Source organism: Lynx rufus, unplaced genomic scaffold, assembly GCF_022079265.1.
Source record: "Lynx rufus isolate CCGP_SWC_20201006 ecotype Redwood Valley unplaced genomic scaffold, mLynRuf1.p SCAF_2, whole genome shotgun sequence".
Classification (NCBI taxonomy): Eukaryota; Metazoa; Chordata; class Mammalia; order Carnivora; family Felidae; genus Lynx; species Lynx rufus.
Window position 1 is genome coordinate 135,239,226 of NW_025814834.1, and position 144,179 is coordinate 135,383,404.

Consider the following 144,179-nt stretch of genomic DNA (forward strand, 5'->3'; position numbering starts at 1 on the left):
CTGATTCTCCATGTTACTAAAACAACCTCAGTCACAAAGAATAATATGAAAACTAAGTTTTCAGAAATGGACATTTCTGGGTCTCAAAGTTTAGGTCACAAAAATATAAGAGAGCAGAAGCCTGTTTTGTTTTTGTTTTCTCAGAAAAAAAAAGGGCATTAATAATTTTATTTAAAATAGTGATAGTGGTAATAAATAATACTACTTGTTATTTTAAAACATATTGCTTGTTATGGAGTATCTGCTATATTCTTGGCATTTTTTTTCATTGTTTCAACTTGAGCTTTTCTGCCTTTTAAGGAGGTAAGATAGAAAATGGGAAGACAAGCATGGGTTATATTTCAGATGCAACCTATGCTTAATTATGCAGAAAGTTCTGGAGCATAATTACACTTCACAGTTTGTCCTGCCTTGAGGCAAGAGAATTGAGCTTTCATAATCCTACACTAGATGGTCATTAACTATGCCTATCCCAGTTGGAGGGAGAGGAGAGAACGTAAAATCCCAAGCACCTTCGAGCTCTCGTGGGTATGGGTAAAAAGGGCTTCACGTGTAAGGGCAGTTGCACATGAAGTTGTTAGACGCAAAGCATGCAGAAACTGAGTAATAGTTTGGGCAGTACCCATGAGCATTTGAAGATGTCTGAGAGGAGCAATAACATCTAAAATACTGATTAGCAAATATTTATTGCCATTCCAGGTATTAGAGAAATAACAGTGAAAAAACAGACCAAACAACTGTTTTATAGAATATACATGCTAAAGGGTTACCTGATTTTGCAATAAATCAAACTCAGAAACAAAGACTTAGCTAAAAGTCATTTATTTTTATTTTAGGGTGAGTAATACAGGGATTGGAAGCAAATCAAGAGCAAAGGAGAGCCTCTATCACTATATGTAATTGAGTTGGCAACTGCTCTAAGGGGTTGCTGAATTCCATAGGTCCTCCTGGGGAAGCCCTATGAAATTCATAACAGAACCACCTGTTAGAGGATGACAGGTGGGGGAGACATTTATCCACAGGTTTCCATACCCCGTTGGTGAAAAGTTTGCTCCACAGGGCATTAACTCCCTTGCACTACCAAAACATGCGTGTTTGTACCAAGAAGCTTCTCATAGTAGCCACACTGTGGCAGGCACTACTGTGCTGTCCCTTAGTATGACAGCAGTAACAGGCAGAGCGCTAAGAAGTAATGCCCAGGTCTGATATGACATACTCTCAGAGCACATACAGAACTGATTCACAACAGTCGCGGCTGGAGTAATAAACAAATGCCGATGACCAAATACGAAGTTGTGCATAAGAGTTATCTGATACAAATCACCTCTTGCACCACACTTTTCCATTTGTTTCCTCCCTTAAATCCAATACAATACAGAGTTACTATCAAGAGAAGGGTCCACTGAAATCTCTGCAAAGTATTGAGGAAAGGTTATTAAAATAAGCCACAATCCATGATCTAGACACTGATCTTTTACATCATATTAAATATTTATTAGATACAACTTTCAACATCTTCTAGATTTTTCATGCTCTCAGCCATCATTTTAGCTATTCTGAGTTTTAAGACCCAAACTCACAAAAGATATGAGATCTTCATTGTTCTGCCCTTGTCAGCCTGTCTTGGCTGTAATATATATTCAAATTTATCACTAGTCTCAAAAAACTCAAGAAACTTTAAAGACAGTATCTTGAATTCCTGCATATTCCTCTTCCATTGTTTAACAGCAATCCTAGCTCCTCATTTTAATTGGAGTCAATTACTTCTGACAGTACAGTTATTCCTTTCTTTGCTTGCTGGTCTGCTGGAATGAAAAGGCCAACATGAACAAGTAATAGTGCTAATGTTCTATGGAACAGATAGTGTTTCTAGTGTTTCCCTAAGCACAAGAATCCTCTCCATCACAGAGAATCAGGAGGTTGACTAACAGAATCTAGAGAGGTGGAGATGCCAAGCACAGATTGTGAAAGTGGATCACTGGAGTACTTCGATCTCTTGGTTCCTTGAACTACATACTCCAGCATTTGAAAACGGAATACCATGTAACCGTGGTTGTTTCAGCAAATATACCACATTCTGAATATCAGCCCCCAACTTCACAGGATGGTAATCCCTTTCAGTATTTAGCAGGACATCTCATGTTACGTGAAACCAGCTACCTGTAATTGATGAAATACCTGTTCACATCTGCAAATTCCATGGCCATAAATCCACTCATAGACCTCTTTGGCTGCAAAATAGGGATCTTATTTCAAGGAAATGTTGCATGGGATACCTTACTAAGAGTTTAGGCCATCTATAAGCCCTCAGTGGGTTGCAATGGAGAAGGCATTATAGGTATATCTGCTCCAAATATTTGTACACAAAACGTGTACTCAAATTTGTAACTGTTGTTCCCCATAAGGTAAAATAGTATCTGAGGCAATCAAACTGCCATTTAATGGCAGGCTGGTCTTCTGAAGCACTGATTGCCACAAGGGCTCAAAACTGACCTCTTAAAATAAAGTTTGGGCCATCTGCATTGCATTTATTAGCTTGGCTTTGGAAAGAGGGTGGTGGAGCTCTATAGCCCCTCCTACCAACACTATAGTGCCTAAGTAGACAAGCTGAATGCCATCCTTAGGATAGTTCATCCTCTCCATCTGGTTATTAAGAGGCTTCACAGTAGGTGACTGTCATTTGTGGTCATTAACTTGATACACAAAGATATGAACACTTTGTGCCAAGCCTCATAGGTCTGCCCATGTGTTTTTTCCCTGATCCTCTAACGTGATTCTTTCCAGACCTCTGATTAATCTGCCAAGCCATTCACTTCTATCCACAAGTCTGTGCATATCCATGTAAAATTTAGAACTTTTTCCTCTGTACAAAGTGAAGGACAAAGTATGATCCCCAAAGCTCTACCCCATAGGACTAGCAAGAGAGGGGTTGTGATGTACCATCTGTATAGCATGCTTTCTCATCTAGGAACTAAACTGAGCTCTCCACCACCTGGTTACAGAAAATATCTCAGGAGGTTTTAATTTGATCTGGGAAAGGTCTTTGGTGGGAATCTTGCCTACCTGTACCTAATTTATTTGTTGCTTCTGAACCTTTTGGGGCCCAATCTTGAATGCCCCATTTCTATTGCAAAATGGATATTTGCTATATCTGCCTGATGTTATGAAACAATCAACCTATAAATATGAACTCTCATCAAATAGTAATTTTGTATCACATGGTTAGCTACTCAGTCTTCATAATACCCAATAACAATGACAGGAGCTAATTTTTCAAATGATAGTGCTACAGAAGTTTTAACTTTCCTGAAGAACCCACAAAGTCTGTTAGTTTGTCCCTTTTTTTATGCACTAAGAATTTTATTTATGAAGAATATGTCTAGCAATTCCAGATTATCTGTTACTGTAGCTTGGATCTCCTGCTGTGTTCTTTCTTTCTCTGGGCGCCATTTAAAACTGGGAGCCTTCAGAGTCACCAATAACAGGTTGAATAGTAATAATATATGTTGTATGTTGCCTCCAAAATCCAAAGAAACCCACCAAGTACTATGACTTTTTTACAGATGCAACAATTTTCAATTTACTCTAGAGGAGATATTCCAGACTATTGGATTTCTATAAACTTGACAAATATAATGAACAAAAGAGCCCAGGCTCTTTTACACATGCCTTCCTAAGGTTTATAGGCTACTTGCCTTTTTTAAATTAGGTCCAGTTAGCACAATGTTGAACCAGCATTATGATCTCTGAACTATTAAGTCAATCAAGATCTCTATGAACAGTATTGTGCACAGAGACCCCTGAGGCAAGAGAAGGAATGTGCGCTGCAATCCTTTCCATGTAAATGCTAACAGTTTTAGCCTCTCCTTCATGATAGAAATTAGTTTAAAAAAAAAAAAAGCATTGACAAAATAAATATTGGCAAAACAAGTACCAAAAATCGTGTTCATCTAATACAGAAAAAATACTAAAGTGAGCACAGCAGCTACCATCTAATTAAATGTCCAGTAGTCCAACACAATCCATCCATTTTTACAAAGACCAAACAGGTAGAAATGGAAACATCATGGCCATCTTCCACAATTACTTTAAGTCTTTGATGGAGTGAAGATGCAATATGGCTTCTGATTTACAATCTTGGCTGACTGAGATGCAATGATGTCCACAAACTTTCCTGCTTAATTGCTCTAATTAGCGAAGGTCAAGAAACCTATGTGAGGATTCTGCCAATTGCTAAGTATACTTATCCCAATTATACATCTGGAAACTGTGGAAGTGACCACACAGTTGTTCCACTTTCATAATATTCACCATAAGATGGACTTAGGCCAGAAATACATTTATCACCTGTCTTCCATTAATTCCCTCTCCTTTTTGTGTTCCTTGGTATTAGGATGAACTAAGATCTATACCCAACAGTTCTCATAAAATTTCAGAATTTCCCTTTGCCCAGTGTGCAAGTTCCTTTGGGGTAAGATTGAGGAAATTTTTATCACAAATGTTTACAATGTTAGCATTGGGTCTTCCTTCTCTTTCAATCATTAAGCTCTAGGCTTATGAAATTAGTCATATCTCAAAAAAAGGAAAGCAACTGATTTCCCATTTCAATGGCAGATATCACACCTCTGCTATCCATCTCTCAGTGTTTATTATAATATAAATTAAGTATGTTCTATATTTTGTCACTAAGAATACTACAATTTTTTCATCTCCTCGGATCTTTGTGGGACAAGTTATTCTGATAGTCAAAGCTACTTAATGCAATAATCAGATCACATTACCTCTGAAATGAAATGTTGCCATTTAGTCTGTGCCTTTCAAAAAATGCATCCTTCCTATTTACATTAGGAATCACAGTGGCATGACAGCATCTCTCAGAGCCAATCCCAGCTTACAGGTGACAGCCACTACTGAGCTAAAGATGCTATGGCCTATCTCATCAATTTATGGCATTCTGTCTTAGAGAAGGTAGTGTTACCAGGGTCCTAAGAGACAATACGGTCTGGTGATGGTTCTCTAGTCTTCTATAATTAATCTAATCTAAATGTTTGACTTCCTCAGTTTTCTACTTTTATTCACTGGCACAAAATTCCAGCATCTTTGCTTTGTTTACTCAAAGCCACAATCAAGCATGAAAGAGACACACCGCCAGTGTTAAAAACAGCTCCAGATGTCATCCCCAGAGTACTGAATCCTGAGACATGGGTGAGTGCCACCCACTCAAAAATTATCCTCAAAAGAGGGAGGTTGATGTTATTCCCCACTCTCTTGGTCTAACCGCTTAAGAATCACTCACAAACATTTCACCCTCTCCTGCTGATACATAATAGCCAGGTGCTATAATTAATTTGATGTGTAATCATTTTAATACTGTAGTACAAACTGTATTTCCCCATCATTATGCTAAGATATAATTTGGATGACTGGCTTAGAACAATGAGGGGTGACAGGGGTGAAAGTTGAGGAGCTCAAGTATTATCTTTGCAAGGGACAGCTTCAGTTGAGGTATTTAAAGGGTGTCCAGGAAAGAGAATATTTCTCTCTTTTGTGAGGGAACAGGGAACTTCTTTCAACATATATAAAATTGAAAATTTAGTGGTTTCAGTCCCACAGAATCATTCACCACAATATCCCCATCCTGTTCTCAGAATCTCAGTCTTCCTGTCAAAGTCAAACAAGAAACCACAGCAGGAGTAAAAAGTATACCTGCCAAGGATATGGATTAATCGTCTCTGCAATTCTGCCTCCTTTATGCTTAAGTCCTGGCCTGATTTTCAACGTTATCTTGAAACTACAGGATATGAAGCTCTACTTAAACTGCCATAGAGACATGCTGGTCTTCAGTCGGTATTTACATGAACCCATAATTTTCTTGTTTTCAAAGATCCCAATGCCAGCCTCTCTGTAACCTTTATTTATTGTCTCTATACTTCCCAAATATCACAGTCACAATGTAATACAATGCCTTACCTTTTATTCTTCCCGCATCTGAATCCATTAAGGGTATGAATTATATGAACTGTGAAGCTGGTGTGCATCCCAGGATTTTTCAGCACTCACTTCACACAACAAATTTCTTTCTGCTATATGACTGATTAGTGATCAACCTCCAAAATTTCAGTTATCTAGGCAACTCTGGGTATGACTGTTTGGGCATGGGTTTCCCAACAAAACAAAGATGAAAATGGAATTCTAAATATAAATAATTTATTGGGAAGTATAATCTAGGAAGCTGAAGTGAGGAGCAGGAGAAAAAAAGACATTTCAGCAAATATGAAGTGGTTCATAACAATGGTTGATGCATGGAAAAACCCAAAATGAACAAATAAAATCTACAGTTTCCTAGATTGTGTTAAATGCTATGGAACAAAAAATAAAGCAAGAAAGGGGGACAGTGGTATCACTTTACATGGAATGATCAAGGGAGGGTCAGAGAAGTAAAATGTGACCAAATGTATGGTTTTAAGGGACATTTGAGGAATTTTGCTTAAGACAGGAAGCCTTCAGATGATTTTAAGAGATGTAGCATGTCCTGACTTAAGTTTTACAAAATAGCTTTGTCTGCTGTCTGGAGAAGAGACTATATATGGGGGAAGAACTGAAACAGGAAAATATACTGAGGCTATCACAGTAATCTAGTGAGAAAAGATAAAGTTTTGGACCAAGATGGTAGTGATAAAAATAGTAAGAAGTTACCAAATAAGGAATATACTTGGAAGGCAGACCCATTATGATTTGCTGAAAGGTTTTATGTGGGGTCTAAGATTACAAGATTGAACATTTCAAAGAATTAAGATGGCACAGAAGGTGTGTTATACTTATTATTTTTAGTTTTATCCTGCACAACTTGGTATTATTACTAGCATTTTCTTGATGAGGAAATGGGTTTGTGAGAATTTAAATGGGAAATCCAAGGTCAATTAATAAGGGGAAGAGTTGGCTTGAAAATATGTCTACTCGTCTTTAGGTCAGATGGTTTTCCCTCTTACATTTCCTTTTAAAGATTATTTATGGAATTATGACAGAGTGACCATTCTAAGTCTTACAACATTGAATTAGAGCCCCTTACATCCTTCTTGCATAATCACAGAATTTGGGAAGATATGGAATTGCAAAATATAGATTAAGAGACCTCAACTGTCATGGGAGATGGGAAACTTTACATTTATTTTAAAGTTATAAAAATTGAAGCATGAAATTCTAAGAACTGTGAATAAATCACCGTCTTCACAATCCAAATTGTCCAAACCAATGAGCAGCTCCATGGCTATGAGTGCCCTGGAGAAGCTGTGTAATTGTCAAGGCCTTAATGCTGGTAGTCATATTGATCCATCAATAGAAGAAGAGAATGTCTCATGATTCATACTTTAACCAACAGACATTATACTTTAATGAAGGATGACACCTTAATGAGCAATCATGTTGAAGGAAAGGAGAACTACTCTGGGAGTACCAACACTCAATTTATTGGTTTGGCAGGAGGGTAGGAAAGAAGCAATCTTGTTGTCTGAAAAATAGATCTCTGGGGTCCTTTTCTCATGAAACTCATCTAGACCCAGTGTTCCCACTAACCTCCAAAAGAACACTAACCTTAGACAAACATCCCTAAGGATAAACAATTGTAGGAAAAACTGTGTAGTTCCACAATAGTGAGCATCTGTAGAGATGAAAAATGGTTAATGCCTTTACTCGGGGTTTATAGTTCTCAGTTACCTTAGGAGTCCCACAGATTGACTAGGTAGTAAGACAAGAGTGTAAATATGAAAATGAAATAAAGACAGGTCAAATTTGTTGAAATAATCTCAGCTTAAATGGAACTGTTGGGAGTCAAAAGGGCACTTTGGTTAATGCATTTTAAAAAGAAAATTTGTATCTCAGTGATTAGTAACTGATTCACAGATTTAACTCCACTGAGTCATTGAACAAGAGCAAATGGCTTAACTATTAAAATAAATCCTGGGGTGTTAGATATTTGTTAAGGTAAAAACTTAATTCTAATGCATTATCAAAAGTTCCAACCTTTGATAGAATTTTGAGTCCAGATACACAATATTATCATTTAGCCTCACTTATACTTGTGAAAAAGGAAATTATCAATTATATTAAAATAGAGCTAAATATAAACTGTTGTAATTGGGTAAAATTTGGAAATTTTCAAGTCTGTGAATCTAATACACATTTGCTATATACGTTGTACACAGAAATTTTTATAAGACTTGGAACAAAGCTACAAAATAAATAATAATATAAGAACTGTACAGTGTAAACTATTTAATGAATATAGAGCATCCCAAGAGGGCTCTGCACAGTGAGCGCAGAGCCTAATGTGGGGTTCAATCCCAAGAACCATGAGATCATGACCTAAGCTGAAATCAAGAGTTGGACGCTTAACCAATTGAGCCACCCAGGTACCCCTAACAACCCCTATTTTTTCTTTCATATAATGTGCATAATGTATTAATAAAGAGCTATTTAAATATACACATGAACAACAAAAGGATCTTTTCCTTAAGTATCTAATAGTTTAAAATGAAGATGTACATAAATAATTAAAATTCTAAGGTTAAATTGACATATGCCATTGAAGAGATGTAGATAAAATGCTAAAGGATTTCAGAGAAGATTCTACTTCCAGCTATAAAAAGGACAGGCACCAATCTAAAGTTAATGACTTAGTATCCGGTGAATAGAAATGAATTACATAATTAAGTAAAATATAAAGTAAAATCTTGGCAATGCAAGATCCTTCATTAATGTCTCACTTGAGATGCTGAGGAAAAATCATGGTAAAATCCACTATATATTTCCTTTCCTTCCTAAAAGGCATCCAAATAACATAATATAGCTTTTACTTTATGATTCAGTGTCTTCATTATGGTTGTTAGTTATTCTTGGACACTCCAGCAGAACGTTCTATAATGGTTCAGCTAAAAATGGTATTGTACATGAGGTAAAAAGAATAGCAACTACAATGGAAGCTAGAACTTGATCTCTTAAAAATATGTCAACCACTGTTTTAGGGATTTTTTAAATGGTGATTTCAGTCTTCAAAGGTTGATTAGAGAATGTATACTGGCAGGAAATTTTTTGTAGCATAGTTGTGTGTGTGTGTGTGTGTGTGTGTGTGTGTGTAATTACAGGTTTAACTAGAGATTCAAAGGCTAAAGTCTTTTTCCAAATGGCTTTCTCCAATGTTCTTTAACTCTTTAGCACTATTCAAAATAGGCTCTGATTTATATACCACAAAAACAAGCTCCTCATTGAGAACCATGCTCCTTCTTATGAGCCTGAGCCCATCATTCTAGGTTACTTAAAACACATCTGACCATGGGTTATGAATGGTAACTGACCATTTCAAGAATCTGTGGTAAATTTTCTTAAAGAAAACATGATCCAATGTCTAATTTTTTTTTTTATCACGAGGAAGATATTTCTGTATACCTGATACTAGGTAATACTTATTCTTTATTTTTGGTAGTATACTAGTTTTATATTATATCCTACATCAGAGGCTCATAAGTTTTTCCTGTAAATATGAAATAATATTTTAGGCTTTATGGGTCATATATGGCCTGTCTGATCTATTTACCTATTTGTTAGTCCATTCATTCAACAATCTTAAACCGATTTTAGCTTGTGGCCCTATAAAAAAGATCACAGGCCAGATTTGGTCTGTGAGCTATAGTTTACAATCCTGTCTTACCTCATTCTACAGTCTACAAACCAAAAATTATATGTAACGTTCTCAAATCATCACATACTTTCAATAAATAAATCTACCTCTCTTCTATAAGTCCTTCTGTCAGAAATACATTTCTAAGCTTACTGTACCTATAAAGTTCATACTCATCCTACACTACTCAGATAAAATGTCTTTATTCCTAGGAAAAATTTTCCCAATTTTCCTAAGCAATGTTACTTTTGTTTTCCTCCAAAGAGCTTTGTACATAACTCTATATGATGCCTTATGATAATTAATTCTCTATGCCTATCTTCTTAATTAAATCATGACTTCTGTAAAATCAGCAACATTTTTTGTAATCACATTTATATCCACCCTCTTTTCCACAAAGAATCTTAGATAGCTTACAGCAAAAGTATAAACAATGAAATGAGAGAATTAAAATGTAAAAACAAAACCATGGAAAAGTAGGATACCGCATTACTAAACCTCATATCCACACAGTTGATCAGGTGAGTTTCAAATTTGGATCTGTTTTTAGGAAGCAAAAAGACAAACACAATTTGCTATATAATTTTGCTCATAAGACAAAATGAATTACACTATTTTCTTGTGAGAAACATTTAATTTCTCACTATAGAATTCTAAAGGAATCTCAAGAAGAGCTTTATATAGGAGATTTTGGTTGAATTGATATGACAGTGTCCTCCACATTTTCACAGCAAATGCAACAGTAAATTGTCATAGCTATAATGGAAGTTTAAGGAAAATAATAATTTTCAGATGGAATCAGGTGCCTTGAATAATCTTCCTCTACTGCTTAGGAGTGATTTTCTTACAGGGATGCTGCATGGGCAACAAGACAACTGCAGACATTCCCTGCAAGAGCAGAGCCTGGCTCATTGAGTTTGACAATACAAGGAAAGGAAACCTACAGGCTGCTTTGAAAGAGAAAAGAATGGGAGACTACGTAAGAGGACTCCTCTCTTACACTTCTCCAAAGAAAAATCTGTATCAAAAAATGGCAGACTTTGCCAACTTCTTAATCTGATAATCACTGCTATATAGAAGAGTGAGTAAGGAGGAAGAGTAAAGAAAACCGGCTACTATTATTACTTCAATTCTGAGTGGTAGTGGAAGTTTTCTTAAGGAAAGCATGAGAACAAGATAAGAGAGGTCTACCTAACAGCTGTTGCTACAGGAAATAATACCCAAGAACATAAAATTATAGGACAAGTTATAATGAAAGGAATTGCACTGGGAGCCAAGTTAACATGGTTGATACCATGGGGGCGGGGGGGGGGAGATGTAGCCCCCGCCTAGTAGTCACATTGATGCAAGAATTACTCAGAGTATTGAATTGCATGTGTCTACAGAAATCTTGCCCAAATGTGACCTTTCTCAGTTGGAGCTTAGGTACAAACCAGGGGAAGGACAATTTTCTAGTGTTTTTATGAGACAAAAAAGCTGACATCCAATGGCACTTCTGTATTTCTGATTTAAGAGTTCAAGGAAGAATTAAAAAATGGATGAAATGTAGTTCACTACATATTTACCATGTCTCTTCTATCATCTGTCCTCTTACAACACTCTGTTCTGCCACCAACACAGCCCTTGTTCACAGCCTCCATCAGTTTTTAATAAATGCTGATGCACATGCAGCTTCTATTGATGCCATTATGGTCCCACAGCTCCTCAGCTCTTCAATTCTTCATGCCTGCCTCTTCTGCCAGTGTCACTTTTCCCACTCTTTCTGGTTTACAGATAAAAAACTTGGGTTCCTTTTATACAATCATCAGAACTATCAGATGCAAATAAAATCTTTCTAACTAAGCTCAATTACCTCTGGGTGTTCTGGGTGATTGCTGCAGTGACCGTTAAGGCTAGAGGTCTTCCTGTGGCCTAAACATCCTAAAAGATTTCAAACAGTTGAGATTTCAAACCCTATGCTCCTATATGAAATTTGTGGCATTAAAAGTTTTCAGTAACTTTTTTAAGTTGATTTATTTAATTTGAGAGAAAGAGAGCATGAGCACATGAGTGGAGGAGAGGGATGGAGACAGAATCCCAAGCAGGCTTCAGGCTCCGAGCTGTCAACGGAGAGCCCGACGCCAGGCTTGAACTCATGAACAAAGGGATCATGACCTCAGCCAAAGTGGGATATTTAACCAACTGAGCCACCAAGGCAGCCCAGTTTTGGCATTTTAAATATATCCTGCCACCCCCTTCTGGCCTGCAAAGTTTCTGCTGAAAAATCAGCTAATAGTCTAATGGTGTTTTCCTTGTATGTAATGGTTTTCTTTTGTCTTACTGCTCTTAAAATGCTTTATCACTACTTTTTGTTATTTTAGTTACTATGTGTCTTGCTGTGGACCTCCGTAGGTTGATTTTACTGGGAGCTCTCTATGACTCATAAACCCAGTTTTCTGTTTCCTTCCCTAGATTTGGGAAGTTTTCCACTATTATTTCTTCAAATACATTTTCTGTCCCCTTTTCTCTCTCTTCTCCTTCTGGGGTCCCTATAATTCAAATGTTATTACACTTGATGGTGTCGCTGAATTCTGTTAATCTATTCTCACTTTCTATTATTCTTTTTTCTCTCTCCTGTTCAGCTTGATTTCTTTCCATTACTCTGTTCTCCAGGTCAGTGATCCATTCTTCTGCTTCCTCTACTCTACTATTTATTCCCTCTAGTGTATTTTTTATTTCAGTTATTGAAAGAAGTGATATTCAGTTATTCGAAGACTAAAGTCTTCCATTTGTCTCTCAAGTCGAGTATTTTTATGACAATTACTTTAAATTCTCTATCAAGCATATTACTTATCTCTGTTTCATTCAGATCTCTTGCTGTGGTTTTTTCCTGTCCTTTCATTTGGGACATATGTCTCTGTCTCATTTTGTCTCACTCCCTGTGTTTGTTTCTGTGTGTTAGAAAAATCAGCTACATCTCCTGCTCTTGAAAATCATGGCTTACGATGAGATCCTGTGGTTCCCTGCAGTGCAACATCCCCTTTCATGAGAACCTGTCACTTGAGGGGTATCTCCTATGTGTGTTGCATATACCCTACTTTTGCGGCTGAGCCACAAGAGTTTTTCTTCAGCCCAGTCATTGGCATGGCTCTCTTCACCTGTTGTGGGCAGCGTTTGTTAGTGTTCTTAGTGGGTCAGTCTGTAGCCGCCTTGTGCTTGATATGGGTCAGACTATGTGTTTGTGAGAACTGCAGTTACACGGAATTGCAGGGTGCTCTCCATGTGGCGTTTCCTGAGAAGCTTTCATTGGTGGGCAGTCCTGCAGTCAGATCAGATGTCTTCCCCCCTCCCCCAGCCCACTGCTGGGGCCACAGTTCAACTGTTATGTATTATTATCTTCCCCTCTCCCCAGAGCAGGAGTTATTTTGAGTTGTGCCGATCCCCATTGGGCTGCTTGCGCCCTGCACTAGTGGCACTGCTTTGAACGAACTCCTTCAGAGGGCATTTTGGAGGGGGCAGGTCCACAGGAGAATATAAGGGTAGGGTGTGGAAGGTTAGCAAGATTTGAGCAGATGTGCTGTGGGAGAAGACCTGGAGCAGAGGCCTGGCTGGAGGGGATATGGCCACAGGAGAACACAAGGATGGGGAGCACTGCTATCAAGTTAAGTGGAGAGTGTTGGCACCACACTGGCTCCTGCAAGTACCCATGTAGCTAGACTGTGGGGGGGGGGGTGGAGAATGGAAATGGCGCCTGCCAGATATTTTGTTCTTGAAGCAGTCTCCCAGAGATCCTTACCCCTTCAGGACACACTCTGATATTGGTAAACAAATCTCCCTTCCTTTCACCCCAGGTGTCTTTCAAACTGTATGCTGTATCTCAGCAGGACTATTTGTTATGTCTCTTTAAGGGCAGGGACTCTTTCCTATCACCATCCATCTCCTTCAGAACTGAGCGCATTGATTAAAGTTCCAGGTTTATGCCCCACTAATTGTAAGAACTTGTGAAGATAGGCCCCTCTAGCTTTCAATGCCAAATTCTATGGACATTCATCTTCCCAGTGCAGGTCCCTTGTGTTTGGGGGGCCCAACGTGGGGTCCGGTTCTCTCTCTTCTCTGCCTCTACAACATCTCTCCCTCGCATGGGACATCTCATGGGTCAGTTTGGCTCCATTTGTGTCTCTAACTTTTCCTACCCTCTTTGATGTGGCCTCTTTTCTACTTTTAACTGTGGAGAATCTTCCGGCCCCTGGGCTGTTTTCTGTGTTATTTACACTAATATGGGTGTTATCTAGGTGTATGTGTGGGATAAGGTGAGTGTAGGATCCTCCTACTCTACCATCCTCCCCCCGCTCTATCTAGCATATTTTAATTTTAGGTATTTTATTTGTTCATCCTTAGAAATTCTACTTGCCCTTTTTATACTTCCCATTTCCTTCCTCATTATATTCAGGAGTTCTTTCACCGTCTAGAACACATGAAGCATGCTTATATCTGTTTTAACATCTTTGTGCGCTACTTCCATTATCCCACTCATTTCTCTTTTCTTTTATTTTATTCATTTTGAGAGAAAGAGAGTAGGGATGGGGAAGAGAGAGAGAGACAGAGCGAGAATCCCAAGCAGGCTCTGCACTGTTAGATACAAGGCTCCATCTCATGAACCATGAGATCATGACCCAGGGAAAAATCAAGAGTCAGATGCTTAACCGACTGAGCCACCCAGGTGCCCCTCTCTCACTCATTTATGGGCCCATTTCTATTGATTGATTTTTATCCTAGGTGTAGGCCATATTTTTCTGCTTTTTCCATGCTTATTAATATATTATTTGGTTGCCAAATATTACAAATTTAACATTTTGAACACTCAATGTTGTATTTTTTTAAATACTGTTGGGGTTTCTTTTGGGCCATAATTATTCTACTTGGAATCAATTTGGCCTATTTCAGGATTAATTTTAAGCTTTAATAGGGTATTTCCAGAGAAAACTCATTCAAGGGGTTATTTAGCTCTACTATTAGGGTTAACCCATTCCTGAGGATTCTACATGAGGCCCTGGTATTAAGAGACATTTACACACTGACTAGGAGGAAAAGAAACTATCCCCAGTTTATGACAGCCCTGGGCATTTTTTGGCCCAATGCCTTCTGGTGTTTCTTTACCCATCCTTGATTAGTGTCAATTGACACAGAAAATATTCAGCTCAATAGACCAGTGGACCCTTTTGCAGGTCTCCAGAGCTCACTTGGTCTCTCTCATTCCCAGTCTCCATCCTTCTCTGAGCTGTTTCACAACTTGATCTCTCCAAACCCTGGTTCTGTCTCTTCACTCAGTGAGCCCCAAGACTTGTTTAGGTTCCCCTTTATGAACTACTGACTGGAGACCACCTCTAGAGAGAATGCTGGAGCCATGGAAGGCCTACCTTGCTTGTTTCCCTTCTCTCTGTGAGCAAAGTCCTGAGCTGCCTACTGTCTAGTACCTGAGAACTGTTGATTCATATTTTGTCTGGTTTTCTACTTGTGTAAGTAGAAGGGTAAATTCCAGTTTTCATATCCCATCACGGCCTAAAGCAAAATTCTAATGACAGAAAATAATACTACAAAATATTTGTGATATTATTTTACTTAAATAATTGGTGATGAAACATGACTAGTGGTATATCTGAATTATTGAATTGACATTGTCTTGCCCTTCATGAACCTAAATGTTTTGGTTTAAATTTCCAGTAGGAGAGGGGCACCTGGGAGGCTCAGTGGATTAAACAGCCGAATCTTGGTTTCAACTCAGGTCATGATCTCCAGTTCATGGGATCCAATACTGACAGTGCAGAGCCTGCTTAGGATTCTTTCCCTTCCTCTTTCTCTCTCCCTCCCCTGCTGGCACTCTCCCTAAATGTATGTATGTATGTATGTATGTATGTATGAATGTTCCTGTGGGAGAGACAAATGCAAGAGCACCTGAAAGGAAAGCTTTAAATGGGGTCATGCAGGTGAAGCTGGAGAGATGCATGTCTGAAAATGAGTAAAAAAGAACATTTAGATAGCTATTAACGCTTACCATTTCACAGAATCCTCTGCATGTCCTCATTATTTAATTAGTGTCTTAAGGGGAAAAAAGGGAAAAGAAAGAAGCCTTATGTACTGGAGATAAAAAAACACAAAGTAAATTGCATTTTTCCACTGACTGTCATAAGAAATTAAAAGTTTGGGCATATGGTTTTGAGGTTTCAAAATCCTATAGATACAACACTTATGAGTCTGCCAAAATGAACAGTGAACAAAGCAAATCCAAAGAAGGTGCTGACCATGCTCTTTCTATTCTTGTTTATAATTTATGAGTATATTTCTTTCTGGTTAAAGCTCTAGATTATAGCCTTATAACTTGTCAGTTCTATTTCATTTTCAAAACCTCAAACATCACAAGACAGAAATAAGCCTAGCGAATAAAGAACATTTTAGAAATGGCACCCAAATACCACAAACTGCTATACTCACTATACATGATGATATGTCACCATATTTAAACATAGTTCAATCTCAAACTAGAGTAGAGCAATAAATACAGATGACCAAATGTTCATATGGAGGCTATAAAATAAAAAATATTTATGCCAAGTAATTTTGATATAAATATAATATTGCATGCTCTGACTCTATAACATTTCAATATATTATATGTATAATATATAAATACATAAAAAGAGACAGATACTAATGAAGAGTCAGCTTACAATTATTCTGCCAAGAATACTGAAGTCATCCATTGCTTTACCTAAGTTTCAAATAATTTCAAATAATTCCAAGCAGTCTGCATTTTTTTCTAGATATGATAGTATACTGACTTGCACTGCTTAGTCAATATACGTCATTAATAAAAGGACCCTGCATGGGCAGATACAGAGTAAAATCAACAGCTCCACTAAGATTCAAGATCAGGACTTTTGCCAAGAGGTCTATGTTATGATGACCAGTTAAGTTCATCAGGCAGAAAACTGAATTTCAAGAGAATTTCCTTTACGTCTTCCCATAGTATTTTTATTTGATTTTCAGGCAAATGTACAAGCTAGCAACTATTCCCTTAAACACACCCATGAGATATCCCTTTAAATCAATGCAGGAAACAGAGTTATCAGTGCTCTTTTGTCTGATTACATTCAGTTCAATAAACTTTAATTACTTACTAGTTCCTTTAATTACATCATTTTAAGCAATGACATCTTTAAATATAATGACTATTTTTTAAAAAATAAAAGTAAAACATAATCTTAGGTATAGGAAATTTCTGTTAGAGTTTATGATACTTGGAATGTAGTTAAACATACCTCTTAAATATATTACTTTCCAAGAACAGAGTGGTAATTTTATTTAGTATTAATATAAATTAAATTCTGTGACCATTGATATGTTACAAAATAATCACATTCTGAGGTTTCTTGAATTTTCTAGCTTGACTCAATAAAGCAATACACCAATGTACTAACCAATGTAGCTACTTAAAACTAATGTATGTAGTTGGTTAAAATCCTAGTTTCCATCATTGTTTTGGTATGAAGGCATAGTTATATTTAGGTCAAAATTTAAATAACTTATATAAAAATGTGAGATAGATATTACCTGTTTGATTACGTTAACACAATGGTGGACTGACATACTATAAAAGGGACAACCAAGAAAGATCAGCAGAAAATTAAAAACATCCAGTTCCAAACTTGACGTTGTTATTTTCAGTAAAAGATGGCAACCTCAGTAGCAGCCATTTTGAAGAACAAGGGAAATAAGTGTTACCTCAAGGCCCCCACCCCACCCGCCCAGACCTGGTAGAAACTTATGGTTCTGGCTTCTGTTGTAAATAAACCACACAAAGAGAAAGAAGAGCTAAACAGAGAACCAGCTGCAACCAGACCAGCCTGCAATATCAGGCCTAACCTAACCCTCAGCAAACCCTAATTAACACATTAAATTCTCCACCCTGCCATACTACGATGCCTCGACCCACTCCTGACCCAGGATGAATGGGACCAAATAAGAACAAGAGTGGAATCCAGATTGTGAAAAAGAGCTGGACCCTTTTCAGGAAAGTTTATGCATAATCCTCCCCTCAATTTTCCACACAGCATGAAACTATCCCAAATACACCCAAGCTAGAAGTTGATTTGTGAACTTGGCTCTTGCTTCTCCATTCTTTGGCCACTGAATAAAGCTCAGGCTGTCAAACACTCAGTTTAGGTTTTGTTTTTTGTATTTGTGACACTAAAGGGAGAAAAGATGCTCAAGGAGAGATAGAGACTCTTGCCAGGGGTCTTAACCCCCTACTGGAAAAGGGAAATTAATGGGTAACAGAAGCATGTGTAACCTTTTACTGATTTAGGGAGATAAACAAGACTCTTAGTACAACCACAAGTCTTCCATGCATATCATGGATATTGAGCAAAAATAGATATGCTTTGGCTTGAAAACTATTTTTTTAAATAAAAATAAAATCTGCTTGAAATCAGATGCCTAAAGGTAATAAAAAAATGTTGCACGTGAATGATGAGGGACCATAAGGCAAGCTGAGAACAAAGCACAAGCTAGCACACCCACCCCCTAGATGGGCTATGTGTGATAGTCCCAGGCTCTCCTGGCTGCCCAAGAACAAAGGAAAGGAAAGAAAACAAATGACTAACTGATAGAGATCACAGTCATGCAGGACATGAATCTCCATCAGTTTACAAACACCTTAGTAAATTACAAGAAAAAGGCAACCTTATCAAAAGCCTCATCTCCAGAAACCTAGAGACTCGGTTTTCTGGAGCCCCTCCTATCACCTTCCCCTACACAGTGATGTGGGGAACAAAGGCAAGAAGGAAATGGCAGGTAAAATTAAGTTTCCTTATAACCTACAGCCCATTGACAAATACTTGAGGCAAATTCGGAGTATAACATTTCTCCAGGAACCCCTACTGTCCAAATGTTAATGCCTTACTAGAGGGAAAACAACCTTAGCTTGACAATAGCAAGCCCTCAGGAATCTTAGGAGTCCTCTTTAGCATAACAAGGTCCTCTGGGGGCCTCCCTTTTGTCTTTACTCCCCCCAGTTCCAAAGTATATAAGCAGTCACTTGACAACCCCAGTGCAGCTCTTTCTGCCCAGGTGTCCTGTCCCTGTGCTTTAATAAAATCACCTTTTTGCCCCAAAGACATCTTCAAGAATTCTTTCCTGGCTGTCAGCTCCAAACCCCACAAACCCCACCGTCACCCCAAAAGCTCATCATAAAGATGACATATAAATTATTTAAACAAAGGAAAAATGTACTGAAAAAGATAATGGATTTTTCTTTCTCTTTAAAGCTTTGGGAGTTTAACTTCTGGGCATTTATGCCAGCTCATGGCATCATTCAAGCTGTCTCTCAAAAATGTATGTAACAAAATAAATGTATTCCACACCCAAGGCAGTTTCAAATATATGAGTCCTTAAAAATCAATTATAGATAATTTTTTATAAATGATGACTTCTCTTATCAAAGTTTGAATATCAAGATATTTGAAATTTTTAAAAATTAGGTTAGAATCCCCACTGTGTCACTTGGTTCCCATATGACTGTAACTTGGTGTCAGTCATGCACTATTCTGAATCTGTTTCTAGGTGTGTAATACATGTAATTTCTACCAACTTGTGACAATGATTATGAAGAGGGAGCTTGAGGCAGACTAAGGGCAAAATACAGGCTGGTATCCCACCCCTCGCCACACAAGTGGAATATGTGTGATATTCCTCGGACACTCCTGGCTACCTAAGAACAAAGGAAAGGGGTTTAAGTGCTTGCCATGGTGATGTGGGAAACTAAGGCAAATTAAAAATGAAATTCCCTTACTGACTATAGCCTATTGGCAAGTCCTTGAGACTAGCAGAGTGACCTCCCTCTAGGAGTTCAGCTGCCTCAAGGATGACACTTTGCTGGGGGCAAAACAGAACGTTAGCATCACAACTTGGAGGATCCTGTAAATCAACTTCCTTTATCTCAACTGCCCCAAGATGTATGCTGGCAATCATACTCCAAGTTTATGGCCCCTGATGTACATCTGAAGGGTCTCATGACTGAGGTTTTATTAAATGGTAATAAATAGGGTTTCCCTGGCAACAGCTAGCCCCTCAAGGTCCTGGAAACCGTGCTTCCAAAATTCCTAAGAGACCTCCCCCCAATCTGAGGGTATATAATGAGTTACCTGTCAGGACCCCATTAAAGCTCTTCCTGCCCATGGGTCCTTTCCCCATGCTTTAATAAAATCACCTTTTTGCACCAAAGATTTCTTCAAGAATTCTTTCTTGGCCATTGGCTCTGGACCCCACAAACTCCCATCACCCCAAAACTTCATCAATTACATGGGATGAGATCCATAAGGCACAGATCACTGATGTGGTGATTGGCACTAAGAAGTCCTCAAAAGAAAGTTTTAGCTGGTTACCACCTGCAGCAATCATTTCCGACAAATATTGCTGCATGAGATATTTTATAATTTATCTTCATTATCTTGTCTCTTTTTTGATGCCTATGTTTAGTCCAAATTTACTTAAAAATAAATGCCAGTTGTAAGGGTTTTAAAATGAGAAATCTGTTCAACAGAAAATAGCCTAACAATTTGTAACATTCTCACACATATTGAATCTTTATGAGTTGATAGTTGGAAATACCAAAACATGTGCCAAGAGTCAGTATCCTCTAATCCATGCTCTAAAATTCCTGAGTAATCCTTTGTGGGAGTGGCGGAGGGATCAAGGTCAATCCGTTTTCTGAATTTAATAGTCTGGGAGCCACAGAAAATCAAACCTGGCTTATTGCAGACCAGCAAATCCTAACCTCTGAAGAAACACAAAAGTTACCATTGTGATTGTCTTGTTAACATCTTTTCTGTTACTACTTTCTGCATAATTCAGTCACCAATTCCCCAGGGATGAGTGTTTGAAAAACACAGTCACTTTCATAAAGCAACATATCTCTTCCTCACTAATTACTAATTTTGTTTGTTAGTCTCACACTACATATCAAAGTGTAATGAGTGTTGTGGGATCATTTCCAATTAACATGAACCTCTATCTTCTGAAAATCAGAGTTTATTTTATTTTTTCATTGAACTGGCATTCCCCTAAATAGAAAGTACTCCTAATTGGGTCCTTTACTTGTCTTTTATAAGTTTACCTTAGGCAACTGAAGATTTATGAAACAGAAAAGAAATCCACAACTTCGCACTGCAAAACAAAAGAGAGGGGCGCCTGGGTGGCTCAGTCGGTTAAGTGTTTGACTTCCCCTCAGGTCATGATCTCAGTTTGTGTGTTCTAGCCCTGCATTTGGCTCTGGGCTGACAGCTCAGAGCCTGGAGCCTGCTTTGGATTCTGTATCTTCCTCTCTCACTGCCCCTCCCGTGATCATGTTCTCTCTCTCTCCTTCTCTCTCTCAAAAAATGAATAAACGTTAAAAAAAATCTAAAAAAAAAAAACAGTAAGGAGAAATACTTCCAGCTTTCTTCAAATTGCATTGAAGTGCTGGTAAAGCTGCTGAGAAATGGGCAATCACACACTTTGCTGGTGGGAGCCTAACCTGATAAAATATATTTGGAAAGCAATCTAGCAATATATTTTAAAAACTCTAAACATGTTTATACCCTTTCACACATTAAATCTACTTTTAATAATTTATTCTAAAATATAAAATGCTAGCAAAGCTTTTCACCCAATATTTTCGTTGAAATATTATTTATAACAATAACAAATTGAAAAAATAGTCTAACTATTCAATAATAAAGTTATGGTTAAGTTGTGGTATACATACAGTAATACATGATAATACACTAAATATTTAGAAATATATCTTCAAACGATTTTAAAAGTTATTTAGGTGGGCGGTAATATCATGTAATTTAAATGGCAACTCCACATTTAGGTTCTGGAGTGAGATCCGAACCCCAATTAACCACTGGTTAGCTCAGTTATGTTGGGTGGGCAGGTTATTTCTCTGTATCTCAAATTCCTTTTTGTAAAATGAAAACAATAATAAGATCTACTTTCTCAGGCTCTTGTGAGCAATGAATACAATATTGCATATAAAGTGATTACAGCATTCCTGACAAAGATATCACTCAATAAAATCAGCTCTTAATGCTGTTTACATAAAATTAGAAAATATAAATTGTGTGTGAAGTGAAAAATATTTAGAAACTGGACGTGCGTGAATTGTACTAATATATTAAAAGTAATATAGTTTTTGTTTTGTTTTGAGATGACTTTTGCTAGATTTGCAATACTTTTTTAAATGTACTGTTTTTTGGTTTTTACTGAGAATAAATAAATTAATTTTTAATTATCATTTAAAATTAAATTTTAAAATGATTGAACATTTTTGTGAACAACCTCTACTTTTTTAATGCTTATTTTTTTTTTAATTTTTAATTTTTTTTTGAGAGAAAGAGACAAAGTGCGAGAGGGGGAAGGGCAGAGAGAGAGAGGGAGACACAGAATCTGAAGCTGAGCTGTCAGCACAGAGCCCAACTCGGGGCTCAAACCCACAAACCATGAGATCATGACCTGAGCTGAAGTCAGATGCTTAGCCGACTGAGCCACACAGGAGCCCCAACCTCTACTTTTAAATCAGCAACTTTGTGTCATCAGGAAAATATCAATTGTATTGTTCAACCACAAATTTGAGTTATAAATTATATGAATCATAATTTGTTAGATGTTAGCACACTTCTAAGAGAAATGATACAGATGCAATATTTTCAGATCTTCTCTATTAATTCAATTGATCTCTCTGCTCTTTCTCTTTCAATATAATGTCTACATACTACTCATATAACATTCTGGTTGCTATTATTCAAAGACTACATTTCAAAACTAATCCGCATAAATTGAAGAGGAATTCAATTATAAAATGACTTGTTACATTGAATATATCTATATTATAACATGCCCTTTGCTGTTCCATCTGTCGGTGAATTTCTTCTTTCTGGGTCTTTGTCATTTTATTTCTATTTCAATTTCTAATGTCATTTTTCCAGAGTCTTAATCTCAACTGTATCTAGGGTTTCCAGCTTAATTGGACCACAGCAAGTCTGTTCACTACAATTACCCTAGCTAATGTCAATAAGTAATCATTATAATTTCAGCATCAGTGGCAACTTTAATAGGCATGAGCAGAAACGTTTATAATAGTACTTAATTTTCAGAACGCTGAGTTGTAAAAAAAAAGTGGTTTCACAGAGAGAAAGAAATATTACATATATTACATATTATACATAGTAGGTAATTCTTTTATTTTAAAATTTTTTAATGTTTATTTTTGAGAGAAAGAGAGACAGAATGTGAGCGGGGGGGGGGGGCAGGGGGGGCAGAGAGAGAGGGAGACACAAATTCTGAAGCAGGCACCAGGCTCTGGGCTGTCAGCCTGACGTGGGACTCAAACCCACAAACCACGAGATCATAACCTGAGCCAAAGTCGGGCACTCAACTGACTGAGATGCCCAAGGCGCCCCAAGTAATTTTCTTTTATTTTAATCTTTGCCCATTTTATGTGGTATTAACAGGGTTCAAGTCATGTAATGACTTGCAATTCTGTGAAACACACACACACACACACACACACACACACACACACACACACACCAAAGCATTAGGCTGCTAAGAATTCAAATTCAAAGTGTCAAGTCCTAAGATCCTAGAAAGGATACTGATGTTGGTACAGTTTGCCCAGTAATCATGAGATGCATTCACTTTCATAGGTCTGTAGTCTCTTGCAGGAAACTACAGACCCTAATACACTAAATAACAAACACTGTATTCACCTGATAGAACATCTTTCAAAATTGAGGACTGTTTGTGTTGATAAATAAGTAAAGGAGTTCACTCTCTTATATACCTATTTCCCAACATGGACCTGTTTTGAGATAAATTTAGTCAATCTGATTTCAATTTCTAAAGATCCTTATTTGTTTATCTTTTGTACAAGACTATCATCATTGTTGAAGTCAATTCCTGGCATTCTGTGGGATAGAAAGGGGGAACAATTTCCAAGAAACCAATAATACCAGCACTGATAAAAGACAGCAATGGGACAAAACCAAGCAAAAAAGTCAAGACAAATCTGGGGTAACAGATTGGGATTTAGTGAGTACCTGGAAGTTCAAGGCGACAGAGAGCATGGACTCCAAACCTGGTGAATTCAAAAGAGGAGCACTGCATATAGGAGTTGTACGTTGGTAGTGCAGCTTTGCAGAAGCCAGGAGATACCAGGCTGGATGGCATACAGAATACAACAGGCTATGGGAACATTTAAAAATTAAAAATTTTCAAGTTTAAATAAAAACAACAACAACAACAAATGGTACTGGTGCTATAAAGAGCAGCAGGACCATGAAGGTAGGGTGATGATATCAGAAACTAACACTGGAAATCTTAAGTTTATGGGATAAAAACTCAGGCTAGTAATTGGAGTATCCATCATGGGTTCTAGCAGGCAAGAATAACTTGCTTCTGAGGCACCTCAGTGGCTCAGTCAGTTGAGCGTCCAAATCCTGATCTCACGGTTCATGAGACAGAGCCCCACAACAGGCTCTGCACTGACAGCGTGGAGCCTGCTTGAGATGCTCGCTCTGTCTCTCTCTCTCTCTCTCTCTCTCTCTATCCCTCCCTTCCCCTCTCTCTCTCTCTGTCTCTCTCCCTCCCTGTCTCTCTTTCTCTCTCAAAAACAAATTAACTTGCTTCTTGGTAAGTTTTTAACCTAATGATTTTCTAACACATTATCTGTTTAAGAATTAATCCCTGTTTAGACAATTGATGATCTAAAGGTAAAAGTAGAAATTTTAAAAATAAAACAATAAAAAAGGTAAAAGTAAAAATGGAACACTAAATTTAATGCTAAAAAATTAAAGGCTAAAAAAATTATATTAAGTGAGATTGTGGTCCACATGTGTACTATCAAAGAATATGATCTTCCATGGCAAACGTTTGTGAAATCAAATCCTTTCCAGACCATCTGCTATTAGGGTGACCATGCAAATATCGTTTCACTGGAACTCAGTTTTCTGATCTCCAAATAAAGATAAGAATTCCTACTTTATATATTATTGCCTGACTGGAGATGGTAAGTGTAGTACTTGGTATATGAAAGATGTTTCGTAGATGATGGTTGTTTTATTAATATTAAAATCAAAATTTAACCTAAATAACTTAAGCTGTAACATATTGTTTTCTAAAAATTATTAAATTTTACTTTTTATTTAATTTTAGTCTTCTGATACATCATAGGGATTTGATTCCTTTCCTTTTTTTCTGTAGATGGATGACCAATTGTTTTTATCTATATTTCTCAAAAAGCTCATTATTTCTCTATCGACCTTTAAAGCCACTGTTGCCACAAATGAACTTCCCTGCTTGTATAGGCTTGTTTCTTAGTGATACATTGTATTCCACTGATCAATTTGCTAATTCTTGTGTTAATACCACAATGTCATAATTTCTTCTTATGAATCTTAAAATATAATAGAACAATTATTACTCTTCATACTTTTATTTTTTTCTAAGATAAATCTGGCTGTTCTTATTTTTTGTTTGTTTTTTAATAAGTTTGTTTATATGTTTAATAAACTGTGGTTTCCAACCAATGGTGTTTTGTCCTCTAGAAGACATTTGGCAAAATCTGAAGACATTTTTGGTTGATACTACTAGAAAGTTACACTGATATCTAGAGGGTAAAGTCCAGAGATGCTTTTAAATATCTTACAAAGCATGGAATGGCTCCAGATTTCTAAGAACTATCTGGCATCAAATGTCAATGGTGCTGAGTTTAAGAAACCCAGTATAATGGAATTGGTGGCCCCTAGTTTGTGCTCACTTAGCATCTGGTATTTCTGAATTATATTTATCATACTTGTTTTTAATTTCATCAAGGGCTCCAAGAAAGAGCATGACAGTGAGAGATCAAGATGGAACCCAGAATTTTTTTGGATCTGGGTCTCCAAAGTGCCATCCCATCACTTTTACCATTTTCTATTTGTTAGAATCCAGTTACTAAGCTCAGCTCATACATGTAAGAAGAGGATTGCACAAAGCTGTGAATACCAGAAAGTTAAGATCACTGGGGGCTAGTTTTTATAGGTTGCCTACCACAGTCCTCTCTCTCTCTCTCCTTAAAGGATTCAATCCCTCCCTATTCAAAATACATTCACAGTCCTTATATCCCGTACACCTCATCCTTTTATAGCATCACCTGAAAGTGCAGAGTCACATCATCTAAATCATATTCAAGGGTAGATAAGTCTCCTTAGGTGGTATTCTTACCTTCAGGTATAATTAAGCATGTCTACACCACACCACTGGGAGAAGACACATATAAGCTTCTACATGGTTTCTCCTGGACCCTGCCTTTTCTTTGCTCCCAGCTTTTTCTCTTTGCTGATTTTTATCTTTTCCTTTCATTGAAATAACTTCTAACAATGAGTATGCCAGCTTTTTCTGAGTCCTGTGAGTCCTTTGAGTAAATCATAAAACCTGAGGTTAGTCTTCAGAACTGTCAATACTCACCCTCAATACTTTGCTTACAAACCTTCTTAGCTCTATCACCCAGTTCTTTAGGCACACTTTCTACTTTTCATATTTTCAAAGTAGACACTATTGCTTAGCTTCTGCCATTCCATAAAAGGTATGTCCTTTCCTCCATTCTTTAAATAACATTTTCCTCATTTCCTTTGAGTCCTCCCTGCAAAGGTTCTTAATGCCCAGATTTTTACTAACAGTCTTTTAGTAAGACAATTTAGTATTTCTCTAACACCACCCTGAAACTCTTTCCAGATTTTACTCACTACCAGCTTCCTAAGCCACCCCACCTATTTAGGTATTTATTAGAGCATCACTCCACTCCCAGTACCAGAAACTGTATTACTCCCAGTACCAGAAAACTGTATTACTTATCTATACAAATTTCTCCAAAACTGAATGGTTTAAAACAACAAACTCTTTTTTTTTTTTTTGTCTTATGACATAGTTTCTTAAGTCTGGAATCCAGGCATAGCTTAAAGGTCATCTGGCTCACAGTTACTTATAAGGTTACAAACTAGGTGTTGAATGAAGCTTTAGGCTTTTTTTTTTTAATGTTTATTTATTTTGAAGGAGAGAGAGAGCATCAGCGGGGGAGGGGCAGAGAGAGAGGGAGACACAGAACCTGAAGCAGGCTCCAGACTCCGAGCTGTCAGCACAGAGCCCAAGGCAGGGCTCAAACTCACATGCTGTGAGATCATGACCTGAGCCAAAGTTGGATGCTTAACAGACTGAGCCACCCAGCCGCCCCTGGAGCTTCAGGCTTCTTTAGGCTTGAGTTGTGTACAGAAAGTGCTTGTAAGGTCACTTACATGGCTACTGGCAAGCCTCAGAGCCTCACTGGCTATTGGCCAGAGGCATCAGTTCCTTGCTATGCAGGCCCGTCCATAGGGCTATTCAAATATGGTATCTTGCTTCTCCAGAATGAAGACTGACAGAGCAAGAAAAGGTGAGAAAGAAAAAGTGAGAGAGAAAGAGGGAAAGAAGAGAAACAGAGAAATGGAGAAAAAGGGATACCTAAGCCTAGTGTCATTTGTAACCTAATCTTAGAAGTGACATCTCAGCACATTTGCTGTACTCTATTCATTAAAAAGAAGTCATTAGGCTCAGCCCACACTCATTGAGTGAAATGACACAAAGGTGTGTATACCAGGGGTGTAGATCAATAGGGCCATCTACCATGTCTAACTAGACCAGGAAAAATGAGAAAAGACATAGTCATCAATATCAGGAATGAGAAACTATCATGTCTATAGATATAAAATGATAATAAGATAATATCATGAAGAAATTTATGTCAATATATTTAACAACAAAGATACAAACTATCAAAGTTCTCTGTACAGGCTTTCTATTATTGCATAACAAATTACCACAAATTTAGCTACTTATCATTTATTAGCTCATAGTTCTGTAGGTCAGAAGTCTAGGCAAGACCAGCCTCGTTCTCTGACTAGTCACTCACAATGCCAAAATCAAGGAATTGACCTGGCTGAGCTCTTAAATGGAGATTCTGGGAAAGAATCTTCTGTTGTTGGCATAATACAGTTTCTTGTAGTCGTAAGATTGAGGTTACCATTTTCTCCAGCTGGCAGTTGGGGACAGTTCTCAGCTTCTTCAAACTGCTTTTCTGGTTGTTGTACATGGCCCTCTACATCTTTGATTCAGCAGTGGCATTCTGAATACTATTCATTCTTTATGTAATCTCTCTCATCTTCCCTTCTACTGCCAGCTGGAGAAACTCTCTGCCTTTACAAGGATTATGTGGTTAGTATAGGTCTGCACTGTCTTTTAATTAACTCAAAGTCTTAAGTAACCTTAATTAAGTAACCTTAATTACATCTGCAAACTCTATTTCACCATGTAACGTAGCGTAATCACAGGCATGATATCTCATCATATCAGTATGGGATGGAGGGGGCATTTTAAAATTCTGCCTATCATGCTAACTCTAGATGAAACACATATCATGGACAATTCTTTATCTATTAAATAATTTGAACTTAGAGTCAAAAAACTTCCATAAAAAAAACACAAGTCTCAAATGGCTCCACTGATGAATTTTGCCAAACTTTTAAGAAACTATCAACTCTACCAAACACTTCAAGAAAATTCAATAGGAGGGAATATTTCCAAATTCATTCTTTGAGTCCAGGTATCAAAACCAAAGACAACAAATTGAATCAAGCAATAAATAAAAAAGTATAATATACCTTGACTAAATGGAGTTTACCCTAGGAATATAGGTTGGTTTAACATTTGAAAACAAATCAATGTAATTCTATTCTATTAACAAACTACAAGGAAACACTCATGATCATTTCAATAAACACAGAAAAAGCATTCAACAAAATTCAACATCGATTCCTAAATTAAAATAAAAACAAAGGAAAACATCCTCCATCTGACAAGGGGAATCTAGGAAAATTTTAGAGCTAACATCATATTTAATGGTGAAAGACTGAATTTTGTCCTCGTAAGATCAAGAATAAATCAGCAATGCCTGCTTTCTCCTTCTGTGCAACATTGTACGGCAGGTTCTAGCCAGTGCTAGTACTTTGCTGGTAAGAGACAAGTCTAGTTCTTATACAAACGTCTATCAACAAATGAATGGATAATCAAAGTATTTTATCTGTAAGACAGAATAGTATTCAGCAATAAAAGTAATGAACTGTTGAAACATACTACAGCATGCAGAAATTTCAAAATAATTATTCCAAGTGAAAGAAAAACAGAAAAGAAAAACAAACACATTCTACGATTCCATTAATATAACACATGAGGATATGCACATTAGTACACAGTGAAGCTTTCAACGGTTGCATGTGAAATTATGGGAAGTCCCTGAAGGGGCTACAAAGGTTCATAAGGAAAATCTGGGGAGTGATGGATATCTTGTTTGGGATGATGGTTTCATGGGTATATATTTAGGTAAAAACTTATCAAATTGCACACTGTAAATATTTGCAGTTTAACATATGTTACTTGTTTGTGAATAAAGCTATTTTTTAATTATTTTAAAACATAAAATATAATACTATTTTATACCAACTATATTGGCAAAAAATAAAAGCATAGACAATTCCATAATAACAGAAACTTTTATGTACTACTGTTGGGAAATAGGATATAAGCTCCAACAAGGGCATGGTTTGTTTGTTTGTTTGTTGTGTTCACTGACTTATTCCTAGGCCCTAGAATAGTGGCTGACACAATGTATGATTACAAATATCAATTTAACACTTGAATACAAATGAAAGAAGCATACATCAGCACATTTTGACATTATATAGCCTAGTTGACAGTGCTCATTCCACACGAGCCAGTAATTTCACGTATCTTACACTTGCCAAAATATACCAGGAGACACTTACAAAATCATTCATTGGCAGTACTGTAATAACAAAAACTTCAAATTATACAAATGTCTATCATAGGTAAATGACAATATGACAACATATTCCTGCGATGGAATATTATAACTCAAAGGACTTATTACAGAACCGTGAAGCACTATGGATGAATCTCAAAAGTAAAATATTGATGAGTGAAGGAGACAGCAACAAAAGAATACCTGCAGTATGACGCCAGTTACATAAAATTAAGAAAAATCCCTGATACATTTGTTTTACTCTTAAAGTAGGAAAAACAATTTGAATATATGTAAAACCTCTGAATGTGAGAGATTCTATTTGGGGACTAAAACTTTATATAGTTTTTGTAACAGGAACTATACTGAACTACTCAACTGAGTAAAACCCTATGACGGAACAAAAGGCCTTCTGCATCCACATTCTTAATCAAAACTGAATACCCTGGGAAATATTTTTGTAGTAACTGGTATAATATCCTCAGAAAACCAGTGAATGGTAAGATGCAATTGTATCTTCTGATCATAATTTTTACAAAACAAATTGAGTAAGTTTCCTAACATTTTAACAATTTGCTAATAGAGACCCCTAGCTTTTACTCCTCAGTGGGACACAATTTGGGTTTTTCCCCAAGTCTGTGCCCCCCAAATTGAAATTCTAAGACCTCAAATAAATGTTTTTGTTTTATTTCAGCTCTTCCTCTTTTCTGGGCCTCTTTTGTTTTTCTTGGTCAACACAACTGTGAAAAACAGACATGTAACAGACCCAAATTTGAAACTGTGATTACCCTCAGGGTAGAGGAGGTAGGATGTCAGGGAGAAAAAGCACAGACTGTGACATTCCATGTAACTGTGTGCATTTAGCTTCTGTTATTGTGTTGTCCCTTATTTGTCTGCATTGCATGTATTACTTTGTACATATAAAATATTCCATTAAAATAAAATAATTTAAAAAATACTATGGAAATAGGAAAACTGGGAGTTCCATGTATCAGAGTGTGGACAGCTGTATTCTGGGGTGTAAGGAGGTGTGGGGGTGTGAAGGGCTAAACTGAGGAGGCTTTAATTGCTCTGCCAACACTCACACTAACTTCCTTCTACTCCCAAGATGCATTCTTGGATGTTTAAGAGAACGATCTTATTTATTTTTGTCCTGAGGGGAATCATTGGGCTCCTCTGCTCCATGGGCCAGGGATGTGTGAGAGGGATAGAAAGCAGGTTATCCTCTGTACAGATCTTTAATTAGTCCCCTTGTATTAACGCACTGCTGGAGTTCCAACAGGCAGAAGAACTCAGTCCAAATGAGAATCTCTCTGGTTTTCTCTCTTGAAGATTGTTTTCTCTTGTCTGTTTTCTACCAATGATACTATTTTATCTTGCACATTTTTACTGAAAACTCTTTGCTTTTGAAATATCTGTTCTTACTTTATATAACATTCTTAAACATTCATATCCTATATATTTAAGACAATCACTAGAGGGAGAAGCAATAAACATACATGTCCAGTCTGTCATCTTGAAATGGATTATTATAATTATTTTCCAATGTAAACAGACACACAAGAAAAAAAATCAAATCCAAATAGATATCATGATTAGCAGAAATACTCTTTTGAATTACTTAATTTTTCTCTTTACTAGAATAGTATAAAATTGAGCATTTATAAAGATGCCATTTGTAATTATTGTTTTCTACTATGTAGCTTACCCCAAAATAAGAGAACTAAGAGTATTTTTTTTCTGGTTTCTTAAATCAATGATTCAAATCATCTATTTCTTGGCTTTGTATCAAGACTATCTAAGGACAACATGCGAAAAAAACTTATTCTTTACCAGTTGAGGGAGAATGAGAAAATATATAAACCAAGTTTACACAAAAACCTAGCAGCTTAAGATTTCTAAATGACCGGAACATTTCCAGATGACAAAGAGAAGACATTCTATATTCATTTTCAGTGAGGTAGCTACATTTTGGCTGAATTGCTTTGGATATGAGCACTCAACAAATCTCACAACTAAATAAATTTATACCAAAAGAAAATTTGGTAGGGCACCATGCCCTAAGAAAAGTATAATCATGTTGTGGTGATGATAATGTTGAATAATGTCTGATAAGGGTTAATGTTTAAAATATATAAAAACTTATACAACTCAACAGCCCCAAAACCAATAATCTAATTAAAAAATAGGCAGAGGACCTGAGTTGACATTTTTCCAAAGAAGACATACATATGGCCAACAGACACATGAAAATATGCTCAACACTGCTAATCATTAAGGAAATGCAAATCAAAACCACAATGAGATAACACCTTACATTTGTCAAAACAGCTAAAATAAAAAAGACAAGAAATAACAAGTGTTGATGAGAACATGGAGAAAAAATACCCTTGCGCACTGTTGATGGTAATGTAAATTGGTACAGCTAAGCAAAACAGTATAGAGGTTTCTCAAAAAATTAAAAATAAAATATCATATGATCCAATAATCTCACTACTGGTTATTTACACAAAGAATGAGAAAACACTAATTGGAAAAGATATGTGCACCACTATGTTTACTGAAGCATTATTTACAATAGCTAAACTATGAAAGCAACCCAAGTGTCCACTGGCAGATGAATGGATAACACGCATACAGGAATGTTATGCAGCCATAAAAAAGGATGAGATCATGTTATGTGAAACAACATGAATGGGCCTACAGGGAATTATGTGAAATGAAATAAGACTGAGAAGGACAAATATGGTATGATTTTACTTCTATAGATTCTAAAACCACAATAAACAAACAAAAAGCAGAATCAGACCTATAAATACAGAGAATAAACTGATGGCTGCCAGAGGGGAGGGGATTAGCAAAATGGGTGAAGGGGAATGGCAGGCTACCAGTTATGGGATAATTGAGTAACAGGATCAAAGTCACCATATAAAGAATAGAGTCAACGATAGTATCCTAATGCTATATGGTGACAGACACTAACTATACTTATGGTGACCACAGCGTAACATCGATAGAAGTTCAGCCACCAAGCTGTACACCAGAAACTAAGGTAACACTATGTATCAACAGTTCCTAGATTTAAAATTTTTTAATCAAATCACTCAAAATCTGTAGATATCAGAAGGAACTAAAATGTTATTCAATTTCAGCATCTAACATTCACTAACCTACTGTTATATTTGATTATAGTGTCCTTTATTTTTTAGTGTATATTTATTTATTGAGAGAGAGAGGTAAAGAGAGAGAATACAGGACGTGAGTGCACATGAGTGGGGGAGGGGCAGAAAGAGAGGGAGAGAGAGAATCCTAAGCAGACTCCACGTTGTCAGTGCAGAGCCTTATACGGGGCCCAGTCCTATGAACTGCAAGATCATGACCTGAGCCAAAATCAAGAGTCAAACACTTAACCCACTGAGCCATGCAGGCACCCCTATAGCGTCCTTTAAAAGGTATTAGTTGTGGGGCACCTGGGTGGCTCAGTCGGTTAAGCCTCTGACTTCAGCTCAGGTCATGATCTCACAGTTTGTGGGTTTGAGCCCCGTGTCGGGCTCTGTGCTGACAGCTCAGAGACTGGAGGATGCTCTGGATTCTGTGTCTCCCTCTCTCTATTCCTTCCCCACTTGCACTCTCTGTCTGTCTGTCTCTCTCTCCAAAATAAAGATTAAAAAAATAAATAAGTTAATTAAAAGGTATTAGTTGTAACAAAGCTTTATGGTCAGTAGCAATGACGAAGTGTCCATTATGATTATTAAATAATACAAATTTCCAGAAATGGAAAAGTAATGAAGAACTAAAAGTAAAGTTTCTAAGTTAAATTTTAAACAAAATTTTCCATATCAAACATCATTTCTCTTTGATAGATTTGCTGCCCATGATGGTAGAAGCTAAATGCAAGAGACTAAAATAAAAATTTAAAAAAGGAAAGTTTTAAAAAATGATGTGGTTCATCTTTATTTTCTAAGTTTAAACTGATTTCATTAAAGCATATATCTATGAAATGGAGACCTTTGATACCCAGGTTATTCATGTATAGGTCTAATCAAATCATTTATTTCCCTGGAAATTGTATGGTCAATAATAAAAGTATCTTCCTTTTTGGGGTGTCTGGGTGGCTCAGTCGGTTAAGCAACCGACTTCGGCTTAGGTCATGATCTCACGGTTTGTGGGTTTGAGCCCTGCGTTGGGCTCTGTGCTGATAACTCGGAGCCTGGAGCCTGCTCAGGATTCTGTGTCACCCTCTCTCTCTCTGCCCCTCCCCTGCTCACACTCTGTCTCTCTCTCTCTCTCTCAATAATAAATAAATGTTAAAAATTTTTTTTAATTATCTTCCTTTTTAATTTTTGAATTCACATTAAAATAATAATCTTATATATAGTCCCCTCCACCAACCCCAAGAGTCTCCTCAAGAGTAGTGGCTATAAAATTACACAATACCATGGTATTTATTAAAATGTGTATTTTGAGGGGCACCTGGGTGGCTCAGTTGGTTAAGCGTCCATCTTCAGCTCAGGTCATGATGTCATGGTTTGTGGGTTAGAGCCCAGTGTCAGGCTCTGTGCTGACAGCTCAGAGGCTGGAGCCTGCTTCACATTTTGTCTCCTTCTCTCTCTGCCCCTCCCCCCTGAGATATAAAACTTGAATTCAAATTTAAGTTCTTGACTCAGGTTGAGTTACAGGTTCATTTTTATAGCTGTATCACCATGAGAAGTCACTTGAACTCTGTCTTAATTTTATCATCAATACAATAAGTCCATAAAGAGAATATCTACTTACTTGTTGTGTGGATCAAAACAGACACCATCTCTTTTCCACAGGTCTTTTCGAGTACACAAACATTGATAAATGTTCATTCTAATGGAAAACCTGTTTTTTTTTTAATTTGTAACATTTATTCAATTTTGAGAGAGAGACACAGAGCATGAGCAGGGAAGGGGCAGTGAGAGGGAGACACAGAATCCAAAGCAGGCTCCAGGCTACGAGCTGTCAGCACAGAGCCTGATGCGGGGCTCGAACCCACAAACTGTGAGATAATGACCTGAGCTGAAGTCAGACACTTAATTGACTGAGCCACTCAGGTACCCCCCACCCCGGGTTGTTTTACAGTAAAAAAGTTGCCTAAATAAATGGTATTTAATATAATTGCTAGTTACTATAGTATTTCTTAGTAATTCTCTAACAGTTTAGTTACATAGCACTGCTGCATTCCTTTGATCTCCCTACTCTTTTGAAAATTTTCTGTACCTACCAGTTGTCCTCAATACCACTTCTCTTCTCTTACCACAACCAAATAACAACAACTATGTAAATATCTTTAAGGACACTTTATAATCTCGATAATCTCTACATTTTATGAAATAGTTCCAGAAAATGTAAGCTTATTTCCATCCACACTCTCCTGGAAACTGTAGAACTCCAACAAAACAAAACAAAACAAAACAAACTTACAGTGAAGTGGAAAATTGCATTCGTTTTCTATTGATATAGTAACAAATTACCACAAGCTCAATAACTGAATTTATTATCTCATAGTTCTTTAGGTTAAAATTTCCAAAGGGTCCTACTGGACTAAAATCAAGGTATAGGCAGGGCTGCATTCCTTGCTGGAGGCTCTGGGGAATAATTACACCTCTGGATTCATACAGGTTGTCAAGAGAATTTACTGCCAGGCAGTTATAGCATTGAGGTCCCTGTTTCCTTGATGGCTGTGGGCTAGGGACATTCTTGGTTTCTAGAGACTGTCCAGATTTCTTGGCTCATGGCCACCTTAGTCTTCAAAACTAGCAACAGTGGCTTGAGTTCTCGTATCTCCTCTCTCTCACCTTCTACTCTTCTACCACATCTCTCTCTGACTGACTCTTTTGCCTTGTGTTTCATTTTTAAAGACCCATGTGATAATCCAGGATAATCTCTCTGTTGTAAAGTCAGTTTCTTAGATCTTAATTCCATCTGTAAAAACCCTTGTACCACATATCGCAACATATTCACAGCCATTTAACATGAGCAGAGGAAGACTATGGCTTATGTTAGTCAAAGATAAGACAACTCAATGGATAACCATTTAGAAGATAGGAAAATATAAAAGAAATTTCTAATATCCTACCAAAATATTCATACGAACACTTTTATATACTCTAGTTTTAAAGAAGATATTTGCCCTAAGAAAATTTGAAATATGGCCATTTTGAAAAACCAATCAATGTAATTCTGTTAGTCTTAAGCTATATTAAAATAAAACTTTTCAATAGGACATGTATATAGACTTTTTGTAGCCTATCGTTTTGACTCTTTCATTACATTCTAGATGATTTATTTCCACTTAATAGGAATTATATCAAACTTTGACAGAATTCAGAAGATGCTTTAGACCTTATTTTCATTCTCAAACGGTATCTCAACTAGTTTTCCCTCAAAGAAGAAAAAAAATGACTGCTTTCCGCCACTTTAATTCCTGTTAATTACTTCTTTATGCCATAGGAGACCAAGTTCTATTACATTGTGGTGGGAAGGTAGTAACATCAAATCTGAAATTATTGAGCAATTAATATATTGGTGACGTGGTTGGTAAAATTTCACATGATACTGTTGCAACTCCAGATTACATTTACAAAAAGAGGCTCATGACTTTCATGACTCAGTCGGATATTTGAGAATGCCTTCCAACTGAGGTAAATAAAATTTTAAGTCATTTGATTATATTTTTCTTTGTGAAATACCTCCATATCAGATAAAAATTTACCTCTGCCAAGAGGAAAGATTAAATAGTAGAATATCCATATTTTCACAATGGAAACTCTGATTGGTTCTCAGCGTCTACATGGATTAAAAAGTTTTATATTCTGTGTTATACAGATTACTTATATCTGCTTCTTTAAAAAATAAATTGAATCACAATTAATCCAATTCATTATTACAGGGAACAGAGGACAGATATGAATATAAGAACATATAAAGTACCATCTGTAGAATGACTGCTTAATATATCTAACCTGGAGGCCCGAATTTACCTTTGTAGTAAGTCCATAGTGAATTAGCTGAATCACCAAGAGCAGGTAATTTTTCTTTCCACCTGTGCTTACTTTATTCTCTGCTTTACAAAATATTGCTGAGTAGCTGATCTTTATGCTTGACTAATTTGGGGCTAATTGCTCTAATGGCAGCAACATAGCACTTGGTTAAGAGCAACAATTTGTGAGGACTACAGCCTGGTTCAAATCCCAGATCTACCATTTATAAGCTCTGTGATTTTGGATAAATTATTTAGCCTCCTTATCCCTTAGTTTCCTTATATGTAAAATGCATAAAATTATAGAAAATTAGTATCTAATTCATAGGATGATGTCTGAGATTAAATGGCTACTATTTGTAAAGTACTTAGAAGAGAATTTGGCATATAGGAAGTATTACCAAAGAGTTAAAAAATTTATGTCATAAAATTTAAATTTTATGATCAGTAAGCATTTGAATAAATGGAAATTTGCTTTTGGTTTGGTTATTAAATGAAATTTCCTGTATAATCTAATAATCTGGTTTGTAGAAATGTCTTAGATTTTCTCAGTGTCAAAGAACTAGAATGCTAACATAGAAACTAACCTCTACAAGCACATAAACATGACTTAAAATCAGCTGATTTCTTTTTTTTTGATTTTTATTTTTAAAAATGTTTTAAATGTTTTATTTCTGAGAAGGTGGGGGGAAGGGGCTGAGAGAGACAGACAGAGAACGAGAGGGAGAGAGACAGATAGACAGACAGACACAGAATCCAAAGCAGACTCCAGGCTCCAAGCTGTCAGCACAGAGCCCAACACGGGGCTCAAACCCATGAACCATGAGATCACAACCTGAACCGAAGTTAGTGCTTAACCGACTGAGCCACCCAGGTGCCCCCCTAAAACCAGCTAATTTTTAAATAACTGGATAAAGGCTTTACAAGTGGTCATTTTAAGTAGAAAATTTTTTAAATGTTACAAATATAAAAATAATCTGCCATATTCAAGGAACTGCTAATATTATTAGTTATTTACAACAGAAATTCAATTACTTTTTTGAAAATAGAAGGTAATTTCATTGAACCCAAAGTTAACAGTGGAGTTAAATGACAACTAGAAACTAGAACATATCAGACTCTCACTTCATCTGGATCTCTGATTTTACTTCCAGCCTTCATTGATCTCCTTTTCTGTAGTCTAGCTTTCTCCACATGACAAGAAAATATGGTCAAATTAAGAATCTGCAAATTTTAATTTCTTTCTGTTGTGGCTAACCAGACAAAGCAAAGCTAAGTTCTGTAGATTCTAAAACAAAAATAGTATTAGAAAGTGAATTTGATTCTCAAAGCATGGGACAGATGCCCAAATTTGGACCAGACAACTATGACATGGAGACCAAACCTTAGAGTACACACTCACTAATCATCCAGAACCGTGTGTGAGTGTCCCTGGTAGGTACGGGTGGAAGAGATTGCAGAGAGGAAAGGAGAAGGAATAACAGGTAGATAGACACCCGTATCTGTTCCATTACAATTTGAATATTCCTCAAAAATAACAGCAGGTACATTATCACACATTTTTACAGTCAAAATATGATGCTTGATTTTTCACTTTATAAATTTTACAAGAGTAGGCTCCCAGAGATATAAAGCAAGTAGATGAATGCTCTTTGAAGGTGGTAAAGTGGAGAAAAGGAGAAGCAGTAGCAGGATGTGGCAGAAGAGTATCAAAGGGAATGATGAGAAAGGCAAAGTAGAAAGAAAGGGAAGAAGGAAAAAGTACAAAGTATAAAGGGAAAAAGTGTAAAGAAGAAACAGGCTAGCGATTGTGAAAGGAGGCTTTAACTGTTTTTAAGAAATTTATGACATTTGGCTCCAGTGTAACAAGGAGACGGCACACATGATTTCATTTTAGACACTTCTTGGAAAGAGAAAGGAGTTCTTCAGAGGCATATGTACAGTAATCTCTAACTAATTACTAATAGGAATTTGATAATACTATTTAATTGTTCTTTCGTGATAGAAGTACTAAGGAAGTATATAATGCATTGAGTGAAAAAAATGGCTAATTATTAACTAATCATTTTCAGAAGTAACAAAGGAAAGGAAAAACTTTATTTTGTATTGAGGGTCTTAGATCCCAGAATAAAGCTTTCTACCAAGGGCAGAATTCATCTGATAGGTGGTTGAGAGGAGATCACTTAACATTAAGAGTATTAACATGTTTCCATATATGATGCACAATCAAATTTCCAGAAACCCACTCAGTTTCCAATACTTTTGGGGATGGAGATAATTTCTTCACAAAAGTTGTATGACTACACTTTGTACATAGAGAAGAATTATATGCACATGCAGCATTTTGGGACTTTGCCTGATTTCAGGTTCTACTTTGGATATGCACATACTTTTTGCAGTCTCTTCAATTTCCTACTTACCTCTGAGAATATATAAAACCATTTTAATTTCTCTTTTCCTCATTCATCCCTCCCAAAATCCAGTAGGTATTTTATCCACATGATTTCTTCCACCTGTCTTTCCTGTTCATTTATTGCTGTCTCTACCCTAGGCCAGAACTTCCATTTCATACCTCAACTTCTATAATCATTTCTGCATTGAAGCTTCCTCCAACTATTCCGTTCTGTCAGATACTGCCTTTATACGGTTCGAAAATGTTTAATGGCTTCCTATTACCTACAGAATAAGTTCCAAATCTCTTAGTGCACCACCATCCATGATCAATACTTTTATTGTATTCTGTTTTTTAGACTTAATATTCTTTCTGTCAGCCTCTCCGCTCCCATATACGTCTCTATGGGTATAACCTTTTTGACAAACAGGTTTATTTTTCACCTCAAACACCCTTAAAACATCTGGTTTCTTTTTTCATTATCTACACTACCACCACAGATCACCTTCCTTAATCTTTCTACCTATTCAGTTGTTCTCCACATGCAAGAGTTTCCAAGTTGGTAAACATTTGGATGACTAATTCTATTCCATGTACTATAATAATGATAGTTTATTATTTATAGAAAAATCAATAATACTATATTGACAGTTTCATAAGATGGTTAGAAGAAAAATTTATGATAATGATAATAGTACAAAAGAATGGAGAAATGGAAATATATACTCTACAAGATTCTTATTATTCTTTTATTTATTTTTAATTTACATACAAGTTATTTAGCATATGGTACAATAATGATTTCTGGAGTATAATCCAGTGATTAATTCCCTACATATAACACCCAGTACTCATACCAAGTGTCCTCCTTAATGCCCCTTGCCCACACCCCACCCTAAAACCCCTTCAGCAATTCTCAGTTTGTTCTCTATATTAAGAGTCTCTTATCTTTTGTCCCCTTCCCTGTATTTGTATTATTTTTGCTTCCCTTTCGTTATGTTCATCTGTTTTGCATCTTAAATTCCACATAAGTGAAATCACTCTAAAAGATTCTTTAACATGAAATTGTGTAATATTTTTTAAAGACAGATGGCCTTAAGGAGATATATGCATTTATCTATTATCTACCTATCTATCTATCCATCCATCCACCTACTCTAGCAACCATTTAATCATAAAACAAAGAAGTATAGCTAATAAGTCAATAAAGGAAATTTTTCTCACCGCTTTCATTTTAGTTCCCAAGTTCCTTCTACCCAGAATAAACTTTCCTGCTGCTTTCTCTGTTTCCCACCACTTCCATATCTGTAACGCTAGTCTGGAATTTTCAGTCTTATATTACATATGAAATATTTCATATATCATAAACCAATCCCCAGTTATGTAGACCAACACACTTTGGACACACATCTATCCTAGAGAGTACAACATTATTGCAGCATTTTCTTTGATGAGCTAGACACTAACATAGGTACTGGCGATGTGGCATTGAACAAGTAGAGATAATTTTTGGTCTCACAAACCTTATTTTCCACAGATAAAGACAAATATTGAATGTATGACAATTATAGCTAAAGAGATTTACAATGAAAACAGTTATTTATCTTTGTTTTCCTATTGTACAGTCCATTTGAATCGTAGAAAATGGTCAACAAGTAATTACTGACTGAATAAAGGACTGTAGTCATAATTTTTTAAAAATACTTATTTATTGTAGGGAGAGAGCATGTGTGAGTAGAAGAGAGACAGGAAGAGAGAAAGAATCCCAAGCAGATTCAGTGCTGTTAGCACGGAACCCCACAAAGGGGTCCACAGGGGGCTCGGATTCATAAACTGTGAGATCATGCCAGAGCCAAAATCAAGAGTCAGATGTTTAACCAACTGAACCACCGAGGCACCCCAAAAGAAGATAGTCATGACTTAAATGCTATTTTCTGATAATGTCTTCTCTGATTTCCCCAGGAAATATAAGCTTCCAAAGCTCTTTGTTCATATCACTTCTTAATAGCCCGTATCTATGTATTGATAATAATTTATCTGCTTAAATATCCAAGGGCTATTTGAGGGCAAGTTCTTATATTTTCTATGAATAATCCAAATGTCCCCAAATTAATGAAATTTCTGAGGTCATCCTTTCTTTACTATATTCCGAATTGCTTTGACTGATTTTTCAAATGGACAACCATACTTCATCACTGCAATAAAGTTCACTTGTTCTTCATGCATTATGCTTTCTATATACTGTAGGATCCCATAATTTGTTATGAATGTTCTTCTCTGTTATATTCTAAGAAAAAGTTTGTGTAAGAATGGTGTTCTTTCTTAAATATTTGTAAGAATTCTCTGGAGAAGAAATAAGCCTGGAATTTCCTTCAAGTGAATGTTTTTGATAAAACTCTCAACTTAATAAATATGAGACTAATCATATTTCTTGTATCAGTTTTGGAAAAATTTGGCGTTTGAAGAATTTGTCCATTTCACTTACACGGTAAAATTTATTGACAAAGTTGTTCATATTATCTCCTAATTAGCATTTTAACAATTGCAGAAATTGTGTTGAGGTTAATTTTTTATTTCTACGAAAATGTCTGCTTTCCCTTTTTACCCAGTCTTATGAGAGTTTATAAATTTATTAATCATTGCAAAGAACATACTTTGCGCTTGGATATATTCTGTATTAGATATTCATTCTCTGTGCCATTGATTTCAGCTCTACTTTTATTATTCCTTTTTCTATTCCTTTGCATTTGATTTACTGTGCTTTTTATACCTTTAGGGAATAAAAATTTATCATTGGGTTTTCACTTTTTTTTCCTCCCTAAAACGTTCAATGTTATTCTTGCATATGTTTTAGCTGTGTGCCAAGGTTTGGATGTATATCTTCATTAACACTGAATTCAAAATATTTTCTAATTTTCATGTTAGTATTTTTTTGACCCATGGATTATTTATACACATACTGTTTAATTTCCAAGAAGTTCAGAACTCTCTAGTTCATCCTGCTAACATCAGTGAATATACTCTGTACTACCGAGAATTTCTGAATCAGTATATAATCAATTTTGGTAAAAGGTATAAATGCACTTGAAAATACTGTAGCTTTTGTCATTGTTAGATTTAATTTCTAAATATGTCAATTAGGTCAATTTATCAGTTGTGTTGTTAGATCTTGTCATTTTATTCTGTCAATTACTGATAAAGACATTAAGTTCTCCCATTCTGATGATGGTTTTGTCTATTGCTGTTTTAATTCTGTCCATTTTTGCTTTATGTATTTAGAATTGTGTTACTGAGTGATACAGATTTAGAACTGTCTTATCCTCCTGATGGACTGTTTAATTTTAAAAAAATCCTTGAATTTATAGTGATGCATCTTGTAATTTGCTTTGTCTGTCTGACAGCAATATATCTACCTGAGCCTTCTGTGGTTAAGATTTGAATGGTAAATTATTTATCCTTTTACTTTCAATTTTTCTGAGTCTTTTTCTGAATTTGGAGATGTAGTTTGATCTAAATTATCTTTTAACATTTTAAAAGTGTCATTTCACTGTCATACGGCTTGTATCTTTGGTGTTGAGAAACAGTATTGTTCCTTTTGAAGTAATTTCCCCCCTTTAGCTAATTTTAAGATTCTTCTCTTTGTCTTTCATTTCCAGCAGTATTATTATGTCCTACTTTAGCTTCACTGAGCTTCCTGAATCTGTTGCCTATCTTCCTTAAGTTTTATATAGTTTTTGTTATTATTTCAATTATTACATTCGCCATAATTTTATTTCCTATCCTTATGGGACTCCAGTAACATATATGTTAGGGATTCCAAAACATGTACGGTTGACTGTGTCCCACATGTCTCTTATGATTTTCCCCCACTCCTTTTATTTTTGTTTTTCTACCCCCAAAAGTATATTTCCTGTGGACTGCCTTTGAATTACTGATGGGTTTTTTGCTGTTTTTGCAGCATTCTGTTAATCCCATCTCATGAAATCCTAATTTTAGATATTGTAATTTTCAAGTTTGAAAATTTGTGTTTGATGTTTTTACAGACTGTATTCTATTAATGAAATTCTGTATCTTTTCATTCATTTTGTCCATATTTTTTCTCTATTTTAACATATTCATAAAAATTATTTAAAGTTCCTACCTGTTATTTCTAATACTTAATCAGATGCATCTGTTTCTATTACCTATTTTTTCTCTTGGCATTCTTAATAATTTTGCATGAATGTCAGGAATCATGTATACAAACATTCCATATGATGTTATCTTCTATCAGAGTAGAGAGGGTTCACACTTACTCCTGCAAAGCAGATAAATTGATGGGTTGGTTATATCTTAATCTAGAGACAGCTGAGTTGAGTTTAGGGTACAACTTTGCTAAAACTAAAAGTATTCTAAATTTCCCTTGATCTTAGATGATGTTCTTCTTGCTTTCAATTGGTGTTTTTAGTGGATTTCTAGATCTCAGTGCATCTTGGCCCCCTGAGCACCACTAAACTGCAAGTAATTCCACTCTGCTTTTCAGAAGTCTTCGGTTTATCTGATTATCCTACTGCCTTGCAGAGCTTCAGAACTGGGCAAATGTCTACCAGGGGAAACCAGCTGTTCACTGATTCTACTTAAAACTCCTATTTTGTCACACCAACTCCATACAACCCAAAGTTCCACTGGTCTCTGTTCCAGCAGCATTCCTGTCTAAGCCTAGATTCTTACTACTCAGAATTGGCAAATGCTCCCCCTGGGAAAAAGGGTTATGGGTTATCAACGAGTCTTTATATACAACTCTTAGATATATCTAATCAGATGGTTTTTTTTATATTTTATTAAGCCTTTCCAAGCTTTCTCAGTAGGAGTATTTTTCAGCTACAAGTAGACTTATTGTACATAAAAACTATTTCTTAATATAAAAAAAATTCACTTAAACTTCACATCAACAAATTTTCAGTGGGTCCAATACTTTTCCCAATATTTCTACATATCCCTAGAAACAGATGAGATATGGGGTGAAGTTGAGAGGTGAAGTTTTCATTATCATGTGCTTACCTATAATCTCCAAATTCTTACTCTCTTAGCTCAATTTATATCTTCTGTTGTTAGCTGCTCATGATCCTGTATGTTATTTTCTATGATTGACTTTTGCTCCAAAATATTAAGAAAATTACAAACACAAAAAATAATCTTTTTGTACCAAAGCCTCACTAACAAATGCTGTGTAAAGTAACAAATAATTTACTGATGTTTTGAGTATAACAAAGTGAAATTAAAACATTTAATTTCTTCTTCATATATATATACATAAAATACATATCATGCATATAATTATTATATACATACATATATGTGTGTGTACGTGTGTGTATTTATTTATTTATTTAAAATTATATCCCTTGCTTTACTTCAGTTCATTCACCTACTTCCCAAATAATCCTCCCTTATGTTGGTAATCTCTTAGGCTTTGTCCTTATGACATGTTGCTGGAATACTGTTGCCTAAGGAAAACCATTTTTTTTCCATCTTCTTTCATACTTACATTTATCTCTCTACTCCAATCCCCCATACCCAACTAATATCTTCCTTCTAAACCACTAGGTAAAACCAAACATTCCTATTACTTTTTTGATGTGTTCACTAGTTCTCTTTGAATCTGTTTCCTCAGATGCCAAATAAGAATAAAACTATCTACCCTGCACAGTTGTTATGGGGTATAAATGCAAAAGCATTCAATCATTTATCTTTCATTTAATGCCTACTTTGAGCACTACGTTAAATGTTGTGGAAAGAGATGGAAAAGATACATTTGTGGATCTGAAAGTGTTTGCTGTCTCATGAGGAAAATAATGATGCAGATACACAATTATAATTCAGTGTGATAAATGCCATGGCAGACACAAGCTTAGCATATCATAGAAAGCTAGATGGGTACCTGGCTGGCTCAGTTGGTTAAGCATCCAACTTTAGCTCAAGTCATGATCTCACCCTCCCGAGTTCAAGCCCTGTGCTGGACTCAGTGCAGACAGCTCAGAGCCTGGAGCCTGTTTCAGATTCTGTGTCTCCCCCCGCTCTCTGCCCCTCTTCCTCTCGCACTCTGTCTCTCTCAAAAATAAATAAACATTAAAAAAAATTAAAAGAAAGCTAGGAAAGGGCTAGATTCATTCTGGGGGAAATCCGAAGAAAGTAATGAGATGTAAAACTAAAAACAAAAGTTGGGAAAACATATTCAAGGCACAAGGAGCTATCTGTGTAAGGGACTACTGTGAAAGAGTTTGTGGCATTTGGAAACTTTAGTAGTAAATCAATGTAACTAGACTATTTGTACCTAACAACTACAAGAGTTGTTTTTAGAGATTAAGGTTGAGTCCAAATGCTAAAACCTTTGTGTGCTATGCTAAAGAATTTATATTTTTGTCATGGAGTTAATAGGGAGCCATTAAAGGATTTTCAGAAGCCTCAGATTTACATTTTGGAAAGATCTCTATATCTTATTAAGTGCTCAATCATGATTATATGAATAATAGTCTCTGCTGAACCTGAATTCATGGAGTTGCAGAAGATTAAGGTTAATTAGAGGATGGAGTCATGGCATAGACCATTAGCCTAAAAATATACCATATTTCTGCCATGTCTGACTAACTATGAAGAGCTCTATGAACTTTAGGAGAAAAAAAAAAATCAAAGACTTTTTATGCCATCCTTCTGGCAAGCTTTAGGATCCATACGAAATTTCAGCAAATTTTATCTTCTTTAAACATTTCCAAAATATCAAGCAATGAGTTTCCTCACAAAAATCTGTATCAAAAGGCTACCACGGGTTGGAGAAAAACTTAGATGTTGGGTGGTTAAAAATAAGTCACATGGTGGATCCATGGATTTATTTTTCTGCAATGAGCCTTATCTAGTTTTCTAAATTGATCATTTTGTCATCCAAGCCCAAATCCAAATCCAAATCTCTGCTAACTCAAAGTTGTGGTTTTTGTTTGTGAACTTCCTTAATGAGCTCCACTATCTTGTCTTAAGAATTTATTAGTTTTATAAGATTCGTGCTGCACACAACAATGTTCATTATTATCTGGTACCTGTGGTCATCAAGCTCTTATAAGAGTTGATTAATGGTGTATTCAAGTATTCTTTCAGATATCAAATAAAAAATGACAGTTCTGTAACCTTAAAATTTTTTTTTGAAAAAAAATTACAAAAAGAAAAAAAAAGTCATACATTACTGCTGCTTCTTTTTGTTTGGCTATATTTTAGTAATCTTCAATTCATACTCAAAGGTAGTAGCTATAGGGTTTAAGGATCTTGAAATGCATGGAATTGAATCTTTCCATTTATGGGAACTTTATGTTAGAGAATTATTTTTCTGTGATTAGAAATATCTAACCACAGTCTGGATCAGATCTGATTCTGATTCCAGTTGAATGTTATTTTCAAAAATTAACATTTATAAGTATTAATAGCCCTAGCTTCTGAATATCTTTTGACATGAGCTATTTTCACCAACCACCATCCCTCACCTCAAATTATCTTGATTTTTTAAAGGGTATGGGTTTAAAACTCTCACAAAATAACTATTTGCTGTTCTTGTTTCTTTGTGCATTTGCTTTTGATTAAATGTTTTAGTTGTAAAAAAAAAGAGGTCTCTGTTCTAAAAAACAAATATCCAAGTATAATAAAATGAGATAAGCCTTTGGGTCACAGTATGACAATCAAACAAAAAATAATTTCAAACCAATATGCTAAGGCTATTAGAAGGTGCTTTAAAAATGCTAGGTATCACTATTTTTTTTAAATTCATTTTAACCTTTTCTACCATTACAAAGCACAATTTGATTAAAGTACAGAAACTGCTTTTTTTCTTTTTTCCGCTGTATTTATTTGTAATGAAACTAATGCATTAAGTATTTCCTCACAGTGACCAGACTTTCTACTCGCTTTTCAAGCTCAAACTCATTTAAAAGATCATAAACCCTAGGCAGTGAACACAATTTGCAAATACCAAAGTGGCAAGTAGAGTCCATAAAAGGAAAAAGCTTCTTTTAACTTCTCTATAGAAATATTTGTCTAACTATTAACAGAATGTATGAGATTACCCTTGTCTAGGGACCCCAAATATAAACTTGCAGCACTGAATATAAAAGTCCAATTGATCTGAGTCCAAAACCTGAGGGCAGCACTTGCAAAAAAAATTACAAGTAGAACACTACAAACAAAAGTTGTAAAATTTCTATAACCCAGTCTAATTGATAGAGAAAGAAATGACCAATTCCCCCCCCCACTTTTTTTTTGTGTTTCAGAATGGTCAATATACTCTCTCTTGAAAAAAACTAGAGATCAACATCTCTAGTTGATCACATGTCAATATTCAGGAATGTTATGTTCAAATGAAAGAATGCTTATCACGCTGCAGATATAGTTCATCATCCCAAGCACAAACTCTGTACCCATTAAACAATCATGCCCACTCCTCTTTACCCAGTCTTAGCAACCTCTATTATTATTTTTGTCTCTATAAATTTGCCTATTCTACATACCTCATATACAATACTCGTCCTTCTGTGTCTGGCTTATTTCATTTAGCATGATGACTTCAAGGTTAATAGATGTTGTAGCATATATTAGAATTTCAATCTCTTAAGACTGAGTAATATTCTACTGTGTTATCCATTCATCTGTTGATAGGCATGTGGGTTGTTTTCATCTGGCTATAATAAATAATGATCCTATGAATATCGGTGTATAAGTGTCTGAGTCCCTGATTTCAGTTGCTTGGGGGATACATCTAGAAGTAGAATTGCTGGGTCACATCGTAATTTCTATATTTAACTTTTTGAGGAACTGTCCTACTGTTTTCCACAGTGGCTGCATCACTTTACATTCTTGCCAGTAATACACCAGGCTTCCAAATTCTTCATATTTTCATATTTGTCATTTTCTATTTTTTTTTCTTATAATAGCCATCCTAGTGCCTGGGAAGTGGTATGCCATAGTGGTTGATTTTCATGTCCTTAATGATTAGTGATGTTTGGCATCTTTTCATGTGTTTATCGACCACTTGTATATCTTCTTTGGAGAAACGTCTATTCAGCTAGTTTGCCCATTTTTAAATTGGGTTGGTTTTTGTTGTTCTTAAGTTATAGCCGTTCTTTGTATATTCTGGATATTAATCTGTCATCAGCCATATGATTTGCAAATATTTTCTCCCATTCTGTGGTTTGCATTTTGACTCTCTTGATAGTGTATTTGGAAGACAAACATTTTAAATGCTGATGAAGTCCAATTTAATTATTTTTTGCTGTAGTTGCCTATACTTCTAGTGTCATTCCCCAAATAGTTTTTCTTACTTAAGGAAAAGCACATAGTAGCCTTGTACAACCACATACTGTCAGAGAAGCAGAGAAAGTTCAGCTTACTGGAATTTGTGTATACTTTATTATGCTTTTTGAAGTTATTGATTGTTCAATTACTCTTGGGTCCTGGTGTCTGAGATTCCATGTCCAGTTCATCCAGTAAATAGCTAGAAGTACCCTTGAGGAGTTATTAGGCCCTGCCTCTGGGAGTATTATTTCAGGATCTAATTTTTAAAGTTTAAAACAGTAGTTTTCAAATTACAGGTCAATTAGTATTTAGATTAAGCTTTATAAAGTTAAAAGGCAACTTTCTGATTGCCTTGCAAAAGAATCATAAGAAAGATTTCTAGTCAACCTTCCAGGTTATCATTCCCTTTCATTGTTTTGACTATACTATTTAACAAACCTGGAGAGATAGAAACTAATTTGTAGAAAAATTGATGGCTATGCAAATGATTCTTGTCCACAGAAATACCAAATCTCTCTGGTAGAAGTTCAATTGACTAGCTTTCCCTACTGTAGAAAAAGTCTGTACCTGTTAAGCAAATTCATTTCAGGATTTCTAATGGCGTGTACATGTATCTTGCTCTATGGATTCTCCTTTGAATCAATTGTAATTTTTTTTTCTGGTTCCCTTATTGATTAATGAGTTAAACAAAATTTTTGGCATATTTTTATTTTACATTTCTATGAGAGCCATGATTTCATATACTTACATAAATATCACTTAGTAGCCGGCACTCCATTAAACTAGTTATGGAAAAATACGGTGATTTTTTAGACAAAATCAATTGGTCTTCCACCAGAGATATTTTGCATTTCTATTGACAAGAATTATTTGCTTAGCTATCAATTTTTTTACAAATTAATTTCTATCTCTCCAGGATTGTAAAATAACATAGTCACAACAATGAAAGGAAAAGATAACCTGGAAGGTTGACTAGAAATCTTTCCTATGATTTTTTTTATAAGGCAACTGGAAAGTTGCCTTTAATTTTATAAAGCTTAATCTCAACAATTACAAAATGATTTTTTAAACTTTTAAAACTAGATCCCGAGGGGCACCTGGGTGACTCACTCAGTTAAGCGTCCAACTTTGGCTCAGGTCATGATCTTGCAATTTGAGACTTAGAGCCCCATGCCAGGCTCTGTGCTGGCAGCTCAGAGCCTGGAGCCTGCTTCAGATTCTGTGTCTCCCTCTCTCTCTGTCCCTCCATCATTCATATTCTCTCTCTCTCTCTCTCTCTCTCTCTCTCTCTCTCTCTCTGAAAAATAAAATGATATCCTGAAATGTATTTTTAAAAATCAGCTTGCTTTAATATCTTTCTGTGCCATTTTTAAATTCTTGTCCATAAGGTACACATCTTTTAAAGCCTATGTCATGTCTTTTCAAGATCAATTAAATTTTTTAATTTCTCTGAACTCAGAGCCCTTATGAACCAAAAACTTATTCAATATTTGATCTTGCACAGCACTGGGGTATATTTGTCTTTGTATGCTATTTAATTTTTCATATTTAAGTCCTGTTTTCTCAACATGAGTCAATAGTTTTTAAATATTGGGACTTTGTATCATCCGCAGAATAATGCTTTATACAGAATAGAAATATATTTTTTAAATTTTTGCTTATTTATTTTGAGAGAGGGAGAGAGAGCATGTGCGCATATGCAAGCAGGGGAGGAACAGAGAGAGAGGGAAAGAGAGAATCCCAAGCAGGCTCCACGCTGTCAGTGCAGCACCCAATGCAGGGATCCATCCCATGAACCATGAGATCATGACCTGAGCTGAAATCAAGAGTCGGACGCTTAACCAACTGAGCCACCCAGGTGCCTCTATACAGAATAGAAATTTAAATATTTGATTTGATGATTTAATTAACTCCCACAATATCTGATAAAGCTTGCAGATACAGTTTATTATGGAAAAAAAAAAACCACAACCTTTCTATTAATTAGTCCAAGAAACATCCAGGGTTCAAATAGTACTAACACTTCTTTATTCTCCCCTTCAAGTTTATATGGAGTAGAGCTCAAAGAGATGACCAACGATGACTTCTTGACTTGTTTTTTCTTAATCTAGCTTAGTCTTTTTAAAATTCACTTTACCCTTTTTTCTAGTTCCAACTGTACAAAGCCTACAAGACCCTTCAGGTTTTAAGCTTGGCCACAGCTCTATGTTCCTCAACCTTTTCATTTTTGCCTTCCTAAGAGAAAATTTTAAGTTAATTAAGGTATTAATTAATTAATGTAGTTAAGTACTAAGGAATAAGATTTTGTCATGTAAGATTGAGCTTTAGAGGTAATACATGATACATTGTATTACCTAATTGTTAATTTTTTTCTTCCTCCCAAAGCCAAATTTTACCTCCTTGGGGCATTATCACCTCCACTGTTAATACATGTTATGTATGTTTTTCAAGGTTACTAGTAGTTCTCATTTCAGAAAGGGGCTTTAACTTCTTTATAAAGTGGAGTGTGCATGTAGACAATAAACCTCTATCATATGGCTTAAATTTGGCAGATTACTATGTTAACAAAGCCCTCCCTTCTTTATCTTCTCTATCAAAACCCTCTTTTCAGGGTGCCTGGGTGGCTCAGTTGTTTCAGCATCCAACTCTTGATCTCAGCTCAGGTCATGATCTCAGCGTTCATGAGTTTGAACCCTGCATCTGTGCTGATGGCACAGAGCCTGCCTGGGAATTTGTCCGTGCCTCTCTCTTTCCCTGTCTCTCAAAATAAATAAGTAAACTTAAAAAAATTATATATAAAAAAATTCATGCCAACCTGATGGAGGTAAAAGTGGGAGAGAAAGAGCATAAAAAGGGAAAAACACTCTTTAACATTGTTATCTTTATTCTTTCACTATATATCTTAAACATATTTAAACATTTCTAGATGAATTACTTTGTTTACAAATTTCAATTTTTAAGGAATGTGCACAGTACAGGTAGTCCTGTCTTTGCATAGCTCTATGTGTACAAATTAATTACCATGGTTTAAATAACACTAGTCCAAAAACATGGCTCAAATTTCATTTACTATGTTGTTATACCTCTGGGTAATTACATAAAGTTCAATTTGATTATGACTCTTTAGTCCACAAATCACTACGTACATAAAAGATGCGCATCATGATTAACGACTAATCACATCACTTTTTTTCAAAGTCTATCAACGACTGGTTACTGTCTATCTCCTATTCAGTTCTCAGCAAAAAGTGTAATTGTGCTGCCTCCCTTTTTCCAAGTGATAAACTCACATTTTTAAAATGAGTAATCAAAAAAAGGAACTGGCTAGTAGAGCTGAACGTGTAGCAATGAAGAGTGAAAACACTAGAAGTGAAGTTCAAATCCAAAGTATATCTGATTGTGGCAATGTTGACACCATTATGGTTCAAAAGACTTTAGAAAAGCAGCCAAGGGGGGCGCCTGGGTGGCTCAGGCGGTTAAGTGTCCGACTTCAGCTCAGGTCATGATCCCATGGTCCATGAGTCTGAGCCCCGTGTCAGGCCCTGTGCTGACAGCTCAGAGCCTGGAGTCTGTTTCAGATTCTGTGTCTCCCTCTCTGTCTGACCCTCCCCCGTTCATGCTCTGTCTCTCTCTGTCTCAAAAATAAATAAATGTTAAAAAATACTTTAAAAAAAAAAAAGGAAAGAAAAGAAGCCAAGGGAAGTTAGTAAAAGTGAACTTAAAGGAAAACAGTGATTGTGATAAAGAGGAAGACTTCCAGTGGAAGTGACAACATCAGAAAACTTCACATTAAAGCAACTCAGAGATATTTTAGGACACTAAATGTGCAAACTACCCCCAGAAATCTTGGAAGACATTTCAAACTTAGAGTACAGCAATCCTACAAAGCATACAAAGGTGCTCACTACCATGTTATACCAAGAGAAATAGCAGGCAATATTCAAAGTACTCTCAATAACTTTTTTATACGGAGTGCCTGGGCAGCTCACTCAGTTAACCATCCAACTCCTGATTTTGGCTCAGGTCATGATCTCATGGTTCCTGGGATTGGGCACAGCATTAGGCTGTGCACTTACAGTATGGAGTTGCTTGGGATTCTCTCTTTCTCTGCCCCTCCCTTGCCCATGCTCTCTTTCTCTCAAAATAAATAAATTTAAAAATAATAATGATTTTTAGGGGCGCCTGGGTGGCGCAGTCGGTTAAGCGTCCGACTTCAGCCAGGTCACGATCTCGCGGTCGGTGGGTTCGAGCCCCGCGTCAGGCTCTGGGCTGATGGCTCGGAGCCTGAAGCCTGTTTCCGATTCTGTGTCTCCCTCTCTCTCTGCCCCTCCCCCGTTCATGCTCTGTCTCTCTCTGTCCCAAAAATAAAATAAAAAACGTTGAAAAAAAAATTTAAAAAAAAAAATAAAAATAATAATGATTTTTATAGAAACAAGACACTTTAATTTTCAATGTTTTTTTTAAATTTTAGTAAAGTATATATTAGTTTTACTACATTTTTATTTCTCTGCACAGGTACAACCAACAGTAAGAAAGTTTTAATGTTTGACAAAAGTGTTTAGAAGCCACAGGAAAACAATACATTTCCCCACTGATTATTGGGATTGGTTTGGACAGATTTAGTTTGCATATCACTTTTACTATTATACTGTCTTCAGCAAAGCAAGAAATGCGTATTCTCTGATGCTGTACCATTCATTCATCAAGCTCTAATGTCTGGTCCTATACACTTATTTGTATTATTTAATTTAAATAAATCTCATTGATTGAACATGTTAGCAAACACCAGATATTCAGTAAACTATGGATTAGGTCCCCCATGCAGATCCCTGAAAGACCTGAGACAGTAACTTGTGGTGTTTGCTCAATTTTTGTCTCCATTTACTTCCTGGTAATGAATGGGCACTAAAATGTGCTGGTAGCCACCTACAGCACTAAAGGAATTTTTTTTCCTTCTCTCTCCTTTCTCTTGACCTTCCGGTTGACCCTTGTTATGATTTTCTCTCTCAAGACTTTCTAATCCTTTTCTTGTACTAAGGCTCATCTGAGGAACAGAATTTTTGAAAAGCAAAAATATAGTTGCAAGGAACGAAAGTCAGGTTCTAGAAATACATAATAAGAATTGAATTTCAAAGTGTCTCCTGTTTCATTAGCTCTTTTCCAAGTAGAGCTTCCAACCTATTCCTCATCCCAACACTTGTGAAAAAATATTTGACATAATCTGGTATTTTGTTTCTAAAATATAGATAAAGATGACTTTCATAAAAGACCTGCATGTAAAAAGACAACCAATTAAAATGGATGTGTAATTTTTTTCTTCCCCTGTAGGATCAAAGAGAAAAAAAAAAGAAATCTATTAGCAGGAGAAGGACATATTTTTACTCTGTCTCTGTCTCCTTGGATAATTTATAGTCATGTAACTTAAAAAAATTTCAAAAGAACTTTGTGTGTGTATACACATAGAGGACTTGTAAAAGCAAAGTAGGATTACATGAAGTTGCTGGAACTCAGTTTTATGATAGCACCATTCTATTTGGTATACTTAATAATAATTACTCCTCCAAATACTAATAATATAAATCTGAATTGTAACAATAGTTTCATTAGATATATTGGAACCTTTAGTCAAAAGTCGCTTAAATGTTTCTCCATTATTAGTATGCATGTTCAGTATGTAGGAAATTTGTTAAAAAAAACAAAAACAAAAACAGAGATTCCAAGTCAGAAGGACTTGGGTAAAGCTGAGGAATCTGCTCTTTTAAAAAACCTCTTAGATAATTCTGATGCTGATGCATTAAGGAATAAACTAAGAAATAGTGAAGAAAGAGACATACGTGTCACTCTTCTAGTACATTGTGAATCTAAGGCAGTCAAATGAAGGTAGAAATGTAGAGTTTATGGAATTAGATTACTTGACTTCAACACTGACTCCTTCAATTACTAAATGTGTGATCATGGTTAAACCAAAAACTTTCTCTGTGGCTCAGATCCCTCATGTGTAAAACGCTAACTAAAACAAAATCTCTTTCAATGGTTTTTGTGAAGATGATGTCAAATAATCCTTCTAAAGGTTTAGCACAATGCCCCAGCATGTAGGAAATGCTTAAAAGCAGCTGATTCATATTGTTGCTGTTTTTTTTTTTCTTTCTTTTCTCCATAGGTTTAGCAGATCACCATTGTGTTTCCTGATGTTCTTTTTTTTTTTTTTTCAACGTTTATTTATTTTTGGGACAGAGAGAGACAGAGCATGAACGGGGAAGGGGCAGAGAGAGAGGGAGACACAGAATTGGAAACAGGCTCCAGGCTCTGAGCCATCAGCCCAGAGCCTGACGCGGGGCTCGAACTCACGGACCGCGAGATCGTGACCTGGCTGAAGTCGGACGCTTAACCGACTGCGCCACCCAGGCGCCCCCTGATGTTCTAATCCCATGTAAGAATGCATTGTAAGATGTCCCTGTACCATAGTTTAATTTCATATAATTCTTAATTTCTTCTCTATTTATTCTGTTTGAATTTTAAGAGGCAGAGACCTTAACTACTGCTTTCTTCTAACACCTCCTTCTACACAGACATCCCTGGTTAACTATCATATCAGAAAGTTGTCTTTATCTGATTGCTTATCTGTGCATCTCCTTGTGGCCCTCACTGCTCCCTCTGTTCTACCAAAGGAGTAGCTCTGAAGAGGGGGAAGATTATGGTCTCACTGGAGTCAGGGCTAAAAATGTTATCTTCATTAAGCCAAGTCACTGTAGCACTATTAAACGGTTTGATTACTGCAAAAACTATAATTTTATTGGCACACTGTATAGTCAAGTGCAGAGACACTATATTTCACCTCAGTTGATCCTTTTGGGGCTTAAGTCTTTAAAGTCTCTGAATTTTTAACAAAATAAATAAACACAAAATTCACAGTATACATATACATATTATATATACATATATACATGTAATACATTATACATATACATAAAATATACACATAATATAAATTTTATATATATACACACACACATATGATATATATCAGATACCAAAGACAAATATCAAAGGCAAAAAAACAGAGGAAGGGGTTTAAATAATAATGACCAGTGGTATTTCCAAAATTCAGTAATCAGATATTCCCTTCTTCCTTCCATAATGATAAGTGAATGAGGGGAGGCACAAAGAACAGAAATGTTTCTCTAGTAAACTCCTTCCTCATGGAAATGCAAGGAGATGAGAATTAGCAGGACTAATCAATATTCATCCTGGAATGTACCACAAGTACACTGGTAAGGCCCATCAGCTGTTGAAATACTGACATAAAATGCAAATTTGAATATGAAATTACTGGCTCTTAGCTCATGTCCCCTACAGCAGGTTTATATCTGCTATTTTCTAAACCCCAAAATGATGGATACTTTGCAGTTGAAATTTTGGAGCCGTGCTTGTTACAAAATGGCTGGGTTTTATTATACTTCCTTACAAATTAATCAATAGCTGACCAATTGGTATATATAATGTATAAAGATATAATAATAGTGTATATAAAGCAATTAGTATTGAATAATATAAATATTACATATACAGAGTCATAATTAATAACTGAATATCTTGACAAAAATACCTGGATTTCCCTACAAGACACTCCACATATAGGACTGAGTCAGTACTTTCACCTGGACCTTTGTCTTTCCCACCAACTCCTAGGATATCTGCAGGCACCAGTAACTAAAGGTTCAACGTATCTGCAACATACATTTGCTACATACTTTGAATATTCCTTCTGGAAATCAGTTTTTTCCCCTAATCAATGCCATAGTAAGTAAAACACTTAACTAGATGCAATAGTTCATTATAGCGGAATGCCACTCTCCAAAGTCCAGAGGCGCACCAAAAACAAACAAAAAACCCAAAAGCGATGCCTAAGAAAATAACTAATTAGAAATTCATATCCACAGAAGGTATCACCGTCATGTTTTCTGCCACCTTAGTCTACTAGACCTTTACCCCTTCTAACTAATCTTTTGCCTAAAGTAGTTACTGGTTAGTCGTAGACAAAACAAAACAAAAAAAAAAGAAAAAAAAAAAGAAAACCCACTTCTTGCTACTTAAAGATCATGGCTAAGATGAAAAAAGGAAGCATCCTCCTTCACACAGCAGCCTGAAAATAGGTCGCAGAGAACGAAAAAAGATCTTAGAATGCACTTTCCCTAAGGTATTTATTTGCATATGGTGGCTTGTAATGTTATTAGCATAGTACAGTCCTTCTTCAGCAACACTGGATGACCTCAGATTCTAACACATAAAAAATCACTTCTAAATGGAAAACTGGTATGTGTGATGTTTGGAAATTCTAGTCGCCTGAAAGTTAATGACTGCTATATATTTTCCCAATGGTACTTACAAATTTCACAAGATTATTGTTTAAGAAGATCATGCCCTAAGGCTCTTGACACTTACCCTTATGTAATACGTACAAATTTAATTCTGCTTTCTCCATACATTTACTTTGAAAATGTTAAAAAAAAAAATACAGAGAAGTCCACATCCAGTATTAATATGTTAATGTATTATAGTTCATGTGTGTAACATACATAAAAGAAATCAAACAGTACTAATCATGTTGAAAATTATATTATTTCCCTCTATTCCCAGGGGCACCAGCAATCATGCCTATATTTAGTTTCCAAACCACCTTATTTTTATTTATTAGTGTCTACAAATGATGGTAGTATTATTTTGCATGTTTTATTTATATAAATTGCATCATCTTGACATATAATTTCAACTTTATTTTTATCCTTATTATGTTGATGTATTTAAACCAAGTCCATTTATTTTAGAAATGGATATATAATATTTTATTTCTTCTTTTCCTACTGAGAAACATTTAGACAGTTTCTCTAATTTCCCTTTTACCATCAGTTCTGCAAAAGGCATCTAAATAGTCCTTAGGCATATGTATGATACGTTCTCTAAAGTATATATAGAGTATTACAAGTTCTGTCTCACAGGCTATGTACCTTTTTAACCTTACATTATTTATTTTCCTATTTATTCTCTAAATTGCTTTCCATTAGCAGAATATGAGCACTACATTTTGCCACATGGCAAATAAAACTTAATGTTTTCAGATTCTTACATTTTTTTCCAAATTTAGGAATGTGAAATTTTATCTCATTTTTTAAATTTCATTTTTCTGTTTACTAGTGAAGTTGAACATCTTTTCATATACATTGTATTTTTTTATTTTTTTTAAATTCTTTTAATGTTTATTTTTGAGAGAGAGAGACAGAGACAGAGCACAAGAAGGGGAAGAGCAGAGAGAGAGGGAGACACAGAACTGAAACAGGCTCCAGGCTCTGAGCTGTCAGCACAGAGCCCAACGCGGGGCTTGAACTCACAAACTGTGAGATCATGACCTGAGCCGAAGCCAGACGCTCAATTGACTGAGCCACTGAAGTGGCCCTATATATTGTATTTTTCAAGTGCAGGGTATATAATCTAATGAAATGTTTCTGCTGCTGTAGTTATTTTTTAAAAGCAGTCTAGTTGGTATTAAGTACTCTAGGAAGAGATTTTATTTTAAGTAATATAAACAAAAAAAATAAGAAGGTGAGATATTTCTGGATGTGTAACTTGACTGTTCTAAGTCACAGACTATGGAATTTCTCTCTACATATACGTAACCCATATGTTGGGTTTTTCCCTCACACACTCAAAGATTACATTTTGAATTAATTATAATGTAGATTTTTTTCTGACTGTGTCCCTTCATTAATTCAGTTAACCCAATTAATTCATTAACCTAATTAAAGCCAATAAATATTTTCCCTACTCCCCAAAATGAATATAACAGATGTGCTTTATTATTTTTTCAAATTACTGATACATCACTTTATGCCCAAGATTGAAATTTCAATTAATTTACAATTATCCACTTAGCAATCAGGCACACAATTCTTTCAAGTCACCCTTAAGTTAAGTTAAAAGAAATAAATACTTAAGTTGGGAATGAGAATCAAAAAAGAGATCACCTTTGTCCAGGGTCTATGATTACTAATAATCCCAGATCATCTTAATACAGTGTCTGGGATGGAGATGAGCAGAAGACTGTTCTATTTTGGGTTTACCCTTACCTATGGGGGTTTTAGTACTTTAACATCTCAGCTCAAACAAAGGACAGGAGCTGGGGATGGGGGCAGAGGAAGGCACTACAGGGTAGTACCTTAATGGTAGAATCTGGAATTACATTTGCATCCCCCCACCAGGTAGCTCCTTCTGAAGGTAGAAGATGCTCTTAATGGAAAACTGGCCATAAATGTGAGGTTTCGTTCTATTTCTTTGCTCTCCTAGATCTTGGTCCCATACTTCATCATTGCCATTTTAGTGCTACAAGGCCTTCAAGTAATTGCATTTACATTTTTCCTGGCCCTTCTAGTCATTCTCAGTTACAGAGCTGGACCAAATTACCCAGACTTGCATCACTAGAAGTCCTTGGGAATACCGGTGTTTATTTGTAAATATGTAGATCTTCCTTCATGGATTTTTTTTTCTTTACCCCTGCTAAATTCTATCAAAATCAAAATCCATCTTCAAAACTCTAGTTTATTACTGATTAGTAGGAACACAATGGAGATTTTAAATGAATATGTAAAATAATCTCTTTTGTTATGTATTTTCAAATATGGATGCCATGAAATTCTCCCCTCCCTGTTAGCACATACTATGTCTTACACTGAGAGATGAAGCCTAATTATCTTCCCTTTAAATCTGGGCTGGTTTTAGTTACATGCTCAAACAAAAAAAATATGCAGCAAATATGACTCCTGGGACTTTTAATTCTGGGTCATAAAACTCCTTGAAGTTTCTGCCCAAATCTTTTAAAATATGAGCTCTTGAGACTCCCCACAATCAAGTATTATGAAAAAAACTGAGAAGAAAAATCTTGAGAGAGGGTGCTGGGGGCCCAGGAAAGGATTTCTAGATGAGATGACATTTTAAATGTTTATTTTTGAGAAAGAGAGAGAGAGAGAGAGCGTGAGCTGGGGAGGGGCGGAAAAAGAGGGAGACACAGAATCCAAAACAGGCTCCAGGCTCTGAACTGTCAGCACAGAGCCTGACATGGGGTTCTAACTCACCAACCATGACATGATGACCTGGGCCGAAGTCAGACACTTAACCCACTGAGCCACCCAGGCACCCCATAGTTGAAATGACATTTTATTTATTTATTTTTTTTATATGAAGTTTATTGACAAATTGGTTTCCATACAACACCCAGTGCTCATCCCAAAAGGTGCCCTCCTCAATACCCATCACCCACCCGCCCCTCCCTCCCACCCCCCATCAACCCTCAGTTTGTTCTCAGTTTTTAACAGTCTCTTATGCTTTGGCTCTCTCCCACTCTAACGTCCTTTTTTTTTTTTTTTCCTTCCCCTCCCCCATGGGTTCCTGTTAAGTTTCTCAGGATCCACATAAGAGTGAAACCATATGGTATCTGTCTTTCTCTGTATGGCTTATTTCACTTAGCATCACACTCAAAACCACACTCAGGTATCACCTCACGCCAGTCAGAGTGGCCAAAATGAACAAATCAGGAGACTATAGATGCTGGAGAGGATGTGGAGAAATGGGAACCCTCTTGCACTGTTGGTGGGAATGCAAATTGGTGCAGCCGCTCTGGAAAGCAGTGTGGAGGTTCCTCAGAAAATTAAAAATAGACCTACCCTATGACCCAGCAATAGCACTGCTAGGAATCTACCCAAGGGATACAGGAGTACTGATGCATAGGGGCACTTGTACCCCAATGTTCATAGCAGCACTCTCAACAATAGCCAAATTATGGAAAGAGCCTAAAAGTCCATCAACTGATGAATGGAAATGACATTTTAAATGAAACTTAAAAGCATTGGGATGCCTGGGTGGCTCAGTTATTTGAGCCTCTGACTTCAGCTCAGGTCATGATCTCACGGTTCATGGGTTTGAGCCCCACATCGTGCTCTGTGCTGACAGCCCAGACCCTGGAGCCTGCTTTGGATTCTGTGTCTTCCTCTCTCTCTGCCCCTCCCCTGCTGACACCCTGCCTCTCTCTCTCTTGCTCTCTCTCTCTCAAAAATAAATAAACTTAAAAAAAAAACGCAGAAAAAGAGGGGCACCTGGGTGGCTCAGTTGGTGAAGTGTCCAACTCTTGATTTCAGGTCAGGTCACGATCTTATGGTTCATGAGATGGAGCCCCGCATCAGGCTCCGCACTGACAATATGGAGCCTGCTTGGAATTCCCTCTCCTCCTCTGCCCCTCCCCTGCTCATTCACACTGTCTCTCTCTCTCTCAAAATAAATAAATATTGTTTCAAAGCAGGGAAAGGATCATTCAAACAAAAGAAAAGCTATTAATGACAGAGGAGAGAACACTATCAAGGGACCTACAAGCATTAAAACTTTACTGCATTCAAATTATTAGTAGACAATGGTTAGAACAAAGACTGAAGAGGAAGACTGAAGAGAAAGAGAAGACTGTCATATCATGCAGGGCCCTGGATAAACCAGTTTAAAGAGTCCAGACTTGGTCATGTAGAAGATAGGAAGACATTGAAGGCCTTTAATATGAGAAGTAACTTGGTCAAATTAGTCTTTAAATCAACCATCTCAGGTCCTGTGTGGATAATAAATTTTAGGTTGAAAGTAGAAGTAAAGAAATACTGATGATAAAGAAAGGGAAGGAAACCACTATAATAATTTAGAAGATAGAAAATGAGCTCCTGACTTAGGTATGAATTAATAAGTGGTATAAATGTACAGATATTATGGAGGAAAATATGGAGAAAAAATTAACAGAATTTTTGAAGTACTGAGTGCTTGTTGCTTTGCAACATAGAGGAAAATTGTGCTACAAACTAATACGATTCAGGAAAAATACTGATTTGAAATATTGAGTTTGAGGTGCCCAGAAGAAATCAAGTTAGTGACATCTAGCAAAGCTTGGGCATATAAATATTATGCATGAAGGAATTAGGGTCAGAAATTCACTCATTCATTCATTCATTAAATCATTATTGATTAAGTGACTATCAGGTGCCAGGCAGTACTCTAGATGATTAGATTAGAACAGAATATCAAAGACCTTTTATTAAATATATTATAATAAAAGAGACAGTAAATAATCTACCTAATAAAAAATAACAAATAGAGAATGATTGTGGTGTTATTTTAGGTAGGGTAGTTAGGAGAGACAGAGGATCTGGATGAAAATGGCTTGACAGCAAGTAAGAGAGAAAAGTCACCTCAAGAGAGAATAGAAGAGGGCAAACAAAGTGTGGCAGTACTTTTGTAGATCAAATACATTAGAAAAAGAATCAAAGACTATTTCATTTATCTAATAAAGGTGAAAATTTTCTCGAAGGTTTCTATAACCTATTGGATAGTTCTTTGCATTTCTCTAAAAGACCTAAGTCCATCAATGTTAAATAATAGGTTAAAGTCAAAATAGGTAACGGCATTTCTTTTAACAAAATGAAGCATCTCTGGAATGCTTACGTAGTATAACGTATATGGAAGCAGCACACCATACGAGCATATCATACAAAAGAAAACTAATATACAAAAAAGCCAACAATATAACCTATTATATAATTGAAACTTACTTTTGAAATATTGGGTATAAATGTTTAAAATGTTACATTTTTGTTCTAGGTATTATACATGTACACAATTTCATGTAAGCTTATTTTTACACATGCTTCTATAGACAGTACTGGTTAAAATTTCTGTAGTGATTTATAAATTTCAAAGGAATTTTGTACCCATTTTAGGCATAGACGGCTGACTTTAATTAGATATGTAAATATCAAATATCTTCTAATGCATGTAGCAAAAGATGTAAAGTTTCTACATCTATGCTATGCCTATTTTATCACTTTGTTCTAAGTTTCGGTTACCAGTTTAAGTTATAGTAACCAACATGAAGGTACTGTGAAGACAAAAGTAGACATACCATTTCCTTTCCATTACAGAACTCTTTTGAATAGCTAATGTAGACACAAGATATGAAGAGCTTCATGGACTTTCATTTTTCAGGGAGAAATGCTGTGTAAATTGCTATGTGTAGGTAAGATATGATATGACCTACAATGTCATCAAATCGATTTTATGAAAATATATTGTAAGGGGGTTTTACTATAAAACACGTGATGAAAAACAATAGTCAGAATTCTTTTGGAAAAGCTAATTTTAGTTTGTTTTAAAGAGAGAGAGAAGTGCTAGAGTATTGGTGCGTTTGTGCTGGGCATTAGACACAGCTTTTGCTTTTCATTGGCATGTTTAATAAAGTTTTTGTTTTGTTACCAAATTTGATTGTTCTCTACAAATGGCTAAGCTTTTCTTATAGCAAAGTGTGTTGAAAGTATGCTAAGATCATCTGTTTTCATTTGTAACATAATTGCCTTTCATTTCTTACTTGTTACCATCTTCTCTCCTATTTTTTTTCTGACAAAATGTCATAGAATTTGTTTTAACTCCTTGTTATAAATGATCTTCCAGTGCCATGAAATATAGAAAAATTGAGACTTAAAGGGTAAAAAATGTGCCCATTTAAGAGTTTTGGTCCAATCGTTATTAATAGCCGTGAACCATGTATGGGATCAAAACAATTTTTATCTTTCGTAAAAAAAATCATCATTAAAAGAATAGATGTTGATCTTATGTTTATGAGGATTATGAATTCATATTACTTTTTTATGTGTCTGTTAAACACAGCCCCTCATATTCAAATAAGCATGCTGCACTGTGTGTGAGAGGTGGAGGTGGACAAGATGGTAGAAGACATTCTGAAAAGAGAGAGGAGTGTATATAAAAATAAATAATTATTTTGTATTTAGTATAGGTAATACAAATGCACTAATATAGCCACACATCTACTATACCTCTGCAAATTCATTTTCAAATTGTGCAATGATCTGAAATGTTTAGAAATGGATACAGAATAAAATTTCCAGCAATTTTTATGTATGAATCATTGAAAAACATAATCTATGCTGATTTATCCCAGATGGATGGATGGATAGATAGAAGATACACATTAGGTTAAGAAACAAGTTTAAAAAGAGAAAAAAAAAAAAAGAAACCAAGTATGTTCTAGAAAGTTATCCCAAAGGGTGTCAGATGTAACTCTACAGTTTTATCTATTCACCTCAAAAGGAAATTTCTGATTTCTGTTTTCTGTCTCTGGTAGGAAATAATGGGAATTTCCAACTGTGATTATTGTTGCTAGGGTTATCGTTAAACTAATAGCCCTCAATAATTCTACCTTCTTTCTCTTATTCTTCAATCCCTTTTATATGCAAGATCTATCTATTCAAAAGGAGTTTTCAAATTTACATTTCTTCTTGTTATTTATATTTCATAAGGGAAAAAGAAACCTCAAGTAATGACATACACGTGTATCCATATTCATAATATCAGGATAAAAATAGAGGCAATACATGACATAAATCCTTAGGGACTATAACTTTCCAAGACATTTGAATCCTAATTTAGATTTATTGTATTAAAATATGAAGACTTTTCAGTAAAAGATTGAGAGAGATTTTGTACACAGTATGTATCCAATATGTCAAACGATTTATCTTTTTTTTTTTATTAAGCAATGGCCGTATCAGTTCACATATTTTAATCCTTAGGAAATAACATTTCTAGAAAAATCAACAAAAGACATAACCCAAGGAGGTATAACTGTGTGAGAAGGAGATTTCAAGGTGGTTGCCAACCCCTCCCCACTTTTCACCTTATGGCAAACACTTTTTTCTGGTTTCAAACAAAAGAAGCTGCTTAAGTATAGTTAAGCGACACGAAGTGTATGAGAGAGTTTGTTATTTACCCTTTCTTGCTCTTGTGAGGCAGTTGTTCTGCCCTGTTTCTTGAGCTCAGGGAAACAGAAGTATTTAGAAGCTTAGAAATAATCACTTTCCCCATCCCACTGTCCATCCATCACTGAATTCTTCCTCGGGCATAAACACACGCCAGATTGACAGGGAAATTATATTTCTGGGTATGGCTGTGTGTGAGAAGAGATTTCAGCTGTGTCTTGGAAGCAGAGGTCACTAATGGAATATCCATTTATGATAAAAAAAGAAAGCTTCTTTACTTATGCACAATATCTTTAGATGAGCAAAAGTCCTAGACAGAAAAATGCTCATTAATACCTAACTAGATTACTTCAATAGGCTATTTATAAATGACGGTGTAAATATGCATATATAATAGCCACAGGCTGGGTGCCTTGAACAGAAAATTCACATTGATAGTCTGCACTGCAAACTTTGTTTAAAGCGCTAAATACGCTATCAAGTCCTCTGACAATGACAGCAGAAGGTTCCAGACACTATTTGTTTCATAATCCTATCTAGCTGACTCTACTTCTTTGCAGCTCAAGTTGCCACCAAATGCTGAACTGGAGCGCGAGAGTCAATCCTTGTTTGGTTAATAAATTCCCAGCAACATATACCCCCAAGCCCCCAGGAGCTGTAGTGATGTCATATCCGTTGCCCAGGTCTCCACACCTCTCTCAGCAGTTACTCCCTTTATCTTTTTCTTGGGTCAAAACTTTTGAGGTGGGCTGGCTAGACAGCAGCGGGAGAGAGGGTAAACTAGGGCGCGGGTTGGAGGAGCTTCAGCACCTCGGTCAGCGCCCACTGCAGCCCAACCCACCCTCTTGAGCTCGCGCGGACTCCCAGCTCTGAGAATGCCTGCGGAATGATCGCCCCCCAGGGCGGCTGCCGCTGCTGCCGCTACTGCTACCGAAGCTACTGCTACCTCTGCTGCTGCTCTTGCTCCTGCTCCTGCCACCGCCTCTGTCTCTACTCTGCTCTGACTGGCAGGCAGAAAGTGCAACTGACGAGGGAAAGGTCTCCGCAGTGAGAGTGGAGTGGCTACATAAAAGAGTAAAGAGAGGGCAAAAACCCAGATCAGAATGCAGGCGACGTCTAACCTACTCAATCTCCTGCTGCTGTCTTTGCTTGCTGGATTAGATCCTTCCAAGGTATGGGCAATATTTAACTTGTTTGAAATAAATGTGCAATATGTAACAAACCGACCAAAAATGCAAATAAATATGCCAAAGGCGGGGGGGGGGGGCAAGAGAGAGTCGAAAGACAGCTCTTCCAGCTATCTTGTGCTTGGCTTATCCCCACTGCTTGTAAGATAACAAGGTGAACTACCGGAGGAATAGCTCCTCAAGGTAGAGTCCAGGCAAGGGGGGGGGGGGGGTGGGGAGGGACCAGGCGCGGAATATAATGTGTAGGGGCAGAGGGCTATGCGGTTCTCGGGGGGAATTTAGCTTATTCCGTATCCCAGTGCTTAATGTTCTCTTCTGAAGTCGGACGGGCAATGCAAATGAGTTAGCAGTTGAAACAATGCAATTTGTAAACATGTATTAGGAGATGGTGCACTGTTTCTTTGTTGAAAGCAGAAAAGCGTTTTCCAGCTGATCCTGGTCAATAATACTCCCATCGCAGACGTGCTGCGGTTTGTGTCCAAAACATTTAGGATGCTGCTTGTAACACACACGGCAGAGCAGCAGAGCTACACTCTGCCATGGCTGAGAGGCGTTCGTGAAAGGGGCTTGTGTTTATTTGCTTCTTTCTTTTTATTAAGAAAATTACGAAGCACTGAGGAAGTTCTGATTACCAGTGTTAAGAAACAGGAAGTGAGAACCCTACCAAACTAGGGAGGGCAGTAGGAAGGATGAGTTGTCTCACAGATCTTGAACTCCGAAAATTATCCAGTAACTGGTAATTAAAGCGAACGCTAAGCTCTTTTGATAAAAAGGTAGAAAAATATAGAAATATTTTTAGCTGTGTAAGAGAAATGTCTTGACGATAAAGTGAGATAATTTGAGAGCTCAAGCATTCTAAGAAAATCACAATTATCTGGAATAAGAGATAAGGCATCTGGCAAAAAGAGTAAGAGATACAATTTTTTAAATCATTTTTCTTATTTAGCCTGTCAAGAGCACTTTGGCTAAACAGAAAAAGTGATACCATGTTACAAAACCATTGGAAGCTGCATTTTGGAATATTGCAAAGTTATTTTTAAAGCTTTACGTTATCTGTGCAGTGTAGAGAAATGAAGTTTCTTTTCATGTTTGGATACATACAACTAAGATGTAACCAAGCATGATCTAATACTGTGGTTGACAGAATATTTCTAGGCCTAATATAGTATATAGTGAAAACTTAGAATCATATCATACACACTTGTAGTTATTTCTGTGCACTTTTCATATTTAGAGAGATCTGATGAGAATTTTATTTTAAGCTATGGTTGTGCTGATATTGTCACTGTGACATCTTCACACAGTGTTTGAATGCCATCTTAATGATCGTAATAGAGTATTTTACATACTAAGGGGTAGCTTAAAAGCATTTTACATCCAGGTAAAATGGGATGGTTTTATTTATTTATTTATTTATTTATTTATTTATTTATTTATTGCCTCTGGATGTATAGTGACTCATTCTACCACTCTCATTCTATTATGTTGGTTACCACTTTTGAACATATTCTGCTGTATATCTCTTTTGGAATATTTTCAGTAAAACATTTTTAAAAAGCAAAGCCAATTCCTGAGTTACTGCAGAAAAAAAATCACGTAAAGTGAATTTGTCATTCTTTAAAATGAATTCAGAAATGTAGAGCTATACTAACAACTACATGTGTGATTTGTCTGATATCTTTAGTGCATAAATATCTTCAACTCTTGAACCCCATCTTACCCAAATTCAATATATAAAAACAATAAAGAGCTATCAAATGCAGAGATCAAGTCCCCAAATAAATGACCCATTTTAGTCAATATGATCTTTTCTAGTATTGACAAGTTTATTTGTGTGTATTCAATAGTATAAAACTTTTGCTTTAGACTTAACTGGGGCTATTTGGTACAAGTGAGCTGAGAAATCCAGGGAAAGAAAGGTATACATTAACTTTTCAAATTGTCCTTTTCAGATTCTAGATACTACAATAAAGTTTGCAAAGAACAGATGATACTTTGTTCTACACCACATATGACATTATAGAAAATATTAAAAGATTCATAGCAAGTGATTTTAAGGTCTAAAATGCTTTTGGACTAGTAGACAAAATTTGCTTTAAAAAAGTGAATAAAAGCTACTTTTGTATGTTTTAGCAAACTGTTGTTGGTCACGAAACTATAGCATCCCTCCCAACCAAATCACAAATGGTACCACTGAATTCTCAAAATAATTGTCAATTAGATTATGAACTAGGAATTTTCACAAATTTTGTTTATTGCATTAACTACTTAAGGGTTTAGATAATAAAATTATCATTCATAATATAAATTAGGTATGGTGAAATTGAAATAAAACCCAATAATATAGAAGCATATAAGATCACAGTTTTTGGACAATAAGCAATAATTAAGTGGTGACATTTAAATATACACAAATTCAAAACAGCTGTTTTTAACATACTAATTTGTTAGAACTGATATACTTCATAATCACATTTTTAAATAAATGCATTCACATATTCCTCTGTATAACTACACTTTATAGTAAACATCTGTATAATTACCCAGTATGCACAGAAATTGGCAAAATAAGAGAGCTCTTAAAATTGAATACATTTTTTCAGGCACAGGATTGCCACATATACCAAATATTAGAAATGTAAATCTTAGTGATCCTTGTATATTAATTTATCTAAAAACAAAAAGGCTTTCTACCAACAGTGCCAATTCCATTTCATGGAAGACTATATAACATTTAGGTTTATGATCATTTTTCCTGAGATTGAAACTTCCAGACCTTATATGGCATTTTATAAGGTGCTTAAGTATCGCCATCTTATGGCAAGATAAGTTACTTGAAAGTCAATTTTATTTTTAAATTAAAAAAAAAAGCCCAAACTTCTATATTCATAGAATGGATTAACTTTCAGTATGTACTTTCTTTTCTCTCAGTTAATATATCATAATTGGCAAATTTAGTATTTTCTTTCAGCAGAGGAAGTCATTTTACCACTAATTAATTATTTGTATTTTTACATAGATTACCAATTTTCCTCTCAGGAAAATTATGAGAACTATGTTTTCTTAATTAAAATCTTATTAACAAGTTTCTAGTTCCATTTAGAAAAACTCAGAGGTATATTACTTTGCCTATTTTAAGAGAAATTAATTTTATTTGTAATGGAGTGCCTGAATTATAGGCAATGTGCCAAACCATCATTCATTTAATAAGTAAATTGAAAATAAGAGTGAAAGCTTGTAGGAATTCAATTACTGCTTAGTTTTATAGAGAAAGGACTATTTCAGTACAGGAAATTCCTGAGAATGGCTGCTAGATGGCATCTCTGTGCTTTTAAACTAAACACATGAGTTCAGTAATGACCTTGATAGTAGGAGAGTGAAACTCTTTTTCTTTTACAAGAAGATTTTTAGCAGACCATGATTTGAACATTGTAACAAAATAGTTATTCCTGTGAATCAGAACCATGAATTTCTCTGCTCCGCAATGATGAACCAGGAAGAAAGGAAGGTATAACTGTGGCCGTGCAGGTTTTAAACAGAACATTTTTTACCAAAGTCAGATACTTGGGGAACAGTTAAAAAGAGGTGACATGGGCATAGGCACACATCGCAGCGACTGTTGAACTTTAAAGCAGTCATACTTGTATGATAAATATACTGGCAAACGCCCTGGCACACTTAGATTGAGAAAACATTCACTATCTTCTTACGTAGAAATACATCAAAGAACTTATCACCATGGTGCTTGCTCACACTACAGACATAAAATGTAACAATGATTCAGCAATAATCTTCAGCACCAAACTGTTCTTTCTGTCCAAGACAAGGCAGCCAATTAGAACTCTTGCATTAAATAAAACGGTTGCTTTAAAGCCACATAAAGATGATGAATACTAAGATAATTTCAATAATTATATTTTTAATACTTCATAATGTAATACACCATGGATAAGTGTCTTTGCATTTTGGTACTGCTAAAGAAAATCATCAAAGACCTACATTGGCTAGAGGTGGTTTTGTACATAAATCTAGTGACAGTTCTTGTTCTTTGAACTTTCAAATGATATTAATAAAAAGCAAAAACAAGAGAAATAAGCTGAGATAAATCTGCTGTAAAATCCAACTTAAAAATCTGTCTTCTCCTGTAGTTCCTGTATACCAGACACAGTCTCTATACAAGGGGACCCACTCAAGTTAGCACAGACATTATGGATCAATGGCATTTGGCAAAAACCTGTCATTACACACGGGTAAACCCTGATAAAGTTTTGGCATCCTCAACCCAATTACACTTTTATTTTAAAGAAAGTAGATATTTTTTCTCATTCTCTTGGCAATTTGAAAAGGTTAAAGTGGTACTGTTTCCTTTTTCTTTTAAAATTCTATCCCATGTAATTTTGCAATTATACTCTTAAAAAATTTTATATATATATATATATATGTGTGTGTGTGTGTGTGCGCGCGCGCGCGCGTATGTGTGTGTGTGTGTATATATATATATATATATATATATGAACGATGTTGAGGGAGCTGTGATCTTAGTGCCCTCACTTGTAAAACGTGAAGCCTACGTGTTCTGAAAACTTCTTTGTTAAATTCTAGAATGACTCTATGCTACGCTTTTGGCATGTTTGTGTCTCCATTTCATATATTGAAACCTAATACCCAAGGTGATGATGTTAAGATTTGCAGCTTTTGGGAAGTAATTAGGTCCTGAAGATGGAGTCTTCATAAATGAGATTTATGATATAGGAGGTCCCAGAGAGAAAGCTCTTTCTTTCCACCATGTGAGGATACAAAAAGATGTCTGCATCCTGGAAAAGGGCCCCCACCTGACCATTCTGGCACCCAGATCTTAAACTTCCAGCCTCCAGGGCTGAGAGAAATAAATATGTTTATAAGCTACTCAGTGGAGTACTTTTTGTTATAGCGGCCCAAACAGAATGCAGTATGTTATTTAATAATATTTGATCATTAAAAATTAGCAAATTATTTTGCAGGTTATAGCTTCTAAGATCATAAACTTTGCGAGATCTGGGGACCAGCCTGCCTAGATAATATCATGAAGTTTTCATCTTCTGGGTTTGGCATTCAAAGCCTTCAGTTTTCTGCTTCTTCTGCACCGTCCTCTCTTTCCCTCCTGTCCCACATTCACCATCCCAGCAAAGTGGGCTCACCTGTCAAGACTGCTAGTGTCTTTGAAAGCCAACATGTTTCCTGCTTCATCTCTTTTATTTAGTGAAGAATTCTCTAGTGGAAAGCAAAGTAAAAACTTATTCTCATATGAAAGGAATTACTCATATAGGGAGGTATTTGGGAAGGCTACTTATCAAAGTTCCTGCATATTCATTGCTGACTTTTCCCAAGCAGGAACATCCTTGAGGATTTTAGGCTGGCAATTATTTTAGAAAAATCTTGATTTTTGTACTGATAATATATATAAAGAAAAAATGAGATTGGATAAAGCTAAGACTTGGCATTTGATTTACTAAGGTATTAGTCACATTTTACCTTAAAACAATTGGCATCAAGAAACAGGCAGGCAAACCATAGGAGACTCTTAACTATAGAGAACAAACTGAGGGTTGCTAGATGGGAGGTTGGTGGGAGATGAGCTAAATGAGTGAAGGGCATTAAGGAGGGTACTTGTTGGGAGGAGCACTGGGTGTTGTATGTATGTGATGAATCACTGGATTCTACTTCTGAAACCAATACTACACTGTATGTTAACTAACTTCGATTTAAATAAATTAAAAAAAAAAAAACATTTGGCATCAGTGAGAGTAATAGAGGAGATACAAAACCAGACAGTTGTCTTTGCAGGTTAGTTGATAGGACAGTGAGTTTGGGGGATCATCTGCACATTTGTGTCAATATGTTTGTGTGCATATATGTGAACAGATTATTTCACAGTAGAATTAAAATATTAAAGTAATATCAAAAGCTATTTAAACATTCACTACCTAGATCCCAGGTTTACATCTACAAAAGGATCTTGAAATTACTCATCCATTTACTCAGTCTATACCACTTACCAATTAAAAACTTTGAAGGAGATTTCCTATGAAACTAATATTTTCATGGTAATTTTCCAGTATAATTTTTTAAGTTGTATACCCAATTAATTCAATATAAAAGGGCAAGCTGGACATGAAATCTTAAGAACTGATTTTAAGGCCTAACTGTGCAACATTTCAGTGAGACACTTACCTTCTCTTAAGCTCAGTTTTCTCAAGTGCAGAAAAGATGGAATTGCAATAGAATTTATACCATCATTAATTATATATATAATTATATATATAGATCATTTATATATATTTATATAGATAAAACTGTAAGTCTCTAAATAAATATTTCATAAAACCAGTCAACCTATAACCAGATCTAAAGACTTCTGTACCATATACTAAGATTATAATAGCAAAGGACCTCTCCTGGTCCTTCTTTCTTGCTATTCCTTCTCAGCTTTCAGAAAAGTGAATGCCATGTTTTTATATGATCAGAAGAATTTCTCACAACCAGCCCATAATTTTGGTCAAAGCTCCAATTTCAACATATCACCTTAAAAATTTACATCATACTTCTATCCCAAAGGGTGCCTCTTATAAATTTATTAGAAAAAAAATATAAGACATGGAGAGTGGTTCCATAATATCGGAGCCAAACGACATCCAGAAAAGAGCTTTTAAACTAATCGTGGAGAGTGGATCACAGAGAGGATGACTATTTTTAAACAAAGATCAGCTGATAAAACTGATTTCTTTGACCAGCATAAAAAGTGTAGGGCTCTTGTGACTTTGCAAAGTATACCAATGATAAAGTAGTTTAAACCTTCTCTATTATTTGAAAATATTAAAGAAAGAAGGTTTAGAAAGAGACGTTACCAAGTTACTCAGCCTAAAAATGTTCAGGGCAGAAAGTCATTGTTTTAGCCCTTTCAGGCTACACTAACAAAAGATCACAGACTGGGGAGTTTATTAACAACCGCAATTAGGGAAGTCCAAAACCAAGCTACCGGCATGGTGAAGTTTTGGCAAAGGTCATTTTCCTGGTTCATAGCTGGTGCCTTTTCACTGTCCCCTCAGTGAATCTCTTTTATGAGGGCACTAATCTCATTCATGAAGGCTCCCCCTTGATGACCTGTTCACCTGCCAAAGGTCCTACCTCTTAATACGATCGCACCAGACATTAGGATATCAACAATTTGGGTAGGAAGTACACAAACATTCAGACCATAGCAGTCATGGAGAAATGCCAACTTTTATGAACACAATTTCTCTGCTCTTTTCTCTTGGATGGTTTCCTCGGTCCCTATGTTTATATTTAGTTTCCTGCTCTTCTTAATAGAGACTTTTACCAAGTACTTGAAAAGACCTGACCCTTAATTAGCCCCTTAATAATACTTCTTCCAATGTTATGCATCCAAAGCAAGTCCACATGAGTAACTCATGAACTGATTCTTTCTTTTTTCTCAGTTCAATTCATGTAGATAATATAAAGGGTAAAACTAGATAAGGATGACTATTTATATTTAGGATAGACCCTAATCATGAAAAACTAATATTTAAGAAATGCATTGTTTCAAAAATATTTGCATACCATTCTATAGTGAGATTTAACTCATTTCTGTTATTGCTATGAGAGGTTGCAAACCTTTTTGAGGAGAGAGGATTCCAAAATACAGGAACAACATAAAACCATGTCTATCAAGAGTGCCACTAATTTGAATGGTGCTAATAAAAATACTCAAAAGTACTGTTGGAACAAAAAAAAGAATTTTCCAAGGACTTTATCCTTTATGCTTTAAAAACAAGGTGTTATAAAGCATATATCACAAAGCTATGCCTTCTGTCATTCTTATAACAAGCTCTCGGAAGAATAAAAATAAGTTCAGAAAGAGGATCACAGATGCTGTTGAGTTCCTGCTTTTGCCTCTCCTTGGAAAGCTCTTTCCCTCTTCTCCATATGTCAAAATTTTACCTATATTTTAAGATGCAACTCAAATGTCATGTCTTCCATAAATTCTTCTCTGACACGGAAGGAAGAGGTAATCCTGATAAACTAAGACCTCCTATAACACAAGAATCATGTTTTATTCACCTTTGCATCTATAGCCACTCCCACTGTGTCTGACACATAATAGGTGTTCAATGAAAACAGACTGAGCTGGATTTCTTTTCCCCCCAAATTTGTAGAACACTCTATCTAATCACTCTTATTACACTTTCCACCTTCTTTCCCCCCCCACCGCAAATGGGTATTTATTGTATTGTGTCTCCCCTACTAAATTATAATATAACTGAGAGAAGGCTGTGTTTTGGTCATTACCTTGTCCTTTCTTATCTAGCAACTAGCACAGTGCCTCTTCAGGTGAAATATAAATATATGAAGAAAAAAAGAAGTCAAGGAACACCAAAAAACTTAAAATCCTGGGTTAAATAAGCCATGAACATAATATATGTTTAGGATCCATGCTCTCATCAGAAAAGATATTAGGGGCAGGGAAGTAACATAAATTTTGAGAATCTTGTTTTCAAAGGTTCAGAACTCATATCAAGTTATTCACCTTGAACAATACTGCAAGATTATGTCTTTTAAAATTTCTGATTAGTTTCTTGTCCTATCTCACCATCCTCAGTGCTATTTTTGACTTTTGGTAGCTCTTGGGAATGCTACAACCTTAACACTCTTGTGAATTACCTGATGTGTTTCCTAACACTTGGTGGTAATGTTAGCATTTCTTCTTATTCCTTGATATATATATAGGCATCCATTTTATTGGTATAGGCTTATAAGTTGGAAGAGCATATTAATGTGTACTTATTGTTTTGACCATCTTTATTTTATGTAATGTCTTAGCCTTATCTGATAAGTTAGTATATTATTGGTATTTCTCCATCTCTTTTTAGGGACTCCATAATTTTTTTAAGAATCAAAAATATTCCCTTAAAATTATTCTCTTCCTATACATTCTTATCATAGTACCATATAAAGAAAAGGAATATTGGCTCTATCTTTGTACTATATTACTAAATAAGCACAATACCATGATACAGAATTATATTAAATGATTCAGAGCAAATATAGAGTGGAATTAGAATCATCTGAATTGTAACTTCTGAAAAGTATCAGATATTCGATATTTTCATAATTAACTTTGTAGGTTAAAAGGCTTTGAAAATAACTGTCAATAATAAAATTGTTCTAACAGCACAAACAGCTATCTAGATAACCCCAAAGGGAGGGCATAAATTGAATAGATGATCCTTTTTATTTTTCCAACTAAGTTGAAGGTGATTAAGAAGCATTATCCCATGATGATTTAAATAGCATTACCAGAGGGACCAATTCCAGATGGCAGGATTTCTTCAAATAGAGAATCAGTATTGGAAATGTTGATTCACTGGCACCAAAATGTCACTGGTGAAATATTAACTTACAAAAGACACCACCACTTCTGGGAATGATCTATGTCTATGGCTACCTAGGGAATTATTTATCTGGAATTAGTACCAATGGTAAGTATTTTTACATCTACATATGTTTTGTGGCATGAAGACTAAATCTTAGTAATCTTAGTGCCTATCACTGTAGTAAAAGACAAACAAATATTTTCTGACTTGAGACCCACTGAAGACTTCTGATTATATTTACCATTTATTATTTACATTGTGCTACAGCTATCTTCTACTTTTTACAACAAGCTGAATGCTAGACAAATTCAGAGAATAAAATGACTAGTTTGATTGCCATATATACCTTAAAGCACTCCAGGGATAAGCAGGTGGAAATGTATAGAGACTTATGAAGCTCATGCCAAAAAAAGTAGCTATTGTAATATGACTCAAAACTGGGCATAAGATATGTGAGAGTAAGGAATCAAGCGGACGGAATCAATCAATAATTTACTCTTGGTGCCCGCATTAGTTCTGACAGGAATGACTTTCCTGTCAGTCAAAGCAATAAAAGACTCCAAGTCTAAATATTTGTCCTAAATACAATGGGGTAAAACTCCAAGAAGTGATAAAATCATAAATGAGCTTATATGTAGCATAGGGTGAATGCATTCATATATAGCTAAAAGAAAAAGAATTGAGAGGAGATAAGTATCTGTTTACACATTGGGGACAGATTGAGGCTGTTACAGTTGATGCATTCATTTGCCAACATGTACTTAAGTATTTCAAGTGGTTTACTGCTCCCCCCCCACATATACACAGAATGATTGCATTCATTAATCTGAGAACTGGTTATCATTTTATTGCTGTTGGCATTCACTTTTAGAACAAAATCTCTAATTTAGTTCAACTAATCTTTAATATCTGTTAGTAAGAAGAAACAGAAGCAAGCAAAGGCAATGAAAACATCATTAATTTCCTTTTTCTTTCTAGCATCTTAACTTTGCAAATAGAGACACAATAGAAATGTGATTGTATTTTGTCCATTTGTAATCATTTCTTTTGGAAAAGATACCTCTCAAGGGACTCAACCTAATTAATATTAATTTAACATATAAAACGAAAATAAAGGAAAAGAGAAACCATACCGAATCAAACCAAATTACATAATGATTAGGAAATTAGAAAGTCCATGGTGTTACAGACAGAGTACTAAATTAGGAATTTAAAAATCCGGGACCTAGTATCAGTTTTGCAACTGTCTAGTTATATGGCCTGAGACAACTCACTAAATTTTTTGGTTTACGTTTCCTCATGTGCAAAATGAAGATGTGGAGCCAAATGTTCTTTTTTTTATGGGTAGGTCCTCTTAAAATGGGGTACATTCATCTCTTATAAACCTAGTTCATCATTGTTTCATCCTCCCTTCTGCTCATAGACTTTCAAATTGTTAAAAGTAAAGGGAAAACTTAGGCTTCTTTTACTTTGCTGTTGAAAATCAAAGTTTAATATCATTGAGAAAATCATGGCAACTTACTCATCTACATAGAGCTAAAAATAAATTTAAAATATATAAGCTAACTTCACATCTCAAGCATTACATAATATTTAATATTTATTTTGTATGTTTCCTTTATATTAGCTTTTGAAGATTTAATGAAAAATAAATGAGAGAAGGACATTGTGCTTCTATTGTCTATTTGACAGTAGTTAAAACAAAAGAGACTCTAAGAGTTACAAGAAATAGGCCATCTATTTTATTTCTGCATAAAGGAAAACTCTCCTCTATAACATAACTAATGGGTGGTTAGCTAACTTTTGTCCATATGTTTCTAATATTGGGGAGTGGGACAGTATTCAAGGAATTGGATTATTTTTAATCAAAAAATTTAGAAAATTTCTTTTTAAATTGAGTTATGACTTCCAATGATATTTTATACTACTGAGCTATGATTCATTATTTGGCTCAATACAAGAAGAAAAAAAAATAGTATGGACTGTGGTAGGCAATAACATCCTCACATACTAATCCCCAGAAACTGTGAATATGGTACCTTACTTTTGCCAAAGAGAATTTGTAGATGTGACTAAATTAAAGATTTTGAGATGGGAAGATTGTCCTACTTTTTCTGATGGGCCCAGTGTAATAAAAAAGGCCCATAAAAGAGGATGGCTAGATGCTTAGAATCAGAAAAAGAAGAGATGATGACAGACATTGGAGGGAGGTACTTTACAGATGGAAGAAGGGCCAAAAGCCAAGACATAAGGGCTGCTTCTAGAAGCTAGACAGCTAAGAAAATGGATGCTTCTCTAGAGACTCCAGCAAGGAATACAGCTTTGCTAATAACATTTTGATTTTAGCCTCATAAAACTTATTTCATACTTCTGCCCTTTAGAACTTAAGACACCAAACTTGTGTTGCTTTAAACCACTAAGTTTATTTTTTTACAGCAGTAATAGGAAAATAACACATTAGTCTAGATGATAATAATTACTATGTAAATTATTATTTTCACTTAACATAAGTCAGCCAAATAATGCTATAGTCTATGCTTGTGAATATTAAGGTTAGAGAGACAATAGATGCGAAATTACAGTGAGTTCTAAAAATTAAGTTAGATAATATAAAAATTAAAAATGCTTATAAAGAAGCCTAATTAGATTATATATAACCGTAAATTCATTACATGATAGGTAACTGTGTTCCCTGACATTTTTAAGATACAAAGTGAGTCTTTCAGTTGCTGTTGTTAGGTAAAGTCTGCCTATAGACTCTCACTCAAATCTCACTCTCAATCTAAGAATTAAATTGTTGTCATTTCATTTCTTTGCCAGCCTAGGATTTTAAAAGCATTTGATGCCACATTCTTTATACTGGATTTGTCATCTATAGTGAAAATACAAATAAATTGGCTACTATGATTTAGTAAAATGATACAGACTGCTCCTTCTTTTCATCAGTCCAATTTGATCTACCAAAGGCGCTGGCATGTCTTCAGATGAAAGCAATTTTGTTTAGAGAACCAATGCATGTTACACAATAAAGGCATGGTCAAACACAATGAATGCTTAGTGACATTCCACAAAGTATAAGCAAGATCCATCCCTTTTATATGCAGTTGAAAGAGAAAATTATGTTGTTAAGTTTGCTTATTTAATTTTAAATAACTGGGATTTGTTTTTAACTCTAAGACCATTTGTGAAGAAAGTAGTCCAGGAATGAATGAATGACTCTCAATGATCTTAATTATCACATGTGAAAGAGTAGTCCACTTGCATTCATATCATAATAATTTTTTTCAACAAAATACTGCTACCTGGCACTATTGTAGGAGTTAGAGATAAAAGAATTTTTAAAAACATTTTTTAAATGTTTATTTATTCTTTGAGAGACAGAGACAGAGCACAAGTCGAGGAGAGGCAGAGACAGAGGGAGACACAGAATCCACAATGGGCTCCAGGCTCTGAGCTGTCAGCACAGAACCCTCCGCGGGGCTCAAACTCACAGACCCCGAGATCATGACTGACCAAAGTCGGACGGTTGACTAACTGAGCCACCCACGTGCCCCAGAATTTTTAAAAGGTATAGTTACTACTCTCAAAAAGCCCTTAATATTTTCTACTGGAGAACTCAATCAGATATACTAATAATTGTAGTACTATGTGATATGTTCGATAACAGACACTTGCATAGGACACACAAGTAAGAGATAGAGAAGGAACACCTACAGAAGGCAGGGCAAAGGAGAAAATTTCCTGCGGGACGTGATGCTTAAAGGAAGATCAGCCAAAAAAAAAAAAAAAAAAAAAAAAAAAAAAAAATGAAGGAAGAAAGGGGTATTCCATTAAAGGCAACAGCTTATATGAAGTCAAAGAGATATAAAAGAGTATGTCAAACACTGAAGATCTTTCAACATGACTTGAGTTTACTACTAATTTTATGAGAAGTAGGAGAAAAGTTGATGAAAAAAAAGAGCTATTGGTGGCACTAAAATGGTAGAAAAATGATTGCCTAGGGGCGCCTGGGTGGCTCAGTTGGTTAGGCATCCGACTTCGTCTCTGGTCATGATCGCGCGGTCCGTGAGTTTGAGCCCCGCGTCAGGCTCTGTGCTGACAGCTCAGAGCCTGGAGCCTGTTTCGGATTCTGTGTCTCCCTCTTTCTCTGACCCTCCCCCATTCATGCTGTCTCTCCCTGTCTCAAAAATAAATAAATATTAAAAAAAAAAAGAAAAAAGAAAAATGATTGCCTAAAGGGTCCAAAATTTGACTTGTACCAGATTTAAAAATATTTCCGAACTACCTTAACTCAAAACAAATAAAAAGCAATATACTTGTATTAGTGAAAGTTCTCCGGAGAAATAAAACAGGGTGTTTGTGTGTGCGCACACCTAGGTATGGAAAAAAAAATATATATATATATATGTATATAAATATAAACATTTTGGGGCGCCTGGGTGGCGCAGTCGGTTAAGCGTCCGACTTCAGCCAGGTCACGATCTCGCGGTCCGTCAGTTCGAGCCCCGCGTCGGGCTCTGGGCTGATGGCTCAGAGCCTGGAGCCTGCTTCTGATTCTGTGTCTCCCTCTCTCTCTGCGCCTCCCCCGTTCATGCTCTGTCTCTCTCTGTCCCAAAAATAAATAAACGTTGAAAAAAAAAATTTTAAATATAAACATTTATACGTATGATACATTATATGTATATCATACATAATATATAAAAAATATTGATTATGAGGAATTGGCTCATGTGATGGATACTTCCCCACATCTGTAGTCAGCAAGTTGGAAACCCAGGAGAGCCAAAGGTGTAGTTCCGATCTGAAGCCTGTAGGCTCAAGACCTAGAAAAAGCCAGTGTTTCAGTTGGAGTCCAAAGGTAGGGAAAAAATGAATGTCCCAGTTCAAAAGCAGTTAGGCAGAAGAAATTTTGTCTTACGCAGCCTTTTATTTCTCTTCAGGACTCCGACTGATTGGGTGAGGCCTACCTACATTAGGGAGAGCAATCTGCTTTACTCAGAATACCAATTCAACTGTTAATGTCATCTAGAAACACTGTCACAGAGACACTCAAGGTAATGCCTGACCAAGTATCTGGGCACATCATGGCTTAGTCAAGTTGACACATAAAATTATCACAATAATAACATTAAAAAGTTTCTATATGATTATATATCTAAGTGTCTCTATTTTATCTCTATCTAATCTCATCTCTAGATAGCTAGTTAGCTAGCTTTGTAACTATCTACCTATTATAATTATCAAAACATAAATTACTGGGACGCCTGGGGAGCTCAGTCAGTGCACTGTGGATTGCATCACCACCATCATACATGAAAATTATTATCTCTCAATAATTAAAACTATCGTAAATCTTTTGATAACAAGTATGTTGTCAAGATAGTCTCCTCCACACAAATGATCTGCTACATTTTCATCCAGTTATAAGAGGATTCTGGCTTGGTTAAATTGGCTTGCAATTTGACATCACCTAAAATTTTAGGTTGCATACTGATTTCAAATTCTATTGACCAGATTTTTTCATTGTGCAAAGATTTTTCATCTTGAAATTTCTTTCACCTTTATTTTTCCTTTTCCTCTCTTCCTTATTTTCTTCCTTTTTTCCTATTCATTAAAAAAAAATACAATAAAACCCCATCATAATGTCAAAGTTGGAGGAGACCAAAAGTTCAAATGTGGCAAAACCATTTTCCATGTCGCAACAAAATACCAAAATGACCAGGGTAAGCCTGCCATGGAAGTCTGGAGCCCGTCACCAATTCCATGACATCTGTATCACCAGGGACTTATGGTGGAAGATTTTCAATGCATTTTTAGAATGTCTGCCATGCATCCAGCATCAACTAGAATCTAGGATACAGCAGTGACATGTGAAACAAAAGACTCTGTCCTCATAATGCTTAAAATACAACTAAAATAAATAATAAACAAAACAAATAAGTAAAATGTATATGGAAAGAAAATAAAACAAAGAAGAGTAAGAGGCAGTGACACGCTGTGAGGTAGAAACAAATAGAATAGGTCCCACAAGAAATCTGATACTTGAGCAGAGACTTGAAGATGAGAGAGTAAGCTATGTACATATCTGGCAGAAGAGGGTTCCAAGCACAGAAAATTTTAATTACAAATTCAGTAAAGTAAGAGCATACATGCCAGGCTTCAGAAAAGGCAAGGAGGTTACTGAACAAGTGAAATGAGCAAAGAGTAAACTTACAGGACATGAAATCAGGAAGTTAGCAGGGGGCCAGATTATATGGATGCCTGCAGGTGGTTTGAAGGATTCTGAATGGGATGGGAAGATACCAGTGTGTTTTGAGCATAGATGTGACATATTATTTTACTTCTGGTGGTCAGGGAAGAAGTAGAAAGACCAGTTGGTATAAAAAATTAAATTAGTGGTGGTGGTAGCTAACAGAATTTGTTCAATGGATTGAAAATTGGCAATGGAAGGTTTTTGGCTTGAGCAACTTGGTAGGAAATATGTCTCTCAAGATGCAAAACACACTGGGAGAGGAGAACAGGAAGGAGTTTGATTTTAAAGTTGCTAAGTTTGAAATGTCTATTAGACACTCAGATGGAATTGTTGAGTAGGCAGTTGGTATTTAGAGTTCAATGGAGAGGTCTGGACTAAATATCTCATTTTGAGAATCATTAATATGTAGACAGCATTCAAGCCCATAAAACTGGACGGTATCACCAAAAGAAGTAGTCTGAATACTATGCCTCAAATCTTTAGAGGTGAAAAGCTGAGGGAAAAGCATTAATAGAGTCTGAGAAGGAACTTAGGAGATAGGAAGAAAACTTGGAGAAGATACTGTCCTGAAAACAACATGACCTCTACATCAAAATGTCTCAAAGAGAAACATTTATTAAATCATTAAATTATCATATGTTTTATATGGGCCAAGTAATATGAACACTGAAAATGAATGGTCTTTGGAAATGGAATCATTGGTGATATTGATAAGTAGTTTCAGTAGACTGATGGTGGCAAAAACCTCACCTTAACAGATTCAATCAAGTATAAAGGAAGAACAATTACAGATAGCAGATATAAACAAGACTGAGGAGTTTTGCTGTGAAGAGAAGAGAAACAGGGTAAACTTAGAGGAGGAAATAGCATCAGATATGTTTAGTTTTGTTCATGTCTAAAATGGAACAAATAACACCATGTTATAATGCTGATAGGATCATGAATGGTTTTAAATAGGAGCACAGAGAATTCTCCCATGAGAACAGGTGGGAAGACAAGGTATATGTATAGTAATGCTATTTGTAATTTAGATAGGGCAGTTCAGACACATGGAAGCTCTCTTGTAATTGCTTTCATCTACTCAGTGAGATAGAAAGCATGGCCATCACCTAAGAGTGACGATGGGTTATTGGTGGAAAGAAGAAAAGAATAATGTTCCGGCAACTGCAATTAGGAGCAAAGAGGACAGTTTTTCCACTATCTGGCTTTGATAGAGGAGTGTGGCAAAGGGCTTGAGAGTGCCTTAGAGGCAGCGGTCTACTCAGGGGAGAACCAGATTTCAATAAAAGTAAAAAAGGTGAAGAGGTTTTCAGAGAAGAGAGTAGACATGAGGGAATGTCACTAATGATTAATTGTGAGTATCTCACATGTTGCTGTCTGTATTAAATCGATGATGAATCTTTCATGTACATTGAAAGACAAGTCTGAGTTTTCCCCCAGGACCCAGTTATTTTTTCACTGACTCTATGAAGAAGTTTAGCCAGCCCAAAACTCTCTTGTGGAAAATGTACAAAGCCATAAACTAGTTGAAGGGCATTCAACACTGAGTATCATAGAAAGTGAAAAGATGTAGCACCTCTTTCCCCCTCACTTTGGGCCAGATTTATCTTTGATGTCACATCGTACTCAAGGAAAGACCCAACTATTGAGTCTTAGAAGTTGATAACTAGGAAAAACGGGCAGAGCTGACAGCCAGTGGGATTGTATATTTAACCATATTGGGCCAAACCTCTACCCTGAAAATTCCCTTGGAACATTTTTAAAGCAATACAATAAAGTTGTATTGGTGGCTGATACGGAGGCTATCAGCTCCAACTAGCAACGTTCCCACATCCATAAAAACATATCGTTACAGCCACATCGAACATACGCATGAAAACTGGGTTCACTTTTGTTTCTTCCACAAATCCTGAGACCAAAATAAAACCATACTTCAATGTACTATATTAATGGAAAGAAATGTGTAGTGTGTTGTATTTAGCAATTTATTTCTGCTCTAACATATGTCTAAGGAGACATGGCTCACATAGGTCTTTTAATCTAGTACGTGATGTCTTTCTAATTATCCAGAAAACATAAAAGAAGAAAAATGCTAAGTTTAATCTTATGTGACTAAAGCGAGCAAACCACCCCCCCCCCCCAAAAATGACATGTCCTCTCATTTTCTTGTTACAAGATGATATTATAATAGAGTAAAAGGAATGAGGAATGTTATGGTGATATAATGATGAAATAAGAAACTGGAAACAAAAATTCAAACATATGCCTGTGTATTTGTGCATATGTGTGCTTGTTTGTGACAGAGGGGAAGTTTCATATGGCAACTATTAAAGTAAAACCTCAACAATCGAAACTTATTACATTAATTATAGGGGCAACAGAATTAATTACAAAATACTTTTAAATGCAGCTTATTTCCAAATCACATAATAATCTAAGTTAGTCCTACAAATTTTAACTGTTGCCTAATAGAGAGCTTTAGAACTCGTTTAAAAATAAATGAGATCACTTCCAAATTATCCTATCAATTAAATGAACATGGGTGATTTAAATTCCCCATGAAAATTCTGGTTATAGTAAAAAAGCTTGTTTCCTTCCTTCCTTGCTTTTTTCCCTTTTATGCCAAGAAAACACCATTTTTTAACCTCTATCATAGTTATTATATGGTCCAAATGATGGGAAATTGTAGTAAATAACATTTCTTGATTGAAATTGTTAGAAATGGTGTGTCTTATTTGAAGCATGTTACTTCTCTCTAAATCACATATTTCTCAGTAATATAATGGGGAAATAATACCTCCTTCATGGGACTACATGAAAGTTAAATAACATTCTGAAGCACCAAATCTACTGCCAAGCATTTAGTAAGTGCTAAATGAATGACAGCTTATTTTTCAGTAAATTGGTGTTCAAAAACATGCTTGTGCTATATGTCCTACTGTTTAACTGATATAATAGATCTACATCCTGACATTACTCATTCAGTTCATCTTATCCAGTTTTACATGATTCTCAGCATATCTTATGAAAAAAAAATAAAAAAGATATTTATTCCTTTCAGAATGTTCATTCAGGTCCCCCACATGCTGTGATTTTAGTTTGTTCCAATTTTCTATGCTCTTTTTTCTACTCAGGTCCCGTTTGGTATTTATCCAGAATCATAGTAAGTGTTCAAGAAAAAGAGAAATACAAACAGATCTAAATTTCAGTTGACTGTGGTCCAGCTCTTTAGCAAAACAGAGTATCTCAAAGAACTCAGAGATTAATTAAAGACGTCAGAATAGAATAAAATCAGTTACTGGATCATCTGAGAACTTTTCCCAACTGTTATAGTGAAAATGTTGAGAATGAGGAAAAGGTTGATTGAAACCCCCAAGTGAATAGTATTTAATTACTAATCATGTTGGACTCTTCCATTTTAATAACGGATGTTAATTCTACCACTAGCACAGCTGTTAATACACATAGTTCATATAACTACCGTTGGGATTTCCAGAGAGTAAAATTTCTAGTCTACCACTACCTAACTTTTTTTTATCGAAAGCTTTGTTGAGAATAATTCGGGGAAGGTTGTTTGAATACACAGTTTGTTAAAAACGAGACTGCCCAAGAACTAGGGAATGTATACTGCAATAGCTCCTTCTTCTTCATTGTGTGGTTCCTAATAAAGTAGATTTTATATCATGCCAAGTGAATCTATTAACGAATGTGTAAAGAATTTTAAGATCCTCAATAAAGAAGTGAAGGATTGGGGCGCCTGGGTGGCGCAGTCGGTTGGGCGTCCGACTTCAGCCAGGTCACGATCTCGCGGTGCGTGAGTTCGAGCCCCGCGTCGGGCTCTGGGCTGATGGCTCAGAGCCTGGAGCCTGCTTCCGATTCTGTGTCTCCCTCTCTCTCTGCCCCTTCCCCGTTCATGCTCTGTCTCTCTCTGTCCCAAAAATAAATAAACGTTGAAAAAAAAAATTTAAGAAGTGAAGGATGGAAAAATTATCCTTCTCTGGAGTCCAGGATATAATGAAGCCTTCATTTTTTTTTTTTTAATTTAGGGAAGATAGCATAGTAGTTAAAAATTCATGATATAGAATTGAATTTGATCAAGAGTTTCTACTTATTAGCTGTGGAACCTTGAAAAATTATTTAACTTCTACAAACCTCATTTTCTTTATATATAAATTCAACGTAAAGTGAAACATGTCTCATAAGATTGTTGTAGGGAAGTACAGGAGATAAGATTTCCTGAGAGTATCTGAAACACAATAAAACAAGGACAATAAAGATATTAATACCAGTTATAGCACGATAGCTATATTATTGGTGTTAGTATTTTTATATGTGTGTATTGTCTCTTTTTAAGTTACCAATTATGCAAGCCCTCTCCATTTGAGTTTTCTACAAAATGGAAAAGGCGTGGGTGCAGCTAGCAATCAACAGTAGTCTGTCCACTCCTAGGCATCCATCCAATGACCAGATGGTCATTACAGTCCACCTGGATACATTTAATTCTCCTGCAAATAATACTAGGTCAGAGTTCTGTAAGTGGGGTTTAACCACAAAATAAAGTAATTGGAAATTATTTAATTATATATTGGGTCAATTTATCTTAAAAGACTAATAAAAAAGTAAACAAACACAAATCACTAATTACAAATTGAATTGTATCCTAGTGTTGGGGAACCTCTGTCTCTTAATTGTATGTTCTTTTCTGTCCTTACTACATTTTCAAAGAGTTTAAAATGCCCCATTGGAATAATATTCACTAAACTACAGTTACTCTTTTGTTAACTTGTGGCAAACTCTTAAATCTTGCTTCTCTTTCTCCTTGTACTTTCCTTCCTCTCTTTTGTGCTCTGTCATTGTTATATATTGTTTGTCCCTCCTTTATCAATTTTCTCTACATGCATATTCCACTGTTTCTTGTGTTCTCCCAAATATTTTTCAGGAAGAGTATACCCTCTATGTAATGAACTCCATTCTGATGCCTTTCTCTTACTTTTGCTACCTCTTTTTGATAATTTCCATTTGTATGGAAATAGCAATCACTTATTAAATCATTGTGTTACTTGTGTTGCAAGCATTAATAATAAGTGGTTTCCATTTTCTGTGACAATGGTCATTTGCAGTTCCAAATGACATTCTGCTGGCTGAAATGGGGCTATTTTTATCCCTAAGAAACACTGATAGTTTGGCAAGAAAAAAAAAAAAAAGACTGGCTAAAAGTCAGAAAGACACACATGCACAGACACACACACACACACACACACACACACACACACACACACACACACAGAGTTCCTTTAGGAAACAAAGCAAATAATTTCAGTTACTTTGTGACTTCTCCCGATAGCAAAAAGGACATAGATTAAAGGAAAACCAAAAAAAAGCTTTTTAAAAAGTGTTTACTATTAATTCTTTAATGTCCAATTCCCTGTGGTTCCATATAGGTAAAAACTTCAGTGCACAAATAATAAGCTTAATTTTATTTTAAAAATTAAAAGCATATGTGGGATTTAGCCTGATAATTACTTTTTGGCCATGGGACTATATAGATGTGTTGCTGTGCCACTTTACATGTTAATCTAAATATTATCTGACGATATCCACACATACACATAGTGCTGTCCCCAAATACTAACTATGCCTGGGAGAAACCTGGATATGGAGTTAATTTAGATAATTGACATTATTTGCTTCCATGGAACAGGGAGATTCACGTGCTTTACTTCAATCTGTAAAACATATCCCTCCATGGAGCATTTATTGATAACTTTATACTGGCTTCCCATTAATTGAGGTGAAATCATAATCAACTCGGTAGACAAGTCCCACAGTAAGGGTGACCAAGCAAGAGTTTTTCAGATGTTATCAACAGTGGCATCAGCCACATGAACAACAACAACAAAAACATGAAGCTGAATTTACTGAATTTACTCTTCTTAAAATGGAAAATGAGGGACCATGTAGAACAAATAGAGTTGTTTCTCATTTCCTATTCATCCTCTATCTTATTTCAGAGAACATGTTTCAAGGGCATGAATAGGAGTCCCTGATCCATGGGGCTTACAAGCTAGTTGTGAACAGACTGAATCAAACAGTAGATAAGTAAATAGCAAAACAACATAGCTTTGCAAATTGCCTGTTTCAAAGCATACGCATAGGTAGATGTTAAGAATACGGAGCATTAGTTGACCTTGTCAAGGTTAGATTAAAGCCATACGTTTTCATCAAAAAACCCAACAGAAGCACAAATATAAAGTGACAGGACATGATAGGTCTTTATCACATGTGTAAGAGGAAGTTTATAACATCTCCACAGTGGCATAAAGACAAAATTACAAAAGAACCACTGATGTAATATCCAAAACTAAAGCAAGCAATGGTACCACCACTGAGGCAACTGAGGTGTCAAAACCCTTGAGGCCCAACCTGTATAAATCTGAGGTCATTAGATCTGGGGGATGATACCGAAATATTTAGTGTCATTACAGTTCCTAAAATTAGTTAACTACAAAGAGGCTGATTTTAAGTAATATATTTTGTAAGGAAATGCTCACAAACCTAGAAGACTAGTACATGAATGCATGATTTAATAAATCTATTTCACAAACCATTAAAGAGTAAAATACTAGACATTGACAAGGAAGCATAGGTGAAAATATCTAAGCATTAATTGCTAAATTTGATAAATATTTTTTGAGCACCTGTTCCAGGCACTAAAGTCTTTATTAATGGTGTAGACTCTGTACAAGTAACAGAGATGAAAAGCACTATCAGAGTCAAGAAAAATACTGTGGGATACGTGTGACATTAACTGGGTCTTGAAGCTGAGCAGAAAGGAATTTGCAAATGAAAAAAACGACCTTAGACTGTAGTGATCTTCTGTAAGAGGAGAAAGTTTAGGCTGCATGATTTTAAAAACCTTGGGAAAACGTTAAATCAAAGCCAATTTATTTTCCATCTGCTCCTCTTACCAAAACCTTCAATAATCCTACATTTTCTTCAGGGAAAAAAAATGTAGCATTCCATGTAAAATCCTCCACGCTGTCACCTTATCTCTCGTTCTAGTCCCCTGACACTTTCTGCCATAGCCTTATCAAAAGATGTACTATTCCAAAACCATCTGTGCTTTGAGAATCCCTATTTCTTTGCTTTATGATATTTATTTTGCTTTCAAGACCAATATTTCTACTCTTCAACTCTTAAAACCTATTGACTCTTTAGAGGTTCACTCTGCCTAGAAAAAACTTTCTTTTTCTTCCATGGGAACATAGAACTTTGTTTTTATTTTTGCTATAACATTTAAACAGCCTAATATTTTAGAGTCATTTGTGTTTCTGTCAGACTCCCTCATGAACATCACAAGACCAGAAAGTCAACCTTCTTTATTTTTTACAATTGCCCCAAAAGAGGCACACAGTATCTTCCCAATAAGTGGTGTTGAATCAACTGATATTGATAGATCTATAAATTCACTTTCTGTGATACATACAGTCCAAATTCAGTAAACCAACAGCTTGCTCTCCAAGTGAGAGATCTAACCTTTTCAGCATAGAGATGATTTTAGAAAATAACTAAGCTTATAAAACAAAATGTAGCCCTTCCTATTTCTGACAGTTGTGGATCTTTCTTATCAAGGACTCAACATGGCAAAAGTACTAGATTTTGGTCCAGAGCACTGAAGTTCTAGCCCTGGGTCACCACTGTTGACTAAGAAATATACCCTCAGTGAGCTCTCTGGACTTCAATGACTTCATTTGAAATTGAAGAGGGTGGATTCAGTCATCTCTAAAATGTTTTCCAGACCAACAATTTGACCAACATTAGACTTTAGTCTATCTCAAGAATTAGCCAATAAACATTTTAACCAGAAAAGATAATTCACTGGAAAATATTATTCATCAAATAGCAAGAAGAATGCTTTTTTTAAAATTTAAGTTTATTTATTTATTTTGAAAGAGAGAGAAGAGGTGGGAGGGAGGACAAAGAGAAAGGGAGAGAACCCCAAGCAGCCTCCTCACTGTCAGTGTGGACAGAGCCTGATTCAGGGCTTGAACTCACAAACCATGAGAGCATGACCTGAATTGAAGTCAAGATTTGGATGTTAAATGACTGAGCCACCATCCAGGTGCCCCAGGAATGCATTTTTAATATGAGGATCATTGCATTAATTTTCTGTTTTTGCCACTAAAATGCATGAAGAATAGCAGAACTTATAACATTGTCATAACAATATTTGGCATTTAAAAAGGTACAATTTCCAACATAAACTGAAGCTTTAAATATCCTCCTGGAAATAGAACAAGACTATCCTCTGCTTGACAGAAACACCCAATCTGCCTAAGGAACAGTAGGTGCTATATCACCATTACTTTCTCAAAGGACTATGAAAGCAGTAAAATTAAATGTCAGGGACTTGAAACAAATTGAACAATAAACTTTAAAAAAAATACTAGTTGTGCTACATTATTATAGATATGCAGAAATAAAAATCCAGTTTATTTTTTTAAACATTTATTTTTAAGAGACAGAGAGAGACAGAGTGCGAGTCGGGGAGGGGCAGAGAGAGAGGGAGACACAGAATCCGAAGCAGGCTCCCGGCTGTCAGCTCAGAGCCCCACTCAGGGCTTGAACCCACCAACCATGAGATCATGACCTGAGCTGAAGTCAGACACCCAACCGACTGAGCCACCCAGGTGCCCCAAAATAAAAATCTAATTTAAAAAGTAATTACTGAACTATGAACTCAAAAGCTGACTTTTAGGAATATACACACACTTTGTCATGTTTACACACACAAACACATCTCAAATACAGCAAAACTAGATTATTATCCTATTGGCATATAAACTACATAAAAGAAAGCTATTCTTTTATTTCTCTTTGGAATACTCCCCATGCTCTTTACAACTTGCCTTGTAATAAATGAAAAAAAAATTAAAAACTGATTTGACCAAATTAAGACTCTGCTAGCTCTATTCGTGAACTATAGAATCAGCATGGACATCTCCAGGTCAAGCTAAAGGCTGGTCTGATTGGGCCTCAAAAATAACTTTAATATTGAAAACAATGCCATGTACTCCAATTAAACCATTTATTTAAGTCAGTAAGCATTTAAAATTGAATGCAGAAGAAGTATTTCTTCAAGTTATTTTCAGAACTCCACTTTGGAACTTTTGCATCTTTGTAAACAATTAAGAATGCAGTCTGGTCATCAGAAGTTTATCAACAAGTATAGCTATTCTCTAATTAATAACAAGGAAACAATTTTACCTAAAAAGATGGGGGGGGAGACTTGAAAATGAGGTTCTAGCATCGACTGTTTTCAATATAAATTTCCATTTCACATTTGGCTGAATACAACTGAAAAGAAAAGCCTAGGGCCACCCATAAATCCTAATGCACAAGTTATCCCAAATCCCCCTCTCTTTAATCTCACATTCAAGAGATCACCAATCCCTGTCATATCTGCACCATTAATCTGACTTAAATCCACCCTTCCATTCCAATTCTTTTGTGGCTGCCCTAGCTCAAGACCTCATTTCCTCTCACCTGGACCAGAACAATTGATGCCTACTTGTCTCCCATACTATATTTTCTTAGTACATCCTCAGCACTGCTCTCAGCGTAATCCTTCTGGAAATATCTGAAAAAGTAATTATTTCGGAATCTTACTCAAAAGCCTTGAAAACATCTTCATTATCTCAGAACAAAATCTAACTTCCCTTGCATGCATACAACCTTCATAATCATAACCTGGCTATGCACTGCTCATCTCCTATCACTCAGCTACCCCACATATTATGCCCAGTAGTAATGTGCTTTAAAATTCAAAACATGATTTTATGTAATGCCAGCTTATACTTATATGCATAAGCTATTCCTTCTGATGAGAATATTCTCCTCCCCAAATTATTTCACCTTACAGAATCCTATCTGTACTTCTGGTTAAACTATTCCTCTTGTGCAAAGTTTACTCTAGCAGGAAATCTGGGGAGTTCCTTTTCTCCCTTTCTGTTTGGAAAAATCATTATGAAAGTTAATGTTATTATAATTTTCCTTTGTTTGTGCTTGTCTTCCCACTAGAATGTGAGAATCTTAAAAGCATTAATCAGTGTCCTGTGTTCATTATTTATATCCCCAGAGCCTGGCAAAATGTCTGACAGGAAGTAGGTACTCGGTAAATGTTTCTGGGAGGAAGGGAGGAAGGAAGGAAGGGCAGAAGGGAAGGAGAGAGAAAGCAGGAAGGCAAGTGGGAGGGACAGATGGAAGGGAGAAAGGAAAAGCAGTAATTCTTTACTAGGGAATAGTGATTAGACAAAACACTGTCTTGATTTTCTCTCCATTCTTCCAGTTCCTTACTTCACATATTTTTATGGTAATACCTTAAGTAAATAAATACCAAGAAAAATCTTAAATGAAAACAAAAAATATGAAGAGTCTGTTGTGAAAAAATGGCAACCTATGGCCTGAAAGGTACATTAGGTGACCCTGAGAGAACTCAGGTGTCCACTAATCCCCCAGACCTCCCTTGCCAACTTGCTAATATGGGTAAGAAGCTCCCATTTTTATTTAATTCTCCATCTAAATATACCACTTCCTTTATTCTGGTCCTGGTACTTTTTCATGGCTCTAACTCACTTGTTTTCACCATCATTCTAAGACTGACACCCTCCTCCTTGACTTCTATACAGCATATTCCATGTAGAGAAAAAACAACCCAAAGGGGAAAAAAATCAATAAGAAGGCAAATCCAAAAAAGATTTATGCTCAAGGATGACATTACTGATTGCTGGACCTACAAATTTAAAATCCCATCTAAGATGTTAGAATTGGCTGTATATTATTGAACTCTGAATAAGCCAAAAAGAAAATGGATCCTTTAAACAAAGAAAAATGCTTAACTACTTTGACTCAACTATTCCATAACTCTTAATTGGGTGCCTCCTTGAATAGGTCATTGTGCTTGGCCCTTTACAAGAATAGTTAGAAATGTTAAGACCTGGTTTAGCTAGTTTATAAGCCATGTAAGTGAAATAACAATACAACTAGTCCTGCCACGTGAAGCCTGCTCATTCTTGCTTGATAACGGCACTGCCAACAGAGCAACTGAAAACCTAAGAGAATCTGTAAACATTTAAATGGAGACAGGAGAAGCAATAAAAAGGTAGGAAATGCCCCAATGGAACTATCTCAAGCAGGAGTGTTCTGACTTTTAATTTCCTGCCTCTTTGCTTCCTGATTTCACTTGACTTCCTTGTTATTCTTACTATAATTCTACTAATCAAGAGATTCATAACGAAGTCATCATCCTTTAAAAACTACAATGGTCTCCAAGAATGCTACAGAGCTAGTACGTTTTGTTCACACATTAATGGAGTTTATTCATCACATAACATTCTCCCTATCAGACTGAGGTTATTCAAGATTGGTCCAAGTCCATATAGGAGGACTAGCTGATTTGAAGGCGATGGGAGGACTCACTAGTGGAACAGGAGTTGGTTTCACTTTTGCCTTGTCTAAACAGTAGCCTTAAGACAGCAGGATACATATGTCAGTGGGAAAGGAGTTGTCAACCCATTTTTTTCCCAATGAAAATGGAAAGTAGTTCTAAAGCCATTTTCTTTCCTCTGAAACAATCAGAGAGGAAGTCTTTTTTCATCTCATTAAGTTCCTTTTACTCAATGGCACCCTATTCCTAAGACCCAGAGTCGAAGTTAGTGCTATATATTAGCTATGTTGTGGATTTAATATAATTCTGTATGTTAGAAAGGAAACCTAAGCTTCTTTTAGATCATCATTTCTATGAAAACTATGTTCTCTGCATTCCAGTCAAATGACTTAGAAATCTCTTGGAACATAATTATTTACAATGTGGTATTTTCCTCTGTATGAATAAGGGAATCGTAAAAAAATTTTGTAAGATCACTGAAGTTGGTGCCAAATGTATTATGTGGAGAAGGTATGAACTAGAAATAGGAGGTTCTTAAAATATGTGGAAATAACAAAGTTGTATGCCATCCTTTCCAGTATGCAGGCTCACAACAATAACTAGACAGGATAACAACTTATTGTTTGTTCCCTTTTTCCACCTTGTTGAAATCAAGGGCATCATGGAACTACTGTTAAATGAACAAAATAAACCAATTAGCTAGCTGACTTCCTAAAACTAAACACCCAAGTTAGGGCCCTCTGAACATGCTTGATCCAAAAACAACAGGCAACTAACTTTTTTAACGTTTATTTATGATACTATTGAGACAGAGAGAGAGAGAGAGACAGAGCATGAGTGCAAGAGGGGCAGAGAAAGAGACACAGAATCTGAAGCAGGCTCCAGGCTCCGAGCTGTCAGCACAGAGCCCGACGCAGGGCTTGAACTCACAAATCGGGAGATCATGACCTGAAGAGAAGTCAGAGGCTTAACCCACTGAGCCACCTGGGCATCCCAACAGGCAATTAACATTTAATGAAAAGTATCTACAGTAAAAGGGAAAAGAATGAGAGAAGATCCTGGGAGCTGAAGGAGAAGGGTACTAAGAAGAATGACTGCCAACAGCATCCATCCAAACACCTCTAAAGAAGAAAGAGTCCGGGTTACTTACATCTTCACTGTTACTCAGGATATATGAGGATGGAAAAACACGGTCTAGGGTGAGAATGAAGTCTGACCTCCCATTAGTGTAACTTTTATAACAGGATTCCCAAGACACCATCTTTTTCTACTAATAAGTTATTCTACTCCTATGCCATGTCCTTAAAATGGATGGTGTGCACTTTCTACTCCTCTTGTCATTTCCCTTTTCCAACTGACTACGTTACAAATGACAAGGCAGGATCTTGAGCAACTACCTTGGATCCAAAGATGAAAGCTGTGTGTAAGTGATTAACAGAACCTTCTATCACTGTAGTCCTGGACAACTGACCTTTGACTGTTACATAAGGGAGAAATAAACTGCTATCTTGCTTAAGCTTTTTTTTTTTTTTTTTTTTTTTCCCTCTCTGTGTATCAGCTTAGACGGCATTCTAACAAAAGAAAATAGAAGACAAATCAAATACAGCCATAGAGGCCATGATATTTGGGTATTAGTGAAAATGAAATGGCGGACTGTTAGAGACATTTAAATAGGGTAGACATTTATAAGTATACATCAATAGACAGTTGGATTAGAACTCAGAGATATAAACAAGAAATGCAAATTAATGGGTGGTTTGAAGATAGCTAGTTACTGAAATCTTGCAAGTGTATTAGATCCCAAAAGAAGCAGTACAACAGATAAAAAAGGAACAGATCAACATACAGCCTGGAGAAACCCCAATATGGAAACCAACTGGTAGAAGTAACAAACAGGACAGAGAAATAAAAGCCAGAGTGGAAGGAGACAAAATGCTAATGTAACTACCATATTTACCTTAATCTCCATGGTAAACATTTAGAATATTTTTCTTTGGGAACTTATATTTTATTTATTTTTATATGTGAATGTCATCCAATCATCAGATATAAGAAATATATTCAACTAAAATGAGATTAACAATAAAAAAGGAACAGGATTTGAAATATATACAGATGTCTCTAATTTCAGAAACTCATCTTCTAAAATTAAGCCCACATATCAGTGTGTTAACTGAAAGTATGAGACTGTCAAGCCAACCTCAGTAACAAACTGCAAACACTTTGTTAAGTGTAAAACAAAGTGCCAGAACTTACTCTCTGTTCTCTTGCTCTGACTAATTGGTTTTCTGTCATCTTTTATGTTTTCCCCACACAGATCAGTACACCACATGAAAATATTTTCTCAGAAACTAAGCCTTTTTATCTTTTAGTAAATGGATACCTATCAATCAGAATCCTGGAAGGAAACAGGTGGCAAATCCAAACAAGGAACTTTAATTAAAGGTTCATTTACCAAAGGATTTGAAAGTTAAGGGAACTGTCAAGAGATGGTTATTGCATTGGGGAGTTAGCAGTTACCTGAACTGGAGAGATAAACACCTATGAGAAAGGTTCGCTCAAAATAAACTAGGACTTAGGGTAAAGGTAGAGAGGAATGATTATATCAACTTCACTTTCCTTCTGCCTTCTGAGGTCCTACCAGTACCTCCCACTGGCCAAATCCAACCAGAAGCCGATTGTCAGCTCCCCTCCTCTGAAACACATTTCAGGAGGAGAAGGTTAGAGAGTGGATCTGGAAGTGCATATTGAAAACAGGTGCCTCTTCAGTATATGCAGACTTTGGACATAGTGGTTACTCTAAATAAATATGTTGCATTATTTGAACTAATGACAGAGTAAATTGAAGCTATGAACAATATGCTAGCTTCTCCCCAGAATGAGATATGTATGGTCTTTAGTATGATACCTAGTGACTCTAAACTCTGCATAAAGACATAGGACAGCTGGGCTTGTACATGTCTGCCAGCTGGTGTGGGATGCTCAAAGATCTGGATAGCTATTTTTACACAATAACTGCTTTTAATAGGAGTTTTATATTGAAACCTCTGACATGCTTTTACCAGCAATTGTACTGCCAAGTCTGGCTATAATAAATGTGCATGATTTAAAAGCTAATTCTCCAGAAATACCACTTTTTTTTTTTTTTGCCTTCCTTCAACATCTTTGCCCTGTTTGGCAGCTCACACTGTCAATCTATAACCTTCATCCTTCTTTTGATCCTTTCCTGCCCCAGAGTGGCAGTTCCCATTAGCCTGGGCATACATATTTGCTACTGCGCATTCATTCAGGAGATTTGAAGAACTTTTTGCCACAAATAACAAAGCACTGATTCCTGAGCACTGAGGAAATTCCAATTATTATTTCTGTGTTTTTTAAGGTCCTTTAATGGCCTTAAAACAAATGTTGCTTTCCCCCTAAAAGAGTTGTTGTCTGCACAATTTTCTCAGCTTTTAAACCTCATCACAACTTAAACAGGTTTTGAATGATCTTCCTCTTTTGAACAGAACATAGATCTGAGTTGCTTGTATGGTCTAATTTGCTGTCTCAGAAATGCTTCTTTACATTTTACCTACATGACAGGATACATCCCTCATACACATGATAGGGGGATACGGCTAAACACCAGTCTCCTTGCACTTTTGTCTTTCATCTTACTCACTTTTTATTTTCCTCCCTTGGCTTCTACTACCTTGTTTAAAATACAGATGCATTTCTCCTGCATACTGGCATGTGATGTCCCTGTCCCTGTACTGAATTTTATTTCCTTTTACTCAGAATCAAATCAGTGCTTATGGAAATGATCAGCTTTCAAGGAGGAAAGAGCAAAATTCCCAGCACTTTCCCTTCATGATTATGAAGTGAAAACAGCAAACACTTCCATATTTTAAGCAAGCGTTTCATTTTTTTTCTAGAACTGAAGATCAAAACGTCACAAAGGCTGATAATGGGGGAGGTCCATTCAAAGTTTCACATATTTAACCAAAAGAAACACATGGCTTTGATCATGAATGTTACAAGACATACTGCACTTTTCGATTAATGAATTTTCTGCAGTAAGTCCTTCATTTACAAATTGATGAAAACATATTCTACTCTTAATCAACATGTCTTCCACTGAACATTCTTCAAAAGCCCCTCGAAAGTCCGCGTACTGCTGTCTGATCTAACCCCTTGCCTTTCGTATCCTGCCACCCACTCCACCAATATCCAAGGGTCCCAACATGCCCCTCCTCCTCCCACCTCCATGTTTTGGCACTTGCCATCCCCTTGGCCTGCAATATATACTATGATCCTCCCAAACCTGCTTTCTCACACATCTACCACCACCACTGACAATCTGCTTCAAGACTAATTTAGGAAACTATCAAGGCTTGCTCAATATTAGCTGAACTGATGAAACAATTAATGATCAGGCTTTTATCACTAAAAGTGAAAGCCATACAATGTCACCTTAAATTTTGTTTTTAATACTGTTTTTGAATATCTATACATCCTAGGCACTGTGCTAGTTCCTGGAATTATAAACAAGAGTAAGAATGGGGAGCCTAGGTAGCTCAGTTGGTTAGCGTCTGACTCTTGATTTCAGTTCAGGTCATGATCTCAAAGTTTGTGAGATTGAGCCCCATGTCGGGTTCTGTGCTGACAGGGTGGAGCCTGCTTGGGATTCTCTCTCTCTCCGTCTCTCTCTGCCCCTTCTGAGCTCACACTCTCTCTCAAAATGCATTTAAAAACACTCAAAAAGTAAATTAAAAGAAAAAAAAAACATGAGTAAAAGGAATCCACGGCTATCCTTAGTAGAATATGCTCATTTGTAAATCAATATTTACACCACATTTAATAACTGCTGTGATGACAGTGTAAAAAGATACTAGTATGAGTCTTCCTTTCCTCAGTTTCCACTGAGAAACCAGTCAGATGACAAACAGACCTCCAACCCCATATGAGAAATTTACAGAAGAAATAAATTAAAATCTCTTCACTTCTCTTGGACCCCTCCCTAAGCCCAAGGATTTAAATAGTTTCAGACAGTGGAATTGAAAAAACAACAAAACTCAAAACCGGTGGAGAGACTGTTTCTGAGAGTGATAATGGAATGTGCCTGTACTCCTAGAGTTTGTCAGGAAGAAGGATATATGAAATTTTCCCACACAGAGTGGCAATGGGGAAGACATGCATTATCCAACTTTTGAATCCTGGCCCAGAAGCATGAAGAGACTTCAAAAGAAAGCGTCTGAAGTTGTACTAACAGCTGTCTAGGGCAGAGAAAAGAGCTCCACTCTGCACATGGACATCTACTAATTTCAACTAAACTACAAGAGAGCCAGCCCCCCAGGGAACTTGTAAAGTTTCTGCCAACTTTACAATGAGACAGTCAGCTTTCATCAACTGCATCTCCATAGGGATATCAAATTTAACTGGCAGCCCAATGAGCACAAAAACACCGAGCTAAGAATGGGCTTATTCCCCACTGCTGCTCCCCTCTATGCACAACCCCCCAACTTTGATTTTGGCGGGGAGCAAACTATCCCAGAAGGGTGGAAACAAACAGGTTGAAGGGATGAAGAACTACCAACCACGCTATAAGCTTCCATTTTAAAGCTAGCTAGAAAAAAATAAATGCAATAAAAAATAAAATGAAAAATAAAACAAAATAAAAGCTAGCTAGAGATGGCTGAGAGAATATTTAACATAGAAGTTTCTGTACTTACATTATTACAAAAGACACACTAATTCCTGAATTAGGACTGTTATGTCAAGTAATTTTAGAGCTCTCTGTCACTTTTGTCAAAATGTGAAAACCCTGGAAACTGCTAGAATTTTCATTCTGGAACAGAGAAATTCACTCCACTGAATAAAGTATTGAGGATCAATAAAAGTCAGAAGAAAGTTACAGTTTGATCATAATTCACATATCCTTTATGTTCAACAAAAGCACAATTCATTCTACAAGAGTCATTATAGATGATTAATTTTTTTCTTTGGTGTTTCTGTATTTGAAAAAAGAAAAAAAAAACCAAACAGCTCACTCACCAACCATGATATACATTAATTAATCATTTTTCAGTCTCCATCAGAAGGAAGTGCTTTGCTAGGTAATGCAGACCAAAAAAAAAAAAAAAAAAAAAGAGGCAGGGGTTGGGAGGTCAGTTGTATGATATCTACTCAAAATTCCTTGTGTTTTATGGTACTAAATGGTGAAAAGCAGCTAACTAGCTGAACCCTGGCCTTCACAGAACTGCCCACTCTTCTCAATGCATATACTGCTATATGGTTTATTTATTATTTTTATTTTTTTTTTAAACATACTAGTTCTAAAGCTGAACTCTTGTGTGAAGTTTAATGTACAGTTTCCTGGATCACTTTATAAATTATATCTTTAAGTCATGAAAATATATTGGTTATTTTACCTTCTGTTACCAGTAGGACAGCTATGTTTTATGAATGGAGATCTCGATTCTTGGATTCCCCACCAAAGATTTACTTGAGGATCCACACTTGAATACAGACAGGCAGAAGGAAAGTAGCAATCACAAAGAAGTTTATTCAAGACAGTACACTCTCAAGAAGGGAGAGCTGGCAGGCCCTAGGGGTGGCAACTGCTCTGAAGATAGGGGGGTCTTTTCCTTTTATGTAAGCGGGGTCTTGGGTCATGGACATGGTGGTCTCTAACACAAACTGCTTCCAATCATTTGGGTTCATATTTGTACTGGAATTATCCTGGTAGCCTTTCCCCATGAGGAGGGGCTAAAACCACAATGCAAATGCATTATAATGAGTCTAGGGGTTACCCCAGGGCAAAGGTAGAAGGGGAGAGAGCATATTCTGCACCTGTGGTCCATTAGTCCCAGGGTCTTGGAAGCCACAAAGTTAGGATTGTTGTGCCCACAGGCCTCTAATGTGTAACCTATTTATCACCATCCTTGCCTCCAACTTTCATTTAACAAACTGCCTACTCTATCATTTCCAGCCTATTATGGGAATTTGCTTTTTACTAATGCATGGTCTCCCCCTGCTATCTGCAGTAAATCTTTATCTCCTCTTTTGTGAAATATTGCAGGATTACAAAGAACAACAATATTGGTCACTTTTTATTACATAGTCCTTTAGTCTGTCAGCTCCCAAAGTCATTAGGAAAAGTGTTTTTTTGTTTTGTTTTGTTTTGTTTGGTTGTTTTTTTGTTTTGTTTTTGTTTGTTTGTTGAGAGAGAGTGTGTGTATGTGCAGGAGGAGAGAGGAGCATAGGGAGAGACAAAATCTTAAGTAGGCTCCAAGTTCTGGGAAAAACCCTGAACATGAGGCTCAATCTCATAGATCCCATGACCCTGGGATCAGGACCTGAGCCAAAATCAAGAGTTAGCCATTCAACCAATTGAGCCACCCAGGCACCCCATGGGAAAAGTATTTCTATTGTGGTTTTCTTCTATCTCTAACTTCATTTTATTTACTAGAATCAAGTATTTTAAAAGGATTTCTTTTTCAGCAAAGATGTCAAATATATCTAATAGAGTCCTGTCTAACACAGTATCATCTTAAATGTTAGTCATTTATAAAAGACTTCATAAAAAGTCATTTAGTCTGGCCAACTTAAATTTCTCTATTTACAAATTAGATGTAAAATTACATCTAATAAACTTAGCTTCTCTTTTATATTCTTCATTAAAAAATATCATTAACTGCTTGAGAAGTTTATAAAAATCATTAATCTTATAAAAATACACTTCAGAGACACTTTCATTACCCTCCTCAACTTCTTTTGCCAGATCTATAGATGAGCCTTCCTGTGATAAACTGTCATATTCAAAAAGATGTCTCCTGAAGTCATTGAGCATTTTTAACCTACATTTAGATAATTATATAATATACATTTAGATGAGTACATGTATTATCTAAATAAATCTCATAATACCCTGATAATTAGATCAGAATTTTCTTTCTATTCAATTTAAAGACTCTTTTAAATATATACGTCTTCTCCAAAAACTCTAACGTTTAGAAACGTCATGAACATATGTGTTTTTTATACATAAATGAATAAGTGGAGCTCAGAGTCAGTGAACTCCCCAGCTCTGTAAGAATTCAAGCAAAGACCATTTAATATGGGCTATGAATGTTGTGATGGGATTTCCTAGGTTGAAGTAGTAGAGGTCTATAGTTCTAGGTAACTCTAATCCCCTTCCATCTATAGAGGGTGATAATGACATACCCGGACAGAAGATATTACACAGGTTAAGAATGTATGAATCAAAATGGAGAACTGCACAGTTATAAAGAAATATAAAAAGAGAATCACGGAGGCAATTAGACAATGTGCCCACCCGAGAACTACCAAGGGGGGTGGGCACAAATACATGCAGACTGTTCTGCTATAACACATCTTCCATAAGACCAAGTAGCTCATAATATGATGGGCAATTATAGGAGTAATGTTAATATAACACAAATATTTTGCTGTGTAAATGCGGTTTTTTCTAGACAGGTAGAGCTGGAATCATGAGAGTAGAATGATAATGAGCACCTGTACCCATGTCACCTTTCCCATAAGGGGTAATCCCAGCCTTGCTTTGGGTTGTGGCAGGTTGTGCTTACCACTGTGCCCAGCTAAAAAACAGCAATGACTCTGAGTTATGCTTTCTTATGCATTGTCCCAGGACCACAAGTCAGCATTTACTCTCAGTTTCTCTGGGCATTTATATTATCTTGTGGTACAAATTCCAGCTCTCTCCCCAAGTTATCTAAGCAATTACTCAAGGTACCAATTACCATTTTTGTTACTACTCTGGATACACACTTACACAATTTTGGATGGTTTGTCCCAGCTCCATTTTCTCCTTAAGCCCTGTTATTTTTGGTATACGGTTTTCAGAATACAGGGTTTTTCAGGAATCCAACTATCATGTTACAACAGAAACACCTGTAAATGTAGAGAAACTGAAGGGTATCAGATGCCAGTGTCATCTGAATTATATAACTAAGTCTTTTTGCTTTGATTTCCTTTGCTTGAAGCAACTTTTGATAATTATGGGTCAGTCCAATGCAAATATCCAATCCACTTGTCATATTTCTCATGGGAAATTATAAATGTGCATTTTAATCACATATGTCAATCTTTTGTAAATTTTGGTTAACATGTATCAGCAAAAACAATTTAGTCAAGTTCTGGACACAAATGAGATGAAGTTTCTGAGATTAAAAAAACTGAAGACCAGATTCTGAACTCAAAGGAACTAACAGAGATTAATTATTACTGCGGTATTAGGTCTTGACCTAGCACTCATCTAGCCGCATCCAAGATTAATCCGCCTTTCTATCTTGCTGTGCAGCTTTTTAAATGTCTAATTTCTGTATTGCAACACAATAGAGACTAATCTTGATTCAAATTTTCACTTCTATGGGGCACCCGGGTGATTCAGTACGTTAAGCATCTAACTTTGGCTCAGGTCACGATCTCATGGTTGGTGGGTTCAAGCCCCACATAGGGCTCTGTGCTGACGGCTCAGAGCCTGGAGCCTGCTTCAGATACTGTGCCTCCCTTTCTCTCTCTGCCCCTCCCCTACTTGTGCTTCGTCTCTCTCACTCTCAAAAGTAAACAAACATTAAAAATAAATAGGTAGGTAGGTAGGTAGGTAGATAGATCGATAGACTGATAGTAAAAGGAGAAAGAAAGAGCAAAGGGAAGGAAGAATGCACTGAGATTCACAAGTATGTTGAGTTACGTGGTTTTGAGGGCTGGGACCTATCTAGTTCAGCTTTATATTTCTACCTCCTAGCATATTTAGCACCAAAAAACAAACAAAAATTTATATAGCATCACTTAAAATGAGAACAGTATAAATGTCTATATACATTATAGCTTCAGATAAACTCTGTTCTTAGGAGTTCCAAAGCATTTCCTGGGGCCATCTTATTGGTAAAAGGTTTATAACTATCTTATCTAAAATTGCATTCTGAAGTCAATTAAAGGCCATACATGCTCTAGTTTGGGGTCAGGGCAGGGATCACTTTTCCCTAAGAATCCACTCTCAAGCTCATCCATTTTATCTAGGACATCCTTCCTATGTCTTCTCCATATCCAAACTTCAGTATTTACTCAAAGAGAGCAAATATGGCCACATTCTAAAATTATGATGACAAAAAGCTTTTACTTATGTTCTGAAAAAAAATTTAAGATGCACCTGTCTTTATGCTCTTTGGACCCCAAAATCTACAATGTAGTATTGTAAAAAGGACTCTGAATTAATGAAATAATCTTGACTTTAATGCTAATAAATTGTCTAAGTTGGAAAAACCATTGCATCTATCTACGCCTACTTCCTCTGAGTAAAATGGGACCAATAATGTCAGTCATGCCTATTGCTTGATGGTATAGTAAAGAACCACTAAGGAAAACTTAATCAATTATGATGGGTTCCATAAATGAGTATATCACTTACTAAAATTGCAATGATTTTTAAATGTGAAATTCAATAAAAAATTCCAAGCTAATAAAAACAGTAGATACAATTAACATGTAATTCAAACTGTCAGTATTAAATGAAGCATAAAATCTGTTTCCCCATCATACTTTTAAAAGTTTCAGTGTTGCAGGGAAATTGGGTGGTCTACTGCAGGATCAATATTAGAGGCAGAACAGGTCATCTAAACCATTCACACTCACCAATGCCATTTCCTGAATGCAACTGCACCTCTAAGTTTCATTCATGCAGCCATATAAATCATTGCTTAATCTGTAGTTGCTGCTTCCCTTCCTGCTGTGCACTCACATTTTGCCCTAGTTATTGGTAAAATGCAAGCACCGTATTACCATCTTTCTCTCCACTGGAATATTTCTTCAGTTAAACGCACTTAAGAAGAAAGTGTTGCCCACAGTTTCTCTAATTCCCATTCTCACTTCCTTACCCTCCCTAGGTATATGATGCTTGGATGTGGTGATTTGTCAATTTTCATAGTCTCTAGCCTTTTAAGAATCTACAACCTTAAGAACTACCCTTTCGCTTCCTAATTTTCCAGTTCTTTCCTAGAAAGACCTCATTTCTGTAACATCTGGTATTTATAATTTTCTTTGTTTTTAAGATTTATTTATTTATTTAGAGAGGGAGAGAGGGAGAGGGAGAGGGAGAGGGAGAGAGAGAGAGAGAGAGAGACAGACAGACAGTGCGCACAAGCAAGCAAGCACGCACAACTGAGGGAAGGGCAGACAGAGAGGCGGGGGGACAGAGGATCTGAAGCAGGCTCTGCGCGGGCAGCACAGAGTCTGATGTGGGGCTCGAACTCACGAACTGTGAGATCATGACCTGAGCCAAAGGCAGACTCTTAACCGACTGATCCACCCAGGCACCTCTGGTATAGGTAATTAAGTATTAACTGTTATTTAATTTCTGTAGCTGTTCTTTGGTGTAATAGCTAGTCATACATATAACTTCATTCATATTTGGCAACAAATAGTAACAATTAGAGTGTTAGATTATGCTTTAATAGAAAATTAGACTGGATTGTTAAAATTTTAATCTATGAATTCTTCTGTGTGGTTTATTGTGAAGGTGAAGATAATTTTCATATGTATTCTGGGTTTGCTGCTAGGTACCCCTCATACTGTCCCTCTAGTGCTTCTCAATCTACCTGCCTTCTGATCTTCACGGTCTCTGGTACTATAAAGGAGCACACTATATGAGCATTCAGTCTAAGTGTTCTTCAAACATCTTTCACTTTGCAGCAAACACTAACCAAAAGGCTTTCCTTACTATACTTTGAGTAGAAATTCCAGCTGTAAAATGGTCTCATACTCTAATTAGTTCTGGAATCATCTTATGAATGCATACCTGTATGGTTTATATTATCAGGCATACACCGATTCCCTACTGGAAATCATGCACTATGATAATAAGCCTCTCAAAGCACTACATGGGCACTTTGTATTAGATACAATCAGAATGCTTAAAAACACAGAATATTTACAAAGACCTAAGTGTAGGTATGAAAGGAAATAATTGAGTCTAGAAGTTTATCAACCTTATTTTGTTATGATGAGAGAACTGGTTGAATTGCAAAATATAAGATTATCGGAAAGAGAAAAATTGATGAATGATGCTTTCAAAGGTTCCTCTTCCCAGAAATTAGAGATGCGGGAAAAGCATCACTCATCTGAGTATGTCCTTCTAAAAAGAACGTTTGCTGGTTCTCAAATATGCCATGAGTTTAATGCCTCTGAGAATGCACTTATTCTGTTGACTCAGTTAAGAATGACAATGCTCAGTATTCTACCAAGACCCAGATAAAATTATATAATTGCTGTTATATTTTCTCACCCTCATACTCCAGACTCATTGATTCAACGCAGTTACTTGCTGATTTCTATATGGCCTCATGGCACTTGGTTTACCCATGATATGGCTAAGTAACTACTTATATATTTTGCTTATATATGCCTGTCTCTCTGAACAGAGTGTCAGCTCTTAGATAGATGGAATTATTTTAGCCATTATTGAATCCCCAGCACTGGTAAGGTCTCACAAATTATCAGTATCAACCATTTATCAGTAAGTTAATTCAAATGCCATAACGCTATTTCTCAGTTAGCTAGGTAATTAACTGGTTATATTTACTGACCCTACTCTGAGGTAGAACCTAACATTTATAACAGCTACCTGACATCTCCCTGAAGATGTTTCAGAAGTACCTCAAATTGAACATGTCCAAAAAGAAATTAATGGACTTCTAGTACCATTATGGTATGGAATCTATGGAATCTAATATTTTCTGCCCCATTAAATGTTACCACCTATCCAGTTGTGCAAGTGAGAAACCTAGAAGTCACTCTTGATACCTCCTCCTTTATCATCTCCTTTTCCATTACATTTCCATTCCTCTTGACTTTGCCTGCTACAGATAGTTGAGCCTCTCCACATTTTGACCATTCCACCACAATCCAAAACACTAGCACCAAAAGTACCAAAAGTGATTTTAAGAGAGGTGAGCTAGGGATGCCTGGGTGGCTCAACTGGTTAAGCATCCAACTTTGGCTCAGGTCATGATCTCGCAGTTTGTGGGTTCAAGACTCATGTTGGGCTCTGGGCGGACAGCTCGGAGCCGGGAGCCTGCTTTGGACTCTGTGTCTCCCCCTCTCTTCTGCCCTTCCCCTGCTCGCACTCTGTCTCTCTCAAAACTAGACCAACATTAAAAAAGAGAGAGATGAGCTAAAGGCAATAATTAAAAAGTAAGTAAGATATGAATAGGTTTGTAGGGTTTGGCTGATGAAATCCAACTATCAGGATTAATCTGTAAAGATATGAGATTGTCTTCCAAAAGGGTATTACTTATGCTAGCCCCTCCCAAAGAACGTCTTCATAAAGATAGCCATGCATTTGAGTTTATTTGACCTATCAATGAACAATGAGCCCAACTGTGTGGTGGACTGTTGTTTAGAGGTGAAGAGGCAGTCCTATAAGCATCATAGTAAAAGTGGTTTTGTAGAATCAAAAGAAATATTGAGACCAGAATTCCTGAACTTTTCCTCCAAATTGTCTGTGATAGTATCAAATTCTCCTACCTGCAATTTAAACTGTAGCCACATTTTCCTTTGTTAGACAGAGGTTCTAGGGTAGGTAATCTCTATCTTGCAGGAGCTCAACATCCAATAGGGAAGAGAAAGATAAAGCATTTGCTATAATACAGTATGATAGGATTATGTATGGGCAATGGCTTAAGAAAGTCAAAGACCAAAAAGATGAAGGGTGGGGGGCGGGGCGGGGGGAGCCTTCTCTCTTCCCACCATTTCCTATAAAGTCTATGGACTGTGCTAGAGGAAATCTATCTGATTGCAGTTAATGCTCTTTTTAATAAGTGAGCAAATCAGACGTGAAGAATTGCAAAGGGCCATCAAAATATCATGGTTTTCCATTAATATTAGGTAAAATAAACAAGCTATGCACACTCAAAATTTCCAAAGCTAAATTTATATTTATGTTGAATTGGTTCACTACCCCAAAGAAGGTAGAGCTCTGGCAAGAGTTGCAAGGGGAAAAAATATATATATATTTGACTATTAGAAGGCAAACAGATAATTCCTAAGAAAAGAAGGCAAGGGTAAAGTATTAACAGTAAGAGAAGAATATGGAAAAAGGCATGGGGTTGTAAAACAACTGATGTTTGAGGACCCAGTGGAAAGTGTGGTGTAGCTAGAACTAAAGACAAATATTTCAATGGCTTGAAATGAGTGATAAGATATGAGCCTGGACTAGTTCAGTAGGTTGGGACCAGATTGTAAAGCTTTACATGGCATATGAGAGAATTTTAATTTCATCTTATAATCAAAGAGCTAAAAGAGACTCTAAGAAGATTTTGTTTTAGTAAGACTACCATGGTGGCACCGTAGAATTCAGACTGGAAGGGAAAGGACTGGTAACAGAAAATTCCACGAAATTTCCTGAAAAGGAATTTTATAAAACTGTACTGTGTTGGATTGAGTGATGGCAGATGTAAGAAAGAACCGTGAAGTGAAATTGACAGAATTTGGTGACTAGTATGAGAAATATAAAGCCTTAGTAACTCTGTGATTTGTAGCTTAATGGTGGATGGCGATGTCCTTAACTGAGGTAAAGAATAAAAGAACAGGAAGAGACTTCGGAGGTGGTGGTAATGGGAAATCATGGCACTTCAGTTTGGTGTCTGTAGTATTTGAGAAAACTGAGGTATATTCAAGAAACAATTAGATGTAAATATAGAGAGAGCTCAAGACTGAAGACCTAACTTTGAGACACATCAACACATTGAAGGTAGTTGAAAGCACTGGGTAAATGAGATTATCTTGACATACACATATATGTATATATATATGTATATGTATATATACATATATGTGTGTGTGTATATATATATATATAAACATCTATATGCATGTATACATATATAAACATCTATATGTATGTATACATATATATAAACATCTATATATATGTATATTTACATATATATAATATAGAAATGAAACATAAAAGGACCAAAACCTGTGGAACTCCAACAGTTAAGGGGAAGGCTCCACCAAGGGGAATACGGCACTAACAGTTGGAGATGTAGGGAAAAAATCATAAAGGAGAACTGTCTTAGAAACCAAGGAAGGAAGGGAGGGAGGGAGGGAGAGAGGGAGAAAAAAAATTAGGGGATGGTCAAGTAAAAACTGTACAAAGATATCAAATAGTGCTGAAGTTATCAAAGTTGGTGATCATGAGTTTATTAGAAAGTTTAGTGTTTCCATAAAGCAGCAGAGGAAGGTTAAATAAAAAAAAAAAAAAAAAACAGGTGCAACAGGTGCAACAAGGAACGAAAGACATAGTGTCATAACTTGAACAACAAATACCCCAGGACATGTGGGTTGCACAGTGAGTTGCACAATGAATTCTTGGTTTCAGCTCAGGTCACAATCTTCCAGCACATGAAGCCCTGCATCAGGCTCTGCAGTGACAATGTGGAGCCTGCTTGGAACTCTCTCTCTGCCCCTCCCCTGCTCGTTCATTCGTTCGTTCTTTCTTTCTCTCCCTCTCAAAATAAATAAAGAAATAAAAGAGAGACGAGAAGAACAGGAAAGGAAAGGAAAGGAAAGGAAAGGAAAGGAAAGGAAAGGAAAGAAAAAAAAGAGAAAGAGAAAGAGAAAGAAAAAAGCAAGAGTAAGCCCAGGATAACAGTGTTTTAGATGAGAGAATTTTTTTATTAACTGGGTTAATCTCCATTTCCCAATTCCAGAATAGCTGAAGTAGCATCATGACGATATTCAGCAGACCTAGAAATGCATGAAGCCTGCCTTGATCCAACCACTTACCTTTCCCTTTAAATCCTTAAAGGAGATATAGGTACCATAGCAGCAAAACAATTTAACATTTTAACATTGTTCTTATAAGATTTCCATCTCAGAATTTTAGGATTTTAGCATGCCAAAGGAACCCTATAAAGACCTTACTCTGTATAATATTTGGTCTGCTGAAAGAGCCTCATAATGAAGTAGGCTGTATGGTCAGCTCAGTCTTCCTTACCTCTCTCCCAGGTCCAGCATTCCAATGGAGTTTGATACATTGAATGATCGTATGTCACCACAACACAGTGTATTCTATTTCAAAACAGGATAGAGAAAGAGCAATGCCCATAAAGGAACAACCTTAAAAACAGTCATTCTCAGCTACTAGAGATCACCTAAAAATGTACTTAGTAGCAAAGTACCCAATAAGTATTTTAAATTTCACCTAATCCAGATCACCACTCCTCCTCCTTTAGGAAGGGGGGTGGGGGGAAAAGATGGGCTTCCTCATTGACAAGGAGTTAATTATTACCTATGGACTAAACTTTAGAAACACTAGTTTTTACCTTTCATTTAGTTTATCTTCATGTTAGATGACCACATCTAGCTTGAAATGATTAAAGTAGATGTGCTGTTTCTAAGCAAAAGTCATTACTGGGGAACTCAAGAACTCAATTTAGGCAAGCTGTAAAGTTATTCAGGGATGTTTTAAACCTAAATTAAAACATTTTCACATACATGTTCTTGACAAGCAAGAAAGAGTATTTCATGTCTCTAGAAATGGAATGAAATTCATTTTGATTTCACGATAGTAATCTATACCATTTATATTATCAAATTTTGCTCATTTGTTATTCATAAAATAAAAATTACATGTAGAAAAAAATCACACATTCCTACATCTAAATTTGAAATAAATCTTTTTACAATGAAAGTGGACAAGTTAACTTATTTTACTTTGTAACCAAAGAAAAAACAGCAATTTGCCATTCGCTACAATTCTATCCAAATGAGTGCTTCTATCCAAGCACTTTGGTCAGCTCTTAATTATAAAAGAAATGGTGGCATCATTAAAATAATTTTAAATGGGTAATCCAAAGGTGATCTTAAATTTATGTTAGAAGATATATTTATACTCAAATCTTATGAATAAACCCCATTTGAAATGAAATATTAACACTATATAATTCATGAAGATCAAAGTAGGAAGATGCCAGAAAGATGAACAATTTCCCCTTTCTTATTGCTCGATCAATCCTTCTCTCCTCAAAGCCTTCACTTAAAGACTTTCTCCCCAGCACCTAGAATATGAGCTAGTTGTTTCTTTTTTTTATTTTTTTTTTCTTTTTCCTTTCCTTTTAAGAGACAGAAAGAGAGAGCATGAGTGCAGGAGAGGGAGAGGGGCAGAGAGAGGGACTGAGAACCTTAAGCAGGCTCCACACTCAGCTAGGAGCCTGACTCGGGGCTCGACCCCATGACCCTACAACCCTGGGATCATGACCTGAGCCAAAATCAAGAGTTGGACGCTTAAGCTACTGAGTCTCCCAGGCGCCTTGAGCTAGTTGTTTTCCTCTTATGTGTATCTAGATTTGTTACTCTCTTACTTATTGTCCACAAGCCATAGTTAAGCAGTCTCTGTTCAGAGTATTGCTGCTCAGTACAAAGGTCATGTCAGTCATACATGTAATATGGCATTTTTTATTAGCCACATTAAAAACTTAAAAAGAACAGGTGAAATTAGATTTATTAATATATCTTATTTAACCTAATGTGCCCCAAATGCTAGCATTTCAATGTCATTAATAAAAAAAATTGAGAAATTTTACATTCTTTTTCAATACTACATCTTAGAAAGCTGGTATCTATTTTATACTTAAAGCAAAGCACCTACCAGTTTAGATGAGGCATTTTTACTAGAACAACAGAAACTCTCAATTTAAACTAGACTGGTTCCAAGTGCCTTAACAGGCACCACTGACTAGTGGCCATCATATGGAACTATGTGGCTCTAGACCATGAAAGAGATTATGAGAGAGCCAGTGTCCTGTGATACCCAGAGTCCTTTGTTCTCAAAATTGCCTGAGAAGATCTTGTTACTGGCAACCAAAGAGCCTAACCTAAAGTCTGAATAAATGAATGTACAAATGAACAATGGAACAAAGGCTAACTGCTAAGAGCCTAAATCAACCCCTCCCATGTATAAATATTTTAATCAGCTTAGTATTTTCATTATTATTTAGACTGCAATTTTTTTGAGAAGGGGGGGTTGTCCTTCATGTTTGTGATTCAGTAGCTCTTATTTAATTCCACAGACTTTAAAAAAATTTTTTTAATGTTTATTTATTTTTGAGAGAGACAGAACATGGGTGGGGGAGGAGCAGAGAGAGAAGGAGACACAGAATCCAAAATAGGCTCCAGGCTCTGAGCTGTCAGCACAGAACTCCATGCTAGGCTCGAACCCACGAATTGTGAGATCATGACCTGAGCTGAAGTTGAATGCTTAACCGACTGAGCCACCTGGGAGCCCCAGACTGTTTTTTGAGTAAGAATTGAATATGAGAGTAATTATATTTACCATGCCCTCACAAAAATATTTGTGTTGCTTTAAAACAAATTATCTAGCCCTAATAAAGAACTGTATTAAATACTAGTTGACTAAACAAGACAGATGAAGTAAGTCAAGGATTCTATAAATTAGCCAAAAAGTACTGATATGTAAACAAGTTAGTCCAGTAAAGGAGGAAGGAAAGAATCAGACGGTCTTTCTTGACCTAAGTCTTGAAAGCTAGGCAGGTGTTTCTTAGGCAGATCAGCTGTTTCTGTTGGTAAACAATACAGCCAAGTTACTGTTCAGATAATAACTTATGATCAAGAGAACCAGGAAGAAAGTTAAAAAAAAAAAAAAGATAGATAAATGTTGAATATCTAAAATCTTTTTAGGTCATTTGAAGAAAGTTTGACATCTACATATTTTAGTTTCATTTTTTAAAAACTACAATCACCCAAATCAATACCTTTCAATTTACAATATGCTTTCTCTATAGGGATAGAAAAATGGAAAATTGTCATCCCTGTAATATTTGGGTATCTATTTCAGCAAACACAATCTTCTTACTACTAGAGACAAAGAAAGTGGAGTTTGAATGGTTTTGCTGACTCAGGCTCAGAACATGCTCTAAGTTTAAGGACTGGAAGATGTTGTAATTTACAATTCTGAATGAACTCTTTATAAATGCAGAGTATTTCAAAATCTATCAAGAACAGAGCATGTTTGTTAAAGAAATGGCACCTCTGAAGTCTTGAATCTGGCTGACCTTTCCTTCTTTTGGCTTGTTCGAGATAAACGGCTGAGGAGAATGACTAAGTGTTGTGGGGGGTGGGGGGGAGAAGCTAAGAACCTCCAGAATGCTGAGGCACTTACAACAGTAGATCATTTCCTTTCATTGCAGGAACCCCTGCCAAAGTCTGATCATTCTGATGATTAGTTTGAACTAATCATGAATGATTCATTAAGTCAGTCTCTAGTGTATTATAAGGTCTAAGCTGCATACACCTGGAATATTAAGATAGGAAAGAAACCATTGTGTTTCATTTAAAAATAATATTTTGCCAAAAAAAGAAATTACTATCTGTGTCTTTCTTGTGTATCCTACTGCATAAATAAACTCCAGTGGGAAATAAGTTATATATTCTCATAGAGCATCCACAATTACTAATTCAAAATTTATTCACCTGTCTCACTTCATCTTCCAAAATGTATGTTGTGGTGGTCGTTATTGATTTTTCTCAGGTAAAACTGACTCTGAGGCAATTTAGAATTGGAAAATTAAGGTGCTAAAAAGCTATGCTAATCCATATAGTTCCTGGCCAGACTGTTATAGTAATATAACTCATTTATCAAGACTTACTACATGCTATAGTATCCCCATAGCATATACTATTTAACCTAAAATAGAACCTGCAAGTTAGACTATCTATCCTCTTGTTGGGTAAATAAGGAAACTGTGGAACAGAGAACTTTAACATAACTTGCCCAAGTTACAATAAGTGGCAGATCTGGAATTCATGTATTTCCCATCAATAAATATCTAGTGAGTTCCTTGTCTGACCCTATTCTAAATTATATGGCAATGAACAAACCAGACAAAGCCCTTGTTCTCATAGAGGACACTCTAGTAGACAGAGGCTGTCAGTCAAAGAGAAAAACAATTAAATATTTTCACTAACAATAGGGGATAGTAAGGTGAGAAATCCATCTAAGTAAAGGTAAAGGGTAAAGGGTTCATCCAGTCTACAATTTTATACACTGAGGCCATAGCAGGCCTCACTGTTAAAATGAAATGTGAACAGAAATGTAAAGGAAGCAAGAGGTTGTGTGTTCCAAGGTAAAGAAAGATAAAGGGGTTTGATGGTCAATCTTACTGATGTGTTCAAAGAGCACCAAAAAGAGCAGCATGCTTAGAGAGGATTGGAAAGTGATTAGAGATGAAATTAGGAAAGTCACTGAGACAAGACCCCAAAGAATCCTAAATATATGGAGATTTTAGATCAAATTCTCAGTAAAACTGCAGTCAACAGAGACTTTCAACACAAGAGTGACTTGATATAAACTTCTAAAAAGATTACTCTTCCTACTTCAGAGAGAATAGAGTGTAAGAGGAATATAGGGGTTAAAAAATAGAAATGTGTGTTAATATGGATCTATCTAGACGGATAGCATTCAAAGTGTGAGAAAGGTTCTTATTTTGGAAATGTTTTGAAAGTGGAGCCAATGTCATAACTAAGAATATATTAATAACTTATATTAATAACTAAGAATAATTAATTGAGTAAAGGAGTGTCACCCATATTAGCTTTGAGAACGTGGACAGTTACCTAACTTTTCAATCTTTCAGTTTCCTCATTTATAAAACTGAGATGATGACAGTATTATTTATATCAAAGGACTGTGGTAAGAATCAAATAATATACATTAAGCAGTTAAAATTGTGCCCCATACAATAGTATTATTTGTGCCAAGGTCATCAATTCATTTGTTTCCACATGATAGGCATTTGATATATCCCAAATTAAACTGGGTTCTTGCTGACACTCATGCTCCACTTTTCCCTTCTACCTTCCACAATACTTTGGTGATCTGCAAAGTTTGAGAACAGTGCTCACTAAGGTACTATATTAACATTGAATGATATCAGGAGTACACTAGCCTCAGGCAATTTCTGAAAGAAGATGAGTATCGTGTCACTTTTACAACAATCTTTAGCAGATTCCATTTCAAACAATTTCAGACTTTTGCTGTGTACCTGACTCAACGCTACCAACAGGCAGAGTATCCCATTTCAATCCATTCCATTATGATCACACTCAGTATTTCTTTAGGCTGTTTTTAAAAATTTGTTTGTCGTGTTTATTGGTTTTTGATTTTTTTTTTTAAGAAAATTGTGCATTTTTTCTTTTTTTTTTTTTAATTTTTTTTTCAACGTTTATTTTATTTTTGGGACAGAGAGAGACAGAGCATGAACGGGGGAGGGGCAGAGAGAGAGGGAGACACAGAATCGGAAACAGGCTCCAGGCTCCGAGCCATCAGCCCAGAGCCCGAGGCGGGGCACGAACCCACGGACCGCGACATCGTGACCTGGCTGAAGTCGGACGCTTAACCGACTGCGCCACCCAGGCGCCCCGGTTTTTGATTTTTAAATAACTTCATTAGTATAACACTGACATATAATAATACATATTTTAAGTGTACAGTTTTATAAGTTGTAAAGGCTTAGACATATGTAGCCACTTGTGAAACTCACCACAAAGTAAAGAATATGTCATCTTGCAAAATGTCCTTGAGCTCCTTGATAATGGCTTCTTCACATCCCTTCCTGACCCTTCCTTGCAAAAACCACTGAACTGCTTCCTGTAAGTATAATTTGTATTTTCTAGAATCATACATAAATGGAATCATACTGTAGGTACTCTCTTGTCTGGCTTTTTTTTTTTTTCCGCTCAGCATTATTATTTTTAGATTCATTCATGTCATTGTATGTATCAATAGTTCATTCCTTCTTATCATTGAGTAGTACTCATGTAAGGAGATACTGCAATTTCTTTATCCACTCACTTTCTGATGAACATTTGAGTTGCTTCCAATGATTGGCCATTGTGAATAAAGCTGTTATGAACATGCACATATAAATCTTTGTACTGTACGTATACTTTCATTACTCTTCAATATATATCTAGAAGTGGAATGAGTAGATAATATGGTATGTGTATGGTTTTTTTTTCAAAGTAGTTTTGCCATTTTGGATTTTCACTAGCTGTGCATGAGTGTGTCAGTTCTACATTGTTGCCAATATTTGATACCGTCAACCTTTATAATTTTAGGCATTCTATTAGGTGTGGAGTAGTAGCTCAAAGTTTGATTTTACATTTCTCAGTGATATGATGCTGAGCATCTTCTCTGGCCTCAGACAGTTTCCTCATGTGTGTGTGTTGATCACTATCTGCCACATACATGAAAAGCACACTTGGCCAATCTATAGATCTCTCTCTGTTCAACTCTCTCTTTGAAAATCAGTCCTATAAACTCCAGTCTTCCAAGAGTTTCAGTTTCCTCTACTCAGCTCAAGGAGTCCACTGGACTTCACCTGGGTTTCCCCTGATCTGCTATCTGAAAACCCCTTCATGGAGATAAACTGAGGTGATTTTAGTTTCTATTCCAATTTTTTCCTATCTCTCTGGAATCATCATCCTTTGTTGCCTAGTGTGCAATGTTGTTAAAAATCATTATTGTACATATTTTATACAATTTTATATTTTATCAGAAAGGAGAGTAAATCTATTCTGTGTGATTCCAACTTTATCAGAATCTAGAGTCACCCTATATGCTCTTATGGTCCAATTATCTATTGATGAGATCTTATAGCACAACCAGACTTGCATTAATGTATTTGTGTCTTTCTCATTATAAGCACTGAATTCACATAAAAGTATAATACCAAGTATCCTATCTATGTTATCTTAGGCAAATAACTTCTATGAATCACTACTTTTTAACTGCAAAATTTAGATAATCACATTTAGTATTAAATATGATGTATAGTAATATGACGACAATCAGTCATATGGTGAAATTTTAATTTGATAATGCATATATGTGGTTTGTATAGTGACTGAAACATACCTAACAATCCATTATCACATATTATAATACATGAGATCAAAAGAATTTGCCCCAGGTACTATTAATGGTATGTCAGAGTAGCTCATAATGGGGAACAGAGGAAGATGGGCAGATGTACACGTGGAATCAAAATAAAGAGAATTAGATTCCTCTACCTTTAGATTAGAAATGGATTTCTCGGGGTGCCTGGGTGGCTCAGTTGGTTGGGTGTCCAGCTCAGGTCATGATCTCACAGTTCGTGAGTTGGAGCCCCGCATCGGGCTCTGGGCTGACAGCTTAGAGCCCGGAGCCTGCTTCGGATTCTGTGTCTTCCTCTCTCTCTGCCCTTCCCCTGCTCGCGCTGTCTGTCTCTCTCTCAAAAAATAATGAATAAACGTTAAATTTTTTTTTTTTAAGGGGCGCCTGGGTGGCGCAGTCAGTTAAGCGTCTGACTTCAGCCAGGTCACGATCTCGCGGTCCGGGAGTTCGAGCCCCGCGTCAGGCTCTGGGCTGATGGCTCAGAGCCTGGAGCCTGTTTCCGATTCTGCGTCTCCCTCTCTCTCTGCCCCTCTCCCGTTCATGCTCTGTCTCTCTCTGTCCCAAAAATAAATAAACGTTGAAAAAAAAATTAAAAAAAAATTTTTTTTTAAAAAAGAAATGGATTTCTCTCAGTATCGTCCTTCTTCTTTAAACAATGCTTTAACAGATACTAAGTTTGTGTCTGATTCTTTCCTTTATCTCCTCTAACAACCTCCATCACCCACTCCTTTCAATTTCTGCATCTGTCTTTAGATTATTAATATAATCAAGTTATAGGCAATTCTTACAGAATTAAGAACCTTTATGTAAATGTCTATGTGTATGTTTTGATCCATGATGAATTGATATTAATGTTTCTTATTTTTCTAGGCATTGGCAATAATTAAATACAATTCATGTTCAGTAATGAATTGTATTGAATTCAATGACGTATTAAATAGAAGGGATAGATTCTTTACAGACACCGAAATAACAAAAATGTGGCCATTTTTTATTAATTAGATTAGTAGGGACATAAGTTTTAATGAAATATTGTGTCAGGATTACTTGACCATAAACTATTAGGTAATGCTGCAAGAAGCAAAACTCTTATCTTAATCAGGAAATTAGAGTAGTAATATGATGCAAATAAATTTTATTTCTAGAGTTTTATGAATTTAACTAGATATAATGTCATTAAATATACCACAATGCAATAGCTGTGATTCTTCTTTGGCTATCCCTATATAAATACATGTTGAAGGATATTAGATACATAGAGAGAGGTATTTAATAAATGATATATAAATACAGATATACATATGTACACCTTTATATTTTTTACTTAAGAAAATATTATAGCTAAGTCTGACAGAGTATTTGTTAATTAAGTGAGATTAAGAGAAAAGAGTATATCTACAATAACAGCTTACTGATCCAGACCTGTTCAAGGTTTTGAAAACTACAAAGATATCATTTTTCTGTAACTCAGGGTCATTCTTTATGCTGAGTTTATATATTTTCTGAGGGCTAAGTAGATCTCTGAAGTTATTATTATACTTCAATTGATATTTGTATTTATGTGCCAGTGTCAAAGTTTACCCAGAGAAGCAGAACCAGTAGGAGGTATATAAAAGATTTATTACTAAGAATTCTCTTATACATAATCATTGCTGGTTAGGCAAGTCCAAAATCTGTAGGACAGGCTTTTATGAAGGGCAGGCTGAAATGCACAGCATGGGCTGAAGCAGCTATCCACAAGTGGAATTTCTTCTCTAAGGAAAGCCTCAGCTCTATTTTCTGGTTTTTCAACTGACTGATTCAGGCCCACTAGGTTATCTAGAATAGCATCCCTTTTTATTTAGAGTCAATACTATGAACTATAAGTACATCTACGAAATACTTTTCACAAAACACCTAGATTCGTGTCTAGTTGAATAACCGGGGACTACAGTCTAATTGAACCAACACACCCAAAATACCATCATAATGCTCCAGTGTCCTGTTAGAGGACATGGGACTAGAAAGCTGAGGGTTCTGTCAGTCCTGTATGTTTCTGAGCTCAGTCATCCAGAGATCATTTCCATCCTAAGGTGTTATAAGAGTAAGATTTGTCAACAGCTGCTTACAGCAGTCACTGTTATTAACCACAGAGGAAATTATGGTCTAATTGCTGAAAGACTAAAGATCATTCTTAATTCTTTTTCTTCTGTTTTTCTGACAACAAAGTGAGAGTGCAAGTGTATGATCTTCTAATGCAATGCTATTATTCAAAGATCCCTCTCCAGTAATTTATTCATTGACTGTTGGAAGAAAATAACTTAAGAGTCCTCATGTTGTACCACATGCATCAAAGACCAGTTTACCCTATGGCTACCAATTATGACAGGCAATTGTCTAGTAGTAATTGGAAAATTCATAGCAGGTCCATAAAATAATGGAGCTGTAAATGACTGTTCTATATAGTGACCAGGTGGATTACTGCAAGAGGAGTAGAGAAAGATGAGAGATGTGTCATGAGAATACACAGAAGGGAAACAAGAACTAAATGGGGAGCTTCTTGCCCCCAGTATGAATATATAAATTATATTAGGAGGAAACACTTAGTAATAACTCCCTGGAAGTCTCCCTGAGACTTCAATTTTAAAATTAAATCCCCAGACTTTCGGTGATTGTGGGGGTAGGGGAAGGGATGGAAAAGGTTTTAAATCTTTTTGTTGTTGTTTTGCTTCGCTTTTTCCCATAAACTTTCCACTTATTTCAACTAATTGTTATAGCACCACAACACACCGCTGATTCTTAGCCAGAGTTTCTTATCCTGGGGTGTTTAGATACACAAGGTATTCCTGAATATGTTTCAGTATTGTTTCTGAAAGAATATGTCAGTTTTGTATACATGCATGTCTGTGTACTTTCCTGAGGGAGGACTTCTCACTTTCCTTAGCTTCCCAAATATCCTATTATCCTAAAATGATTAAGATACACTCTGGGCATAAGCCCATACTCAAAATAGCAGTTGTACTTGAAACCCAAATACTTAAAATTCCTGTGACCTTGGGTTATTTCATCTCTTTTAACTGTGATTTTCTCATCTATAAAATTGGGGTGAAAATATTTTCTTGAAATGGCTATTGTAAAAAAATAATAATAAAATAAAATAAAAATAAAAAAGAAGTGGCTATTGTGAATAATAAATGAGATGATGAATATGAATATGGTAAATTATCAAGTGCTTTACCCACATAAGTTATTTTTATTAGTATCTTTTTAAGGGTAAGAGTGTATACCTCTGGTCTTCCACTCTAAGAACTCTTTCTTTTTAATGTTTTAAAATTTATTTTTGAGAGAGAGAGAGAGTGCGAGCAGTGGAGCGACAGAGAGAGAGGAGACAGAGAATCCCATGCAGGCTCTGCGATGACAGTGGGGCTTAAACCCATGAACCATGAGATCATAACCTGAGATTAAATCGAGAGTCAGATGCTTAAATGAGTGAGCCACCCAGGCGTCCCTGAGAGTGCTTTCTAACATCCTGAAAATATTACACAGCTGCTTTGAGGAAGCAGCTTACACAAATGTCTGACTTTGAACCAAACTGTCCTTTAGTTTCAGCAAATGTTACTTATGTTTTAACGTAGGCATTTCTTTACCCCTTAGTAGATAAGTTCTGAAATATCATATACTGTTTTAAAGTTTTTTAAATGTCTGTAGGATTTTAACTTTTTCATTGTTACTGGATTTTTCCTTCCTTTTATAACCTTGTAGGGAAGGAAAAAAAAAAAAGCCTTTTACCTCTACTTTTCTAAGTTCTAGGTTTGGACTCCTGTAAAAAAAAAAAAAAAGATTAACAAGAGAAAAGCATATACTTTTTAATAAAGTGAATAAAGCATATTCACTTAAATATATGCTTTGTGGTACATGGAAAGGGAATATAAGGGATTGAAGACCTCAAGAAATAGTTCCACCCTTGTGTTTTCCTGCTATGTTCGGTGAATAGTACAGAGTCTTGAAGAAATGTGAAAGGACAAGGAGTAAGCTCAGTGTAGTAAACTGGGAGAAACTTAGCAAGGCCTGTTCCTTCAGATTCTTCTCAGTGTGCCTCTACCTTTGGAGATAAGGATGCTCCTCTGTTCTGAGTATAGGGAAGGCATGTCTCACAAGAGGGTTTGATGACCAGCTTCAGGTGAAGGTCAGAAAGTCCTTCCTGCACATGCCATTTCTCAACATCTTCAGCTTAAAATATTAAATATCCTGAGATGCCATATTGTGGGGCAGCATATCCCGAAGGCCATCAATGCCATCATTAGGTAATAGCATAAATAAGTGGGCCACCAGAGATAACTGAAGGTCACTCTGGCCTTACCAGGCTCACTTGTGGACACGAAGGTCACATTTATGACCTTGTTATTGCCAAACAATTTAACTACCAACTTTCAGCTCTTCGTATAAAGTCCTCTCCTCACTGGCATATTTCCAGGAGACTCAAGTGAGATTCTCACAGTCTGTGATTCCATCTGGACAACCACCTGCCCACACCACTCCCTGCTGAGCCACACAGCCTGGGCCACCATTTGCTGCTACCATGCTGCTGCTTTTTACTCTTCCTGCTATAACGCTATGGGTCAGGCTCTGCTTCAAACATCCACAATCACCATTCCATTCCACCAGTAATTCTGCCCTTCCTGTGGCTGATCTCCACAGCAGAGGCAGACTCCCATCAAATCCATGGGATCTAGGCTTTCGACCTGCTGGGGCCTTCTTCTTGACTTCACAATTTTTTGTGAAGTGAAATTGGAAAAGGCAGACTTCCTTCCATTACGGTGGTCTCACAAGAGGGTTCCTTGGTCCCCACAGTGTTGCAGAATTTAATGAGACAACACTGAGTCTGCCCTACAGCCTACTGTTTTCCAGGGCACAAATGTGCTCCCTGGCACAGATTCAGAACATACATCACACTGTATTGTAACCACCATTTTTGATTGTCAGTTTCCAAGGCTTGGACATCCATATAGATGTATTCAGATAGATATAAAGTAGATTAGATCTAGGCAAGGATATGGCTATAGCTGTACAGATACAGACACACATATACATTATCTAGTACTTCGTGCTATTTGGGGAATGTCAAGGGATGTGTGTCATCAAAAATACCTGTATTTGCCTCCATCATTACTGGGACTTACTGCTACACAAAAATGATACCTACATAAATGAAAAACAAATTTAAAACAAGATGCAGATTCTTTCAAAGCTCAAGGGGACAGGAATGTGAGAAGGACCTGAATGCAGAGCTAGAAAATAAAGCTCTTCAAAGACACATCAACACGCTGTGGATGCTGGGGATAGCACAGGTCCATCCTAGTTCTGAAAAACGTGTAAAAGCTAAGAAAGAAAAATAAACCCTCAAGTCCCATGTTTTGTGGTTCATCTGGTCTTTTATCGGCCCAGGTCTCACTGTTTTGTATTATTCTCTGAAAATGTCTTTATGTAACTTGTTCCAGAGCATGAGAGAGGAGACAGACACTTGCCTATCACAAGTACATCCAGTGCACTTCTACATTATTTTTGGCCCACATAAATTTCCACACCCGTGTGTATGTGCTTATGAAGTTTGGATCAAACTAAGATGGAAATATAAAGCAGATTATATACTTTTCACTGAGTCGCCTGATTCTAGTTTTACCATATTTTTTATAGATTATTAGTACTCTTTTTATGACTGATTTAAGGACTAGATGAAAACTAACAGAAAGAAATAGCTGTAATCACTACAGGGATAGAAACGATGGTAACAACTGGTTATTATAAAGTTTGATCGTCTGAAATATTCTGAAAGTAATTTAAGTGGAACCTCCCACCAATACAAAACAGAACAACAAAAGACGACTTCTTATTACAGCCTTGTTGGAAAATTTCCACTACTGGGAGCTTTCTTCTTAAGGAAGCCCATCTTTGTTTGTTTCTTTCTTTTTTTGAACACTTTTTTTCTTTTTAAGAGCAGTTTTTAGGTTTACAATAAAGTGGAAAGGAAGGTACAGAGATTTTCTATACTCCCCTGTTCCCACACATGCATAGCCTCCTCCATTATCAAAATCACTCACTACAATGGTACATTTTTGTGTGTGTGTGTACCAAGGATGACCCTACATTAACACATCATAATCACTTAAAGTCCACAGTTCACCTCAGAGTTCACTCTTGGTATTGTAAATTCTATGGGTTTCTACTAGTGCATTATGACATAGATCCATCGTTCTACAATATACAGAGTGTTTTCACGGTCTTAAAAGTCCTCTGTGTTCTGCCTATTTATCTCTCTCCAACTCAACACCTGGCAACTGTTGATCTTTTTTTCTTTAGTTTCCATACTTTCCCCCATCTTTTCTTAATAGTCTACTAGATATAAATATCTTTGCAATGGTCCCAAGTCCACCTCTCTTTAATTTTGCCTTCTGAAGCAACACATGCTGAGTCCACTCATTTATCATGACAGCCTTTCAAAAACTTGGAGACAGATATCCTGTACTTCTTGAGTTTTACCTTCTCCCTCAACTGTTCCAAAGAGCCTTACCAGTATAATTGCCTTCATGAGGATACAAGGTATCCAAGTTTGCAAACAAGGTTCTTAAAGAGTGTGATTTAGATTTATATCTGCAATTGTGAGTCCTGGAGGGCATGGACAGTGTGTAATCCTCTCTGTAGGCTCAATGTGTCTTACCACTAAGAAGCAATGAACACATTGGTTGGATGAACAAATGACTAAAAGAAGCTACTTTCAAAACATCCTTCTAATATAAATTACCTTTAACTGTTTACTTCCCTATATGATATGATTTCTTCATCCAGTTTTAGTTTTGAAGGAATTCTATAAACAAACAAACCACCAAATGAGTTAGTTTCTTGGATTAAAAAAATTCTAGGAAATTTAGATTATGACCTGCCATCTTTCTCTTTACCTGGCTATAGTACCAGATGGTGTTTGTACCAGTTGTGAACTGGCTGAGTTTTTTTTTTTTTTAATTTTTTTTTCAACGTTTATTTATTTTTGGGACAGAGAGAGACAGAGCATGAACGGGCAAGGGGCAGAGAGAGAGGGAGACACAGAATCGGAAACAGGCTCCAGGCTCTGAGCCATCAGCCCAGAGCCCGACGCGGGGCTCGAACTCACGGACCGCGAGATCGTGACCTGTCTGAAGTCGGACGCTTAACCGACTGCGCCACCCAGGCGCCCCATGACTGAGTTTTTAAAGACAGGGTTTTCAAAGCATTGTAGGGATTTTACAAAATGAGGGGTACCTTAGCATTCTAGTATATGTGCTGCCGAAGCGAGCACAGGGGTACCTTAGCATTCTAATGTGTAAGAAATACTAAAATTAGGACTATACAACAAAAAAAGGAAAAAAAGAACCACCCCTCTCTCCACTACCAGTCTCTCCACAAGGACTCCAGGTGGGTAGGATATTTACCACAGATAGAGACAAACCATCTGGGATTTATCCTGGCAAAGATGTTGATTCTTAGCATGGGAGGATGATTTGGATGAACACTTGACAGAGACACTCTAATTCTCTCCAGCCCCAGGGGAACTTGTTACAAATACCTTGAGAGAGGCAGCTGTAAGAAACAGAAAGTATAATAAGAGTTTGCTCTAATATGTTCTAGAGAGCAATATAAAAAACTGAGTCAATGGGAAAACTCAGCAGGGACCCCAATAACCTTTAACACAAGTGGGCCAAAGCCTCTCTTCCTCTTTAGCAAAAGCAGCATGTACTGTGATATGTATAACATAAAGAGTGTTTGTGTTGATCCTGATAGGACTAGCAACAGTCAAGTCACGACTTAGCGGCCAGGTAAAAGCTGAGTCACAAGACGGACCGCCAGGAAATAGAGCAAAGATAAACAAAATGCATATAGGTATGTGAAAATAAGCATATGAAACTAAAAATATGGAGTCCAGAATCAGATTTATTAAGTTCAAGTTATCAACTACTTGCAAGCTGGGTAATAACTAGATAATATTTTAATCTCTCTGCCCTTCATTCTCTTTATGTGTAAATTGGGATAATTATAGCACTGACATCATAGTTGTTTGAGTACCAAATAAATTCACTTCAAGTATCTGAACATAGTGAACACTGAATAAACATTACCTACTATTAATATTATTATCATAATGTAAAAACAACCCAAATCTTCTGCTTAAGGGGTTAAGGGGGCACCTTGGTGGCTCAGTTGGTTAAGCGTCCAACTCTCGATATCGGCTCACAACATGATCTCATGGTTGGTGGGTTTGAGCCCTGCATTGGGCTCTGTGCTGGCAGCATGGCCTGCCTGGGATTCTCTGTCTCCCCCTCTCTTTGCCCCTCCTCTGCTCTAGTTAGCACGTGCTCTCTCTCTCAAAATAAATAAATAAACTTTAAAAAATAAAGGGGTTAGGCTGAGTAAAAAATGGCAAAGCAATCCATTGTAGTAATAAGCAGCCATTAAATTAAGCATCCAACAGAAAATGAGGAAATGCCCATTCTTTCATCCATGTATGCACTCATTTTTTACATTTGAATAGCTGTTATATATCAAACATTACTTAAAATTTTGTGTCATAATGTTTCTTAAATAATTAAAACTGGAATTTTTCTCTCCAACTCTCCCCCCTATTAGACTAGTATGGAAAGAAAATAAAACAAAGAGGAAGGCTGATTTCTCTATTTAGAAAGGTGACATATTTAAAGAGTTGTTGTCTGAATCCAAGCAGCATGGGAGAGAAGCTTGAGAAACTATGAGAAGTGATGGTTCTAGAGAGAGATCCAAGAAGATAATAGTAATCTGAAACCAAAGAGCATGGAAAACAAATTCTGTCAGGAGAGGATACAGCCGATGGGAGTTTACACAATAATAGCTTATTATTTAACACTCTGTTTTATTTTGTGTTTTGTGCTTTGCAGAACACACACTCCACAAACTTCATCCTTGCCTCTCATCAACACAGCTTTGTGTTAGTGTTGTGTGGGGTAATTGAAAGAGACAGAACTGTGTTCCATGTGTGGATCAGTATGGCACAGAAAGGAGAATACAATGATAGAGATGAAATAGAAGGAGATTCAGATTTTAACAATGGAAAATTGGAGTGAACACTACATGCTAGATAATTTGCAGAACCTCTGAAAAGCTATTTGAACTTCTACTCTGAGTAACACAATCGAGACATTTTATTAATACTTACAAGATAGGAATTTCCCACAGAGCTGAAAGAACAGAGGAAAGGGGTCATTTATACGCATCCAACAAACTGAGTTTGGTGGATATTTTTGGAAGTTCTTACATGACAGTGGGCATACAGAGGAAATATTCTTAACTTTGAAGGAGGGAGTCCGAGTCTCACATAATATGTCCTAAGACACAATGACATCTGAAATGTTTTGGATGATTGGTAGGAATTACTTTGGGGAAAAAATTGTGTATTTATACCGTAAAAATAGTATGAAGAGTCAGAAACATGAGTGCATAAAGGCTTTTGAAGATTATGTTTCACAGAAGTAGCTTATCCTAACACATGATTTCTATTTATTTTATGAGAAAATCAGAATATAAGTACACTGTTATTAGAACCTTATGTAGATTACATATAGAAAAATATTTGGAAAATAATGTGCCTGGGAGAATTGGGTTATGTCATTTCTAAATTATTTCCATGCCTATTGAAAGGGAGCTTCTTACACTAAGCCACATGAATAATAGAGCCTTCAGATGACTCCATTCCACTCAGATCTTTGAGTCTTCTAGATGAGATCCCAAATATTATAAAACAAAAACAGTCCATCCTCCCAGTAACCTGTCTCAATATCTGACCTACACAGCAACCATGAAAGATGTCTGATGTGATTGTTTTAAAGCCATTAAGTTCCAGGATAATTTGTTATGTAATCAGAGTAACCAGAAGAAGATATTTAAATATTTAGAATCAGTACTAATCAAGAAACCCAGGTACATGGGATCATCATATTTGCAAACTATGTATCCTATTATTATATTCATATAGCACTTAGAGAAGTCACATCTATTTTCCTATTTAAAGTAATAAATACAGTACAGACAAGCTCCAAATCTGGAATCTGACTACCTCGTTTTAGAATCTAGCTTGCCGTACACTAGCTGTATGATTTTAGAAGAATTAATTAACCACTGTCTATTTCTTCATCTATATAATTGGGATAAATATAGTGCCCACCTCGGAGGGTTGTGACAAAAATAAGGTAGATACAACATGTAAAGCCGTTACAACTTGACTGGTACACAGCAAGCAGTTACTAAATCACTGAATGTTAGCTGCTATTATTATGTCCTTTGATTTGCTCAACAACACTGTGAAATTAAGTGTGAATATTATTCCAACTTTATAGGTAAGAAACTGAAGTTCAAGAATGAATATTTTGTCCAGACATGCCCCTGATAGGCAGCAAAGTTGGAAGTCAAATTTGAGTCTTGTCACTCCAGATTCTGGGCACACTCTTGAGTCTCACAACAAACAGCCTTACTGAATCAGAATGCAGGGGTGGGCCACTAACCTAATTTTTAAAAATTTAAATTATTCTAGAAAGTTCTTATGCATAGCAAAGTCTGAACCTTCCCTGCATCTAGTCAATACAGAAAATAAAAGATTTCCACAGAAGACATTTTAAAAGTCAGTTTTTCTTTTTGAAAGCTTTATAGCAGGAAAAGAATAACTCTCTGCACTTCTCATGTCAGTAAAATAATCCATGCCAGGCAGATTTTGCCAGGAGATCCCCAAGTACTTTAATACAATCATGCCCTATAAAAAACAACTGTTCCATGGTTGCCCTTAGTTGATGGACGTAAGAACAAGATGAGCTGTCCCCAGGTGACAGGCTGCACTGTTGCTGTTTGGCAAGGATAAACTGTCATTAAGTATTTAAAAAAAATGTTTTCGAGTATAGTTGACACACAATGTTACATTAGTTTCAGGTGTATAACATAGTGACTCAACTTCTCTCTCCTATGTTATGTGCACAAGTGCCTTAAGTATTTTGAATCTGTTATCTGCCCACAGAGCTGCAGAAAGTTTCTTGTGCCTCTTTTCCTGAGACAGGCCAAATTCGGGTAACCCCAGTGGACTGAGTTATTATTAGGAGATGATATTGTTGAGCTCCCCACAAGCAATGTTAGGGGCACAAGTCAAAACACCTGTGGATTTGGGCAAGCATGAGCAGCTTTCAATCTTTTCCCACTTCTCATTAAGAGCCAGGCATCTGCTCAATATGGCTACGGGCACCTCTATCTCATTTTCTCCATGAACTCTAACTTCAACTCTATTGCGTAGTCTATTTGTGATTGCTAGTGCAGCAACACAGGAACCATCACTGCATTGACAGAGGAGGCAAGGAGAGGGAGACAAGGACAGAAGCACTCACTGAAGGATACTTTTCCAAACTGTGTGAGAGAAAGAGAAAGGACAGAGACAGAAGAAGGGCAGGGGGGATAGATTTCTTCCCATTGGGACAGTTGAGTTATATGAAGGTCCTAAGCAATAAGAAAGCAAAAAAAAAAAAAAAAAAAAAAGAAAAGAAAGAAAGAAAACAAACAAACAAACCCTTTTTGGCCTTCTGTATCTCTATTAGAGCCCAGTGCCTTTCTGCCAGACAAAAATGTGTATTTGGTGAAGGTCATGAAGAGCTTATGACTGAAATATAGAGACAGTTGATTTCATTTTTGCTGATCTAGTTTGGAGACAAAAAACAAAACAAAACTCCTTGAAAGTGACCTACACCTAGAAGATCCTAAATTTTTCCATTTATTATTTAAAAACCTGTTTTTGCATGGCAGTTGATTTAGTTAGTGAGACTTACCATTAATTAGGAAGTAATGACAAAACAAAATATCACTGTGTCTGAAATCCTCTGAGATACTGCAATACGCATTCCTGTTGACATAAATGATTCCTTTAGGTCCCATTGTTTGGGTAATCCCTTGCAAAGCCAACACAGAGCTGACTGCATTGTGTAGAATGCAGAAACCCTCACTCAGCCACTTACACAACTCTACACTCCGACGATAATTACTCAAATGTCCCAAGACTTCATTTTCTCATCTGTAAAGTAAGGATTGTATTGGGAGCCTCCTCTATAAAGAGATTCTGGATCTCCCTTTTGTGATATTGACCACATCTTTAAAGCCTTGCTGTAACCTCAAGTCCTTTTTACAATAGCACTTACCATACTTTTTTTTCCACCCACATTATACACTGTACAGCTGTCCAACCAGGCAAATAGTGGACACCCAGAACATATTTATGAATGAACGAATCAATGAACGATGGGAAAAGTCTTGTGCAAAACAGTTATGAAGTACGTTCGTATTACCACCATTTTACAGCAAATGAAGCTGAAGCTTCACATGTTCAATCAGTTGCCTAGAATGCGGAACTAAAAGATGGAAAAGCCAGAATTTAAACCTCAATCTTGTATCTTCTCACTCCACCTTGCAGACTTGAACATGATGTAGTTTCCCTTCAGAGAGCTCACAGAGCATTTTATGCTTTGCCTGTGGTCATTACCACATTCTTCCTTGCGTTGTGAGGTGACCGCACTTGCCTTATCCATTAACTAAATTCAAGTTTCCTTAAGGACAAAACCACACATTACTGATCTTTCTGTTTGAATTCATAATGCCTAGTTTAATAAATATTTGTGGAATTGAGACATTTAGCTTTCTAAAGAAATTCCAGCAATCCTTCTGGGTTGTTTTAACTGTGGCTCTAAGCTGTAGCAAAAAACAAACTCAGCAGTAAATTATGCCTCTTTTACAGCAAATTCAAGGTCCCTTCCATTCTCCTACATTCATCACAGAATTTTACGTGTGTCTGTACAAACATGACTCTTTTCACCTCCATAGTCTATATATGCTATTTTGTAGAATTATTAGAAACTATGAAATAATTTCTCATAACTTTATCCTCTTCTGAAAGTCTTTTCTCCATGTACCTTACAATTTGTAAGCAATCTTGAAATATGATCTTAGAACATTTAGAACAAACCAACCAAGAAAGCATTAGTGGGGTTATTTATTTTTCATAAGATATAGAAAAAATTATCTATGCTCTCCAACTTTCTGATAAATTTTTGATGTTTCAGATGCATTTCAAATAAACTATTTTGTATGGCAAAAAGTTTGAACTGTACTATTATGACCTTTGCATTTAGTATTTTAAATCTGGTTTTATAGAGCTCTAAATGGTTTCCTAAGTTATTTTTAATTCACGTGAAATACCTGAATTGGAGGTCCATTAACTTTCATTAGGCGGTCTCAGGAGCTGAACGCTGGCAAAGTGCCAAACTCTCAGAACTTGAGGGGTAGAGATACAGGAGGGACTGTCGGAGTGTAGAGACTAGAAATAAAGGTAAGCATCCAAGAGCCCAGCCCACTTACTCGCCTGCATTCAAATTAACAAGACCGTACGTAATCCAACTAGTACTTTTAGCCTTACATAATCGGGATCCAAGAAAGCTTAGTTGAACGCGAGAGGTGAGTTTCCCAAGATGCCTCTATGTTTGGACTGTACTTTCAGTAGAGGGTGGTACTACATTAGTCTAATGCTTTCTGATTTTGCTCATCCAAATGTAGCAAAGAAACAAAAAGATGATTACACTGGGAGCGCTCATGACATTTTACAGTGCCAGGATGATGGAATATCTGCTTAGTTAAGAAGTTTTACCTGCGCAGCACTGCCGCGAAGAATCCATCACTAATGAGCTGGGGCCCATATATCATAGCTAGAAAGCATGTGACAGTTTGAGTACAATCCAAGTCCTGGCATTTCAGGACTGTGCACTAATTTCCATCAGAATTTCTCAGGATGTGCATGATCTTTACAGCGAAGGGCAGCTGGCAAGTGAAGACTTAAGAACAATGGACTATAATTAAAATGCAAAACAAAACAATAACAAAAGCAATCATGCAAAGATCCAGGTCTATTCGCATTTCAATCTAAGGTCAGTCATTTCCATACAGGTCTTTTGTGAGTAAATTTAATATCTCTGAGCCTTGATCTTGCCATCTAAAAATGGATACATTAATATCCACGTCTAGGGGTCTTATTAGAAAAACTAAATTAGAAAATGAATATAGTGACAAGCATATAATAGGCCTTCAGAACAGGGTATTATCCTGCTGCCTCTGTAGTTGCAGATACATCTAAACCAAGAGTTACCCATTAATACACCCTTAGAATCCCTGTGCCAGATGAAAACATCAGGAACGGCTGTGAAATTCTAAAACTCGATGGATTTTCCTTCTCCAGTTTTCTGTGTTAAAGAGTGGAAAGTGCTTATTCTAGCCTAACAATGCAAATGCTCCTGTATGAGCAAAGATTTCACGTGGTCTCTAAAGACAGCCTCAAAATTAGTTGTGGCAGCTTCCTTTAGTGTTTTCATTCATTTGCTCATCATTCATTCATTCCAAAATATTTACTAAACATTTATGAACTGCCTTCTGTGAAACAGGTGCTTTGAAATACCATCATGAGTAAGGTAGAAATAGGGGCCTGTCTTTATGGGGTTTCTACCTTCTTCACATCTCTCTCCTTATGTTGGCCTACTATTAATTTTTTAGTGATACCTTTCTCTAATTACGGAAGACATATATTCTCATACAAATTTCATACATAGTCATACAAAATTCAAAAGAATACTATCATTTCATTCTCTGCAAAACTGATACCATCAATAGTCTGGCATGTATTTTTCCACTTTTTCTAATCTCTCTCTCTATATATTTACATATCATTACTTTTTCAAAAAGAGCATTGTATTATACAATCTATACTATTTAACATAATGACTAAGTCATAGCCATTACTCAGTATATTTCCTTTTAATAAAGTCTGCAGGCTCTGAATTAACTTGAATTTAAAACAAAGGGGATTGGTTACAAGCCTTTAAGGTTTGAAAAACACCAAACAGTCTTTGCAGAGTCAAGAAAGGAAATTTTCCACAGAGCTGCCAGCTTTAACCTGCTTATCCTCTTACCAGATGGTCATTATTCCCCAAATCTTAAAAGATGGACTAACTTTATCAGACAGGGCTTCTTAAAAAAAAATTTCCAGTGATGGGATAAATCTTCTTCCATATTGCCAAGGAATGTTTGAATGGACTATTTTTCAAAAAAGGATTTTTTTTTAAACCCGTTCTAGATTAATAGAAAGCTGCTTCCTTTCTGTTTCATTCAAAAAAAAATTTGAATGACAAGTCAAAATCATTTTAGGAAAAAAAAGGCATTTTATATCAGACCACTTCAGGCAGTTTTTACCTCTTTTCTTACAGTTCCTCTCTGGGCCTTTACAGAATCGGGTTATAGAGGACTGTCATTTTCAGTCCTATCTATTTTTTAAAAAGCAAAAGTGGTTATATGTAAAAAATGAAAGCCATCCTACCTTTGAAACAGGCTAAATAATTTTTAAAGAATTCAAGCTAAATGTGGCTCTCGAATGCTTTTCAATTCCAAGGAATGCTCTGGCCCTCACTTATCAATAGGCAAGGCTGGAATTAAAAGACTTTAAAAATGCAATAAAAACATTAAATTTTCTTTTAAACCAAAGTTGGAAAACTTTGTTCAGTTCTCATTTTTTATGTTCTACCATATTTGAGACACAACCGTCTACCATATGTGAAATGTCAACAGGTAATTTTAATGCCCATCTTTATAGATTTATATACTCATTAAGGCATCAGAAATGGTTGCAACTAATCCTATTTGAGTAAGTAAAGAAACTCAGGGAGGTGACCAGAGAAAAGACCAATACGTCCAATTTGCCAGTTACTCTCCTAGGTGCTTAACTATTTTACTCCATTTAAATCTGACAGCCAACTTGAAACCAGAGTTATTAGGCCCAGTTTATGAAGACTTATCCAAAGTCACATGGTGATTTAATTGCAGAACTGAGATTTTTGCTGCAGACTTCTATCTTAAGCTTTTTTTTTTTTTTTTTTGAGAGAGAGAGAGAGAAAGCAAGCAAGCACGTGCAACTGGGGGAGGGGCAGAGAGAGGGAGACACAGAATGAGGAGCACACTCCAGGCTCTGAGCTGTCAACACAGAGCCCGACGTGGGTCTCTAACACACAAACCATGAGCTCATGACCTAAGCCACAGTTGGACGCTTCACCAGCTGAGCCACCCAGGTACCCAGACTTCTATCTTAATAGAGACCTCTCCATGTTAGACCAGGCTGCCTTGTACCATTGACTGATCAACGGCTTACAGGAATACTGTGACAGACTGAATGGAAACAGTTTGGGTAACTGACTCATGCTATCAAAGACAAGAGATTTAAGATTAGATACTATAAACATGACTTTGTCTGTGATGTAGACTACCCTATTAGATATAGATTAACTATCATCTCTGTTTTAGTACCATCTCTATTGCCGGAGAGAGGTTTATGACCAAATAGTTCAATGTGCTTGAATATATGGCTTAATTGGCTTAAGCCTATGGCTAGAAAATTTTAATATTTTTATGGTCTAGTTCAATTAAAGTGACCTAAGGCTTTAAATATTGAGCTATTTATCATGAGCAAGAGTGTCACATATTCACTACTCTGTACTTTAAAATAATCACTCAGGTTCAAATCTAGATGTTGCCACTTCTTTGACAATCTTGCCTTACTTCTCTACATCTTTGACATTTGGGTCTGAGTTATTCTCTTAAAGAATGTGATTAAATATATTCATCAAACATTTACTAAGCATCCACTATGGTCTAAGCCAAGTGCTGGGTACTCAGAGTATCATAGGGGTTAAGATTTGTCAGAGTCCTCTGGGAGCTTACAGTTTAGTTATGTTATTCAGACATATACAAACAACTACAAAACGATGTCAAAAGGGGAGGGAGAGATAAATAGTTGGAGCACAGGGGATTATGAGAACAATGAAAATCCTCTGTATATACTGTCATGGTGGATGCAGGTCATTATACACCTGTCCAAACACATAAAATATACCCTAATGTAAACTATGGACTTTGGATGAAAATGTGTCAATATAGGTTCATCATTTGCAACAAGTATACCACATTGACGGGGGATGTTGATAATGGGGTAAGCTATATATGTGTGGGCACAGGTGTGTATGCGAAGTCTTTGTACCTTACTGTCAGTTTTGCTGTGAATCTGAAACTGCTCTAAAAAATAAATTAAAATAATAATAGTAATAATAATAATAATAATCTTAAAAAAATAAAAGCTAAAAAACCAAAAACTTTCTGTACAGGTACTATGGTAGAACTAAACACAACACACTTTGAAATATGGAAATGCATGAGAAGTTACCTAATATAGAGGTGGAGAATATAGTAGTGCTTCCTATGGAAAGCGATACTTAGTTTTAAACACTCCTACTTAACATAGATTAATGTCCCCCTGTTTCCTACAAGGGTAAATGCAGATATTCAAGAAAAAAATAACAAATATTCAGGCCCTTCACTACTTGAGTGAATTCCACCTATGTGACATTATCTCCCACCATTTTCTCTCTTGCAGCCTGTCGCCATATATCATCATCACTCTCCTTCCCAAGCAGACCGTGTTCTTCAAAAACCCTTCATACCTTGTCTTACTCATCTGTTCCTCTTCACGCAGCAGAAATGCATCTACTCATCCAGTAAACATCCAAAAACTGAATGTTTCATACTGTATGTCACATCTCTGCACTTCTTTCTGTCCTAAAATATTTATCCATTCTGCTGTGATCCCCCGGTATTCTGTACACATCTATATAATAGTGCTTTTCACACTAAAGAACACAAATTTACTTCAAATTTCTTGAGTATCTTACACATTTATAAATTCCCAACTCCTGGCTGCATTATTCGACCTATACCTAGAACTAAATAAATATTCACTGAATCTGAAATAATTGACTCCTGTTCTTAAAGGGCTTTGATCTGATCAGAGATACATTTATAGAACTGTAGTGCTAGAATAAATAAATACAAGAGTTTAAAATAAACTTCTCTAACAACTAGATTTAAAAGCCCAAGAAGTAGTCTTTCGAGTGTGACCTGGAGGGAGCAAGTAGAACTACTTCACTTGATTTACTGGGAATGAAAGTGTTACACAGAATTGTCACAGTGACAAATAAGGGTTCATGAGAAAAGCAAATATACTTTGCAAAGATATGTAATATTGTACCATACAAATGGAATCTGATACAATGCAGTTAATTTTCTGGATCTCAAACTGTAGTAATGATGTACTGAATATGCATAACACAGCTTAGATTCATATTAAGCTTCCACATCACTCTTCTTTGTTACTATGAATTCGAGGTGGAAACCACAGTAATATACACTTCACTTCTTATTTGCAGAAAGATAAGCTACCAGAATGTGAGTTCCTCTTTGGTTTTTGATAGTGGGCTTTTGCTTCCCTTCGGGTCTACTGAAAACCAATAAAGGTATTTATAGCCACTACTGTACAAAGACTTTACTATAAATATTTTGATAATCAATGAAAAATTGACTTATCTGGTCCTTTTATGTTTAAATTTAACAAAGCTGGTTGACTTTCTAAGTTAAATATGTGCAATGAAAATATTCTCATCAAAGATTGTATTTTGCCTCTGGTATCATTTCTTAGGTAATGAAAATAATTTTCAATTCCAAACACGGGTGTATTGCACTTGGGACCATGCTCACAGGTACTGTTAACATTAAAGACACGAAGTGGCAAATTTTGATTCTCAATAAATTAAACTCAGTCATCGTTTCTCAAAATTTCTATTAATACTGTTGTATCTTTAAAGGAGAAAACCACGTCGTACATTGTTTAAAGTATGTATGAAGGGGTGCCTGGGTGGCTCAGTCGGTTGAGCGTCCAGCTTCAGCTCAGGTCACGACGTCGCGGTCCGTGAGTTCGAGCCCCGCGTCAGGCTCTGGGCTGATGGCTCAGAGCCTGGAGCCTGTTTCCGATTCTGTGTCTCCCTCTCTCTCTGCCCCTCCCCCGTTCATGCTCTGTCTCTGTCTCAAAAATAAATAAATGTTAAAAAAATTTAAAAAAAAATAAAGTATGTATGAAAATGTTAGGGTAAAATATAATAGAGTAAAACCCCCAGGTAATATAGCCCCAATATTACCTTGAGGGGGACCCACTGTTACCACAGCTGACTAAGTCCTATACTTATGTACATGAACAGAATTAGAACATCAAAGAAACTATCAAGAGAATTATAAGTAGAGAAGATCCAGATAATTAAGTAAGGAACTTTTGGAGTCTAGATATTTCTGAGTATTGACTCAGTTTTTCTTATAACTTTTGTGCATAACTAAAAAAAAATACACATTTCATTTGTTAGATTTAAATAGGACTTCTCCCCCAAGCTTTGCTAATTACATAAACTTTAAATAGATTGTACCCATGCTTTAATTACTCCACTCTTAGATGAGGCTAAGAATATATTTCAGACATCCCTAGTTCCAGGTTGTTCAGAATTCAGAAATGCTGAAGTGTTTTTGAAATTCCCCTATAGAGTTTAGTGCAAAAACAAGTTAAAAATAAGTAATTTGATTGAGATTATATACGCACAGATTTAAAAGGACATGGCTGCAGGAGAATTTTAAAATATTTATAAATTCTGCCAAACCTCCTTATATTATATTCAGGAGCAAATATTCAAAAGCAAAGGAAAAGTCACACAGGAAGGACCATATCCTTGTGTAAATTTTAAAATTAGCATTCACTGGGGCAATCAGGTTAAAGTCAGTCATTCTACAGAAACATGCCTAAGAAATAAAGGGCACTGGCTACTGCACAACACTACCTGACATCCAGAAAATCCGTGGACAGAAGCCTCTGAGTTTCATGGTTAAGCCATGGGGCCCTGTAGTCAGACTGCCTGTATAATATTTAGGTTTTAGAACTTTACTCGTTTGGGCCAGTTCCTTTCAGAGTTGCAGTTTCATCATCTGTAAATTGGGAGAAATGATAGCAAATACTTTATAGGGTTTCTGTGGGGGCTTGGAAAAGTGCCTTCCAAATCACAGACTCCCTATGTGTTAGCTATTATTTTATTTCATTTCACAAATTCCTCTTCATGTGTTCACAGGTCCTGATTCAAAAGAATGGCTCACATATCCATAGGCATATGTGCTATCTCTGAGAGAAAACTGTCCCAGGAAACAACCCATTTTTTAGAGAGGGGTGGAGCTTTCTGTAACAATTTTAGTGCCTCTTACTCTACAAAAGACAAATACAAGAGATTCCAGACAGACATTCATGGGGAAAATTGATTCTAAATGGCTCCAGTTCTACCCATAGAAAGGATGAAGAAATGAGGAGATAAAGTCAAGCAGAGAAACATCATTATAAAGGAAAAGTCTAATGAGTTGGCTTGAACTTCAACCAGCTCTGCTCAGCCAGAATCAGGGATCTGCTGTTGTTAAAAGTCAACTCATCCCCTTCTCTTCAATCCTTAAGATAAGAAGGAATCTGATCATCATATATATGTTCTTCAATGCATGGGCTAGAGTAAGATGAGCCACAGTTTGTCTCCTAACTTAGTCAACTTTTATTAAGGACCTACTAAGACTGAAGTGCTTTATGTGTATTAACTCATTTAATCCTAATAAGAACTATATAAAACAGATATGATTATTAGCATTAAGACAAAGTAATGAGCCTGGGAGCCATTAAAGTAGCTTTCCCCAGGAACACAGCTGATCAGAAGTGAACCTGGATTCACACCCAGGGAATGATCATCAGTGGATATCATGCCCTGTCTTGCAGTAGAATTGTAGGCAAGTTACTTAAATTCTCAGAATGTCAGTTTCTTCAACAGTTCATACAGATTTGTTGCAAGATAAATTATATAATGTCTTTACAGCATTTATCATGCTTAAAAAACGATATTATTCCTAACAAAGGGTTTACCCCACCATCGTTGAATGGTAGAACTCTAAGGCTTAGTGAGTCATTGGTCCCAGACGGAAATGAGCCCAACTGCCCTCTGCTCCAAGCCACTGTGGGGGTTCCAGCATCACTCTACCCCACAAGGGACCAAGTGTCTTCTCAAAAACATCAGTCATAACTACCACCCCTACTGTGGTTCCTCTCTCTTCAGCCCAGTGAAACTTTACACTGGAAGGAGAGAGACACTTTGCAGCAGTCTCTTTTCTTCCAAGTAGGTTTCCTTTGCATCTGGAATTCAGAGGTCATATCTGAAAGTCGAGCATCTGACACCTTTCATCTCATTCTAAGAAAATTGCTCTGAATCAAGAGATCATCAGGCCTACCAGTCTTAACAGAAGCTTATTACTATAAAGATTTTAAATTACTAAAAATATATTATTATTTGATATTTTAAATTATATATCTAATTTAAGAGTTTATCAAACTTTTTTTTACTATGCTTTATTACCAACATTTATATTTTTCACTCAACAATGAACATCTCTAAATGCTAAGTGTCAGGTTGAGAACCAGAAAAGCAATAAAGGCATTCCTATCGGGGATGTGAAGAATTCTCAATGAGGGCAAAGTAAAGTGAATAGTATGAACAAACTGATTAATAGAATATTATATAGATAACAGAAGTAATAAAAAACAAAGAAGGAACCAATTTTTGAGAAAAAGAACACAACTGTAATGGTCTCAGATGTTTAAGTACACACATAAAACATACAAACACAAAACAGAGTCTGCTAGGTTGATGTGAGCAACAGCCAAACTAACTGACAGCAAGGAAGAAACTGGCAACAGGTCTCTGTTATTTATATTAAAGCACCATAAGCAACTCTAGCGTTGGCTGATGCAAGAACCCTGACAGGAGCAGAAATGCACTTAACCCCATACCTGCATCACCTGGCAAGTAGACACCAGTGGGAATAACACAAGTCACTAACTACCTACCAATGCCCAGATTATAAATTCCTTTGCAATTAAATCCTAAACATAAGCCAAAAAAATAAAAATAAAACATCTACACGCTTGCTTTCATTAGATTTTCTAAGTGCAAGAGTGAGGAGTGAACATATTTTACTTCACATTAAGCTTTGTACTACATTTATTAATCCACTTAACAAACATTTGCTGAATGCCTTCACTGTGCCAGTCTATTCTTGAAACTGGAAATAGAAAGGCAAATATCCCTAACCTCTTGGAATTTATCTTCTATAGAAAGGAGAGAGATAATGGAAAAAATAAATAAGCACAGAAGATGTATAATACTATACTGTGTTAATTACTATCAGGAAAACTGAAGAACAGAAGAATAGGAAATACTGGAAATAGGGAAACATTACTATTTTATTTTTTTTTAATTTTTTTTTCAACGTTTATTTATTTTTGGGACAGAGAGAGACAGAGCATGAACGGGCGAGGGGCAGAGAGAGAGGGAGACACAGAATCGGAAACAGGCTCCAGGCTCTGAGCCATCAGCCCAGAGCCTGACGCGGGGCTCGAACTCCCGGACGGCGAGACCGTGACCTGGCTGAAGTCGGACGCTTAACCGACTGCGCCACCCAGGCGCCCCGAAACATTACTATTTTAAATAAGGTAGCCAGGAAAGACTTCCTATTGAGAGTGACATTTGAGAAAGGGCCTTAAAAAATGTTATGGAGCAAGCCATGAAGCTATGTAAGGGAAAAACATTCCAGAAAAGAAAACAGCATGTGAAAAATCTGTGAGTTAACGTATCAGAAAGGCCAGTAATACTCAAGTAGAGTAAGCAAGAGTCATAAGAGTTGAGCTCAGGTAGGTAGCAGAGCAATGCGGGAGCTTACAGACCACCTTAATGACTTTGTATTTTACTCACCATGAGTTGGAAAATTTTATAAGGTTGTGCACAGATGAATTAAATTTTTTGACATACATTTTTAAGGGATCGTTCTGTCAGTTGAAAATACACTGTTGGGAAGCAAGTGTGCAAATAAGGGGACCAGTTAGGAAACCATGAAAATAATCTTGAGAGATAAATGGTGGTGATGGATGTGGTGAGCAGTGTTCATATTCCAAAGTCATGGTTAAGGTAGAGTCAGCAGGATTGGCTAATGGGTTGCATGTGGAACAGGACTCAAGGTTGACCACAATGCTTTTGCCTCAAGCATTTATAACAATAGAGTTATGGGGGCACCTGAGTGGCTCAGTTGGTTAGGTTACTGACTTTGGCTCAGGTGATGATCTCACGGTTCGTGAGTTCAAGCCTCGCATCCGGCTCTGTGCTGACAGCTCAGAGCCTGGAGCCCACTTCAGATTCTGTGTCTCCCTCTGTCTGCCCCTCTCCCACTTGTACTCTGTCTCCTGCTCTGTCTCAAAAATAAATATACATTAAAAAAAAAAAGAATAGAGTCATGGTACACGTGGTTGCCTCAGTCAGTAGAGCATGCAACTCGATTTCAAGAGTTGTAAGGGGTTAGAAGTTCGAGCCCCACGTTGAGTATAGAGATTACTTAAAAATAAAATATTAAAAAAAAAAGAATAGAGTTGTCATTTACTGAGATGGGGAAGACTACGTGAACAATTTTGTTTGGTTTTTGTGAGAGGACGGGACAGAAATCAATGCAATTTAGGAAATGTTGATTATATGATGCCTGTGAAGAGCCAATTGGAGATCTAATATCTATTTAATATAGGGAGTTTATTTAGGTAAATGAATTTGGAGTCCAGGAGAGAGATCCAGACCAGAAGTAAAATCTTAAGAGCAGACTTCAGGCAGATAATAGCTAAATCTCTGATACTAGATAGTAGCACTTAGGAATGGGCAGCAGAGCTACAAGGAAAGTAAAAATCCAAGGACTGATTCCTCAGACAGTTGACCATCCAAGTTCAGGGGACTGAAGAAGAGAAGGAAGGAGGTTGAGAAGAACAGGATGGTAAGAGCATAGGAGAATAAGGAAGAATTCTAGTTGTCAAATGAAGGAAATATTTCATGGAAAAAAATGAGCATCTATGTCATACATCCCTAAGAGATCAAGTAAGGGAGGGGGACAGAGATTTACCTCTGCTTTAGCAGTATAGTGCTCAATGACAGACTAGAACAGTTTCTGTGGAGTAGAGGGGAGAGGACATGAGTGGAATAGGTTAAAGTAGAATGGGAAGGAAGAATTAGAGATAGTTCAGAAAACTCTTTCAAGGCATTTTACTTTTAAGAGGAACAGAGAAATGGGCTGGTAGAGGGATATGTGGAACCATAAGATAGAAAGATATTTAAAGATTTATCATTACATAATTTCACATATTAAAATTTCTTTCAAATCTAGTATTTCATTGTTTCACAATTCATCATAAAAAAGTAAATAAGGACTAAATTAAGTTCCATTATCTGGTTGTGCCTGCCCTCTGATAATCAGACTGTATAAGTAAAATCAAGATCAGTTTAGATAGTGGATATGTGACAGTGAATTGAAAATACATATGTAAGTCCATTAACTAAATCTACACATTATTAACAAATTTCCTTCTTATTTTTGCCTAAATGAATATGTTAAACTTTTGGTCTTATAATCTTCTGTATTAATATTTAAATATTGTCTGTATGAATAGATTAAGAAAACCTAAACAGTGAATTTTTCAGTGTGTCCATGTCTATATCTAACACATAAGACATAGGTATTAATCTATTTATCATATTACCATTTGTAGTAGGCAGATGTCCACATCCTAACCTCCAGAACCTGTGAGTATGTTACCTCACATGGAAGACGGTCTTTTGCAGATGTGATTAAGTTAAAAATTTTGAGATGGAAAGATTAGCCTGGATTATCCAGGTGCACTGAATTTAACCATAACGGCCTCTATAAGTGAAAGAAAACAGAAGTCAGGTAGAGATTGGAGTCATGTGATTGCTGGCTGTGAAGATGTAAAGGAGCCACAAGCCCAGGAATGCAAGGAGACTTTAGAAGGTAGGAAAGCAGTTTCCTTCCTAGAGCCTCCAGAAGGAACACAGCCCTATTAACACCATAACTTTAGCTCTGTGAAATTCATCCACTGACGTAGAGAACTGTAAGATAATAAATTTCTGTTATCTTAAGTCACTAAGTTTGTGGTAATTTGTTATAGCAATAGATAACTAAAACACCATTAGGGATCTGTATTCATCTATCTCTATGTATTCATCTAAAATGTCTATGAAGGAGTTCCTAAAAGAGAAAATGATAAAATGTGGTATTTATCTTCACTGTTATTTCAAGAAAAAGAGAATTTATCAACATAAATAAAAGACACATTATAAATTAGATGACCTATTCCTACTCAGGAGGATGTTACTATAATTGCTAAACATTATTAGAAAAACACTATTTGATTTCCACAAATTTTTAACATAACTGCATTCCAGGATTTGTATATTTTTTTGTATATTTGTAATCATAGAATCACTATAATTTAGTATTTCTTTAAAATTTCAGCAACAGGGGCGCCTGGGTGGCTCAGTCGGTTAAGCATCTGACTTCAGCTCAGGTCATGATCTCACGATTTGTGAGTTCGAGCCCCACATGGGCTCTGTGCTGACAGCTCGGAGCCTGCTTCAGATTCCATGTCTCCCTCTATGCCCCTCCCCAGCTTGCACTCTCTCAAAAAATAAATAAACAATTTTTTTTCAGCAACAGTATTATGATTTGTAAACTATGTTTACTGCTTTTATTTTCATTTTTGGCATGATGTCCAAAAAAATAAGCGTTAATAATAATTCATCTTTTTTAAAGAAGTGTTTTCTGAAAACAACTTTCCTATTATACCATACAGTCTGTGATTATCTTTATAAACAATCCTGTGTGCCATTCCAACCCTTCACTGCAATATTGTCACTACAACAGATGATACTGCAATTTAGGAGTAGTATAAAAATCACTGACATCTTAACTCTTGATGTAACTCTGAAACATACTAACCTCTCCTCTCAACACACATAACAGAATACTGTACTATAAAATCATACATAGCATAAATAAAATTGAAAATAAAATAAAAATAAAATTGTGTGAAAATAAAACTGGATGATTATATTTAATAAGTAATGTAAGTCTATTGAACTGTTTTCCTGTCTGTGATTCCATTATACTTATTATTCACTATTATACTGTTCTTAGTTTAGTGAAGCATTTTCCTCAATCTTAACTTAAAATGTATTAAAGATTTCATTTGATCTTTTTCAGAACTCTGTAAGCCCTTGATACTGTAAAATCTAGTTTATGTGCTTAGTTTGTTCATGTGTCTCCTTTGCTACAGGTACAGTCACTACACTTAGTATATAAGTATGCTTAGTATATATTCAGTAAATAGGGATAAGTAGACTCAGTATATAGTTTAATATCTGGCTCACAGCAGGTGCTTAATAATAACAAATTACCTAGATCTCTCAGTCATAAAAACCGCTCAACATCGCTGATTTATTTTTAAATTTTTTTTCAACGTTTATTTACTTTTGGGACAGAGAGAGACAGAGCATGAACGGGGGAGGGGCAGAGAGAGAGGGAGACACAGAATCGGAAGCAGGCTCCAGGCTCTGAGCCATCAGCCCAGAGCCTGACGCGGGGCTCGAACTCACGGACCACGAGATCGTGACCTGGCTGAAGTCGGACGCTTAACCGACTGCGCCACCCAGGCGCCCCAATTTTTAAAAACATTCACTCATATATGTCAGTACAGGTTAGAGCCAATTTGTTTATCTACCTATACAAAAATAATGCAAAATATAAATAAATATAATTGTCCTTAGGAACTGAAAGGTAACCATCATCAACAAAAACTCCCAATTACTCATTATTTTTAGTAAGGCAGGAAATTTAACTATGTATTTCAAAAAGAAAGTTAACAATCATGAAAACTGACATTTCAGCCCGTCAGAAAGCCAATTCCCCCAACCAATCTCTCCTACATTAATTCTCCTGAGATTATCTCCAGAATTATAAACAGAAACACTATATATCTCAGAAGGATAGAGTGAGAATTAAATGAAGTCATAGCTCAGAGGGAAGAGCTTAAACTTGGAAATCAAACAGACCTAAACTTAAAACCTATTATGTCACCTTCCTGGGCCTCTGGTATTCTCACTTGCAGGAAGGGGTAACAATATCTTTGAAAGTTTGTTTTCACTCTTAAAGATAAGGTCTGCCAAACACACAACACACGGTAACTATTTTAGGAGGTGAGAATGACTTCCCAGAATAAATGTTTAGTAAATATTTCTACTACTTTGTAAAGTAGAAATATTCTTAATGAATGAATCACAGTTCCAGTTGTGTGATTGCCTAGGTCAATTCAGTCTTCATGACTCAGTTTCCCATGTATGCAATGAGGATGATAATAACCAGTACCGTGTACCTCTCAGAGTTGCTGAAAGAATCAAATGAGGCAATACAAATGAAAAGCTCTTTGAAAACCACAAAGTGGTGTTATTAATAGCTGTGCTAATACTCATAATTTTAATAGCACAGATAAATCTGGCATTAATTCACAACAATGGGTTGCCTTATTGAGAACATTACAATGATCTATTTTTAGGATAGAAAGTTCCCAATGAATTGGCAAGTGTATAAGAAATATACTTCTGAAAGGATGCCAAAGCTGGAATATCCTCAACTGTGCAGTTTCCAGCAATAGGAAATGAAACCATTCTACCTTGCAAAGATGATTATTACTTTATTTTAACATTCATCAATTTCTCCATGTTTTGAATATTTGCCAAGTTATTTTCAAGGAGGGGTTTAGAGCTATTTCTAACAGAGGAGAGTTATACTTTTAGCTCTATCAAATGATTATAATCATTATCTTTAAGTTCTTCAAGAGTAGAGAATCAAGCTTTAAAATATAAGCATGAATTTTAAGATAAAGTACTTCACTGCTTCAATGGCATACTTCATCATTTACCTCAAGATAATAGAACCCTTTTTATCAGTGCTTTTTACGTGTTTTAAACATACTTTTTTTTTTTTTTGGACAGTTCAAATCCTAACAGAAACACAATATAAAAATCATTCACAGCAAATTAAAAAAAAAAACTAAGCTAGACATCATTTAAAAGATAACAATTTGGGGCGCCTGGGTGGCTCAGTTGGTTAAGCATCCGACTTCAGCTCAGATCATGATCTCACAGTCCATGGGTTCGAGCCCCACATCAGGCTTTGTGCTGACAGCTCAGAGCCTGGAGCCTCCTTTGGATTCTGTGTCTCCCTCTCTCTCTGCCCCTCCCCTGCTCATGCTCTGTCTCTGTCTCGAAAGTAAATAAAAACATTTAAAAAAATAAAAAAAAAGATAGTTCCTCCTGGTTAAATAAGGACAAAAAAAGTTTTTAAGTACTTTCCATACCCTGATAGCATATTAGCACAATTGTACATAAAATACTAACATTCACTTAAATTTCTTGCCACTTAAAAATCAAATTTATTGGGGCGCCTGGGTGGCGCAGTTGGTTAAGCGTCCGACTTCAGCCAGGTCACGATCTCGCGGTCCGTGAGTTCGAGCCCCGCGTCAGGCTCTGGGCTGATGGCTCAGAGCCTGGAGCCTGTTTCCGATTCTGTGTCTCCCTCTCTCTCTGCCCCTCCCCCATTCATGCTCTGTCTCTCTCTGTCCCAAAAATAAATAAACGTTGAAAAAAAAAATCAAATTTATTTTCTTTTATGCAACTTTGTGCTTGGTATTCTAATACATCCTATTAACTCCACAACAACATGTATCATATACATAAAATGCACAGAGTATACCAAAGTTTTTTGACTTTACTTGAAATATGTATACTTTAGTAGGCCAAGTGCATAACAAAACTGAGATTAAAAAAACAAGGGTCTTTCATTGAGTAGA